The sequence below is a fragment of the Heptranchias perlo genome, chromosome 27 (genome assembly GCF_035084215.1).
Source record: "Heptranchias perlo isolate sHepPer1 chromosome 27, sHepPer1.hap1, whole genome shotgun sequence".
In the NCBI taxonomy this organism is placed as follows: Eukaryota; Metazoa; Chordata; class Chondrichthyes; order Hexanchiformes; family Hexanchidae; genus Heptranchias; species Heptranchias perlo.
The window spans coordinates 40,843,943-40,986,682 of NC_090351.1; the positions used below are offsets into that span (position 1 = coordinate 40,843,943).

The 142,740-nt window shown below is 47.3% G+C and overlaps 1 protein-coding gene across 1 annotated transcript; it reads right to left on the reverse strand.

Annotated features, from left to right (window-relative positions):
• Positions 1–36,650: 36,650 nt before the first annotated feature.
• On the reverse strand, positions 36,651–120,240 carry mdfi (MyoD family inhibitor). Its single transcript, XM_068007752.1, has 4 exons — positions 120,070–120,240; positions 97,089–97,217; positions 41,691–42,017; positions 36,651–36,901 (listed from the first exon to the last, which is right to left on the reverse strand). Exons 1-4 carry the CDS (start codon positions 120,155–120,157, stop codon positions 36,651–36,653), a joined length of 795 nt encoding a protein of 264 aa, XP_067863853.1. The 5' UTR covers positions 120,158–120,240.
• Between the last annotated feature and the right edge of the window lie 22,500 nt (positions 120,241–142,740).

Sequence of the window (142,740 nt, forward strand, 5' to 3'; positions counted from 1 at the left end):
TGCCTTTAATTTTGAATTTTAACCATTTTTCCCTGCTTTGACCTTATTTGCCGATGCATTATTACCGGTAAACTCTCTATTCCTTCCTGCCTCACTCTGCTTATTTTTACCCAAATCATACACTGCTCTGTTGCCTTGACTTTTCTCATTAGATTTCTAAATTTCCCCCTCACCTGACCCCTCCCCCACTTTTTGGTTTAAAGCCGTATCCACTGCCCTCGTTATTCGATTCGCCAGGACGCTGGTCCCAGCCCAGATGAAGTGGAGCCCGTCCCAACCGAACAGCTCCCGCTTTCCCCAGTACTGGTGCCTGTGCCTCATGAATCCAAACCCCGTCTCCCACACCACTCTTTAACTCTCTGATCTGTTTCATCCTGTGCCAATTTACGCGAGGCTCAGGTAGTAATCCAGAGATTATTAATTTTGAGGTTCTGCTTATTAACTTTGACCCAGCTCCTCAAACTGTCTCAACAGAACCTCATCCTTGGTTCTACCTATGTTATTGGTTCCTACGTGGACCATGACAACTGGATCTTCCCCCTCATGCTCCAAGTTCTTTTCCATCCGCGAGGAGATGTCCTTAACCCTGACACTGGCAGGCAACACAGCCTTCAGGACTCCCTCTCACAGTCGCAGAGAACAGTATCTCTCCCCCTGACTATACTATCCCCTATCACTACCACATTCCTTTTTACTCCCCCTACTTGAATGGCCCCCTGTACCACGGTGCTGTGGTCAGTTTGCCCATCCTCCCTGCAGTCCTTGTTCTCATCTATACAGGTAGCAAGTACCTAATACCTGTTGGACAAGGTCAAAGGCCGAGGCTCCTCCATCACTGCATCCTGGGTCCCTAAACCTACCTGACTCGCAGTCACACCTTCCTGTCCCTGACCACTGAACGAATCTAAACTACTACCTAATCTAAGGGGTGTGACTGCCTCCTGGATCAAGGTGTCCAGGTAATTCTCCCCCTCCCGGATGCATCGCAATGTCTGTAGCTCAGACTCCAGCTCAACAACTCTGAGCTGAAGTTCCTCGAGTTGCAGACACTCACTCAGGAACTCACTGGTCTCCACAAACTCCCACATGCTGCAGTTATACCCTGCCATCCCTTGTCGAACCAGAATTTATTAATTTACTTTATTAGAGTTTTCAATCGCTCACAATTCTTAGTTTTATTAACTAATTAATTTATCTACTTTAAGTTATTGATTTAAGCTGTTAATTTAACCCACTGCCCTAACTTAGAGAGAAAAAAAACAGTAATACTCACCAACCAATCACCTACCTGCCGGATCCTCCCCCTCATGCTCCAAGTTCTTTTCCAGCCGCGAGGAGGTGTCCTTAATCCTGGCACCGGGCAGGCAACACAGCCTTAGGGACTCCCACTCGGGCTGGAGAGAAAGGAGGAAGAGGAGGAGGGGAGAAAGAGGAGGCGGATGAAGAGGAGGAGAGGAGAAAGAGAAGGAGGAGGAGGAAGAGGAAAAGGGGAACCAGCAATGCCCATTGCAGTGTTATGGGGGTAAACAGTTAACAGGTATATAATCTATAGCCCAGAAATTACTGTCTGATCTATTAGCGCATAAGAGCTTAACACATCTGTGCGACATTCCCTCATCTGCTATTTGTAACCCATTTAAATAAACCAGTTAACACCTGCGCTGGAGAGTGGCATTTTGTACAAACGCACTAAGTGCTCATCCACTAATATCAGGAGCTGTAATTTCTTGGCTCTTGCTAGGATCCCTACTCCCAAGTGTCCCAGAAACATCCAACCGAATCCCACCGTTGGAATTTCTCTTCTGTGGTTCCTTAGATTGTTGTATCTTAACAACAACAACTTGCATTTATATAGCGCCTTTAATGTAGTAAAACATCCCAAAGTGCTTCACAGGACCGTGATCAAACCAAATTTGGCACCGAGCCACATAAGGAGATATTAGGACAGGTCATCAAAAGCTTGGGCAAAGAGGTAGGTTTTAAGGAGTGTCTTAAAGGAGGAGAGGTTTAGGAAGGGAATTCCGGAGTTTAGGGCCCAGGCAGCTGAAGGCACGGCCGCCAATGGTGAGGCAATGAAAACCGGGGATGCGCAAGAGGCCAGAATTGAAGGAGCGCAGGGATCTCGGAGGGTTGTAGGGCTGGAGGAGGTTACAGGGGTGAGGTTGTCACACACGGTAATTGTCACACATCGAGGTGTTGCTGGACCGGGAGCCAATGTAGGTCAGCGAGCACAGGGGGTGATGGGTGAACGGGACTTGGTGTGAGTTAGGATACGGTGGGAGACCGGCCAGGAGAGCATCGGAATAGTCGAGTCTAGAGGAAACAAAGGCATGGTTGAGGGTTTCAGCTGCAGATGAGCTGAGGCAGGGATGGAGATGGGCGCTGACATGGAGGTGGAAGTAGACTGTCTTGGTGATGGAAGGTATCATGGGTTACATTAATTACAGCAGATGTGCTTTGGTGCCTGGTTCTGTGTTGGAAAGTCTAATGATCGTGAGAGCAGCCTCGGGGCCAGGACCCTCCAGTACCAGTTGTGAGAATATCTTTGTCCACTGGCCGTTATATGTAGAGGAGGTGACTAATTCTCCCCCACCCCGATTTCCCCCCCATATCTCCTAAAGGCACTAACTCGTGGGGTACCACATACTTTGTCCAAGTGGTCATGACTCACCTGGAAGCTCAGTCAATGAGTATTCGGGTCTCATCGACATTGGGAGGCATCAGCAGCATTCGATCACACCCTTACCTAACTTTCCTGTACAGATCACTGGAGAGTGAGTAGCTGCGGTGACCCTGCCTGACTTACCCCTCCCTAGACTAGTGGAATGAAGGTCCTCCACTGCTGGGCTGCCTGAAATGGGTATAATAGTCGTGTGGTTAAGGTGCTGGGCTATCAATCTTGGGGTCATGAGTTCAAATCCCACCATGATACGTTGTGAGAATTGAATTCAATAAATCTGTGGCTAGGACCAGAAAAAAACAACCATGAAAGCAGTCGGATTGTCGTAAAAACCCACCTGGTTCACTAACGTCCATCAGAGAAGGGAACTTGCCACCTTTACCTGGTAGGGTCAGTGACTCTGGTTGGACTGTGTTCCAGGAGGCTTCATCCTATCGCACCGACCATTGGTTATTTGACATGTTAATCAACCAGTAATGGTATCAGCCGTGTCTCAGTGGGTAGCACTCTTGTGTCTGACTCAGAAGGTCATGGGTTCAAGACCCACTCCAGAGAATTGAGCACAAAATCCAGGCCAACACTCCCAGTGAGCACTGAGGGAGTGCTGCACTGTCAGAGGTGGCGTCTTTCAGATGAGACGTTAAACCAAGTCTGCCCTCGCAGGTGGATGTAAAAGATCCCACGGTCACTATTTGGAAGAAGTGCGGGAGTTCTCCTGGTCAATATTTATTCCTCAACCATCACTAAAAAACAGATTATCTGGTCATTATCACTTTGCTGTTTGTGGGATCTTGCTGTGCACAAATTGGTTGCTACGTTTCCTACATTACAACAGTGATTACACTTCAAAAATACTTCATTGGCTGTTAAGCACTTTGGGGTGTCCAGAGGCTGTGAAAGGCGCTATATAAATGCAAGTCTCTCTTCTTCAATACCCTGTGCTCCCGAAACCTCTCTATCCATCGTGGCCTTTTACTGGAGAGAGTGAAACGGGAGAAGATAATATGCCTGTGATTGTTCTCCCTGCTCGCTCGCAGGAGTGTCCGGGGAGACTAATCTTGAATTCCAGAAGACGCCAGGACAATCCGGGAGAGTTGACAACACCAGTGCCTCGTCTGACCTACATATGACTCCAGCCCCGTGCTATGTGGTGACTCCTTAAAGCCCTCGCCCTCGGGGCAATTCGGGCCTGGCAATGAATGATGGCCTAGCCAGTGTCCCCCACAACCCAAGAATAAAAAAAAATAAAGATGAGGGACAGTCAGACTTTGTGTGACTCAGTAGCAGACGGTGATGAATCTACCAACTGAATCATTAAGGAAGCTGCTATTTTTGTAAATGGATTGGGGGCTTTTAAATGTACGTGCTCTAAAGAGGAAATGAATGATTACCTTTTTATCTAGCCTCGACTGGAACTACCTGCTGAGTAGCTGCCGGCCACATTAACTGCTGATTTTGCTCAAATGGAATCACAAAGTATTGCTCCCATCTGCTCCTTTTTGTGTCTGTGCTTTACAGGCTGAAACTCGCTCTTCAGGGACGAGTGCAGACAAGGCCATGTACAGGGCTGTTCCTTCCCCTGCTGTATTTTTATAAATGTGGTCGAGCTGCAGAGAGGCCGAGGAAATTAAAAAAACATGCACACATATCTAAGCATCACATTCAGTGCAAGTGGAAAGAAAAAGAGAGACTTGCATTTCTATAGCGCCTTTCACGACCTCAGGACGTCCCAAAGTGCTTTACAGCCAATGAAGTACTTTTGAAGTGTAGTCACTGTTGTAATGTAGGAAACGCAGCAGCTAATTTGCACACAGCAAGATCCCACAAACAGCAATGCGATAATGACAAGATCATCTATTTTTAGGTGTTGGTTGAGGGATAAATATTGGCCAAGACACAGGGGAGAACTCCCCTGCTCTTCTTTGAATAAATGTAAGGAATCTTACAACACCAGGTTATAGTCCAACAAATTTATTTTAAAATCACAAGCTTTCGGAGATTATCTCCTTCGTCAGATGAATGAATAGTGCGATGGGATCTTTGAATAGTGCGATGGGATCTTTTACATCCCTCAGTACCGGCACTGGGAGTGTCAGCTTAGATTTTGTGCTCAAGTTTCTGGAGTGGGACTTGAACCCGCAATCTCTGACTCAGAAGTGAGAGTGCTGCCCAATAATGACACAGCACGTTTTAATTCCTTACATTATAAAGCACCCTCAAAGGCTCATCTGGCGAATGCACAGCCAGATGCATTCCTGATCCATACAGATGGTGAAGATTCCCAGTTCCTGCCCTGTCTGTGCTGAGTGAGTTGATCTCATCCAGGGCGGTGTCTGGGAGAGAAAGTCTGAGTGCCCTTAGGCTGAGGAGCGAGAATGTCAGCGAGGGTTCTTGTCCTCGTTTGCTGTTCAGCGACCTCTGTTTGACTGCGCAGGAGCTGATACTGGGCGAGGACATGTTCAGCCTCGGCTGTGACGCTCCTCACAGTCAAATAGTTGACTGATAGTCGCACATGAGAAATGGGCGGATAGTAGATATTCGGGTTCTCGTCTGATACGTGTCATGTCAGCTCTGGCTCAGTGGGCAGCATTCTCACTTCTGAGTCAGAAGGTCGTGGGGTTAAGTCCCACTCTAGGCTGATACTCATTGCGGAACTGAGGGAGCGCTGCACCGTCGGAGGGGCAGTACTGAGGGAGCGCTGCCCTGTCGGAGGGGCAGTACTGAGGGAGAGCTGCACTGTCGGAGGGTCAGTACTGAGGGAGCGCTGCACCGTCGGAGGGGCAGTACTGAGGGAGCGCTGCCCTGTCGGAGGGGCAGTACTGAGGGAGAGCTGCACTGTTGGAGGGTCAGTACTGAGGGAGCGCTGCACCGTCGGAGGGTCAGTACTGTGGGAGCGCTGCACTGTCGGAGGGTCAGTACTGAGGGAGCGCTGCCCTGTCGGAGGGGCAGTACTGAGGGAGCGCTGCACCATCGGAGGGTCAGTACTGAGGGAGCGCTGCACCGTCGGAGGGTCAGTACTGAGGGAGTGCTGCACTGTCAGAGGGTCAGTACTGAGGGAGTGCTGCACTGTCGGAGGGTCAGTACTGAGGGAGTGCTGCACTGTCGGAGGGTCAGTACTGAGGGAGTACTGCACCGTCGGAGGGTCAGTACTGAGGGAGTGCTGCACTGTTGGAGGGTCAATACTGAGGGAGTGCTGCACTGTCGGAGGTGCTGTCTTTCGGATGAGATGTTAAACCAAGGCCCCATCTGCCCTCTCAGGTGGACGTAAAAGATCCCACAGCTGCTATTTCGAAGAAGAGCAGGGGAGTTCTCCCTGGTGAATATTTATCCTTCAACAACACCTAAAAAAAACCTTACTGGATTAATTAGTGACTATCTTATACTGGGTCCAATTGGACAAACGCGATCTGCCGGACTCTTAATTACCAGTTCATCTGCTGCATTAAAATCCAGGACCGTCAGCTGTCACTAGCCAAGAATTTTTATTCATTTTTGGAATTAAGTTGGATATTCTATCACAAATTAGCATTAAGAAGGACCTTAATACTGTGGAACTCCTCAAGTCTCTCAGTCTTCCCTTCCACTACAACCTTCAGGCTTCTGAAACTCAAGGTTGGCGTCTCATTGACCCCATCTTCTGCATCATTCTTTCAGCCTTGTTGATGTCCTCCCTTTGGGACTCAGCTCTTCACCTTGACTTCTTCAGATTAAAAACACAGTGAGCTGCAGCAGTCCAAGGGAAAGGGCCACCATGGCTTTCGAATCCCATTCACAAAGAATCGCACCAAAGTGCAACAGGTATGGACGTTTTATGTGGAGTCAGGTAAACCACTGCACTGGTGTGGCCAGTTAGAAACTCCTGGGCAGCTCATGAGTGACCATTTTGTAACATTCTTGAGAGATCATAAGTGCCCATTTTGTAATGACCAAGAGAGGCATCAATGACCATTTTGAAATGTTCCAGAGAGACTGTGAATACCTATTTTGCAACATTCCAGGGAGCCCATGCTTCAGAATGCACCAGGCAATGAGACTGTTCCATTACTCTGGGGAACTCTGCAAAGTCCTAGATCACTAATATCACAGTGTGTCTAATTGATAGCTCCATTTAATTAGATTGAGTATGAAATTGCTGCTCTGGGGCTGAGTGCGTTAAGTCATTCATCAGAACCTCAGTTTTCTGCTTCCTTTCCGCTGTTGGTATCTGAGGGGTGGTGTGATCCAGACGGAATGATCCAGACGGAATGATCCAGACGGAATGATGTAGATGGAATGATCCAGACGGAATGATGTAGATGGAATGATCCAGACGGAATGATGTAGACGGAATGATCCAGACGGAATGATGTAGATGGAATGATGTAGACGGAATGATGTAGATGGAATGATCCAGACGGAATGATGTAGACGGAATGATCCAGACGGAATGATGTAGACGGAATGATCCAGACGGAATGATGTAGACGGAATGATCCAGACGGAATGATGTAGACGGAATGATGTAGACGGAATGATGTAGACGGAATGATGTAGATGGAATGATCCAGACGGAATGATGTAGACGGAATGATCCAGACGGAATGATGTAGACGGAATGATCCAGACGGAATGATGTAGACGGAATGATCCAGACGGAATGATGTAGACGGAATGATGTAGACGGAATGATGTAGATGGAATGATCCAGACGGAATGATGTAGACGGAATGATCCAGACGGAATGATGTAGACGGAATGATCCAGACGGAATGATGTAGACGGAATGATCCAGACGGAATGATGTAGACGGAATGATCTAGATGGAATGATCCAGACGGAATGATGTAGACGGAATGATCCAGACGGAATGATGTAGATGGAATGATGTAGACGGAATGATGTAGATGGAATGATCCAGACGGAATGATGTAGACGGAATGATCCAGATGGAATGATGTAGACGGAATGATCCAGACGGAATGATGTAGACGGAATGATCCAGACGGAATGATGTAGACGGAATGATGTAGACGGAATGATCTAGATGGAATGATCCAGACGGAATGATGTAGACGGAATGATCCAGACGGAATGATGTAGACGGAATGATCTAGATGGAATGATCCAGACGGAATGATGTAGACGGAATGATGTCGACGGAATGATCCAGACGAAATGATCCAGACGGAATGATCCAGACAGGATACTAGCGAGGGAAACCTTTGAAGAAAGGAGAATTCTTGAGCTGGGGAATTAAACTTTTGGCGAAGTGACAACAGTGGGATTAAAATCGAGACTGTGAGAAGAGCAGCTGCACAGTTTTAAGATGTTGTTTGCACCTTTTAAATGGTACTGTGGGTTGGTAAAGGCTTTTAGTCACCATTCTCACTGTGAAACTTTGAGCTTTACAGGCTGCTGTCTTTCATCATCGTAAATCCAGACCCACATCCAAAGATAACTTGAACCAGTCTTTAATCTCGGTTGCAGGACAGATTCATAGCAGATGAATTCTTCAATAAACATTCCTCAACTCTGCCTTTTATATCTCACCGGAGATTTCTCATATTACACACGGGAAATGTTTCCCACCCTTACCCTGATTGGGACCTTACCCACCAATTGGCTCGAATACCACAATAGCTCAATAAAGGCAGCTCTCAGGTTTGGACAGCTCACTGGCCGGGCTGGGTGTGGTTCCAGAGACACTGGCTGCTCTCCAGTACTTCAACCAAGTGATGATTCTTCATTTGTGAACCGAGACAATGAGTGTTGATGGGCTATCGGGGCCGTGGAGGGGTGCAGATGGACCACCACAGCCAATCCTGACCCCGATCCTGGCTTAATCTGACATTCAAAACATGTTCATAGAATCATAGAAAGTTATGGCACAGAAGGAGGCCATTCAGCCCATCGTGTCCGTGCTGGCTGAGAAAGAGCTATCCAGCTTAATCCCACCTTCCAGCACTTGGTCCGTAGCCTTGTACGTCACAACACTTCAGGTGCACATCCAGGTACTTTTAAGTTGAGGGTTTCTGCCTCTACCACCCTTTCAGGCAGTGAGTTCCAGACCCCCACCACCCTCTGGATGAAAAAAATTCTCCTCAGGTCCCCTCTAATCCTTCTAACAATTACTTTAAATCTAAGCCCTCTGGTCACTGACCCCTCTGCTAAGGGAAATAGGTCCTCCCTACCCACTCTATCTAGTCCTGTCATAATCTTATATACCTCAATTAAAACTCCCCTCGGCCTCCTTTGTTCCATAGAAAACAACCCCAGCCTATCCAATCTTTTCTCATAGCTAAAATTCTCCAGCCCTGGCAACATCCTCGTAAATCTCCTCTGCACTCTCTCTAGTGCAATCACATCCTTCCTGTAATGTGGTGACCAGAACTGTACGCAGTACTCAAGCTGTGGCTGAACCAATGTTTTATACAGTTCTAGCCTCTCTGCTCTTATATTCTACACCTCGGCTAATAAAGGAAAATATCCCTTATGCCTTTTTAACTCATCTTATCTACCTGTCCTGCTACCTTCAGGGATCTGTGGACATGCACTCCAAGGTCCCTCACTTCCTCTACCCCTCTCAGTATCCTCCCATTTATTGTGTACGCCCAGATGTTCCAGCAGATGTCCCTGGACAGTGATCAGGGGCAAGAACCCCGGATGGTTGTGTTTCCCATTTGCTGACCCTGGGGTAATGGGGCTGTTTGTAGCTCCTGCCCCCACCTCGTGCTGAGATCAGCTGACTCATTACAGACCAAGCATGAAACCCAATACCTGGTCTGGTGGTACCACACTGAGCCACTGGGGCAACTGGTAGACCAGTCTTAGGCCAACAGATCCATCCAGCGAGACTGAATGATAATGTCTATTAATAATATTGTAAAAGATTTATTTTTCTGCATAACTATTGTTTGTGAGTATCATGTGTTATCAGGAGTACTAAAACACAGAGAAGGGCGTAGCTTAGGAACTATCAAACTGTTCATTCCACGCAAAAAGTACAAGAGGGATAACCTGTTCGTGCAGTGGCAGAATGTAGCCATATTGTCTATAGAAAGAGAATTAGATTCAAATCAATTTTAAATTATTCTTTTAAATGCATGAAGTGCTGTGACATTAGGCTGCAAGAAACCTTGTCTGATAGATGGTTGTTCTCTCATTCAGAGCCTCCAACTTCTCTATTATAACCTTCCTTGCCTTTACTTCATTGAAAGTTCTGCAGATAAGTTTTATGATTTATCGCTCCTGGTGTTGAGGTTTGGATGCTGAGAATATGGCCACAGGTGTCAGCATTCTCAATACATGGCCTGCATGGGATTTCAATTATTCCTGATATAAACGTCCATCACTCGAAGCTGTGTATTGGAAGCGTGAGTTGTAAAACTCTCCATGCTGTTCCTCTGAACCTACCTTCCTCTTTGCTCCTCGGCTCCAAAACCCTCCACCTGATGCACTCTTTCACCTCACTGCATCCTCACTGTGTTCAAATTGAAGGCAACCACGATGTCTCCCACTCCACTTATTCATTCTCGCTAAGGACCATAAAACTCTGGAACACCTCACCTTCCTCAATCTTCCCTTTCCTCTTACAATCTACACAACCAAACCTTGACATCACCCAAGCATTTCTCCCTGGCTTATCTTATCTTCTCTCCTCATATTCTTTCCAACCTTGGCAGTGTCTTGCATTATGGGTTTCTCAATTCAAAAGCAAGCTGGCCTGAGTGATGTGATTACACATGCTTCTGAATAAGAAAAAAACATTGACAAATCCTGTAAAAGTGTACAATAAAGAAGGAGGCCATTCAGCCCATTTGTGTCTGTGCTGGCTTTTTTTTTTCATAGAGTTATACAGCATGGATAGAGGCCCTTCGGCCCATCGTGTCCGCGCCGGCCATCAAGCCCTGTCTACTCTAATCCCATATTCCAGCATTTGGTCCGTAGCCTTGTATGTTATGGCATTTCAAGTGCTCATCCAAATGCTTCTTGAATGTTGTGAGGGTTCCTGCCTCCACAACCCTTTCAGACAGTGAGTTCCAGACTCCAACCACCCTCTGGGTGAAAAAGTTCTTTCTCAAATCCCCTCTAAACCTCCTGCCTTTTACCTTGCTAGAGCAATCCAAATCTATCCCACTGCCCTACTCTCTCCCCATAGCCCTGTATCAATCCAAATCTATCCCACTGCCCCACTCTCTCCCCATAGCCCTGTATCAATCCAAATCTATCCCACTGCCCCACTCTCTCCCCATAGCCCTGTATCAATCCAAATCTATCCCACTGCCCTGCTCTCTCCCTATAGCCCTGTATCAATCCCAAACTAATCCCACTGCCCTACGCTCTCCCCATAGCCCTGTATCAATCCCACACTAATCCCACTGCCCTACTCTCTCCCTATAGCCCTGTATCTTCCTCTGCTTCAAGTACTAATTCAATTTTCCCTTGAACGATCTAATGGTCTCTGCAACAAGCTCTCCCTGTGACAAACCATTCCATGTTCCAGCAACCCTCTGTAAAGAACTTTCTCCTAACCTCTCTCCTCACTCTCTCGGTGACAGTTTTAAACTGATGACTCCTCACTGACTCCCCAACCAGAGGAAATCATCTTTCCTTATTCACCCAATCAAAACTTTTTTTTAATTTTAAAAACCTCCATTAAATCTCATATCCTTCTCTGCCCCAGTGGAAACTGTCCCAGTATCTCAAGTCTCTCCTCATAACAACAGTTCCCCATTCCTGGCATCATCCTGGTGAATCTACACCGTATGCTCTCTATGGCTTTAATGCCCTTTCTATAATGGGGCACCCAAAACTGCACACAGTCTCTAACCATGGCCTATCCAATGATCCCAGTCACAGTGAGCTTACTTTTAGCCGATATTATAAAATAGGTGTTGTTGTACTCAAAAGAAGCGCAAAAAGAGTTTATAAATCATCAGGAGAAATAACTCTGCGTTGGCTGATTTGATCCCGAATTAGCTGAGGTTGATTGCAGCTGAGGCCGTCTCGTCCTCTTTGACCATGACAGGGTCAATCACATCATCCACCTCTGTGTTTCACCTCTGTGGGGGCGCTCATGAATGATTCCACACCCACTGATCCTCCGCAATGACTCCTCCTCCTGTATCTGCACCCTCACCTCTGGATGTGCTCCAAGGTTCCATCCTCAACCCCCTTCCTATTCCTCACCTTTATGTTGCTCCATTTTGGACAATTCCCAGTCCGGTCTGAACGTGATTAGTTGCAGAACTCCAGGGCTCCAAACTCATTTCAGGCTGCAGAGAGCGAAAACTTTCATCGCATTAATTCTGGACTTTATTTTGACCCATTGCACCTTCCAGTCTCCAGTTAATAAAAAGAGTTATAGACACTTTCACACTAACTGGTTAGACCACACTTGGAGGACTGTGCACAGTTCTGGTCTCCATTTAAAAAAAGGATATAGAGGCATTGGAGAAAGTACAAAAAAGATTTACTAAGGATGATACCAGAACTGAAAGTTTATACTTATCAGGAAAGGCTGAGCAGGCTGGGATTCTTTTCTCTAGAAAAGAGAAGGCTGAGGGGTGACCTGATAGAGGTCTTTAAAATTATGAAGGGGTTTGATAGGGTAGATGTAGAGAAAATGTTTTCATTTGTGAGGGAGTCCAAAACTAGGGGTCATAAATATAAGATAGTCATTAATTAATCCAATAAGGAATTCAGGAAAATCTTCTTTACTCAGAGAGTGGTGAGAATGTGGAACTCGCTATCACAAGGAGTGGTTGAGGTGAATAGTATAGATGCATTTTAGGGAAAGCTAGATAAACACATGAAGAAAGTACATGGAGAAAGGAATAGAAAGATATGTTGAAGGTGTAAGGTGAAGAGGGGTGGGAGGAGGCTTGTGTGCAGCATAAACACCAGCATAGACCAGGTGGACTGAATGGCCTGTGCCTGTGCTGTACATTCTATGTAATTAGAACATAAGAAATAAGAGCAGGAGTAGGCCATTCGGCCCCTCGAGCCTGCTCCGCCATTCAATCAGATCATGGCTGATTTTCGACCTCAACTCCACCTGCCTGCCCGATCCCCATTTCCCTCGGTTCCCGTAGTGCCCAAATATCCATGGATCTCAGTCTTGAATATAATCAACGGCTGAGCATCCACAGCCCTCTGGGGTAGAAAATTCCAAAGATTCGCAAAACTCTGAGTGAAGAAATATTTCCTCCTCTCGGTCCTAAATGGCCGACCCCTTATCCTGAGACTATGACCCCTAGTTCTAGACTCTCCAACCAGGGGAAACAGACTCTCAGCATTTACCCTGTCAAACCCTCTAAGAATTTTATACGTTTCAATGAGATCACCTCTCATTCTTTTAAACTCCAGAGAGTACAGGCCCATTCTACTGAACCTCCCCACATAGGACAACCCTCTCATCCCAGGAATCAATCTAGTGAACCTTCGTTGCACCGCCTATAAGGCAAGTATATCCCTCCTTAGATAAGGAGACCAAAACTGTACACAGTACTCCAGGTGTGGTTTCACCAGAGCCCTGAACAATTGCAGCAAGACTTCCTTACTCTTATATTCCAACCCCCTTGCAATAAAGGCCAACATACCATTTGCCTTCCTAATTGCTTGCTGTACCTGCATGTTAACTTTCTTTAATTCATGTGCAGGGACACCCAAATCCTTCTGACTACCAACATTCCTTAGTCTCTCATCTTTTAAAAAATATTCTGTTTTTCTATTCTTCCTACCTCACATTTCCCCACATTATACTCCATCTGCCACCTTTTTGCCCACTCACTTAACCTGTCTATATCCCTTTGCAGACTCTTTGTGTCCTCCTCACAGCTTACTTTCCCACCTAGCTTTATATCATCAGCAAACTTGGATACATTGCACTCGGTCCCTTCATCTAAATCATTAATATAGATTGTAAATAGCTGAGGCCCAAGCACTGATCCTTGAGGCACCCCACTAGGTACAGCCTGACAACCTGACAACCTGAGAATGACCTGTTTATTCCTACTCTCTGTTTTCTGTCCGTTAACCAATCCTCTATCCATGCTAATATATTACCCACAACCCCACGTGTCCTTATCTTGTCTAACAACCTCTTGTGTGGCACCTTATCGAATGCCTTTTGAAAATTTAAAACACGACATCCCCTGGTTCCCCTTTATCTACCCTGCTAGTTACATCCTCAAAAAACTCTCATAGATTTGTCAAACACGATTTCCCTTTCATAAAACAATGTTGACTCTGCCTAATCATATTATGATTTTCTAAGTGCCCTGTTACTACGTCTTTATTAATAGATTCTAGCATTTTCCTTACTACTGATGTCAGGCTAACTGGCCTGTAGTTCCCTGTTTTCTCTTTCCCTCCTTTCTTGAAGAGCGGGTAATTCTATGTTACTTACCTGCTGGCTTTGTGGCTAACGGGTTTTTCCTTGAATTTGATCAGTTTTGTGGAGAGTTGGGTTTAATCATTGGGTTTAATCATTGGTAAGGAGCCAGCTGCAGCTGTGCCAATGGAAGCTTGTTTACTTTGCCAGAAAGTAGTTACTCATTGGATGGATTCAGTTTCATGAGCCATTGGCTGGTGAGTGGGTGGATTACTGAGCTGATACACTGTGCCCTCACTGCCGGGCCTCTGGGGTTTGATATCACACTAGGCACAGGGAGTGGAACACTCTACACCACGAAGGCTGTTCAAGGCCCTCAGTGAAATGGGTCAGAACGGTTTTGACACAAGGGCCAGTTTTATCAGTTCACACTCTGGGCCTGGCAGTGCATGTTGGGAATTCAGGCATGTCCCCTCCCCATGGATTTCTCTCTCTCTCATTTCAGGAATAGAGCGTGGGCTTGATTCCCTGATATGTGTTGCTAGTGGGTGTGACTTTGTTGCATGGGGCACAAACGATGTAAGATTATTCCTACAGTTTCCAGCAACTGCAAGTTGAGAAACAACCTGTATATTGACACTAAATTTTTAAATTCCAGAAAACAAAGAATGAGTTTGCATTTATATAGTGCCTTTCCTGTCCTCGGGTTGTTCCAAAGCCCTGGTGGTGGTGAGGCTTATTTTTGAACAGCTGGTAGCTGGTTTGATATAACTGAGGGGTTTGCTAGGCCATTTCAGAGGGCCGATAAGAGTCAAACATGCTGGTGTGGGACTGGAGTCACGTACAAGCCCAGACCGGGTAAGGACGGAGGGTGTCCTTCCCTAAAGAACATTAGTGACCAGTTGGGTTTTTACGACAATCCGACAGCTTCACGGCCACTTTTACAGATCCCAGCTTTTTATTTCCAGATTTTTTAAACTGAATTCAAATTCTCAAAACTGCCAGGGTGGGATTTAAACTCACGAATAGTCCAGGCCTCTGGATTATTAGCCCAACAACACAACCACTACACCACCGTACTCCATTGTTATTTATATTATCTAGTGGCTCAGCGGGTAAATTGACTGCTGACTTGGGGACGCTGTGATCCAGACCAGGAATGTTCCTGGTCTATGCTGAGCTTGCTGTTCTCAGCTGGGGTGGTGGTAGAGTTAGGCTAGACTTGGCCTCAGCATCTCTGGCTCAAGGGGAGGGGTGGGGGGGGGGAGGGATAGCCATGCTTCCTGCTTCTGATCGCTATCAAGCGACCCCTACCTGTGTGGACATCAGGCGAGGAAAGGTACCGGCTCGATTGTGATGTTACCCACGGTCGAATAGCCCGCTGACGCTCATTGTTTGGACTCATGCAACAAAAATGGCCAATTGGGCCATGTTCGTTGTCTGGAAAAATGTACCCCAGTGGGAGTCAGCATCTTCAGGAGAGGAGGGGTGAAATTTGGAGTGGGGAAAGGGTCAAAACACATTACCAAAGGCAGCTGTGTTGCGACATCAAGTACACTCTAGAGTGATGGGGTCGTCTGGTGCGTTTGGTCGCAGTGTGAAGCCTTGTTGTTTCACCCTCATAACCGAGGGGTTATGGTTAGGAGAGTGGGGCCCAAACTGTCAAGACTGTAGGTGTAGACGTTACTATTGATTAGTTAGTGAATGAATGCTTTTAATGAGCTTAAATGACATTTTAACATAGTTTATATTAAATGGGCTGACACCTGCCCTAAAATAGCTGAGAAATATCACACCAGGAAAGTGAGGATTCGTCCAATAAAATCACCAAGAATAATTTCTAAATTACCGTTCTTGATCCTCGCACTGGCTGAATGTCTCCTCTCTACGAAAACTGTCGAGAGTTACACAAGTAATAAATCTTCATCTCACTTGGACTGTTGCCCCAGTATGAATTTGGCAGTCCTATTACACCAGTCTTTATTGATAATCTAGTTGGATTTGTAGATTAACCATTGGCACTACAAGTCAGTCTAAAATTCTAACTTATTTTTTTTTAAATGTCTAATAGATAATAAAATTGGCTGGATTTAGTTTGTAATGCTTCTCTGCTTGTGCCCAGAAGCCGTATTTCTTTCTTACTGCTTTAAAAGTGACTCTCAACTCTTAACTCTTTCTAAAGCCCAACCTGTGAATCTTGCTCCCATATCTGGGGAGGTTCTTCTAACTCCTCCCTCACACATCTGAACAGATACAATCACAATCTCATTATACAATAATCAATCCCATTCTCACCTCTCTCACACCACAATCCCTGTCTCTCTCTCTCTCTGTTCATTTGTTCTCTGAACTTTCCTTTTCCCCCTTCGATACACCAGTCTGTGGTGCTTTCTCCATCCCACATCGACAAATCAAAACCCATCACGCTGTCTCCCACTCTGGCTCATTCTTTCTTAGGACCTTAATACTGTGAACCTCCTTCTCTCTCTTCAACTTCCCTCCGTCTGCAGCCAATTCTAAGCACAGTGCAAGGTCATTCTCGTGTCTTTCAAGTCATTCCAAAGGCACTTGTTGATGATGGTTTTCATTAAGTGATCATTATTTTTTTTACTCTATCCTAAGAGTCAATCTGACCTAGTCACATCTGGATCACAGAATGATCAACCAAACTGCAGCTCCAGGACTTGAACACATAATCTAGGCTGACATTCCAGTCCTGTACCAAGGGAGTGCTGCATTGTTGGAGGTTCTGCATTGATGGTGCTGCATTTTTGGAGGTTCTGCATTGTTGGAGGTGCTGCATTGATGGTGCTGCATTGTTGGTGGTGCTGCATTGATGGTGCTGCATTTTTGGAGGTTCTGCATTGTTGGAGGTGCTGCATTGTTGGAGGTGCTGCATTGATGGTGCTGCATTTTTGGAGGTTCTGCATTGTTGGAGGTGCTGCATTGTTGGTGGTGCTGCATTGATGGTGCTGTATTGTTGGAGGTTCTGCATTGATGGAGGTGCTGCATTGATGGTGCTGTATTGTTGGAGGTGCTGCATTGTTGGTGGTGCTGCATTGTTGGATGTGCTGCATTGATGGTGCTGTATTGTTGGAGGTGCTGCATTGATGGTGCTGTATTGTTGGAGGTGCTGCATTGATGGTGCTGCATTGTTGGAGGTGCTGCATTGTTGGTGCTGTATTGTTGGAGGTGCTGCATTGATAGTGCTGCATTGTTGGTGGTGCTGCATTGATGGTGCTGTATTGTTGGAGGTGCTGCATTGATGGAGGTGCTGCATTGATGGTGCTGTATTGTTGGAGGTGCTGCATTGATGGAGGTGCTGCATTGATGGTGCTGTATTGTTGGTGGTGCTGCATTGATGGTGCTGCATTGTTGGAGATGCTGCATTGATGGTGCTGTATTGTTGGAGGTGCTGCATTGATGGAGGTGCTGCATTGATGGTGCTGTATTGTTGGAGGTGCTGCATTGATGGTGCTGTATTGTTGGAGGTGCTGCATTGATGGTGCTGTATTGTTGGAGGTGCTGCATTGATGGTGCTGCATTGTTGGTGGTGCTGCATTGATGGTGCTGCCTTTTGCAGAAGATGCCAAATTGCGATGTCTGCCTGTTACGTTGGATGTAAAAGATCGAAGAAGAGCAGGGGAGTTCTCCCCGGTGCCCTGACCAACATTTATTCCTCAACCAACATCACCAAAACAGATTCTCTGGCCATTCATCACATTTGCTGTTTTTGGGCTCTTGCTCTGCACAAATTGGCTGCCGTATTTGCCTGTATAACTGCTACTGCAGTTCAAAAATAATCCATTGATGGCAAAACACTCTGGAAGGAGCCCCATGGAAGTGACAATGAGTTATACAACTGCAAGGTCTTTCATCAAAAAAATAACGATCTTGAATATCCTGTGCTCAGGACTGGATCTCACAGACAGTGTTATAAAAAGCCATATTGTTGTCATACTTATTTGATCAGTTTTTTTTTATTTTCAGGTTTACAAAACCCAAGGTTGATGTTACAGAATCACAACCTCTTGATTTAGCCTAGATTTAAAAAAAAACATTCTACTCTTTGGCCCTTCACTTAAGGTTTCTGACTAATAAATATTCTTCAATTTCAGGAAGTGATGAGGACACCCTTCATCACTGAAATAATCCTGATGGGGTCTGTGTTCTGGCCCGAGAGTGGTTTAGAGGAATATAGTTAGGCGTTTGTGTACAATGAGACATACTGTGCTGGAATACGTGTCCCACATGGCTTGGGCTAATCTGCCAAGACGCCTGTTTCAGATTAGATCTCAAAAATGAGTTACTACAAATTCTGGCAATTTTACACAAGAGTTCAATATCACTTTTTTTTCTCTCTCTCTCTCTTTATATAAGCATGCACAGTTTGATTTGTTTTCATGAACAAGATACAATCTTGCTAAACAGTCAACAGGAATTGATATAACAAAGCAATCCAGTGTGGACACTCTTAATTCTCTTTTGAAACTGGAAAAAGCTCTTGGAGAGAACGCATGATACGTCAGGAATTTGAGAGTTCCCAAGTTCGGTTCATAGAGTCATAGAGTTATAGAGTTATACAGCACGGATAGAGGCCCTTCGGCCCATCGTGTCCGCGCCGGCCATCAGCCCTGTCTACTCTAATCCCATATTCCAGCATTTGGTCCGTAGCCTTGTATGCTATGGCATTTCAAGTGCTCATCCAAATGCTTCTTGAATGTTGTGAGGGTTCCTGCCTCCACAACCCTTTCAGGCAGTGAGTTCCAGACTCCAACCACCCTCTGGGTGAAAAAGTTCTTTCTCAAATCCCCTCGAAACCTCCCGCCTTTTGATCTAAATTGCAATTTGACTTGAGATCTGAATTAAAGAGAGGCCAGTGGGGAAGAAATCAGCAAACTCCACCCTCCAAAGTGATTGTTTCATGGATCAAATAGTAATTGTATTCCTCTCTCACCTTTAGGAACATTAGAAACAGGAGTGGGCCAACTAGCCCCTCGAGCCTGCTCCGCCATTCAATTAGATCATGGCTGATCTAGCCTCCAAACCCCCCAACTCAAGCTTGCTTTATTTTATCAATGCTACTTGTCAGTTCTCCAAATATTCCTCTCTTGTTCTTCTTAAATTCCAACACCCTGTCCTGCACCCTCTTCCTCTTCCTTTCATCCCCACTGTGTTGAAATCAAAATTCACCGCATCATCCTCTATTCTAACTCAAGCTTTCCGGGGGCCTGGAAACTATGGAACTCCTCACCTCCTTCAGAGTTCCCTTCTCACCCCCCTACAACCTACAGGTTTTCAAAACGCAGCATAATACACCTGCTAATGATCCAGTGAGATTATCAAGTGAGCAGCTCGTTCAAAAAGATGAGGTGAGGCTTTAGTTTGGATTCCTCCCCACTCCGTTAGCTGATCTCAACTGGGTTGGTGCCATAATCGGCCCCCGCGGAATTGAATCCCAGCAGGGAGGCGAAATCTTCAGCTGGAAAGTGGAGGGCAGGAAATTGGTCAGTAAAAAGGGGGGAAAGTACATAAAACATCGGTTCGGCCTCAGCTGGACTATTGAGTTCAATTCTGGGCACCGCACTTCAGGAACGATGTCGAGGCCTTAGAGAGGCAGAGGAGATTTACTAGAATGGTACCAGGGATGAGGGACTTCAGTTATGTGGAGAGAGTGGAGAAACTAGGGTTGTTCTCCTTAGAACAGAGAAGGTTAAGGGGAGATATAATAGGGACATTCAAAATCGTGAGGGGTTTTGACAGAGTAAATAAGGAGAAACTTTTTCCAGTGGCAGGAGGGTCGGTAACCAGAGGACACAGATTTAAGATAATTGGCAAAAGAACCAGAGACGACATGAGGAAAAAAATTTTTACTCAGCGAGTTGTTACGATCTGGAATGCGCTGCCTGAAAGGGCGGTGGGAGCAGATTCAATAATAACTTTCAAAAGGGAATTGGATAAATATTTGAGGCGGAGAAAACTGCAGGGCTCTGGGGAAAGAGCAGCAGTGTGGGATTAATTGGATAGCTCTTTCAAAGAGCCGGTACAGGTACGGTGGGCCAAATGGCCTCCTTCTGTGCTGTAAGATTCTAAGCAAATAGTGTTAACCAACCAATTGGAAATTTGGTCTTTTGCCTATTTTCTCCCCTGACCTCCTGAAGGTGCCAATCTTGCTGCAGGTCCTGATCAATGGGTGCTGGGACTCCTCCAGTAGCTCCCCCATGTGGTCATTTCCCATTATTATGAGCGCTAACAGGCTAATTGAAGCATGGAAGCTGAATTGAATTCTATCCTTAGCCAACCCACACACCCACTTATTTTTCAGCAGGGTCATTGGACAGTGAGGAGTAATGACCCTGATTCCTACCCTTGTAAGACCAATAGTAGTGCCCTCTCTGCTGCCCTAGCAGAGATCAGCTAACGCAGGCTGAGGGAGTGATGCTTCAGTTGTACAGAGCCCTGGTCAGAGCCCATCTGGAGATACTGCGTTCAGTTCTGGGCACCGAACCTCGAAAGATATATTGGCCTTGGAGGGGGTGCAGCGCAGATTCACCAGAATGATACCGGGGTTTAAAGGGTTAAATTATGAGGCCAAGTTGCATTAACCTGGCTTGTATTCCCTTGAGTTTAGAAGGTTGAGGGATGATTTAGTCATGTTTAAAATGATAAAGGGATTCATTGGGTAGATACAGAGAAATTATTTTGTCTGATGGGGGAATCCAGAACAAGGAGGCACAATTTTAAAATTAGAGCCGGGCCATTTAATCGTAAAATCAGGAAGAATCTTTTCACACAAAGGGTAGTGGAAAACTGCAATTCGCTCCCACAAAGACTGTGGATGCTGGGGGTCAACTGAAGTTTTCAAGACTGAGATTGATAGAGTTTTGTTGGGTGAGGGTATCGAGGGATATGGAACAAAGGCGGAACAGGCTTGAGGGGCTGAATGGCCTCGTCCTGTTCCTACGTATCAATGTACTCCCTGGGAGCATGAATTCAGAAAACCATCTCTTTAGCCATTGCTCAGCTGCCCGGAGCTCAGACTTGACCATCTCAGTGTGAGGAGGGGCTTTCTGACATCTGTCCTAAACTTGCAGCATTTGTGCTATGACTCGGATGAGCACTTTCCCATGAAGGTTTTGCCTCTTTAGTTTGTAATTTCATTGCCACCTGTCTGGTTGGGGTCCATTGTGGCAGTTTGTAGCTCGAAAAAATGAGAGGATAATTGGCTTTGGAGACACAATCAAACCCAGACCTGGAACAACATTCTGGAGACCTCGGCCCCGACATTACCAGGGAGGCGGGATGGCAGAGGGGGGGCTGACTGGGCGCGTGGGTAACCCGCCCAGTAAAATCGGTCCGTTCCCCACGCGATCGCAGGTAAATTGAAGTCACTTACCGTGGCTTCCGGGTTTCCCGTCGGAAACCTGCGCAGCGGGCGGACTGCGCACCCGCATCACAGGCTGTCAGCTGGAGGAGCTCTACTAAAAGGGGCAGTCCTCCAATGCTGCTCCTGCAGCAGCCAACCAAAAGTACAGCATGGAGCAGCCCAGGGGAAAGGCTCATGGACACGGAGCAGGAGGCTCTTGAATTGAGCCGCACCCTCGGGGACGCCGAGACTGCCACCCGACTAATGGCTGGTGACAGAACTTTAACATTCAGCAATCACAATAGCAATTGATGTTAACATGCCTTGCCATCTTCAGCACCTCAACATCTGTCATCATGTTTAATATTGCCTTCTCTCTTACAGGGCCTTCAGCGACTGCTGTGAGGGCGGAGGGCGATTCCTCTGAGGACCTGCCGGCCTCTGAGCGAGCCATCCACCAGCGCATATACACACACCTCGGTGGGTCCCCGTCCTCAGTTAGTTGGAGTTGCACATGGTGAGTCACCACACACGTGAGCACGAGCAGACACTGGTGGCAGGGGCAGCTGTGGAGAGTCCGTGTCGGTGGGAGCACTCTTCTCCAGGCTCTGCTCAGCTGGACACAGATGCTGAACCCGGGGGGCCATCCTTTAAAAGGAGAATGATTGAGGGGCAGCAGCACATTTGCGAGGTGCTGGAACAGGTGCCATGCGCACTCTCCACAATCGCGCAGAGGATGGAGGAGTCCAACTCCTGCATGAGTGGAATGGTGGCACAGGTACAGGAGGAGATCTCCAAGATACTGTCACAGGGACGTGAGGGCATCTCTGAGATAGTGTCGCGGGTAAGTGCGGGAATGTCTGCGATGGAGGGAAGGCTAGCCTCAATCGAGCTTCAAGCACGGCTCACCAATGAGTCCATTGAGGCCCTGACAACAGCCCTTCGGACTCAGGGTGAGCAACTTTCTGCCGTCTTAAACAGGCAGGCAGATACACTAGCACTGGCCTTACAAGGCTTCACACATGTCCTCCAAACTGTCGTCCAGCAGGGTGGTAGGAGTGATGTGGGCCTGGCCCAGGGGAGGGATGATGGCGAAAGGGGACATAGAAGTGGGGACACTACTCAAAGCGCTCCCACGTCTCACCCGTTGCCCCCCTCTCAACCAGTACCCACAATGCTGCCCCCTCTCCAGGTGGCCGAGTCTGCCCCTGCAGGTGGAGCAGTCTTTGGAGGGGCCCTCACGGGCACCAAAACCCAGAGGGCTTCGGCCCAAAGCATCTAATGGGTCAGGGCATGGCCAAGAGCAACCTGCCACTACCTCTGCTGCAGCCACAGGGGATGCACCACGTAGGAGTAGTCGGAAGCGTAAGGCGAAGGTTTTGTGAGCACAAAGGGGATGCACAAGGGTGTTTGACGGTTTGTCATGTTTTTTATTTATATTTGATTTTTGTTAATGGCACATTAAATATTATTATTGTCACCACTACTGCCACGTCTTGGCCATTCTTGACTGGCTTGTGTAGTAAGTCCCTTTCATGAGGTTCACCATGAGCACCCACACTTGATGCCACCCATTGGGTCACCCTCCAGTGGGTGTATGTGTAGTTGCACGACTATTTTGTGCAGGTGCCTGTGGTGCAGCACTGTGTTGTGGAGCTCCACGTGGCGGAGGTGGACGGTGTGCCTGGCGAGGCTGGTGATGTTGCTCGTCCTCGGATGAAGTGATGAATGCAGCTATGGTGCCCCCCCATCCTGACGGTGTGAGTTTGAGGGGGTCCGCAAAGTAGGTAAATGTGTTTGCACAGCAGAGTTTTGGGTATAAATTAATCATTTTGAGTGGAAAGATAAAGGTGTTGCAGCCAAAACTTTGTCTGAAGAGACAGAGTGCCCTGCTGCAATAAATGAGGTTTTCTCCCCAACTATCAAATAATCCTTAGCATCTCCCACTGGCTGAAACACGTCTGCTCCAACAGGGAGTGTTTCCCACAGCACGGGAAAGACGCCGAGGATCCTTCAAAATCGCACCCCTGCCAAAATCTCCACTCAATGAGGTCTGTCAAGTACCTCATGTATCTAAATAACTATGTAAAGTATCATCCGGCCGGCTTTAATTGCCGGTGGGAGTCCCGCATGCGGGAGCTGCGTGCTCACCCGAACACGTCACTGGGGAACCCGGAAGTCAGCAGGTTGGAGCCGGGCTCCAAACCCGCTCCGGGATTCCTCCATTTTAGGAGCCCCCCCTCCCCCAACGCGCCCGCTCCGCCATCCGAAAATCGGCCCCCTCATCTCCAACTCCAATCTGTCCATTCCATGGAATTTCTGACACTCATTTTACAAAGTAATTCTCATCTCAGCACGCAGTGCCTCACTTACCGGATCAGTTTTCATTCTTCGTACCCTGTTAGTCAGGTACTCATCTCTGTGATGTCTTCAACACCAATAATTCATGTTGAAAAATGGTGTTTTGGGTGATAAGTTGCTGTAAATTAGACAGTTGTGATGTGAGTCGTTCAGTGGGACATGGCAGGAGTGCAGTCTCTCTAACGCCTCCCTTGAGAAACTAGTAACAAAACAAGTTCTATTTATAACAGAGGGTGTTTATGTAAGTGCCTGATTTATGAGGAGAATGTAGACAGTGCAGGAGGTTTGTGAGACTCTGTTACCCCAGGGTTGTAGACAGGCACTGCTTCTTAATATGGAAGCCACAGAAATCCTGTTGGAAGGATAATCCTCCTCTGAACGAAAAGGTTATTGGAAGAAATGAAATTACAATTTTGGTTTCAGCACTGAGTCTCTTTTATCGATCGTCTTATACCCTGCTTTTAATTTTCTCCAATGTCGATGCTTTGTTACATCGTTGTACGATGTTGCACTGGGCCATTTAGACCACATGTGGCTTCTGTGCCTCTGTACTAGTGAGGGGAAGGTCAGCCAGAGTCCTTGCTCCCGATCACTAGCCAGTGACCCCTTGCTGAAAAGAATGGAGGCCAGGTGAAGACAGACTCAGGCTTGGTTGGCTGTGAGGCCTTCATTGGTTGCTGAGAATCACTTTCTAGGCTAATTCATAAAGAACCACCATAATAAAGAGTTGCTAAAACTTTTTGAAGTACTGTTCTGAGCTGTGGCTCAGTGGGTTGCACTCCTGTGTCTCGAGTCAGAAGGTTGTGGGTTCAAATCCCACTCCAGACACTTGAGTACAAACAATCCCTGCTGACAATTCAGTGCTGCAGTGTCAGAGGTGCTGTCTTTCAATGAGATGTTAAACCAAGGCCCCACCTTCCCTCTCAGGTGAAAGGAAAAGATCCCATGGTGCTATCTTGAAGAAGAGCAGGAGAGTTCTCTCAGGTGTCTTGGCCAATATTTATCCCTCAATGTACATCACTAAAACAGATTATCTGGTCATTATCACATTGCTGTTTGTGGGATCTTGCTGTGTGCAAATTGGCTGCTGTGTTTCCTACAACAGTGATGACACTTCATTGGCTGCAAAGCACTTTGGAACATCCTGAGGTGGTGAAAGGTGCTATAGTAAATGTAACTTCTTTCTTTATCCCCAGTATGAGACAGCGATGGGGAAAGTGTATTTTTCACCTCGATATTTTCAGTCAACATATTTGTCCCGATAGATATCTGTAGGAGAGGAATAACTAGATTCAAGGGCAGCCTGCCTTTAAAGGCTCCATTTTGTTTTCTGAAAAGTCCAGGTGAAGCAGGAAGGAACAGAACTTCAATGTGAAACCACTGCCCCGTCATTTGCCCTGAGCTCTGGAGCATCCAAAACTCAGGGTGGGAGGGAAACAATGGCAGTGCCCATCAGATAGTCACAAATTAAAACATCAAATGGGACCACAGAGGGGTGAGCAGTTTGTGGTCTAAAACCAATACCCTGTATTATAACTGTAGATCCCCCACAAAGGAGAATTTTGCCTCTTCAGTCTGACCCCGATCCCAGGGATAAAAGAGGCAACACAATAACCCAAAAGATCACAAATCCCTTCAGTAATGGACACTCAGAAGAACAAAAGTTCAAACAGAAAACTTTCTAATTCTAAAAGCTTTAATGCACCTCAATGAGTTTAGAAACACGCTTAAAACTTCCATTAAACTGTATTACATCTCATCTACAATCTTCCAAATGAATTAACTACCAGGATGAAACTGTATGAATATGGGATATCATGGAAATATTAAATAAACAAACAGGGGTAGCACCCAGTACTGTGGAGTTACAGGGTCAGATTTGCTGTTCATATTAATGGGACAGTCTGACCACAGTCCCCAAGTCCCCAATATCAACTCCACCAGATACTATCAACAGGACAGAGCTTTAGAATAGGGCAGCATCACTCGAACAGTGAGAAACACACCACCAGGGATACAGAGCAAAAGCAGATACAAGACAATGAAACATCAACGCAGTAAATCCCTCATTTCAAACACATCGGAGGAGGGGGGGGGGTACAGAATTAATGCAAGTGGGCTTCTCAAATAACATGGGACTTGTCTCATTTTAGTGATGGTTATAAATAAATTAACATTTCATTTGCATTCATTACACATTTTTTTTAAAAATGCGACTGTCATTTGCAATCTTCCACAAATCCCAGGGTAAGTTTGGAGTGAAGAAAATTCTTCGTCCATTTAACTCCAATCTTTCTGCCATTAGCGCTTCTGTCTGTCTGGATTCGATGCCTTTGATTATGGTGACCGCAGGGTCAGTGTCTGCTGCTAGGAAGTGCCACTCAGGGTGAAAGGTCCTTTTCCAATTTCCATCCTCTCCTCCTTCTAAGGGAGGTTGCAGCCTCTGCTCTGCATCTCGCTCCTGCTGCAGGTCAGACTGAGAACTGAGGGGAGTGGGCTGCAAAACTACCTGGCTCAATCCTTTCTTGGGTGCAGTCGCGCCATTGGAAATTAGCCTTCTCCAGAGTACCTTTTGAACATGGCAGTCCCACTACTCCCCTCAAGCTCCACCATAGAATCATAGAAAGGTTACAGCACGGAAGGAGGCCATTCGGCCCATCGGGTCCGTGCCGGCTCTATGAAGAGCAATCCAGCTAGTCCCACTCCCCCGCCCTATCCCTGTAGCCCTGGAAATGTTTTCCTTTCAAGTACTTTTCCAGTTCCCTTTTGAAGGCCATGATTGAATCTGCCTCCACCACCCCCTCGGGCAGTGCATTCCAGATCCTAACCACTCGCTGTGTAAAAAGGTTTTTCCTCATGTCACCTTTGGTTCTTTTGCCACTCACCTTAAATCTATGTCCTCTGGTTCTTGACCCTTCCGCCAATGGGAACAGTTTCTCTCTATCTACTCTGTCCAGACCCTTCATGATTTTGAATACCTCTATCAAAAATCTTCGCAACCGTCTCTGATCCAAAGAGAGCAAACCCAGCTTCTCCAGTCTATCCATGTAACTAAAGTCCTTCATCCCTGGAATCATTCTAGTAAATCTTTTCTGCACCCTCTCTAAGGCCTTCACATCCTTCCTAAAGTGCGGTGCCCAGAACTGGACTCAATACTCCAATTGATGAAAGGTTCATCATGACTTCCATACTTTTGTACTCGATGCCTCTATTTATAAAGCCCAGGATCCCGTATGCTTTTTTAACCGCTTTCTCAACCTGCCCTGCCACCTTCAACAATTTGTGCACATATACCCCCAGATTTCTCTGTTCCTGTACCCCTTTTAGAGTTGTGCCCTCTAGTTTATATTGCCTCTCCTCGTTCTTCCTACCAAAATGTATCACTTCGCATTTTTCTGCCACATGTCCGCTAATGCCACCAGCCTGTCTATATCCTCTTGAAGTCTATCACTATCCTCCTCACTGTTCACTACACTTCCAAGCTTTGTGTCATCTGCAAATTTTGAAATTGTGCCCTGAACACCCAAGTCCAAGTCATTAATATATATCAAGAAAAGCAGTGGTCCCAGCACCGACCCCTGGGGAACACCACTGTACACCTCCCTCCAGTCTGAAAAACAACCGTTCACCACTACTCTCTGTTTCCTGTCCCTTAGCCAATTCTGTATCCATGTTGCTGCTGCCCCCTTTATTCCATGGGCCGCAATCTTGCTGATAAGCCTACCCTGCGGCACTTTATCAAATGGCTTTTGAAAGTTAGTAAATCCACTGGACTGGTGTAGAAGTGAACCAATTCAGTCCAGGATAGTCCCAGGCTCAACCCTCGGCCTGTGCTGAGTCAGCTGGTTTCAGGCAACATAGCGTTAGGGACACTACAATTGGGTAGGGAGGGGGAAATCAGTCTCAGGGATCGCTATCCTGTGACCCCGACTGGAAAGTGTAAATGTTTGAACATTGGGTGAGGACAAGTTTGGGTTGGTTCATAATTATGTTCAAAATCATGAAGCGTTTTTATAGAGTAAATAAGGAGAAACTGTTTCCAGTGGCAGGAGGGTCGGTAACCAGAGGACACAGATTGAAGATAATTGGCAAAAAAGCCAGGGTGGGGATGAGGAGAATTTTTTTACACAGCGAGTTGTGATGATCTGGAATGCGCTGCCTGAAAGGGCGGTGGAAGCAGATTCAATAATAACTTTCAAAAAAGAATTGGATAAATACTTGAAGGGGAGAAAATTGCAGGGCTATGGGGAAAGAGTAGGAGAGTGGGACCAATTGGACAGCTCGTTCAAAGAATCGGCACAGGCATAATGGGCCAAATGGCCTCCTTCAGTGCTGTACGATTCTATGAGTCATAATTCCACCCTTGTGGCCCCAACACTTTTACACAGGGGGTTGTGAGGCTGTGGAATATGCACCACTGGATTTGGTTATTGAAGCAGAGACCATTTCAACAGTTAAGAATGTGTTAGATAGGAAGTTGAAAGGGGATAAAGGGGCATTGGGAAAGAGGGGGGAGTTGGGATCAAGATACTGCTCGTGTGGAGGGACTGGTTGGGCCGAGTGGCCTTGTTTCCGTGTCGTAAATTCTATGTGGAAATAAACTGCCAACACTCACCACCCTGACTCACAATCGGGGATTGGCCACTGGAGTGTGGAGGACACTCACACACCATGAACCCGATCCCAGTAAACAGTCAGAGCCTTCAGGAGAAGAAGGGAGAAAATATGGGGCCTGCGTGGTGGGGGGAAGAAAGCCCTTGATTGGGAGCAATCAATATACGGGCTCGAGCACTCTGTCAGTTCGTTGTAGCTTTCGATGAATTTAAAACAAGTTAGATGTAAACCAGACCGAACCGAAAGTGAAATGCTCCTGGATAAACCCGGAGTTCTGAGCCATTCCCAGAACTCCTGAAAGTGCCGCCTGAAGTGCTGCCCTCCAGTACCTCGGCCAAACCACCATTCGTCCGGTCTCAACCTAGACACTGGGTATTGGCATGCTATTTTACCATGAGAGGCATCACAGCTGAGCCTGCCTGTCCCCCCACAGGCCCAGAAGGGTCACTGGATAAAGTGTAGGAGCAGGATCCCTGGGTACTCTCCCTTCACACAAAAAAATATACCATTGGCCAGCGAAAGAATTAAGAGGCAACAACAACCTGCATTTATATAGCGCCTTTAACGTAGTAAAATGTCCCAAGGTGCTTCACAGGAGCGATTATCAAACAAAATTTGACACCGAGCCACATAAGGAGATATTAGGACAGATGACCAAAAGCTTGGTCAAAGAGGTAGGTTTTAAGGAGCATCTTAAAGGAGGAGAGAGAGGGCGGAGAGGTTTAGGGAGATAATTCGAGAGCTTAGGGCCTAGGCAGCCGAGGGCTCGGCCGCCAATGGCAGAGCAAAGGCTGTGCCCACCCCTTCTTACTGTACCTTCACTCTACAGCATTCAACCTCGAGTGAGAAATAGGGGGGTAACTTTACGAGTCTTTACTCCCTGTGGGAAGCTTCATTGCTGGCAGTATGAACATGTAAAGTTACCCCATCCCCCAATATAAAACATTACACTGATTGCATTACAACACAATACAGCCTAGGAATCCGAATCTGATGGGCTGCACTTCCAAATGAGAACACCAGGATATGTTCAATTTGACTTTAATATTTCACGCTAGCAATAAATTATCAGTTTGGAGTTTGACATGTTTACACCAGAAAAGAACTGGAGAGGGAGAGAGGAGTGTGCAGTTATTGTTGGTTAAACAGACCCATGTCCTTTAGTGCTGTACAAACCTTTTGTTTGTGAATACTTTTCACAAAGTACACTTTTCATCTCACAAGTGTACAGCTGAACCTTTACAATTCACCCTCAGCATCCACAGCCTTCTGGGGAGAGAGTTCCAGATTCCCACCACCCTTTGTGTGAAAAAGTGCTTCCTGATTTCATTCCTGAAGAGCCTAACTCTAATTTTAAAGTCATCCCCCCTTATTTTGGATTTCCCCCTGCCAGAGGAAATAGTTTCTCTGTATCTACCCCAGCGAATCATTTTAAATATCTCAATTAGATCACCCCTCACCTTCTAAACACAAGGGAATACAAAGCTAAGTTGGTGCGACCTGCCCTGATAGTAAACCCTTTATGAGATGATCAGTTATCTGGTTTTTAGTGGTTTTGGTTGGTCAGGACTTTGGGAGAACTCCCTGCTCTTCAAACAGTGTCATGGAAGGAACAGGAAACCGATCAGGCAAAGGAAAGAATTTTAAGGGCAGGGGGAGAAAGAGAGCAAAGACTCAGATCAAAAAAAAAGAGGGGTACAGGAGGCTACTGAAGGCAGCAAAACGTACAGGGTTGGAAGAGAGCTGTGGAGGGCAGGGGTATAATAGCCTCAGCCTCAGAGCGAGGAGTGAGTAATGATCTACAGTGAATGGAGGGTACAGGAGGGCTGGATCAGTGTGTCTCAAATACCTCACCATACACGACACACTACACCTGAGCACAGGGGAAATCAGTCTTCCAGTTTTTCAATATCCAGTGTCAAGAATTGAATTGAGATGCAGAGTGATTCATCCATGAGATTCTTGGGACACACTCACGCCCCTCCAGTGAACAGCAATGAACAGTATGATCCATTTCAATCTTATTTCAGGTTCAGAGCATAGACTGGGCCTGTCGCCTTGGCTCAGTGGGCGGCAGTCTAGCCTCTGAGCCAGAAGGTCGTGGGTTCAAGGCCCCACTCCAGTGACTTGAGCAGATAATCCAAGCTGACACTCCCAGTCCACTCCCAGCACTGTCAGAGGTGCTATTTTTTGGATGAAACGTTAAACAGGTGGATGTAAAAGATCCCACAGCCACTATTTCGAAGAAGAGCAGAGGAGTTCTCCCTGGTGTCCTGGGCCCATATTTATCTCTCAACCAATATCACTAAAACAGATGATCTGGTCATTATCTCATTGCTGTTTGTGGGATCTTGCTGTGCGCAAATTAGCTGCCACGTTTCCCTACATTACAACAGTGACTACACTTCAAAAGTATTTAATTGGCTGTAAAGTGCTTTGAGACATCCTGAGGTTGTGAAAGGCCCTATAGGACACTGTCTTTCTAGGACACTGCGAAAGTTGGAAATAAAACAGAAGTAAAGACAAAGTTAATCAAGAGGTACGTAGTTACATGACACTTAGGGAAGACTTAAGGAGGTTGGGAGTTTCACAGTTTGAGGTGCTGAGGATGGATGTGTTCGAGTAAGGGGGCGGTGGGATGGGTCTTGATCTCAGTTTTGGGACAATGTAAGTAGGAGGTAGTGTGTGTGGGATGGTGTATTTTGGAGCTCAGGAGTGATGTGAGGGAAGATCAAAAAAAGCCCTTGATGCATGAAGTGAGGAATTGGAGAAAAATAAAAGGAGTCTCACCTTTAAATAAAACATCTTGGCAAAATATTAAACTTGTAGACATCTTGTTTCAGCCCCTTTCACAAATGAGTCATTCGATGAGTGTAAATATTTAGATTACAGAGACAGAAGAAAAAATTGTATCAAGTTGGCCCCTGGAATAAATGAAAAATAAAATCAGCCTCTCTTACTGCTTTAGCTTTGCATCTTGTGTTATTGCCACGGGGCAGACTAATACAAGAGATTTACAGTAATAGGGCAAAAATTAGTTCCAGTCACTTTGTTAACTCTGTGGTAGGATTGATCTGGTGTCACGCCGCACTGTGACACAATCTTATTGTACAATTGCATTATTTACTCATCCATTGCACGTTAAGATCCTGTAACTTTGTAGTGATTACATCTTCCACAGAGAATGCCATCACTGAACGACCAAACAGAGCATCTTGATCATATATGTCGACCATGACACCTGTCATCCAAACATGCGGTCATCCATTGAGCAGTTTATTCACCATGTCACTACTTGGCTACGAGGAGCAGGAAGATCCCAGGTTCGATTCATGCTGTGTCAATGATTTAGTCAATCTCAGCTGGGATTGGTGCTACAATTGACCACAATGTCCCTGGTCAGCCAGAGACACATTGGCCCTGGTTGTTGCTCCTGATCATTATCTAGTGAACCTCTGCTGGCAATGTGTCTGGGTGGAGGGGTTACATAGAATTACAGAGAATGTACAGCACAGAAACAGGCCAACAGGCTGACAGTAAAAGCTTCTACAAGTATATAAAAAGGAAGAGGGTAGCTAAAGTAAACATTGGTCCCTTAGAGGATGAGACTGGGGAAATAATAATGGAAAACAAGGAAATGGCAGAGGAATTGAACAGGTATTTTGTATCTGTCTTCACAGTAGAAGACACTAATAACATACCAATAATAGTAGAAAATCAATGGGCAAAGGGGAGGGAGGAACTAAAAACAATCACTATCACTAGAGAAAAAGTACTAGGTAAACTCATGGGTCTAAAGGCTGACAAGTCCCCTGGACCTGATGGCTTGCATCCGAGGGTCTGAAAGGAAGTGGCTGCAGAGATAGTGGATGCATTGGTTGTAATCTTCCAGAATTCACTAGATTCTGGAAAATTGCAAACGTAACACCCCTATTCAAGAAGGGAGTGAGACAGAAAGCAGGTAACCATAGACCAGTTAGCTTAACATCTGACATTGGGAAAATGGTAGAATCCATTCTTAAGGAAGTAGTAGCAGGACATTTGGAGACTCATAATACAATCAAGGAGAGTCAACATGGTTTTATGAAGGGGAAGTCATGTCTGACAAATTTATTAGAGTTCTTTGAGGAAGTAACGGGCAGGATGGATAAAGGGGAACCAATGGATACAGTATATTTGGATTTCCAAAAGGCATTCGATAAGGTGCCACATAAATGATTACTGAACAAGATAAGAGCTCATGGTGTTGGGGGTAATATACTGGCATGGATAGAGGATTGGCTAACTAACAGAAAACAAAGAGTCGGGATAAAAGGGTCATTTTCAGGATGGCAATCTGTAACTAGTGGGGTGCCGCAGGGCTCAGTGCTGGGGCCTCAACTATTTACAATATATATCAATGACTTGGATGAAGGAACAGAGGGTCTTGTGGCCAAATTTGCTGCTGATACAAAGATAGGTGGAAAAGCAAGTTGCGATGAGGACACAAAGTGTCTGCAAAGGGATATTGACAGGTTAAGAGAATGGGCAAAAATTTGGCAGATGGAATATAATGTGGGAAAATGTGAAGTCATCCACTTTGGGAGGAAAAATAAAAAAGCAAAATATTATTTGAATGGAGAAATACTACAAAATGCTGCGGTACAGAGGGATCTGGGTGTCCTCGTACATGAAACACAAAAAGTCAACATACAGGTGCAGCAGGTAATCCAGAAGGCAAACGGAACATTGGCCTTTATTTCTGGGGAGATGGAGTATAAAAGCAGGGAAGTCATGCTCCAACTGTACAGGGTGTTGGTGAGACCACACCTGGAATACTGCGTACAGTTCTGGTGCCCTTATTTAAGGAAGGACATACTTGCATTGGAGGCAGTTCAGAGAAGGTTCACTAGGTTGATTCCGGGTATGGAAGGGTTGTCTTATGAGGAAAGATTGAACAGGTTGGGTCTATACTCATTAGAGTTTAGAAGAATGAGAGGAGATCTTATTGAAACATACAAGATTCTGAGGGGACTCGATAGGGTAGATGCCGAGAGGATGTTACCCCTCATGGGGGAATCTAAAACTAGGGGGCATAGTCTCAGAATAAGGGGTCGTCCATTTAAGATGGAAATGAGGAGGAATTTCTTCTCTCAGGGTCATGAATCTTTGGAATTCTTTACCCCAAAAAGCTGTGGAGTTCTCAGTTTTGGTATCATCCTAGTAAACCTTTTTTGCACCTTCTCCAGTGCCTCTATATCGTTTTTATAATATGGAGATCAGAACTGTTCTCAGTACTCCAAGTGTGGTCTAACCGAGGTTCTATACAAGGTTAACATAACTTCTCTGCTTTTCAATTCTATCCCTCTAGAAATGAACCCCAGTGTTTGGTTTGCTTTTTTTATGGCCTTATTAACCTGTGACTCTACTTTTAGTGATTTGTGTATCTGAACCCCCAGTTCCCTCTCCTCCTCCACCCCATTAGACTCTTATTATCCAAGCTGTATATGGCCTCCTTATTCTTCCTACCAAAATGTACCTCACACTTATCCAAATTTAAATTCATTTGCCAATTACACGCCCATTCTGCAAGTTTATTAATGTCTTCCTGTATTTTGTATTAACTACACCCCCCAATTTATTGTCATCCGCAAATTTTGAAATTGTACTTCTGATTCCCGAGTCCAAATTGTTTCTGTAAATTGTGAACAGCAGTGGTCCCAACACCGATCCCTGTGGAACACCACTTCCCACCTTTTTCCCAGTCTGTGTAACTACCCTTAACCCCTACTCTCTGTTTTCTGTTTTGTAGCCAGTTTGCTATCCATTCAGCTACTCGTCCCCTGACTCCACATGCTCTGACCTTAGTCATGAGTCTACAATGCGGTACCTTATCGAAGGCCTTTTGAAAATCCAAATATATTACATCTACTACATTTCCCTTGTCTACTCTTTCTGTTACTTCTTCAAAGAATTCAAGAAGGTTGGTCAAGCATGACTTTCCCTTCTGGAATCTGTGCTGACTATTCTTTGTTATATTTTCAGTTTCTAGATGTTTTTCTATTACATCTTTGAGTAAAGATTCCATTATCTTTCCTACCACCGACGTTAAGCTAATTGGTCTATAGTTCCCTGGACTGGTTCCCTTTTTAAATATAGGAATCACATTAACTGTCCGTCAGTCCTCTGGCACTATTCCCTTTTCTAGTGATTTTTTATATATATGTAATAGTGCCTCTACTATCTCTTCCCGAACTTCGTTTATGACTGGAGGAGGTTAGAGAGAGAGGGCGGGAGGGACACAGTTGGGCTTAACTGCGTTCACAAAGCCGACAACATCCATTGACTATCATCTCTCGGGCAAGTTACTGAAGGGCATTAAAAGTAACTCACCGAAAGTCAGTCCCTTCAGGAATGGAAAAAAAAAGCTCAAGGAATTATCACAGAAGGTCAGAAAGATCCCAGATTCAATCCCGATCCGCGCTGCCTCAGCTGATCTCATCTGGAGCGATTAAGAGCGGCCTCACTGGACGAATCGCTTGATTGCTAGAAATTTGGACTCTCTCAAACCCCCTCCTCCCCCCACGGTGACTAATGAATTGTCCCATAGGATGATGTCAGAAGTTGATGCTAGGCGTTGGATTGGTTGGTGGCCAATCACAGGAAACTGTGATCATGCACGAGGTAGTAATTCCAAGGGATCTGATTGGTTGGATGATGTACGTTTCCTGTTGATAAGCGAACAAAACCATCACACTTCAAACAAATAATCAACTATAACACGCTCACCAATGGCGGCTTCTTTTGAACTGACACCTTAAAAATGGCCACCTTGGCCCGAAGCCCAGACCCGAGGCCCCAGGCCTGAGACCTGCCTGGAAAGGTCCTTAAACAGGCGCTCGGTCCCTGGTTAGCAAATGCAAGGGGCCTAACCCCCGTTTAAGGCTGCTGCCCCGGATACCTGAAAAACAGCCCACTCAATTTCGGGTTTTTCAGGCATGATGTTGCAACCGGAAATTGGTCCTTTTCCACCCATTTTATGCCTGTAAAACAGGCACAATGATGACCAATTCTACCCCAAGGAACTTTAATGGGTTTCTGGAAGGATCTGGAAGCATCTGGATCTAGATGGATTCTGGTCAACAAATGGGATGCAGGGTTATTAGAAATGCACAATGGGATTGCTGTGGATCGGTGGGTTAGATGGGCCGAAGGGTTCCTCCTGCCTGAAATTGTTACTATGTTGCTATCGCCAGGGGGGTGTAATTGGGCAGCTGCCAGGACTTTGCCAATGTCACTCTGAAAATCATCTACTGGAAAGGATGGGAGAGCAGCCTGTGGGCATCAGGACTTATCACTGCCAATCCAACATCTCTAACCCCCCCACCAGCCTTTTCCTTTGCCCCATTTCCCGCGGGATGATGTAGGACTGGGATCAAGTCTTTGGGGACTGAGGCTGAGATTCTACATGTGACACCATCAGGGGAACATAAGAAACAGGAGCAGGAGGAGGCCATTCAGCCCCTCGAGCCTGCTCTGCCATTCAATAAGATCATGGCTGATCTTCGACCTCAACTCCACTTTCCTGCCCGATCCCCATATCCCGTAATTCCCCTAGAGTCCAAAAATCGATCGATCTCAGCCTTGAATATCCTCAACGACGGAGCATCCACAGCCCTCTGGGATAGAGAATTCCTAAGATTCACAACCCTCTGAGTGAAGAAGTTTCTCCTCATCTCAGTCTTAAATGTCTGGCCCCTTATCCTGAGACTATGCCCCCTAGTTCTAGACTCTCCAACCAGGGGAAACAACCTCTCAGCATCTTCCCTGTCAAGCCCCCTCAGAATCTTATATGTTTCAATGAGATCACCTCCCATTCTTCTAAACTCCAGAGAGTATCGGCCCATTCTACTCAATCTCTTCTCATAGAACAACCCTCTCATCCCAGGAATCAATCCAGGGAATATTCTAACAGGCAAAGGGGAACGATATAAACTGGTCCACCAAAAGCTTTGGAGTTTGAAATGTTTGGACAGCATACAGTTTGAAAAGTCATTAACGAACAATGTTCAGCAAACCTTGTTTTGTTTGCTAAAACTAATCGAAGGAGATGCCACGAACGTCACTCGCACAATAATGCTGACGTGTGTCTTGTCTTCCAGTTTTGACAACCATGACAGTCATTAGTTTCCAGAGTCGAAGAGACTTACAGATTGTTCCTTGTCTTGAGATCGCTTCTTCTGCTGGTCGTAGAGCTCCCCCCCCAAGACTGGCCACAACCCACGGGTGCGGTACCGTGATGATCAAGGCCAGTCCCGCATTCCCAGGGCTCACAGTTAAGAGGAGAAGCACAGGCCACAGCAATCCATGCAGATCTCCAGACAGTCCGCTGACTCGCAGCACGCGTCCACGATCCCACAGTCCAGGTCGCAGGGCAAGTCACAGGCCGCGCACTCCTCTGAGCCGCAGCAGAAGCAGCAGGAGGTGTCGGAGGAGCAGGTGCCGCAGGTGGCGCAGTCTAGAACCAGGTTACATAGGGTGAGGAACTGGCAGAAGAGGCAGGCCAGGATGCAGTGCACGCAGCAGTCTAGGGAAAGAGAGAAGGGGAGAAAGAAAGAGAGACATCACAGCAAGACTGTCTCAATTTGACTCCGAGCAGTGAACTTGACAAAAAATCCAAGCCCTCGATGTTCCTGCCTAAGTGTCACGCAGACCTGTAGGGGACATCGGAACCAGACCCAATCCTGCCCTCGGCTGGCATCCAGCAGTGATCACTGGACAGTGACCAGGAGCAGGAGCCCTGGCTGATTTCCCCTCTCCCTAACCCAGGGGTCACTGGACAGTGACCAGGAGCAGGAGCCCTGGCTGATTTCCCCTCTCTCTAACCCAGGGGTCACTGGACAGTGACCAGGAGCAGGAACCCTGGCTGATTTCCCCTCTCTCTAACCCAGGGGTCACTGGACAGTGACCAGGAGCAGGAACCCTGGCTGATTTCCCCTCTCTCTAACCCAGGGGTCACTGGACAGTGACCAGGAGCAGGAACCCTGACTGATTCCCCCTCTCTCTAACCCAGGGGTCACTGGACGGTGATCAGGAGCAGGAACCCTGGCTGATTTCCCCTCTCTCTAACCCAGGGGTCACCGGGCAGTGATCAGGAGCAGGAACCCTGGCTGATTATTCACTTCCCTGGACTGGAGCCATTACAAAGTATCATAGAACCATAGAACCATAGAAAAGATACAGCACAGAAGGGGGCCATTCGGCCCATCGTGTCCGCACCGGCTCGAAGAACAACCAGGTGCCCATTCTAATCCCACCTTCCAGCACCCGGTCCGTAGCCCTGCAGCTTACAGCACTTTAGGTGCAGGTCCAGGTACTTTTTAAAAGAGTTGAGGGTCCTTGCCTCTACCACCAATTCGGGCAGCGAATTCCATACACCCACCGCCCTCTGGGTAAAAAAGTTTTTCCTCATGTCCCCTCTAATCCTTCCGCCAATCAGCTTAAATCTATGTCCTCCAGTTCTTGAACTCTCCGCTAGGGGAAACAGGTACTTCCTGTCTACTCTATCTGGGCCCCTCATAATTTTGTACACCTCAATCAAGTCTCCCCTCAGCCTCCTCTGCTCCAAGGAAAACAACCCCAGCCTATCCAATCTCTCCTCGTAGCTGCAATTTTCAAGCCCTGGCAACATTCTTGTAACTCTTCTCTGCACTCTCTCCAGAGCAATTACGTCCTTCCTGTCATGTGGTGACCAGAACTGCGCACAATACTCCAGCTGTGGCCTTACCAGCGTTTTATACAGTTCCATCATTACATCCCTGCTTTTGTATTCTATACCTCGGCTAATAACGGAGAGCATTCCGTATGCCTTCTTCACAATCTTATCTACCTGTACTGCCACCTTCAGGGACCTGTGCACATGCACTCCAAGGTCTCTCACTTCCTCTACCCCTCTCAATATATTCCCGTTTACTGTGTATTCCCTTTTACTGTTTGCCCTCCCTAAGTGCATTACCTCACACTTCTCCGGGTTGAACTCCATTTGCCACTTTTCCGCCCACTCCACCAACCCATTGATATCTTCTTGGAGTCTACAGCTATCCTCTTCACTATCAACTACACGGCCAATTTTTGTGTCGTCTGCAAATTTGCCAATCATGCCCCCTACATTCAAGTCCAAATCATTAATATATACCACAAACAGCAAGGGACCCAACACTGAGCCCTGTGGCACACCACTGGAAATGGATTTCCATTCGCAAAGACATCCATCGACTTTTACCCTTTGTTTCCTGTTACTGAGCCAATTTTGGATCCAATTCGCCACATTTCCCTGTATCCCATGGGCTTTTACCTTTCTGACCAGTCTGCCATGTGGGACCTTGACAAATGCCTTACTAAAATCCATGTAGACAACATCCACTGCACTACCCTCATCAATCCTCCTTGTCACTTCCTCAAAGAATTTAATCAGATTCGTAAGGCATGACCTTCCCTGAACAAATCCATGCTGACTATCCCTGATTAAACCATGCCTTTCCAAGTGACAGTTTATCCTATCTCTCAGTATTGATTCTAATAGTTTGCCCACCACCGAGGTAAGACTGACTGGCCTATAATTGTTTGGTCTTTCCCTCATACCCTTTTTAAACAATGATACTACGTTTGCAGTCTTCCACTCCTCTGGTACCTCCCCTGTATCTAGTGAGGATTGGAAAATGATTCTCAGAGGATCCGTTATTTCCTCCCTGGCTTCCTTAGGATGTTCGGGAAGTTGAAGTCCCCCACTATTATTGCCCTCTTATTTTTGCACTCAGAAATTTGCCTACATATTTGTTCTTCTATCTCCCTTTTGCTATTCGGGGGTCTATAGTTCACTCCTAGTAGTGTGACTGCCCCTTTTTTATTTCTTAGCTCAACCCATATGGCCTCGATTGATGATCCATTTAGCATGTCATCCCTTCTCACCACTGGAATTGATTCTTTAACCAATAATGCTACCCCCCCTCCTTTTTTATCACCCACTCTATCCTGCCTGAAAACTCTATATCCAGGGATACTGAGCTGCCAATTATCCCCCTCTTTAAGCCAGGTTTCCGTTATAGCAATGATATCATGCTGCCATCTGTGCCCTTAGCTCATCTGCTTTGTTTGTAATACTCCTTGCATTGAAGTATATCCCCTTTAACCTCGTCAAATTCTTGTGCTGAACACTATTTAACCTTTGCTTCTTTTGCCTTTCTGAGTCATTAGCTATGTCACTAACTACTTTTCTGCTTCCTGTTTCCTGGTCTGAATTTGTCCTATCTGTACCTGCCCTTTGGTTCCCATCCCCCTGCCATACTAGTTTAAACCCTCCCCAACAGAACTAGCAAATGCCCCCACGAGGATATTGGTCCCGGTTCTGCTTGGGTGTAACCCGTCCAGCTTGTACAGGTCCCGCCTTTCCCAGAATCGGTCCCAATGCCTCAGGAATTTAAACCCCTCCCTCCTACACCATCTCTCAAGCCATGCATTCATCTGGTCTATTCTCCTATTTCTGCTCTCGTTAGCACGTGGCACTGGGAGTAATCCTGAGATTACTACCTTAGAGGTCCTGCTTTTTAATTTATTTCCTAACTCCCTATATTCTGCTTGCAGGACCTCATCCCTTTTTTTTTACCGATGTTGTTGGTACCGATATGGACCACGACCTCTGGCTGTTCACCCTCCCCCTTCAGAATGTCCTGCAGCCGCTCCGTGACATCCTTGACCCTAGCACCAGGGAGGCAACATACCATCCTTACGATGGAATCCCCTATCACTATTGCTCTCCCATTCTTTTTCCTCCCCTCCTGTGCAGCTGAGTCACTTGTGGTGCCACGGTCTTGGCTCTTGCTGCATTCCCCTGATAAGCCATTTCTACTCAGTTAACTGAGCAGAGAGTTGGGGTTGTGCCTATGTCCTCTCTGGGCAGCCTGTCTGTGGGGAGCCTCAGAGTTTCATTTTGTGGCGATACTTCCTGTTTTCTGAGGTGAACTTTTCCCAAACCTGCACCCACGGGCTGGGATTGGCCAGTCGCAATTCACCCAGGAGAGACCTCCCATTGGTCTGGCCTGATTCCTCACCCACCCACCCACCCCCCGCTTGTTAACCCAGGGTGCTGAGGCCCAGTGTAGCCCCCACTAATCCGTCCAGCAGAGATCAGTTAACCCGGGATTCGGCCCTGGGACCACCTGGTGTGTTGCTCCGTCCTATAGCACTGGCGACCTCAGCCACCTGATTGAGGAGATGTTCGGTACCAGTTTGAAGATATTGGCCTGGAGTTTCTGCTTTGAGCACAATCGGCATTTGGCCGCAAATTACGGCCAGTTTCCGCCAAAAGGCATTAACATAACCACAAAGGTAAGATCTGCCATAAATCAGCCCAATCTGGCAACTTAACTGAGAGTAATCGTTTCTTTATTTTTTTTGGAATAAAAGACATTGATTGATGTATTTAAGAGACGTGACCTGGTGCAGTTTTATTAAATCAGCTGAAAATGGGGTTATGACTAAAAATAAACATTTTTAATAAAGGTCTCCAGTCCTCTGCCTGTGAGTATTCTGATTTAACAACACTGAAAGTGTCTCATATAAACTATACTGAAACATTTCCTACTTTCATTGGTATCTACTCTTCAGTTCTTAGTAAATTAATATTTTTTAATATTTAAAAACGTTTAAACAGTGCCTTTGCACATTAGAAAGCGAGCCTGATTTTAACCCCTCGTTGTTTGGAGCAGTTTTGTGGGCGGGACTAGTTTCAGCGATACTTTGTTTTTAGCCAATGCAAAACATCGCGGAAACTCCACCGACGCCGAACGCAAATTACAGCCAAAAGCCAGCGCGATCGAGCGGAAACGCCAGGCCATTTTCTCACATCCAATTTTTGCCCCTTTCAGTTGCTCTGGACGACTGATCCTCATTGTGCCCCTCTCTTTGTGTGAGTATTTCCAGGCTGATCTACCGTGAGTGGCCCACAGCTGCTCCTGATTCTGCCCTCACTGGAGTTCCACACCCGTGCACTTTCCAGTGGGGTCTGGTGGTTGCTGGATTGTGATCAGGAGCAGGAATTCTGGTCGACTATTCCTTTTTTCCTTCCCTCTCTGACCCAGGCCAATTTAGCGCCCCCAGTGGTAACTGGGCTGGGAGTAGCCCCAGACCAGGAACTGGACCTGGGAGATTACAAACATTTATTCAAAGAAATACACAGTGAGAAAAGGCCATTCAGCCCATCAAGTTGGCTCCATTAGAGTCCCTGTGTTCTATGCATTGATCATCGTTCTATCACAAACTATCTTATGTCAGAGATACAAGCCCCCAGACCAGTACAAGGAGCCAGGGCCTGTGCTCACCTTCCTGTGCGTCAGAAGGGATCTGAGATGCCGTGGACCTGGAGCTGGATTTACTCTTCTTGCTGCTATGGCTATTGATGGATGGGTAGGATTGCAGCTTGCCATGCTTGTTGTGGGAGGTTGATGGCGTCGAATGCTCCACACCTCTACCGTGACCTCTGGGTCCAGTCGGAGACTTTACAATCAGCCTCCGTGGTCCTTTTGCAGCTTCAGTGTCTGTGCTGTTAGTGTGGGCTGCTCGTCTGATGCCATTTTGCGATAAAACCAGGTTCTCTCCGGTGTCTTCCAGTGCCAAGTAACTCGCCGAAAGGGAGGCCTGGGGTTGACCTTAGACAAAGACGACAAAAAAGAAGCTTTAATCACCAAGGTTACTTCAACAAAACCTCCTTCCTCCAGCAACCTCCACCACCCAGAAGGACAAGGGCAGCAGGTGCGTGGGAACACCGTCACCTCCGAGATCCCCTCCAAATCACACACACCGTCCTCACTTGAACATAAATCGGCCGTTCCTTCATCGTCGCTGGGTCAGAATCTGGAACTCCCGACCTAACAGCACTGTGGGAGAACCTTCACCACACGGACTGCAGCCGTTCAAGAAGAAGGCGGCTCACCACCACCTTCTCAAGGGGCAACTCGGGATGGGCAATAAATGCCGGCCTCGCCCACATCCCAAGAACAAACTTTTAAAAATAAGTTACAGAAAACTAGCGGATCATAAGGACTTGGACTTTTACATAATTCATATTTAATTTCAGTAAAAAGGCCCATAATGGCTCTGCAGATGGTTTAGTTGGATAAATGCCTGGTTTACTATTGAAATACAGGCCCTGATTTGGGTCTCTTTACCACCCCATGTTTCTCAGTGGGAATGGGGTGTTACTGAAACCAAAAAATACCAAAAAATACAATTACTGTCGACTCCCTGTCCGAGCGGGCAGCGATTTAGGTGCCAGAAGCAGGCAGGAGCCTCATTATTTAACGTGAAGCAGGGTCCTATAACATGGTTCGGACCCCAATGCCGTGTTGGTGCAGTTTTGGAACAAGGAAGGCACGAGGTCTGATTCCCCCACCCGACTGTGAGATCGCCTAATTCACCACAGGCTGGGGATTCCATCTAGGCCCATCCTGATCTGTGAGCCTGAGACACAGAGGGACTTTACCCCAGAGCAAGGTATCACAGAAACATGAATTACTTTGACTGATGGACACTGCTTTTATGTAAATGCAGCAGCCATATTCAGCACAGGAAGATCCCATAAAACAATGAGATGAACGGCCACTAATCTGTTTCATACAGAGGAATGTTGCTCAGGATAGTGAGAAAACTCCCTGGCTCTTCCTTAAATAGTTTCATGGGATCTTTTACATACACCTGAGAGGGTTGAGGGGGCCTCGGTTTAACACCTCCACCGAAAGACTTCCGACAGTGCAGCTCTCCCTCAGTACTGACCCTCCGACAGTGCGGCACTCCCTCAGTACTGGCCCTCCGACAGTGCGGCACTCCCTCAGTACTGACCCTCCGACAGTGCAGCTCTCCCTCAGTACTGACCCTCCGACAGTGCGGCACTTCCTCAGTACTGACCCTCCGACAGTGCGGCGCCCCCTCAGTACTGACCCTCCGACAGTGCGGCACTCCCTCAGTACTGACCCTCCGACAGTGCGGCACTTCCTCAGTACTGACCCTCCGACAGTGCGGCGCCCCCTCAGTACTGACCCTCCGACAGTGCGGCACTCCCTCAGTACTGACCCTCCGACAGTGCGGCGCTCCCTCAGTACTGACCCTCCGACAGTGCGGCACTTCCTCAGTACTGACCCTCCGACAGTGCGGCGCCCCCTCAGTACTGACCCTCCGACAGTGCGGCGCTCCCTCAGTACTGACCCTCCGACAGTGCGGCGCTCCCTCAGTACTGACCCTCCGACAGTGCGGCGCTCCCTCAGTACTGACCCTCCGACAGTGCGGCGCTCCCTCAGTACTGACCCTCCGACAGTGCGGCACTCCCTCAGTACCGGCCCTCCGACAGTGCGGCACTCCCTCAGTACTGGCCCTCCGACAGTGCGGCGCTCCCTCAGTACTGACCCTCCGACAGTGCGGCACTCCCTCAGTACTGGCCCTCCGACAGTGCAGCCCTCCCTCAGTACTGACCCTCTGACAGTGCGGCACTCCCTCAGTACTGACCTTCCGACAGTGCGGCTCTCCCTCAGTACTGCCCCTCCGACAGTGCGGCGCTCCCTCAGTACTGACCCTCCGACAGTGCGGCACTCCCTCAGTACTGACCCTCCGACAGTGCAGCACTCCCTCAGTGCTGACCCTCCGACAGTGCGGCACTCCCTCAGTACTGGCCCTCCGACAGTGCAGCACTCCCTCAGTACTGACCCTCTGACAGTGCGGCACTCCCTCAGTACTGACCTTCCGACAGTGCGGCTCTCCCTCAGTACTGCCCCTCCGACAGTGCGGCGCTCCCTCAGTACTGACCCTCCGACAGTGCGGCACTCCCTCAGTACTGACCCTCCGACAGTGTGGCACTCCCTCAGTACTGACCCTCCGACAGAGCAGCACTCCCTCAGTACTGACCCTCTGACAGTGCGGCACTCCCTCAGTACTGACCCTCCGACAGAGCAGCACTCCCTCAGTACTGACCCTCCGGCAGTGCGGCACTCCCTCAGTACTGACCCACCGACAGTGCGGCTCTCCCTCAGTACTGACCCTCCGACAGTGCAGCACTCCCTCAGTACTGACCCTCCGACAGTGCGGCGCTCCCTCAGTACTGACCCTCCGACAGTGCGGCACTCCCTCAGTACTGACCTTCCGACAGTGCGGCGCTCCCTCAGTACTGACCCTCCGACAGTGCAGCACTCCCTCAGTACTGACCCTCTGACAGTGCGGCACTCCCTCAGTACTGACCTTCCGACAGTGCGGCTCTCCCTCAGTACTGCCCCTCCGACAGTGCGGCGCTCCCTCAGTACTGACCCTCCGACAGTGCGGCACTCCCTCAGTACTGACCCTCCGACAGTGCAGCACTCCCTCAGTACTGACCCTCCGACAGTGCGGCTCTCCCTCAGTACTGACCCTCCGACAATGCGGCGCTCCCTCAGTACTGACCCTCCGACAGTGCGGCACTCCCTCAGTACTGACCCTCCGACAGTGCGGCTCTCCCTCAGTACTGACCCTCCGACAGTGCGGCGCTCCCTCAGTACTGACCCTCCGACAGTGCGGCACTCCCTCAGTACTGACCCTTCGACAGTGCGGCACTCCCTCAGTACTGACCCTCCGACAGTGCAGCACTCCCTCAGTACTGACCCTCCGACAGTGCGGCACTCCCTCAGTACTGACCCTCCGACAGAGCGGCACTCCCTCAGTACTGACCCTCCGACAGTGCGGCACTCCCTCAGTACTGGCCCTCCGACAGTGCAGCACTCCCTCAGTACTGACCCTCCGACAGTGCGGCACTCCCTCAGTACTGACCCTCCGACAGAGCAGCACTCCCTCAGTACTGACCCTCCGACAGTGCGGCACTCCCTCAGTACTGACCCTCCGACAGTGCGGCTCTCCCTCAGTACTGACCCTCCGACAGTGCGGCTCTCCCTCAGTACTGTACTGTAGTGTCAGCCACTCAAGACCTGGGGCCCGATTTTAGCACCCACTATCGGGTGCGTTCTCGGCGGGGGGGCCCCGTAAATCGCGAAATCCCGGAGCGGGACCGGATCGCGCCTCGATCCCGCCCACGTCCGGGTTCCGCGCTGATGTGCGTGCGCAGCCCCCGCTGGTGGGAATCCCGCAGGCAATTAAAGCCAGCGGGATGCCACTTGAGTGTATTTACTTTGCTTGTTCAGGTCATTAACTGACCTGATTAAGGGACTGTGTGTGATTTTGGATAAACATGGGACTGTTTCACACACTGGGGGAAACACTCCCAGTTGAAATGGACGTGTTGCAGCCGTCAGCCTGTGGCAGCTGCAAAGGTCCATTTGACAGGTTGCGGGTGGGGCGGGGGGGGGAGAGACCCTCAGCCATTGCAGGAGGCCACTCTGTCACTTGGGACAAAGTTTGGCCTCCACCACCCTCCTCCTGATGGTCGAAGTCACCAACCTGCACACTTACCCCGGGGTCCGGAGACATTGCGGACCCCCTCAGATCTACATCTTGCGGATGGGGGCCGCCGTAGCTGCAGTCATGACCTCCTCGGAGGGCGAACAGCATCACCAGCCTGACCAGCCTCGCCATCCACGCCGTCCACCTCTGACACGTGGAGCTCCACAACAGAGTGCTGTGACACATCCACCTGTACAGCAGGAGGGAGGGCTACCGCAGAGAGAGATGCGTCGCAGAGGGCATTACCTCGCCACACGTTCCACAGACCGAGGCTCAACCTCCTGGACCTCTCTGAGCAGCAGTGCACATGGAGGCTCAGAGTCACTCGACATGTAGCCGTGGACATCTGCAGCCTCTTTCATGCCGAGCTGCTCCTGGCTGGCCCGTGCACCATCTTCCTACCTGTCGCTGTCAAAGTCACCACTGCCCTCCCGAACTTCTGCTCCACAGCCTTCCAGGCTGCAACCGGTGACATCCCCGATGTCTCTCAGTCGTCTGCGCAGAAGAGCCCTGCAAATACACCTACACCCACTCTGCAGTGACACACTGGGTGGCATCAGTGGTGGGTCCTCATAGGGATACCCAGGAGCGGGCATTATTGCACAAACCGGACAGGATTCGCGAAGACATGGCAGTAGTGGTGCCAATATAATGTGTGATGTGAGTTGTTCTTTAATTCAATAGAAGTAAGAACCATGACAAACCCTCAAACACCCTTGTGCATCCCCTTCATGCTCACGACACGTTTGCCTTACGCTGCCTACTGCACATATGTGATGCATGCCCTGTGGCTGCAGCACAGGTGGTGGCAGGTTGAGTGAGGCTGGCCGTGAGAGAGATGCACGAGAGGGTGAGTATGGGATGGAGCCATGAGATTGTATGAGGATTGGGCTGCGTGGTAGTGGTGGGGTGAGTACTGGCGAGGTGAGTAGGTGCAGGTAAGATGAGGATGGGGTTTGAGTGGGTATGAGGGGTGATGTGACAGAGTAGTGTTGGCGGTGCTGAAGGAGATGTGGGGTGGGGGCAGTGATGTGGCAGACGGAGTGTAGGGGAATGAGTAAGTGTACTCACTTTTGGCTGACCTACTGAGGTCATTGGACCGCCTCCTGCACTGTGTGCAGGTGGGCGATATGTTGGTGGTGCAGGTGACCTCCTCTGCCACCTCGAGCCAGGCCTTCTTGGTGGCAGAGGCAGGCCGCTTCCTCCCGCCCGCCGGGGGGAAGATCTCTGCCCTCCCCCTCCTCCTCATCCCATCTAATGATACCTGGGGTGAGGCATCATTAAACTGGGAGCAGCCTTCCCCCTGGGCTGCTCCATGCTGTAATTTTTTCTGTTTGTGGCAGCATCTGTCAGTGGAGGACTGCCCCTTTAAATAGAGCGCCTCCAGCTGACAGATCTTACTGCGCATGCGCAGCCCGCCCGACGCGCAGATCAGCAGCGGGGAACCCGGAGGAGCAGGTAAGTGCATCCAATTAGTGTGTTGCCTGCTACGATCGCGCGGGCAACCCACTAATTTCACCGGGCCCGCTGGCCCACCTGCCGAGAACCCGCACCCCTGGTAAAATCGGGCCCCTGGAGTCTGGATTGAACCCACAGCCTTTCGACCAACTACACCAGGCCGACACTTGCAAATCAGGTCTGGCTGATGAGATTTCAATTAAAAAAACCTGCACGTTCAGGGTGAGATAATGGTGCCTGAATTCTGATTGAATTAATATGGCCCCGTTTTTATACAAATACATTGCATTATCAGCCCGTGCTAATTAAAACCGGTGCATTGGAGAGAATATAAAGAGCCTGGGAAACAGAAATCAATCATCTCACTTCACATCAAGTCACTCGAGCAATTTAATTTTAACTTTTTAATCTAAGAAACATTCTGTGGATAATTCCTGTCTGAATCAATTTGCTTGGGATTACTGAGCACTGTAATACAACTCCCTATTTTAGTCAGGCTTTGAAACTTTATTCTAAAGTTTGAATTCTTCGCCCCTCCTCCACCCTCAGCTTCCTTTCCCCGCTTTGCTTCTCTCCACTCCGAAAGCCCTCAATCAAGTTCGAAGGTCGCCTGTGAATGGTCAATATATTAGGTCAGTACAAGATTGTAAAACGTAAATATCAGGACCATTAACGTGCGAAAGGAGGGTTAACGATCTCGGTCTGGACCCCCTTGGAACGGAAAAGGAAACGGACCCTTCGTAGAAGTGACCAATACAAACAGGGCAGTGGGTTTCCCCGAACATTAGCCTCTTTTCTGTCCTTCCAGATACTAACAGGCCAGTGGGCTGGTTCTAGTATTTTCTGCCTTTGTTCCTGATTTCCAGCATTCACGATTTATTCTTTGTATCAGAACCGAAGAATTATCAAGTAGGACCATTCTATACTGCACACAGCACAGGATAACGTACAGCACTCTCACTGGGATCTCAGGAAGCTGTAATCGTGATGTATCAAATTTACGTTCTGTCCCCGTAAGAACTGTGAAAATACCTGCAGCAAATTTTATATTGTGTCCTTCCAAACTTGGATTACATCTCAAGAGTCAGCTACACAAAACTGGGGTACAGAACTGGTGGGGACAGGTCAGTCACTGTAAAACACTGGGGTACAGTACTGGTGGGGGCAGGTCTGTCACTGTATAACACTGGGGTACAGTACTGGTGGGGGCAGGTCTGTCACTGTATAACACTGGGGTACAGTACTGGGGGTACAGGTCTGTCATTGTATAACACTGGGGTACAGTACTGGTGTGTACAGGTCTGTCACTGTAAAATACAGGGGTACAGAACTGGTGGGGACAGGTCCCAGGTACATAGTAGGATTGGTAGGTGCAATTTGGTGGGATGAACTGAGAGTACTGATGTATTGGACTGGGTGTGACATGTGTTGGACTGGACTGGGTGTGACATGTGTTGGACTGGACTGGGTGTGACATGTGTTGGAATGGGTGTGACATATGTTGGAATGGACTGGGTGTGACATGTGTTGGACTGGACTGGGTGTGACATATGTTGGAATGGACTGGGTGTGACATGTGTTGGAATGGACTGGGTGTGACATGTGTTGGAATGGGTGTGACATGTGTTGGACTGGACTGGGTGTGACATGTGTTGGACTGGACTGGGTGTGACATATGTTGGAATGGACTGGGTGTGACATGTGTTGGAATGGGTGTGACATGTGTTGGACTGGACTGGGTGTGACATGTGTTGGACTGGGTGTGACATGTGTTGGAATGGACTGGGTGTGACATGTGTTGGACTGGACTGGGTGTGACATGTGTTGGAATGGGTGTGACATGTGTTGGAATGGGTGTGACATATGTTGGAATGGACTGGGTGTGACGTGTTCGACTGGACTGGGTGTGACATGTGTTGGAATGGGTGTGACATGTGTTGGACTGGACTGGGTGTGACATATGTTGGAATGGACTGGGTGTGACATGTGTTGGAATGGGTGTGACATGTGTTGGACTGGACTGGGTGTGACATGTGTTGGACTGGGTGTGACATGTGTTGGACTGGACTGGGTGTGACATGTGTTGGACTGGACTGGGTGTGACATGTGTTGGACTGGGTGTGACATGTGTTGGACTGGGTGTGACATGTGTTGGACTGGGTGTGACATGTGTTGGACTGGACTGGGTGTGACATATGCTGGAATGGACTGGGTGTGACATGTGTTGAAATGGACTGGGTGTGACATGTGTTGGAATGGACTGGGTGTGACATGTGTTGGAATGGACTGGGTGTGACATGTGTTGGAATGGGTGTGACATATGTTGGAATGGACTGGGTGTGACGTGTTCGACTGGACTGGGTGTGACATGTGTTGGAATGGGTGTGACATGTGTTGGACTGGACTGGGTGTGACATATGTTGGAATGGACTGGGTGTGACATGTGTTGGAATGGGTGTGACATGTGTTGGACTGGACTGGGTGTGACATGTGTTGGACTGGGTGTGACATGTGTTGGACTGGGTGTGACATGTGTTGGACTGGACTGGGTGTGACGTGTTGGACTGGACTGGGTGTGACATATGTTGGAATGGACTGGGTGTGACATGTGTTGGAATGGGTGTGACATGTGTTGGACTGGACTGGGTGTGACATATGTTGGAATGGACTGGGTGTGACATGTGTTGGAATGGGTGTGACATGTGTTGGACTGGACTGGGTGTGACATGTGTTGGACTGGGTGTGACATGTGTTGGACTGGGTGTGACATATGCTGGAATGGACTGGGTGTGACATGTGTTGGACTGGACTGGGTGTGACATGTGTTGGAATGGGTGTGACATGTGTTGGACTGGGTGTGACATGTGTTGGACTGGGTGTGACATGTGTTGGAATGGACTGGGTGTGACATGTTGGACTGGGTGTGACATGTGTTGGACTGGGTGTGACGTTTGTTGGACTGGGTGTGACATGTGTTGGACTGGGTGTGACATGTGTTAGAATGGACTGGGTGTGACGTTTGTTGGACTGGGTGTGACATGTGTTGGACTGGGTGTGACATGTGTTAGAATGGACTGGGTGTGACGTTTGTTGGACTGGGTGTGACATGTGTTGGAATGGACTGGGTGTGACATGTGTTGGAATGGGTGTGACATGTGTTGGACTGGGTGTGACATGTGTTGGAATGGACTGGGTGTGACATGTGTTGGAATGGACTGGGTGTGACATGTGTTGGAATGGGTGTGACATATGTTGGAATGGACTGGATGTGACGTGTTGGAATGGACTGGGTGTGACATGTGTTGGAATGGGTGTGACATGTGTTGGACTGGACTGGGTGTGACATGTGTTGGAATGGGTGTGACATGTGTTGGAATGGACTGGGTGTGACGTGTTGGACTGGACTGGGTGTGACATATGTTGGAATGGACTGGGTGTGACATGTGTTGGAATGGGTGTGACATGTGTTGGACTGGACTGGGTGTGACATGTGTTGGACTGGGTGTGACATGTGTTGGACTGGGTGTGACATGTGTTGGACTGGGTGTGACATGTGTTGGACTGGGTGTGACATGTGTTGGACTGGGTGTGACATATGCTGGAATGGACTGGGTGTGACATGTGTTGGACTGGACTGGGTGTGACATATGTTGGAATGGACTGGGTGTGACATGTGTTGGAATGGGTGTGACATGTGTTGGAATGGGTGTGACATGTGTTGGACTGGACTGGGTGTGACATGTGTTGGACTGGGTGTGACATGTGTTGGACTGGGTGTGACATATGCTGGAATGGACTGGGTGTGACATGTGTTGGACTGGACTGGGTGTGACATGTGTTGGAATGGGCGTGACATGTGTTGGACTGGGTGTGACATGTCTTGGACTGGGTGTGACATGTGTTGGAATGGACTGGGTGTGACATGTTGGACTGGGTGTGACGTTTGTTGGACTGGGTGTGACATGTGTTGGACTGGGTGTGACATGTGTTGGACTGGGTGTGACGTTTGTTGGACTGGGTGTGACGTTTGTTGGACTGGGTGTGACATGTGTTGGACTGGGTGTGACATGTGTTAGAATGGACTGGGTGTGACGTTTGTTGGACTGGGTGTGACATGTGTTGGAATGGACTGGGCGTGACATGTGTTGGACTGGGTGTGACATGTGTTGGACTTGGCGTGACATGTGTTGGACTGGGTGTGACATGTGTTGGACTGGGTGTGACGTTTGTTGGACTGGGTGTGACATGTGTTGGAATGGACTGGGTGTGACGTTTGTTGGACTGGGTGTGACATGTGTTGGAATGGACTGGGCTTGACATGTGTTGGACTGGGTGTGACATGTGTTGGACTGGGCGTGACATGTGTTGGACTGGGTGTGACATGTGTTGGACTGGGTGTGACATGTCTTGGACTGGGTGTGACATGTGTTGGAATGGACTGGGTGTGACATGTTGGACTGGGTGTGATGTTTGTTGGACTGGGTGTGACATGTGTTGGACTGGGTGTGACATGTGTTGGACTGGGTGTGACGTTTGTTGGACTGGGTGTGACATGTGTTGGACTGGGTGTGACATGTGTTGGACTGGGTGTGACATGTGTTGGACTGGGTGTGACATGTGTTGGAATGGACTGGGTGTGACGTTTGTTGGACTGGGTGTGACATGTGTTGGAATGGACTGGGCGTGACATGTGTTGGACTGGGTGTGACATGTGTTGGACTGGGCATGACATGTGTTGGACTGGGCATGACATGTGTTGGACTGGGTGTGACATCTGTTGGACTGGGTGTGACGTTTGTTGGACTGGGTGTGACATGTGTTGGAATGGACTGGGCGTGACATGTGTTGGACTGGGTGTGACATGTGTTGGACTGGGCGTGACATGTGTTGGACTGGGTGTGACGTTTGTTGGACTGGGTGTGACGTGTTGGACTGGGTGTGACATGTGTTGGACTGGGTGTGACATGTGTTGGAATGGACTGGGTGTGACATGTGTTGGACTGGGTGTGACGTTTGTTGGACTGGGTGTGACGCGTTGGACTGGGTGTGACATGTGTTGGACTGGGTGTGACATGTGTTGGACTGGGTGTGACATGTGTTGGACTGGGCGTGACATGTGTTGGACTGGGTGTGACATGTGTTGGACTGGGCGTGACATGTGTTGGACTGGGTGTGACATGTGTTGGACTGGGTGTGACATGTGTTGGACTGGGTGTGACATGTGTTGGACTGGGCGTGACATGTGTATGTAACGCTCCTGTATAAATCACACCCAAATCCCTCCATAGTAAAATAATTGAAAATTACGGAAGGTGGCAGGCCTCTTTAGGTGAGATTGCCAACTCCGTCCCAAAATAAAGGCAGTCGTGTTCTGAGGCCATTACAGCCTCCAGGAACTAGGCTGTGATTGGCCAAACACTCGTCAAGTATGAACAAGGTTATCAACTCCAATTGGATTTATTCCTGGAGGTTTCATCACATGATCTTCCCGCCTCCAACTCCCCCGCCCAGTCAAACAGCCTTTTCTCCCACCTCCAATATTTTTATAACTAATAAATGAAAATGTTTAAAGAAAATTTTAAAAAATGCACAATTTTTTTTATTGCCTCTCTGATTTTTCTCCTGTATTACTCGCAGTGGTAGCCAGGAGATTAATCTTTAATTCCTGGACACTCCAGGACAGTCCTGGAGGGTTAGTGACCATAATGTAGGAATCTTACGGCCAGCAGAGAGAAGAGACTTTGATCCAATCAGGCTTGATCGATGTCCCAGAGATGAAAGGTCAGAGAGCTAATCAGCTCAATCCACTAATTTTTCTTCTTGCAAATCGCGAATGAAGGTTTTATTAAAATATTTTTTTGAAGGGGTTTTCTGAGATCGAAATGTAACAGCAGAATTTTCATTTGGTGTAAATGAATCCTGCCTTCTTTTCACAAGGCCCTGGGCACATTTGCTAGTTTTGACAGGGTTTCAGGTTAATATGTTTGCCGTCTATAAAAAATCTGCTCAATGATCATTCGACTGAAACAGGAACAAAACTCAGATTTCAGGCAGAGATTTTATTGGAATCCTGCAAGAATTAAAATAATTCCATTTTTTAAACTTCTGTCACTGTATGAGGGATGGCACGTGAAGAGAAGATGGGAGTCTGAAATCTGTCTGGCTCACTCCTCCGTCTCTCTCTCACTCACACACATACGTACACACACACAGACACATACATAGACACACACACACAGACACATACATAGACACACTCAGACACATACATAGACACACTCAGACGCATACATAGACACACACACACAGACACATACATAGACACACTCAGACACATACATAGACACACACACACAGACATACATAGACACACACACACAGACACATACATAGACACACTCAGACACATACATAGACACACACACAGACACATACATAGACACATATATAGACACACACACTCAGACACATACATAGACACACTCAGACACATACATAGACACACACACACAGACACATACATAGACACACACAGACACATACATAGACACACACACACAGACACATACATCACAGAGTCACATCCACACACACAAACATACAGACAAACACACACTCACATACACACACTGACAAACATACAGAAACACGCAATAACATACACGAGCATACAGCCATGACTCAGTGGGTTGCACTCTTGCCTCTGAGTCTGAAGGTCGTGGGTTCAAGTCCCACTCCAGAGACTTGAGCACAAAATCCAGGCTGTGGAACTCACTACCACAAGGAGTAGTTGAGGTGAATAACATAAATGCATTTAATAAGAGGCTATATAAACACATGAAGGAAAAAGGAATAGAAGGATATGCTGATAGGGTGAGATGAAGTAGGGAGGGAGGAGGCTCGTGTGGAGAATAAACACCAGCATAGACCAGTTGGGCCGAATGGCCTGTTTCTGTGCTGTAGTTTTGATGTGACACTTCAGTGCCATATTGAGGGAGTGCTGCGCTGTCTGAGGTGCCATCTTTCAGATGATCAAGGCCCCCTCTGCCCTCTCAGGTGGATATAAAAGATCCCACAGCCACTATTCGAAGGACAGCAGGGGAGTTCACCCCAGTGTCTTGGGTATTATTTATCCCTCAATCAATTGTCTGCCGCATTTTCCTACATTACAACAGTGATTACACTTGATTGGCTGTAAAGCGCTTTGGGACGTCCTGAGGTCGTAGAAATGCTGTAGAAATGCAAGTTCTTTTCTTTCTTGTACAGAAACTCTCACATTCTGGTCTGGATCCTCGCTGCCACCAACTTTCGCTGGAGGGCCAGAGACCGTGGGGCCACAGTTAAAATGGCGATCGCTTCACGATGACATCAACGGGTCACGACACCGCCATTGAAATTAAGCCCTCGCTCTGGGCGGCCTTCCTGTGCTTGAATTCAGATAAGTTAAAATGGCGGTGAGTGGGAACGCTTCACGGGCGGGAGAGAGGGGTTAAAAATGGCCCTAAATAAATTCTCTGGGGTAGATTCCTTGACTTTGATCGACTGGCAGTAATCCGGAGGCAGACTGCACCCTGTTGCAGAACTCACCCGATTTCCATCCCATTGAAATCAAAGACATGTTGAAGGACTTTAGGGAGGAAAGGGAGGTTAGATATTGGCCGGTAGTTTGAAAGGGCAGAGGGGTCGAGGGTGGGCTTTTTTTGAGGAGGGGGCTGATGACGGCAGTTTTCAAGGGAGGGGAACAGTACCCGAGAAGAGGGAACCATTTACAATGTCGGCTGGCATGAGAGCCAGGAAGGGTGATCAACGGTTTGGTGAAATGGGGCCACTTGAGGAGGGGGAGGGTCTCATGGGCAAGATGAACTCGGAGAGGGTCTGACGGGAGATAGGGGAGAAACTAGAGAAAAGCATAGAGTCAGGGCTAGGCAGAGGTGAACAGCAGAGGCATCTGAACGGACATTCACTCTATCTCTCTCTCTCTCACGCACACCCACACTCTCTCTCTCTATCTCTCTCTCTCTCACACACACACCCACACACACTCACTCTATCTCTCTCTCTCACACACACACCCACACACACTCTCTCTATCTCTCTCTCTCTCACACACACACCCACACACACTCACTCTATCTCTCTCTCTCACACACACACCCACACACACTCTCTCTATCTCTCTCTCTCTCACACACACCCACACACACTCACTCTATCTCTCTCTCTCTCACACACACACCCACACACACTCACTCTATCTCTCTCTCTCACACACACACCCACACACACTCTCTCTATCTCTCTCTCTCTCACACACACCCACACACACTCTCTCTCTATCTCTCTCTCTCACACACACACCCACACACACTCACTCTATCTCTCTCTCTCACACACACACCCACACACACTCTCTCTATCTCTCTCTCTCTCACACACACCCACACACACTCACTCTATCTCTCTCTCTCTCACACACACACCCACACACACTCACTCTATCTCTCTCTCTCACACACACACCCACACACACTCTCTCTATCTCTCTCTCTCACACACACACACCCACACACACTCTCTCTATCTCTCTCTCTCTCACACACACCCACACACACTCACTCTATCTCTCTCTCTCACACACACACACCCACACACACTCACTCTATCTCTCTCTCTCACACACACACCCACACACACTCTCTCTATCTCTCTCTCTCTCACACACACACCCACACACACTCTCTCTATCTCTCTCTCTCACACACACCCACACACACTCACTCTATCTCTCTCTCTCACACACACACCCACACACACTCTCTCTATCTCTCTCACACACACACACACACACACACACACACTCACTCTATCTCTCTCTCTCACACACACACCCACACACTCTCTCTCTATCTCTCTCTCTCTCACACACACACCCACACACACTCACTCTATCTCTCTCTCTCACACACACACCCACACACACTCTCTCTATCTCTCTCTCTCTCACACACACACACACACTCACTCTATCTCTCTCTCTCACACACACACCCACACTCTCTCTCTCTATCTCTCTCTCTCTCTCACACACACCCACACACACTCACTCTATCTCTCTCTCTCACACACACCCACACACTCTCTCTCTATCTCTCTCTCTCTCACACACACACCCACACACACTCACTCTCTCTCTCTCTCTCACACACACCCACACACACTCACTCTATCTCTCTCGCTCACACACACACCCACACACTCTCTCTCTATCTCTCTCTCTCTCACACACACACCCACACACACTCACTCTCTCTCTCTCTCTCACACACACACACACACACACACACACACACTCACTCTATCTCTCTCGCTCACACACACACCCACACACTCTCTCTCTATCTCTCTCTCTCTCACACACACACCCACACACACTCTCTCTATCTCTCTCTCACACACACACACACCCACACACTCTCTCTCTATCTCTCTCTCTCTCACACACACACCCACACACTCTCTCTCTATCTCTCTCTCTCACACACACACCCACACACACTCTCTCTATCTCTCTCTCTCTCACACACACACCCACACACACTCACTCTATCTCTCTCTCTCACACACACACCCACACACACTCTCTCTATCTCTCTCTCTCTCACACACACCCACACACACTCACTCTATCTCTCTCTCTCTCACACACACACCCACACACACTCACTCTATCTCTCTCTCTCACACACACACCCACACACACTCTCTCTATCTCTCTCTCTCTCACACACACCCACACACACTCACTCTATCTCTCTCTCTCACACACACACCCACACACACTCTCTCTATCTCTCTCTCACACACACACACACACACACACACACACACTCACTCTATCTCTCTCTCTCACACACACACCCACACACTCTCTCTCTATCTCTCTCTCTCTCACACACACACCCACACACACTCTCTCTATCTCTCTCTCTCTCACACACACACCCACACACACTCACTCTATCTCTCTCTCTCACACACACACCCACACACACTCTCTCTATCTCTCTCTCTCTCACACACACACACACACTCACTCTATCTCTCTCTCTCACACACACACCCACACTCTCTCTCTCTATCTCTCTCTCTCTCTCACACACACCCACACACACTCACTCTATCTCTCTCTCTCACACACACCCACACACTCTCTCTCTATCTCTCTCTCTCACACACACACCCACACACACTCACTCTCTCTCTCTCTCTCACACACACACACACTCACTCTATCTCTCTCGCTCACACACACACCCACACACTCTCTCTCTATCTCTCTCTCTCTCACACACACACCCACACACACTCTCTCTATCTCTCTCTCACACACACACACACACACACCCACACACTCTCTCTCTATCTCTCTCTCTCTCACACACACACCCACACACACTCACTCTATCTCTCTCTCTCTCACACACACACCCTCTCTCTATCTCTCTCTCTCTCTCACACACACCCACACACACTCACTCTATCTCTCTCTCTCACAGACACACCCACACACTCTCTCTCTATCTCTCTCTCTCTCACACACACACCCACACACACTCACTCTATCTCTCTCTCTCACACACACACCCTCTCTCTATCTCTCTCTCTCTCACACACACACCCACACACACTCACTCTATCTCTCTCTCTCACACACACACCCTCTCTCTATCTCTCTCTCTCTCTCACACACACCCACACACACTCACTCTATCTCTCTCTCTCTCACACACACACCCACATACTCTCTCTCTCACACACACACCCACACACTCTTTCTCTCTATCTTTCTCTCTCGCTCTCTCATACACGCTGTATCTCTTTCTCTCTCTCTCTCTTTCTTTTTCTTTCTCTCACACACTCTCTCTTTCTCTCTCTCACACACAATCTCTCTCTCTCTCTTTCTTTCTTTCTCTCTCTCTCACACACAAACACAAAGCAAAAACACTCCAGCCAAAGCAGCCAAAGAATAAAGCTGTTAATAAATACAAGCTTTCAAACTTACATTTTTGTATCACAAGCCAGAATAAGTAATTTAAAAACACACAAGCAGAGTGCCACTATAAACTGGCTCATGTCTTGGCTGTTTTAACTCCCAACTGCCCGGGACACTGGATATCTTCAAAACTTTGAATCTGGGGCTATTAGAATTTGTTTCCTGCACTTTCAGTTTGAATAGACGAGGACCAAGAGATCTCACTCCCCGTTCACAGAGTACGAGCCTCGAGCTGGCTCCCAGGCGCTCCAGAAATCCAGCCCTACATTTGGCCACGAGGAAGGTGTGTGAGATAGCCTGCTGTGGGAAGATGCTGTCTCCCCCTCTCTCTATCTCTGTCCCATCACCCCTGTGCTCGCTGACCTACATTGGCTCCAGGTCCAGGAACGGCACAGTTTTAAAATTCTCATCCTTATTTTCAAATCCCTCCGTGGCCTCGCCCCTCCCTATCTCTGTAACCTCCTCCAGCCCTACAACCCTCCGAGATCTCTGCGCTCCACCAATTCTCGCCTCTTGCGCATCCCCGATTTTAATCGCTCCACCATTGGTGGCCGTGCCTTCAGCTGCCTGGGCCCTAAGCTCTGGAATTCCCTCCCTAAACCTCTCCACCTCTCTCTCCTCCTTTAAGACGCTCCTTAAAACCCACCTCTTTGACCAAGCTTTTGGTCACCTGTCCTAATATCTCATGTGGCTCGGTGTCAAATTTTGTTTGATAATCACTCCTGTGAAGCGCCTTGGGACGTTTTACTACATTAAAGGCGCTATATAAATGCAAGTTGTCGTTGTCGTCGTCTCCCTCTCTTATTTTGTCTTTCGTGCTCTGATTAGAGATTAGAGAAAATGATTTTCCTGCAGAGTACTGGAAATGTGGACCGGGCTGTGAGCAGCAGTCACTGCTGAGGTTGTTTCGAAGCAAATGTTGGGTTAGGATTGAGATCGGAGGGATGGGCATCCACCAATATGGGTGAAGGCGATTTTCCCGTCTGCAATTGGGACCATGATCGACCTTCTCTGGAATGTAACCAGTCAGGGTTTGAATAATGAAGGTGCAAGTGTGGACAAGTATTGTAGAGTTTTGTTTAGTGGTCATTGGAAAGGAGGCATGATAAATATCATTGTATTCAAATCGGGGAGGGCTCAAGTTCGATCCTTAGTTTGTGCTACATAGCATTGTATAATATTTACAGCACAGAAACAGGCCATTCGGCCCAGCGGGTCAATGCTGGCGTTTATGTGCCACACGGCTCTTCTCCCACCTTACTTCATCTAACCCTATCAACATGTCCTTCTATTCCTTTCTCCCTCTGTACTTATCTAACTTCCTCTTAAGTGCTAGGTCCACTGATCTCAGCCAGTAGGATGACTAGAGTTGGCCTCAGTACTCCTGGATTTGGGAGGGGGAAAATCAGCTTGGTTCTTGCTGCTGATCACTAAGCACCAGCCCTCGCTAAACAGGCATGTGTTCGAAAGTTGGGCGAGGACCAGAGTTGAACTTGACTGCGATGCCCCATGTGGGAGAATAGCCCACTGACATTTGCTGTCAAGGTTCACACAAAATAATTGGCCATTTGGGCAATGTACCAGAGGGTGACCTGACCCCGTGAAATTGATTGAACCCCAGCAATAATCGAACCTTCAGGTGACAACTGCCGCACGTGAAGTTGTGTTGGGCCTTCAAGTAGAGGAGCATCCCACTGTGGGCGGGTGGAGTGGCCGGAGACTGGTCGGAGTGTACAAGCCTTTATTATTCGAGTGGGTGTACGTGCTCCTGCACGGTTCAGACCCACTTCCAAGTGATGTAATTTATGTTGTTTTAATTGGGTGGTGTTAATTAATGAATGTTAATTAATTCATTAATTGGATTTAATGGTAATTCAATTATAAAGTACAAGGAAGTGACTCTAAAAGTTGATGACATCATTGCCTTTGTGCTGAGACTAACATTACAGTAAAATGGCCACTGGGCTCTTGCCCAGTGATGTTTATTTACCTGTTACACGGCTCTGTTCCAGGGAGTGGAGGCCTTTCGTTCTCTCATCACAGTAAGGAAACAATCAACGTGATTCTGCTCCACCCTCCAAAAACCACACCCTACTGTTCCCCACACCCAGCTCTCTGCGATCGCACCAATGAGATGGACAGTTTCATGCCTAAATTTCAGGTGGTTTGGGAGAATCTCGATACAGTTCCTGATGGAGAGCGGATAATTGTGTAAACACACGTTAACTTGGCAAGGGGAGGAATAGTGAAATAAAATTCAATAAAATAGCAGGCGGACAACGCAAATTAAAATCTCCTTCACATTAAATGTTGTTTGAAAATTTCCAGGCAGCTTCTGTTAATTTCAAGCACTGTAAATTCAGACCATATGTCCTGACCTCAAAACTCCCCTAGTTTGTAAATATTTTTTATAATTTAAAACACACTTCATAAACTCACATCTACAGAGGAAGAAAATTCATCTATTTAAAATAAACTTCAATACTCTTGGAAGTGGCTTCAGATTTCTCCCTAGACCTGGGTGATGTGATCAGTAGGGTATTCTATATCTCTGTCTGTCTTTCTGTCTCGCATTTCTTTTCCTGTCTTTCTGTCTCACTCGTTTTTTTTGTCTCAACCTCTCTCTCTCTCCCTGGCTCTCTATGTGTCTCCCTGCCCGTCTATCTCTCTCTCTCTCACACACTCTCTCGCACTCTCTCAGCTAGTTCTTTCTCACACACTCTCTCTCTTTGTTTATGTTTCTCTCTGTCTGTCTCACCCTCTCTCCATCTCTCTCTCTCTCCGTCTCACCCTCTCTCCGTCTCACCCTCTCTCCGTCTCACCCTCTCTCCGTCTCACTCTCTCTCCGTCTCACTCTCTCTCCGTCTCACTCTCTCTCCGTCTCACTCTCTCTCCGTCTCACTCTCTCTCCGTCTCACTCTCTCTCCGTCTCTTTTCTCCCTTTATTTAATGACATTATACTGTTATCATTTGTATTTTTATCCCCTATCCCCAATACCCTGTCCTGATTATTTTCTCTCTGCAACCAGACAACACTGAGGCCAAGTTCAGCTAATGTGGCACAGCCTGGGGTCTGGACCTGCCCTTCCCCAGGGTCCAAGGCTCGGTAGCACCCAGGATACTGCATTCACCCAGTGAGTTCCTGGGAGAGCTCCTTTCCCCCACACTCCAGACATTTCTGTCCGTGCAGCCTAAGCAGTTGCCCTCGTTGATTAAAACAGAGATGGTAAGATTGAAATGGGAAGGTGGTTTATTGGAATAAGACAACAGCCTGGAGATCCCAGGAGCCTCACTTCACCATTGGAAGTGCGACAAGACTGGATTTCTGCCTCACCTCCTGCCCCGGCCCTGACCCTGTCCCCAGTCCCAAGTTTGAGGGGAGGCGTGATCTGTTCAGACCAGAGGTCCCCAGGATAAAGATGTCCACACTGACCTACTCCTTTCCCATCGGCAGTTGATTTCTCTGGGGTTGATTGCCATTTGGATACGGCTTTGTGGACCCCATTTACAACACTTACACATAACGATTGCTTCACTTGTTGTGCACATAGGATTATAGAATCTTACAGCACAGAAGGAGACCATTCAGCCCATCGAGTCTGTGTTGGCTCTTTGAAAGAGCTATACGATTAGTTCTGCGACATTGTAGTATGTTGAGTATATTCAAGGCTGAGATCGATAGATTTTTGAACTCTAAGGGACTTAAGGGATATGGGGATCGGGCGGGAAAGTGGAGTTGAGGTCAAAGATCAGCCATGATCTGACTGAATGGCGGAGCAGGTTCGAGGGGCCGTATGGCCTACTCCTGCTCCTATTTCTTATGTTCTTATGCCCCTGCTCTTTCCCTATAACCCTGCCAAATTTTTCCCTTTAAGTATTTATCCAATTCCCTTTTGAAAGTTATTATTGAATCTGCTTCCACCGCCCTTTCAGGCAGTGAATTCCAGATCAGAACAACTCGCTGCGTAAAAACATTTCTCCTTATCTCCCCTCTGGTTCTTTGGCCATTCACCTTCAATCTGTGTCCTCTGGTTACCGACCCTCCTGCCACTGGAAACAGCTCCTCCTTATTTACTCTATCGAATCCCCTCTATTAAATCTCACCTTAACCTTCTCTGCTGTAAGGAGTACAACCCCAGTCGAAAGTGTCACTCACACAAAATCTATGTCACTCTCACATCTGATTGACTCAAGTATTCAGAAAACAAGTTGCTACCCGACATATAGTCAACTGTCCAATGAACAAACAACATCTAAAAACAAGTATAATAAAAGAGAAAGAAGGCAATTAGTCTCTACTTGATCCAGGGATGTGCTTTTTTTCCCAGCAATTAGATTCTTACGACCTTATCGGGAGAGACTACATTAGACACAGCTGCATCTTAGCAGCAGAATAATACATTGTACTGTACAGGGTATAACACTCCTCTCCTGACAAAACAGTATATCATCCAACCCACTGGGAGCTGTGCCACGGAAGACCCACCAACATATTACAAACACGGCAGAGAGAAAATATCAGAATGGAAGTTAAAGTTACTGAGCATTTAAATTTTTCAAAGGGGCCCTGATGATGAAACTTTAACTATTCATGTGATTTAAGCTCCGTTGCCATGGTTACTCAAGGTTCGTTCCCATGGTTACTGAAGGCTTAGCTGCTCATAGCATGTGGTCCACTTACAGTCGACAATGTTTGAAGTTTACTGGGGCCTTAGATTGGGTTCCGCGTCAGACCTGTGCAAAATCTGCAGGGAGTGGCCTGAGGGGGGAAAAGCCAAGTTAATGAATAAAACGGAGAAGCTGTTTAGAGCTTTCAGGCTGTGATTCCTGGTAAAATGTGGCAGAGGGTTAGTTTCTGCTGTGACCTTCATATTTGATTGATAAAAATAATCATCCTTGAACATTGCAAGTCAGAATTAAAATAACTCAAACCTGACTGTCATCTTTGGGAAATCGGGCCTACAAATGCCACACTCATGGGGTCAGTATGGGTGAAGGAAGGTAGCCCTTCAGTCCGTTTGATCACATCTTTCCAGATCCCAACCCTACTGTCTTCCCATTACACCATCCAGCTACTCGGTGCAAAGAAACATTCCCTGGCATCTGTCCTGCATTTTCCCCTCATAACTTTGCCTGTGTGGCCTCTTGACTTGCTCCCTGAGCTATCTAAAAACATTGTCCTGGTTGACTTTATCCCATTAAGTATCTTACATTTGAGGTCTCCTCTGAGACATGTTTTTGAGAGGCTAAAGAGCTCAAGTTAATCAAGTCATTCTTCATGGTTCTTCCTCTGACACCAAGGATCAGCCTCTTTGCTCTCCTCTGTTCTACCTCTAGGCCCAGGATAGTTCCCATGTGTCATGCTAACCAGAGCTGTATACAGTAGTCAGGGTGTACCCTGACCAGGCCTGGGCAAGTTCTGTCCTACCAATGGAGCGATTTCAACTTCCAATATGCAGCATCTTGTGTTTGCCTGCTTCGGTGTCCCAGTATCGATGCCATTTTGATAAACCCCCTTTAAGTTGTGTCTCCATATAGAATGGGGTATAGCCACACTGTGGAGGTGTGATTTCACGGTAATCCAGATTGGACTGGGGCTAAGAGATACCCGTAAAGCACAGCAGCAGCTGGTGAGGTCCAGTCTCTGGTGCAACGTAAGGGCAGGTAAAAAGTGAAGTTCCTGACTAAACAAGCTATTGTCCGCTTGGATATGGGGAGGAGATATCTGGGTGGGCTGCAGGCAAAAATGATGCTGTTTTATCCAATCAGCAGGTCTTTGTACTTATAATGAGCTCATACCCACCAGGCCAAGGTCATATGGTTTATTTCTCACAAATATTGCTCTTTTTAAAAATTCATTCTCAGACTGCGGGCGTTGCTGGCAACGTCGGCATTTATTGCCCTGGGAAAGTAGTGGGCCTTCTTTTTGAACTGCTGACAGCAGTTTGATACAACTGAGTGTCTCGCTGGGCCACTTCAGAGGGCAGTTAAGAGTCAACCACCTTGATGTGAGGACTGGAGTCACATATTGGCCCAGACCGGGTAAGGACGGCAGGTTTCCTTCCCTAAAGGACATGACTGAACCAGTTGGGTTTTTACGACAATCCAACAGCTTCATGGTCACTTTTACTGAGACCAGGTTTTTATTTCTAGATTTTTTTTAAAAACAGAATTTAAATTCTTGAAATACCACAATGGGATGTGAATTTACACTCCACATGGATTATTAGTCCAGTAACATAACCACTGCATACCGCACCCAATGCTGAAAGCACTGGCCTCAAGGCAAAATTACTTACTTTGCAGCTGAGGTCGGGGAGTAGGGATGATAATCAGTTCATTTTCTCCTTCACTGTGAGCTACCATTTTTAATCAAGAAGCATTGTAGAACGTTATCTCTTACTGACACCACACTGTGCCTTCCTCAAATAACTGTACCACCCACTAGACCTTTTAAAGATTACATTTATCGTATTATTTCTAATTTTCGTCTTTATGCCTATTAAAAATGATGGATGGTAACGAGGGAGAATGCAGCGTTATTTCCACTCTGGGCATCCAGTGTCAGCATCAAACACTCCCAGGGCAGGTACAGCACGGGTTAGATACAGAGTAAAGCTCCCTCTACACTGTCCCATCAAACACTCCCAGGGCAGGTACAGCACAGGTTAGATACAGAGTAAAGCTCCCTCTACACTGTCCCATCAAACACTCCCAGAGCAGGTACAGCATGGGTTAGATACAGAGTAAAGACCAGAAACTTAACTGGACCAGCCATATAAATACTGTGGCTACAAGAGCAGGTCAGAGGCTGGGTATTCTGTGGCGAGTGACTCACCTCCTGACTCCCCAAAGCCTTTCCACCATCTACAAGGCATAAGTCAGGAGTGTGATGGAATACTCTCCACTTGCCTGGATGAGTGCAGCTCCAACAACACTCAAGAAGCTCGACACCATCCAGGACAAAGCAGCCCGCTTGATTGGCACCCCATCCACCACCCTAAACATTCACTCCCTTCACCATCGGCGCACAGTGGCTGCAGTGTGTACCATCCACAGGATGCACTGCAGCAACTCGCCAAGGCTTCTTCGACAGCACCTCCCAAACCCGCGACCTGTACCACCTGGAAGGACAAGAGCAGCAGGCACATGGGAACAACACCACCTGCACGTTCCCCTCTAAGTCACACACCATCCCGACTTGGAAATATATCGCCGTTCCTTCATCGTCGCTGGGTCAAAATCCTGGAACTCCCTTCCTAACAGCACTGTGGGAGAACCTTCACCACACGGACTGCAGCGGTTCAAGAAGGCGGCTCACCACCACCTTCTCAAGGGCAATTAGGGATGGGCAATAAATGCTGGCCTCGCCAGCGACGCCCACATCCCATGAACGAATAAAAAAAAAGCTTCCTCTACACTGTCCCATCAAACACTCCCACGGCAGGTACAGCAAGGGTTAGTTACAGAGTAAAGCTCCCTCTACACTGTCCCATCAAACACTCCCAGGGCAGGTACAGCGCGGGTTAGATACAGAGTAAAGCTCCCTCTACACTGTCCCATCAAACACTCCCAGGCTCACAGGTCAGGTGTAGCATGCAGTAGATGTTGATCTGTGCTGTGGTACACAGTGCTTTAAGAATGTTCTGGGATTGTTACATGCTATCTCTCACATGCTTCACCTCAATAAATAAACAGAGAGAACAGGTTAAAACGAGTTGTGCATTAATTGCAGAAAAACAGGGAGTGAAAGGTTTTACCAGCCTGGTGTAGAGTACTTATTAATATGTCTGTATAAACCACACCCATACATTACTTTTGCTTAGAATGTGTTTGGGAAAATATACAATTAGTGGCTGAGGTATAAAAGGCAAATGACTAATCAGTGTGATTCGCTCTCCCTCTCTGCAATCACCACAATCAGAATCAGAATCAGCACCAGCCCTGTTGTTGCTGGTTTTCAGCAGACATCAGCTGGCCAGTCTATATTCACCTTTCCAAATGCAGAACTGCTGTAATGTCGGAGGTGCCGTCTTTCAGTCGTCCACCTGAGAGGGCCCCATCTGCCCTCAGGTGGACATAAAAGATCCCATGTCACTATTTGAAGAAGAGCAGGGGAGTTCTCCCCGGTGTCCTGGCCAATATTTATTCCTCAACCAACATCACTAAAACAGATTACCTGGTCATTATCTCATTGCTGTTTGTGGGATCTTGCTGTACGCAAATTTGCTGCCGCGTTTCCTACATTACCACAGTGAGTACACTTCAAAAGTACTTGGCTGTAAAGTGCTTTGGGACATCCTGAGGTCAACTAGATGCAAGAATAAAGGGGAACCGAGCAAGAAGAGATCATTAGCCGGGGTGACCAAAAACCTGGTCAAAGAGATGGGCTTTGTGGAGGCTTTTAAAAGAGCAGAGAGAGGTAGAGAGGTTTAGTTAGGGAGTTCCAAAGGGTAGGATCAATCTCTCAGCAGCTGTTATAGAGTGAATGGGACTCAGAAGAACAGTGTTCAGGAGGGGATATGGACCTGCAGGAGATAGGGTTGGGCAAGGTGGGATTTATAGATGAGGGCAAAGAATTTAAATTCTATGCATAAGGGGATTGGGAGCCGATGTAGATCAGCGAGGATGGAGTGACAGGTGAGCAGACTTACTGCGGGACAGGATACGTGCAGCAGAGCTTTGGACGATTTGAAGAATGGAGGATGGGAGGACAGCAAGGAGAGCATTCAAGTCTGTAGATGAGGAAGATGTGGATAAGAGTTTCAGTGGTGGAGGGACTCAGTTAGGGACAGAGGCAGGTAATAGAGGAGGAAGTAAGTGGGTGTGAGGTTAAAGTTTAGCTCAGGGTCAGACAGGACGTCAAGGTTCCAAATGGTCTGGCTCAGCCTGGCCAGTGGTCGGAGAGAAGAGTTTGTGGTGAAGGTAAAGACCATGGTTTTGGTATTCCTGATGTTGAGCTGAAGGAAGTTATGACTCATCTAAGACTTGATGTCTGATAGGTGGAGAGGTTGAACTGAGCAGCATTAGTGTATAAGAGCAAGCTGATCCCAGGCCTAGGGAGGATTTCGTCAAGGGTCAGCATGTAGTCAAGGAAGAGGAGGGGGACTAAAGATTGATCTTTGAGGGACTCCAGAGGTGACAGTGTTGGGGAGGAAAGAGAAACCATAGCTGGCAATGCACTGGCTGCGTTTAGATAGGTGGGAATTCATACAGTGCCATGGAGCGAGACGATGGAGGAGAGCACTCGAGGAGGATGCTATGGCTAGAGATATTGAGGAGAATAAGGAGGTGTACCATACCCTCAGTGCCATGAACTGTACTCTCCATGTCTCTTGGCCCCTTTACTGTACCCACAGTGTCTCTCAGTTCCCTGTATCATATTCTGTGTCTCTCAGATCCTGTTATCGTGCCCTCAGTGTCTCACGGTTCCCTGTATCGTTGCTCTCCACCCTTCTTCCCTCCAATAACTTCACAGGAAATAAATATACTCCAGGTGCAGAGCAACAACAACAATAACTTGTGCTTATATTGTGTCTTTAACATAGGAAAATATCTTAAGGCGCTTCACAGAAGCATAATGAGGCAAAAATTGAAACAGAACCAAAGAAGGAGATATTAGGAGGAGTGACTAAAATCATGATCAAATAGGTGGGTTTTAAGGAGGGTATTAAAGGAAGAGAGCGAGACGGAGGGGTTTAGGGAGGGAATTCCAGAGGTGAAGGCCTAGATGGCTGAAGGTACGGCCCGCCAATGATGGAGCGAAGGAAGTGGTGGCTGCATAAAAGGCTGTTGGAGGAGTGCAGAGATCTCGGAGGGTTCTAGGGCTAGAGGAGGTTGCAGAGGTTGGGAGGGGCGAGGCCATGGAGGAATTTGAACACAAAGATGAGAATTTTAAGTTTGAGGCGTTAGTGGATTGGGAGCCAATGTAGGTCAGCGAGCACATTACGTGTTTTCTCCATGAGTTTTAACAGGGTGTTGGCTGAAGACATTTCACTTTTTACATTATTTATGTTGCATGTCTCCTGACCTCTGTCACTTGCTCTGATGGCAACCCAATTGTTGAGTCCCTTCTTCCTGCTTCCTCCTGATGTTCCCACATTGCCGCAGCAAGAAGCATTTACCCAACAGCAGGTTCATTTTTGTGTGTCTACATTACCACTGGTTCCCTGAACTGCAGGTCGTTTACACGAAATCGTGCAGCCAACAGAGATGAACTACGTGCTTCCACATTCTGCCAATTCTCTTGTCTTTAAGGGGCTTGCAGGGGGGCTTCAGTGTTTAGATTTGTTGGCAATACAATGGCTGATTTCCTGGACTGTACAGTGATTGAGTGGGCAGGAAAGATCTGTCCAGCTATCACTCATTTTAAATCAGGACTTTGAAGAAACGTTTGATTTTGCCTGACGGCTGGGTTAAATCGATGCACTGCCTTGCGGGGTTTCCATTAAAATTGTTCTCCCTATAAACATGGCAAAAAAATAAATGAAATGCTGCCTTTGGTGCAGTTGCCAGGGCTAAATCCGTGTTTGGAGACTAGCTACAGTTCATGGAATGGTAAAGGTGACCGGGCCCGGAAGAATGATCTGAGGCAGCGGCCGATGGTACCTGCTGGGAGAGACTCGTGACGCTGATTTGTAAAATTATAATTTGATGTTTGAAAGGGAGCCATTTCTAAAAACAACAGGCTGCAGAAATCCACTTGAAAGAATTTTTAGACAGATTGTGATTGTTTTTATGCAATAAAGGGTGAGTCGGCAGAATTCTTAATTGTATCCAGGGGGCATCTGGAGACTAAGCCAACGTCAAGCCAACAACGCAACTCGTTTAACCCATTCCAAGCAAATCTCTAAAATGGATTCCTTGCTTCATTTCCAGATGAGGTAGTGATTTCTGTGCCACCTTGAATTAAGGAAAAATATTCCTAAATGTTGACAATAAAGTGGCTGTGGGAGGCAGCATGTCCTGTGTCAGAGAACTGAGGACAGAGACTTCGTCCGATGGAGGCAATCATAGATTGAGACCGTCACTGGTCTCCAGTGCTCAAGTCCCCAGTACTGCAGCGATGACTGTTACTTTTGAATCTCTCCCCTGTTCCACTATTTAATCTCTACCTCATCTCCATTTACCCACCTTAGTTCCATATCCCTTGATACCCTTACCCACCAAAAATCTATCGATCTCAGTCCTGAAAGCTCCAACTGTTATTGACTCAGATGTCATGTACATGTGACACTGTATCCTAGCATGTGACAGCATCTTCAGGAAGAAGGGCATGCAGAACAAGTCTAGATAGAATGTGTGGAGGGGGTAAACGCCGACAGTGACCGGATGGACAGAATGGCCTGTTTCTGTGTTGTAACTTCGATCTGTTTCTCCTGCCTTGTCTCTCTGCCTACGATTACTAGCTGCAGTTTGTAGGACCGTCACTCTGGTACATTAGGACCGCTGCTCTTTTTGATATATATTAACGACCTGGACTTGGGTATCGAGGGTATAATTTCAAAGTTTGCAGATGACACGAAACTCGGAAATGTACTAAACAATGTGGAGGATAGTAACAGACTTCAGGAGGACAGAGACAGACTGGTGAAATGGGCGGACACATGGCAGATGAAATTTAACACTGAGAAATGTGAAGTGATGCATTTTGGTAGGAAGAATGAGGAGAGGCAATATAAACTAAATGGTACAACTTAAAGGGGGTACAGGAACGGAGAGACCTGGGGGTGTATGCACACAAATCTTTGAAGGCGGCAGGACAAGTTGAGAAGGCTGTTAAAAAAGCATCTGGGATCCTGGGCTTTATAAATAGAGGCATAGAGTACAAAAGCAAGGACGTTATGCTAAACCTTTATAAAAACACTGGTTAGGCCTCAGCTGGAGTATTGTGTACAATTCTGAGCACCAAGGATGTCAAGGCCTTGGAGAGGGTGCAGAGGAGATTTACTAGAATGGTACCAGGGATGAGGGATTTCAGTTATATGGAGAGACTGGAGAAGCTGGGATTGTCCAGAGGAATTCGCACCTCGTTTAATGACAATTTTTTTTTTAAAAACACAGGTTGTGCCTCACACCCCTTCAACCCAAAGACTGTGAGGCTTTCCTTATAACACCCGCTGTAAGTAGGACTCATTGCAGTGTCAGGCAGCCTTAGGATGACCAAAAGGTTGGAAAAAATGTATTTTAGAAGAGTGGTCTCCTAACGAGACATTTTGAAATTGGCAAATATGTTTGAGCTTTCAGCCAATGTAATTTGGGTCTGTTCCCAATGAGAATATCTGGAAGTTCTATTGGGCAATGGGTTTATGAATTAAATCTACAAAAAGCCCATTGATGCAAAGGCTTATGACTAGTTTCTTTAGTACCCTACACCCTGAGTCATCTCTTCCTTCTCTACTCCAAAGTCAACCATGCTGTTGCAAGATATTAATGGCCAAACATGTCTTTTAATTAATCAATCATTGTCCTGACATCAAGGTAAAACAGGAGGGGTTGGGGGAGTGGGGGGAGGGGGAATTTCTTGGCCAATTTAAATTCTTTTTTTAATGTAACAATGAAAATTAATTCTATCTATTAAAACAGCAATGCAGTTGGATGCAGCAGATTTACTCCTGATACTGAGAAACCTTTTGTTAAATCCAAAGCTGAAGAGAGGTCAGAATAGAGCACAATGAAGTCTACAGGGTTAAATTACTAACCTGCACAACCCGTTAGGGACCTCACCCACCAGCAACACGCTGGAACTTTGAGACTAATGATCAGAAAATTGTGAGCAGTGTGCACTCAGATTTCTGACATGAACTACCAATTGGCAAGACTTTCCATTGGCAGCAAGGAACAGTGAAAGTGGTCCATCGCAGCTGAGGCTTTGCTGCAGATGAAGATGATTAGAACATCTTAATAACTGACAACTCCACATTGTGAGATGCAGAAGTAAATAAAAAGGTGAATTTTTACAAATTTTCCCATTCTCGCTCTGTGCAGAGAATGCAGACCAGGAATCCAGAGCAGGAACACCTAAAGATTTTCTGCCATTAGTTTTAATGGACAGCAAGCCCTCTGCTTATCTCTGCACTTGAATTCCCGACATGGGCTGATTTACACCATTGCCCAAAGTCAAAATGACCCACACTCTGTTTGAGAGCCACCCTGCTAGCAGAAGCTCACTGTAAGAAGTTTATGAGTGTAAAGGATTCCTCACTCTTTTCAATGAAATTGATTCCGAGAGCAGTGGGCCATCCCCTCAAAGACCCTGTTACTTTCTTCAGTTCCTCCAACAACGATGTTTTTTTTGACGAATGTCACCCTGTAATTCTTTGCTCTCCCCCAATGACAAGTGGCCTGTGGCCTGTGGAACGAGTGGGAAGTCTGCACCCTGACCTCTGCCCCTGTCAGGAAGTGAGTAAAAGTGAACCCTGGGATAACTCACCATCTGACGTTCCCTCACCTCCCTGAGGGGCGTCCCTGGCCTCTCCTCACCAACAACTCCACAATGGACCGAAGGTCACTGGTCCAGCGGAGAGGGAATGTGTATCGATCCAGTCCATGTTTTGCTCCATAAACCATTAGAGCCTCAATAGGCACTACATGCACCTGTGCACACCTGGGGTGACCTCTCCGATTGACACAAGGTCAGTCCACTTGCACAATTTACCGTCATTCCAGGACAGGTCTCGTACAACATTCTTTGATTAGAGAAGAGTTGAAATCGGAGCATTCCCATGGGTCAATGCTGGGTCCATTTTTGTTCTCAATACGTACAGATGACCTGGACTTGGCCTTGGATGATGTGCAAGGGGTATGGGAAACTGGGCTAGGGGCCAGGGAGGCGATGAGAATACCTGAATTCTTTTCAAAAATTGGAATGGTGGTCTCCCCAGCAGTGCTGAACGCAAGCTCAGCCTATCAGTAGCTACTCCTGCCTCCCCGTCACATTAATTGGAAAGGACCCTCATTTGAACTAAATTGGTTAGGCCTCAGCTCGAGTATTGTGTCCAATTCTTTCGGAAGGATGTCAAGGCCTCAGAGGGTGCAGAGGAGATTTACTAGAATGGTACCAGGGATGAGGGATTTCAGTTATGTGGAGAGAATGGAGAAGCTGGGGTTGTTCTCCTTAGAGCAGAGAAGATTAAGGGGAGATTTAATAGAGGGGTTCAAAATTATGAAGAGTTTTGATAGAGTAAATAAGGAGAAACTGTTTCCAGTGGTAGGAGGGTCGGTAACCAGAGGACACAGATTTAAGGTAATTGGCAAAAGAACCAGAGGGGAGATGAGGAGAAATTGTTTTACATATTAAGTTATGATGATCTGGAACGTGCTGCCTGAAAGGACGGTGGAATCAGATTCAATAATAACTTTCAAAAGGGAATTGGATAAATACTTGAAGGGAAAAAATTTGCAAGGTTATGGGGAAAGACCAGGGCAGTGGGACTAAATTGGATGGTTCTTTCAAAGAGCCGGCACAGACACGATGGGCCGAATGTCCTCCTTCTGTTTTGTATCATTCTGTGATTCTATGATGAACCTTCTGCACATTTAGACCGCAAGTCACCCGAATCATCAAGTGCTACTCACAATAGGGATGGAGGCTCACTCCAGGTATATGGCACTGGGTTGGATACAATTCTGGCCTCTTCACCTGGTGTGTTGATCCACTCTGTGCCCTGTATCAGACGTTGGGCACAGACTGATCACAGATTGCAATCATGGCTGAGAAACAGTGGGAAAAGGAATGTCTAAAGGGCAGTGTGCCCAGTTAGTACAGGAGGAACTCTGCAGGTTGTTGGGAGTGGTTTTCAACAATATATTTGAACAGGGCTGATGGCCATAAGGGATTTCGAGCTTCCATAGAACCATAGAAAAGATACAGCACAGAAGGGGGCCATTCGGCCCATTGTGTCCACGCCGGCTCGAAGAACAACCAGGTGCCCATTCTAATCCCAACTACCAGCACCCGGTCCGACAGGGAGCCTTGTCGATGGGAACTGCACGCCGGAAATTCAGGTGTGCGCAGTGCACGATTATCCAACCATTCATTTAAATGAAAGAAAAGAAACACTTGCATTTATATAGCGCCTTCCACAACCTCACGATGCCCCAAAGCTTTTGCTGTTGCAACGTACAAAACGCGGCAGCCAATTCGTACACTGCAAAGTCCCACAAACAGCAATGAGATAATGACCGGATAATCTGGTTTAGTGATGTTGGTTGAGGGATAAATATTGGCCCAGGACACCGGGGAGAACTCCCCTGCTCTTCTTCAAATAGTGGCCATGGGATCTTTTACATCCACCTGAGAGATGGGGCCTCGGTTTAATGCCTCATCTGAAAGACGGCACCTCCAACAGTGCAGCACTCCCTCAGTACCGGCACTGGGAGTGTCGGCCTGGATTTTGTGCTCAAGTCTCTGGAGTGGGACTTGAACCCACGACCTTCTGACTCAGAGGCGAGAGTGCTGCCCACTGAGTCCCAGCCGACACCAAAATGGTGGGAATACACAGTGCAGTAGACCCCTGAATATCTAATCTGTCCTCCTGGGGGGTGAGACTCCCCTCCCCTAGAGCGCAAAGTCGGAAAATGTGTGTCCTACACCTTCAACCTGCTATTGCACGTTGCTCTTCCACACTGATAGTGGTTTGCAATATGAACTCGGCCTGTTTATACTGAGGGGGAGGGGGTGGATTCTACATTGAGCAAGATTGCCTTGAACGCAATCACTACAAACTCACACTCACAACTTTCTCATCTTGGCTGCAGACTTCCTTAATGGGAGCAAAGTTCACTGGTGGCTTCTAAAATGGGCCAACAGCTTGGTCCAGTTGTGACCAGGGCCAGGAGGGCAGGATTGACTCACTGTCAGTGACCACCTGTCCCACTTTGACACCAATCACGCTTCAGTGCCGGAGGTACAACAACAACTTGCATTTATATAGCGCCTTTAACACAGTAAAATGTCCCAAGGAGCTTCACAGGAGCGATTATCAAACAAAAATTGACACCGAGCCTGTAAATGGCAGGAATTGTGAAATTAACACATAAACACTTAACGTGTTCACTTGTAATCACTTTGCATGCTGTGACCCCATCTGCAAGACCTGATCGCGGTAAAATGATCGCACACGAAAGCATTAAGCATTTGTACACCAATATCACACAATGGAATTTCCAGGCCGCGAGGGATGATTTTTGGAGTTCAATCTGCTGATGAGGCACCTTGATCGCCTCCGACTGCAAATATATATAAAAAAATCGCAGGCATTCTGTCCAATATTAACCATCGACAATCAGGAGGTCCCTCAATAGCGGAATGTTTAATCCCCCCACAAGAGGCATTTTGAAAGTTAAACAAGTTTTTTTGGTCAAAATAAGCTTAGATTAAAGAGTTTCTGAGTTTGTGTACTTGGATCAATGTGTGGGATTTCAATCTGGGGCCATCAATGACAGCACCAATCCCAATCCCAATCCCAATCCCAATCCAGGCAGTGTCAAAACCATCGGTAGTGTTGACAGGGTGACGCTGTGGGTCACGTACTGGGATCTCACCATTGGAACGTCTGTTCGAACACAATCCTGGTTGCCAGGATGAAAATCCCCTGTGTCTGTCAGCTATACAGTTCTTTTGTGAAAGGAGTTTGGCAACAGGATCAGTCTGAGGCCCAAGTGCAAAAGTACCTTTAATTCTGCAAGAATTGGAAATTGCAAATTACAAAGAATGTACAGCACAGAAACAGGCCATTCGGCCCAACTGGTCTATGCCGGTGTTTATTCTCCACATGAGCCTCCTTCCTCCCTACTTCATCTCACCCTATCAGCATATCCTTCTATTCCTTTCTCCCTCATGTGTTTATCTAGCTTCCCCTTAAATGTATCTACACTATTCACCTCAACTACTCCTTGTGGAGTGAGTTCCACATTCTCATCACTCTCTGGGTAAAGAAGTTTCTCCTGAATTCCCTATTGGATTTATTAGTGACTATCTTATATTTATGGCCCCTAGTTCTGGTCTCCCTGCAAGTGGAAACATTGGGGGTTAAATTGGTTGACCCCCAAAACCGGGCGTGGGTGTCGTGATCCTTGATTAACCCATGCCCGATGGCCCCTGTGCAGGACGAGACATTCGTCCGGCCGGAGGACTTACCTGCAAATCAGGCCTGACACACGATTCAAGGAAATGTGCACTTTCCACCAGCAGGGGAGCCCCAATCTCTTAAAGGGAGGATGCCTCTTAAAATCTCTTAAAGGTAGCTGGTGCCCGTTATTTGCTAAAAATAACAGTCTGCTGTCTGCATGTAGTCTGAATGGAGATCGGACATCGCACACATAAAACACAGATTCAGGTCCCATCCCTATGTTTACAAACTGATGAGTTATGTTAAAATATTGAAGGTTGTGCACTACGAAATCCCACATCCTCCAATCTGCACATCAGACCTCACTAATCTGCCGATCTGAGTTTGTACCAGGCCTGTGAGAGAGTGTGCACCAAGGTTCTCTGCCGATGCACGAGAGGCCTTGGTGCAAGAGCTGGACAGGAGGGACATCCTGTATCTGCCGGGGTGGGGGGGGGGGGGGCAGGGGGGGAGGGCAAGAGGCCCTCCAGACATATGGCCAAAAGGCAGTGGGAGACAAAGTCAATGCCAGGCGCACAGCACCATGAACATGGATGCAGTGCAGGAAGAAGTTCAATGCTTTGACACGAGTAGTCAAGGTGAGTGAGGTCAACTGTCTGGTGGCGTCTCCTACCAACTGCTCCATGCACTACACCCCCATCACCCACATACCAACAGACTCTTTCCATCAGTACTCAACTCTTCCCATCAGATTCTTCCTCTCAACTTACCACTGTTGCAAACCGCCCACCCACAACTCACAGGCCACATACATTGGCAGGTATTCAACCATCTTAGGCACATCACCCAGACACACATCCCACTGGCTTGCAGGAGAAGGTAGCGCATAACAGGAGGCAGCAAGTAGCAGTGGCATTAAGCCCCTCAAGCCTGTTCTGCTATTCAATGAGATCATGGTGGACCTGTGACCTAACTCCATAAACCCGCCTTAGCCACAGTGGCTGGAGTCATACCTAGCACAAAGGAAGATGGTAGTGGTTGTTGGAGGCCAATCATCTCAGCCCCAGGGCATTGCTGCAGGAGTTCCTCAGGGCAGTGTCCTAGGCCCAACCATCTTCAGCTGCTTCATCAATGACCTTCCCTCTATCATAAGGTCAGAAATGGGGATGTTCGCTGATGACTGCACAGTGTTCAGTTCCATTCGCATCCCCTCAAATAATGAAGCAGTCCGAGCCACTTGCTTGGATGAGTGCAGCTCCAACAACACTCAAGAAGCTCGACACCATCCAGGACAAAGCAGCCCGCTTGATTGGCATCCCATCCACCACCCTAAACATTCACTCCCTTCATCACCGGCGCACAGTGGCTGCAGTGTGTACCATCCACAGGATGCACTGCAGCAACTCGCCAAGGCTTCTTCGACAGCACCTCCCAAACCCACGACCTCTACCACCTAGAAGGACAAGTGCAGCAGGCACATGGGAACAACACCACCTGCACGTTCCCCTCCAAGTCACACACCATCCCGACTTGGAAATATATTGTCGTTCCTTCATCGTTGCTGGGTCAAAATCCTGGAACTCCCTTCCTAACAGCACTGTGGGAGAACCTTCACCACACGGACTGCAGCGGTTCAAGAAGGCGGCTCACCATCACCTTCTCAAGGGCAATTAGGGATGGGCAATAAATGCTGGCCCTGCCAGTGACGCCCACATCCCATGAACGAATATAAAAAAAAATCCCTTAATACCCTTGGTTCACAGAAATTTATCAATCTCAGACTTAGAATTCACAAGTGAGCTAGCATCAACTGCTGTCCGCAGAAGAGCGTTCCAAACTTCTCCCACCCTTTGCGTGTAGAAGCGTTTCCTAACTTCACCCCTGCACATCCTGGCTCTAAATGTTAGGCTATGTCCCCGTGACCCAGTATTCAAGTACAGGAGACCTCCAAAAACAGTTACAAATACATCAGCAGCCAAAAGCAATAATCCAGCAACTAACCCGTAAATCCTGCACGGTCCCTTTAAATAGAGCTGGTGGGGGTCCTCCAGGCACTCTATGACACGTTCAGATGGTCACGGTTAAGACCATGTGTTGAGTTGAGCGTTAAGTTCCAAAATGGTGTCTATCACTTTAAATCAGTGTTGCACACTAATTGTATCCATTTTCTCCTTACTTTACATGCTGCCGGCTTTCGGTATTTGCGCTAATACCTACACCAAGATGGCGTCTGGCACATGTCACGCTGGAAACATGCATGTGCAGCCAAGACGTCATCTTGGCACTTCAAGAGGCCGCATAGCGCCAAAGCAACGGGCTCTACACGGCCCAATTTCTAGCCCATCTTCTCTACGTCTACCCTATCAAACCCTTTCATATCTTAAAGACCTCTATCAGTCTTCCCTTTTCTAGGGAAAAGAACCCCAGGCTGTTCAATCTTTCCTGTAACCTTGGGACGTTTTACTACATTTGAGGTGCTATATAAATGCAAATTGCTGATACAAGTTAAAAATGAGGAAGTTCAGAGGGAGAGAGGAAGTCAGCGAGAACCTTTACACCCAAAGGGTGATAGAGATGTGGAATAAGTTACCAGGGAAGGATATTAAATCAGGCAATATAAATGGAGTCAAGAGACGATCAGACACATTTCTGAGCAGGTGGGATTAATTTCTTAAAAGGGACAGGCTTGTTGGGGTTAGTGGCCTTTTTTATCATAGAATCATAGAATGATACAGCACAGGAGGCCATTCGGCCCATCGTGCTTGTGCTGGCTCTTTGAAAGAGCTATCCAATTAGTCCCATTCCCTGCAGCCCTGCAAAATATTCCCTTTTGAAAGTTATATTGAACCTGCTTCCACCGCCCTTTCAGGCAGCGCGTTCCAGATCATCACAACTCGCTGCGTAAAAAAATTCTCCTCATCTCCCCTCTGGTTCTTTTGCCAATTACCTTAAATCTGTGTCCTCTGGTTACTGACCCTCCTGCCACTGGAAACAGTTTCTCCTTATTTACTCTGTCAAAACCATTCATGATTTTGAACACCTCTATCAAATCTCCCTTTAACCTTCTCTGTTCTAAGGAGATTGACCCCAGCTTTTCCAGTCTCTTAAAAATTCCAATACTCAAATGTTTGGAAAATATTTGCTGTCACACCGAGGGTTATCTGCTTATTGCTGGCAAACTCCTTTATCTGTAGCACAATCTGCTACTTATAAATAAGCAAAGGGAACATTTTTGGTATTTTAGGTCTGTGGAAAATGTGTTAGCAATTTCTTGGCATTATATTCACAAGCAACTAAATACAAATCAAACAAACAACACATTCGCACTTCTTTTACCAACTCTCCCTTTCCAATCCATGTGCGCGGGGACTGAAAGCAGCCCCTTTCTCAGTCCAGAAGCACAGCCTATCGTATGTCTCGAGCAAACTCCCTTGAACTTTGCCAGCCTGAGTCAGCATCCTCTCCACTACTCCTTACCTAAACCAAACTCCACTGAGTTTAGCAATAAAAATGGAAATGCCAATCGATTGGAATTTGAAAGAGAACGATGGGTTAAGGTTTCATACCTAACCTGGAGCGTTAACATGTATTTTCTCCTTCAGATGCCGGTTTACCTGCTGTCTGTTCCTACATTCTGTTGGTAGCACTCTGACCTCTCAACCTGAATGTTCGAACCTCACTTTCCTGGAGCATGGTACATTGGCGAGACCATGCAGACACTGCGACAACGGATGAACGGACACCGCGCAACAATTGCCAGACAGGAGGGCTCCCTCCCAGTTGGGGAACACTTCAGCAGTCAAGGACATTCAGCCACCGATCATCGGGTAAGCGTTCTCCAAGGCGGCCTTCGAGACACACGACAACGCAAAATCGTCGAGCAGAAATTGATAGCCAAGTTCCGCACCCATGAGGACGGCCTCAACCGGGATCTTGGGTTCATGTCACGCTACACGTTACCCCACCAGCGAATAAAAGTTATCTGTTTTTAATACAACGGATCATTCTCTGTCTTTCTCTTCCTTTCGGATGTTTCTCCCTCTGTCTTTTGTTCTGGCCGTTTGTATATTCGGTGGTCCTGTAGGTAACATCTCTCTGTCTGAACATTTTGATTGCCTTGACAACGGGCAGTTGGAAAGATTATCTGTAATCACCAGGTATTGTTCTCTGACTATAAATGCGAAACGTTCAAGGAATCCCACACTCACTCACCTGACGAAGGAGATAATCTCCGAAAGCTTGTGATTTTCAAATAAAATTGTTGGACTATAACCTGGTGTTGTAAGATTCTTTACAGTGTTTAACTGGTCATCCATTGGCCCTGAATGAGACTTTCCCGATTTGTGTTAAATTAGGGGAAGTTTTGTAGTGTAGATCTATTAGGAGCTGGATTGAGGCTGCCTGAACTCATTTCAAACAGGGCCCTTAAAGCGAGCAGCAAGAGGAGCCTCTCACAACATCTGTCTGAGCTGATTTTCAGACCCAAGTAGCGGAGGTGAAAGGTCAGTGCTCCACATCACTCAGTGATACTGCCAAGTTTCTATCCCCACTGAGGTGCTAAAGTTTGGGAAGGGTGTCCACAATTATTCGTGTCCTTTCCCTCCGATAAATATCAAGGATGCCTCAGTAAGCAAAGATAGGGAGGAACAGCAGATTCATCAGAACATGAGGGAGCAAGGAGCAAGGAAAGGACCTTCAGCCCATCAAGCCTACTACTCCCACAGGCTATATACAATTGGCTTCATCATGGACACCATCCAAAGAAATTCATCTCCTAGAAAAAGACTGTGAAATGTTTATTGTACAAAAGCAAAACTACCCAATCTAACAGCCTACATTACCCATCCGAGGGCAATTTTAAAGGGGGTGCAGGAACAAAGAGACCTGTACATTGTTCCATTTCCACAACAGGTTTCTGGTACATGGCTAATGCAATATTTTATTCTACGGAGACATTATCCCGTCCAAGTAAAAGTGATGAGAGTTTGTAAGACTGAATCTCACAAGTCTCCTTGATCTCATACAACTTACTCCTTGCCATAAAACAATTGCTGCAGGATACGTCTGCTTTACTTTATTAAGATGCCTTGTTGAGATAGCAGAGATTCAATCGCTGACATGTTGCTGGCCCATTTTACTAGAATCTCGTCCAACTCTGATTTGAGCCCAATTAACCTGTCTAAACATTTATAAAGTTTGAAGTTCTTCCAGGATGGAATCAATTATCTGTCTTTAGGTAGTTGCCAGAGGCAGTTCGATGGTGCTGGAATTCGATGGTGCCGGGATTGGATGATGATCGGGCTGGGTGATGATGATGGGGCTGGGTGATGATGATGGGGCTGGGTGATGATGATCGGGTTGGGTGATGATGATGGGGCTGGGTGATGATGATGGGGCTGGGTGATGATGATGATGGGGTTGGGTGATGATGATGGGGTTGGGTGATGATGATGATGGGGTTGGGTGATGATGATAGGGCTGGGTGATGATGATGGGGTTGGGTGATGATGATGGGGCTGGGTGATGATGATGGGGCTGGGTGATGATGATGATGGGGTTGGGTGATGATGATGGGGCTGGGTGATGATGATCGGGCTGGGTGATGATGATGATGGGGCTGGGTGATGATGATGGGGCTGGGTGATGATGATGGAGCTGGGTGATGATGATGGGGCTGGGTGATGATGATGGGGCTGGGTGATGATGATGGAGCTGGGTGATGATGATCGGGCTGGGTGATGATGATGATGGGGCTGGGTGATGATGATGGGGCTGGGTGATGATGATGGAGCTGGGTGATGATGATCGGCTGGGTGATGATGATCGGGTTGGGTGATGATGATGGGGTTGGGTGATGATGATGATGGGGTTGGGTGATGATGATGGAGCTGGGTGATGATGATCGGCTGGGTGATGATGATCGGCTGGGTGATGATGATGGGGTTGGGTGATGATGATGGGGCTGGGTGATGATGATCGGGTTGGGTGATGATGATGGGGTTGGGTGATGATGATCGGGCTGGGTGATGATGATGGGGTTGGGTGATGATGATGGGGCTGGGTAATGATGATGGGGCTGGGTGATGATGATGGGGCTGGGTGATGATGATCGGCTGGGTGATGATGATGGAGCTGGGTGATGATGATGGAGCTGGGTGATGATGATCAGGCTGGGTGATGATGATCGGGTTGGGTGATGATGATGGGGTTGGGTGATGATGATGGGGTTGGGTGATGATGATCGGGCTGGGTGATGATGATGGGGCTGGGTGATGATGATGGGGTTGGGTGATGATGATCGGCTGGGTGATGATGATGGGGTTGGGTGATGATGATGGGGCTGGGTGATGATGATCGGGTTGGGTGATGATGCCAGGGTGCCGTGGTGATGCGGTTCGGTGATTCCGGGGTGTGGTGATGACGGGATTTGGCAATGCCGGGGTTCGGTGAGGATGGGGGTCGGTGAGGATGGGGTTCGGTGAGGATGGGGGTCGGTGAGGATGGGGGTCGGTGAGGATGGGGGTCGGTGACAATATGTGTGGTGTAGCCGGGGTGCAGTGACGATGGGGGTCGGTGATGCCTGGGTGTGATGTGTGGCGCTGGGTCGAGGTCGCAACTACAGCTGGATTGCCTGATCGAATGGTGGAGGAGGGAAGGACGGAGGAAGGGGGAGGGGAGAGATGGAGAGAGAGGTAAGGAGGGAGGGAGGGAGGGAGGGGGAGGGAAGGGAGGGAGGGGCCTCCAAGAGACAATCAACTTTAACTATTACCAACCCACTTCCCAGAGATGAATTCATGGTTCCTCGATTCATCTCACTTGTCCAAATGATCATTTGACGAGTATAATAGGAAATTTTATTTGCATTTATTTCGCACCTTCGTGCCAAAACATCTCAAAGTGCATCAAACGATAAACTACTGTGGCGTTCACTTACTGTTGTCGTATCGGCAAATGCAACAGCAACATCCCACAATCATCAATCAAAATGATTGGCTCGTTCCTCTGCTTTTAGATGGGTGAGGAGGATTGGCCAGGACACCTGGAAAACTCCCTGCTCGTCATTAGTAACACCTTGGGATCGTTACAATCCACCCAAACAGGACTTCATCTCAACATCACCTTCAAAGACTGGAACCTCTGACAATGCAGCACTCTCTCAGTACCACAATGTCAGCCTAGATTATGCTCTAGGCCTGGTGTTGGGCTTTAACGCATGGCCTTCTGATCTGGAGCTAAGAGTGGTACCACTGAGCCAAGCTGACATGTGTGGACTCAATGGTATGAAGTGTTCTGAAAGGGAAGGAAAATTACTTACAAGAGATGGATTTCAGGAATAAGAAAATAAATATACAAATATAGGAACAGGAGTAGGTCATTCTGCCCCTTGAGCCTGCTCTGCCATTTAATTAGATCATGGCTGATCTGTACCTCAATTCCATTTACCGACCTTTGCTCCCTATCCCTCGATACCCAACAAAAATCTATCGATCTCAGTCTTGAAAGCTCCATTGGATCCCCAGCATCCACAGCCTTTCGGGGGAGAGAGTTCCAGATTTCCACTCCCCTTTGTGTGAGAAAGTGCTTCCTGATTTCACTCCTGAACGGCCTGGCTCTAATTTTAAGATCATGTCCCCATTGTTCTGGATTCTCCCACCAGAGAAAATAACTTCTCTCTATCTACTCAATCGAATCTTTTTAGCATTTTAAGTACCTCGATTAGATCACTCCTCAATCTTCTAAACTCAACGGAATACAAGCCTGGTTTATGCAACCTGACCTCATAATTTAACCTTTAAAGTTCCAGATTACACAGCAGAGACACACATTCATTTGTTTTTTTTAATCAAACCTTTAACATTCCATTATTGGTTACAGATTCCTGCCTTTACCCCATGTACAACTGAAATGATAATGAAACAAAGGGATGGACTTGTTGGGACAAATAGCGTTCGTTTCAATAAATTCAAATGTTTGTGTGTCGGTGATTTGACCTCCACCTGTACTCTCCTCCACTCTGTTTTTTGGGCATTGCCTGACTTCTCTTTGATGAGACTCTGGAGGCTCTGATGATGGGGTAATATCTGAAACAATTTTCACTTTCGCCCTCCCCTCTTCCTCCACTTTCCTCTCCTCCCCCTCGACTGAAGGCATCGACTCCTGTCTGGGGTACAGTTCTGCATGCACCAGGCATCCTCTGCTATCCAATGGCCGTTCTTCATGTGTGAATCTAGAAAAGTCGTGCTAACAAGCTATTTGACCATGGGAGGAGGTCTTCACTGCTAAGCACCATTCTAATCTCACCTGATGTTTACACAAGCAAAATTTCCACCAGACATTTGCTTGATGGCAATCAGAAGCAGGAACCCTGGTCAATTTTCTGCTCCATAAGGCAGGGGGTATTGATGCCAATTCTAACACTCTTATCAGGATCAAACAACTCAACTAAGACCGGAGATAAAACATGGGATCCTCCCATTCCTTGTGGCTGTTGTTAATTGTATCCATGTGATTTATATCAATTAGTGTTAATTGTATTCAGATGGTGGGTATCAATTGGGGACTCTCTTGTATCTTTATATGAGAGCTGATCTAGGGTGTGGTGTGGGTGTCATGTGGATCTCTGTGAATAAAGGCTTGGAAGCAACTGAAGACCAGGCTCTAGTATTCTGTCCTTCACCACCTGGCTATCCAATTTGTAACAGCCATGCTATTCACAATCTTAACCAATTGAGCCATTGATAAGCTTCTCAGCATTTTCAGTATTTTCTTTTACAAATGTCTCCTCTCCTTTCTTTCAGCCCCATGCCGAGGTTCAGTCCCATGGGCTTTGCAACCCTTCCAGGTAACCCAACCAAGTGACCTTTCTTAATTTGCACTGTCCCCTCGATAGAACATTAAAGTCAACACCCTAATTCTGTCCTGGCCGAGATTTGTTACTGAGTACAGTCTGGGCATCAGACCCAATTCTTGTCTTTTCTCTGTGGCTCAATTCCATTGGGCAGTGGTTAGAATCATAGAATCTTACAGCACAGGAGGAGGCCATTTGGCCCATCATGCCTGTGCCGGCTCTTTGATAGAGCTTTCCAATTAGTCCCACTCCCCCTGCACTTTCCCTATAGCCCAGCAAATTTTTCCCTTTCAAGTATTTATCCAATTACCTTTTGAAAGTTATTATTGAATCTGCTTCCACCGTCCTTTCAGGCAGCGCATTCCAGATCAGAACAACTCGCTGCGTAAAAAAATTTCTCCTCCTCTCCCCTCTGCTTCTTTTGTGAATTACCTTAAATCTGTGTCCTCTGGTTACCGACCCTTCTGCCACTGGAAACAGTTTCTCCTTATTTACTCTATCAAAACCCTTCATGATTTTGAACACCTCTATTAAATCTCCCCTTAACCTTCTAAGGAGAACAACCCCGGCTTCTCCAGTCTCTCCACATAACTCAAGTTCCTCATCCCTGGTACCATTCTAGTAAATATTTTCTGCACCCTCTCTCAGGCATTGACATCCTTCCTAAAGTGTGGTGCCCAGAATTGGACACAATACTCCAGCTGAGGCCTAACCAATGATTTATAAAAGGTTTACCATAACTTCCTTACTCTTGTACTCTATGCCTTTGTTTATAAAGCCCAGGATCCCATCTGCCTTTTTAACAGCCTTCTCAACTTGTCCTGCCACCTTCAAAGATTTGTGTATGTGCACTCCCAGGACTCTCTGTTCCTGCACCCCCTTTAAAATTGCACCATTTAGTTTATATTGCCTCTCCTCATTTTCATTTGCCAACTGAAGTGTTGAGAGGATCTTTTCATTGGAAAGGAACTGGTATCCTCTCTCAGATACACATCAAAAATAAACAAATTACCAAAAACTCATTATGGCAACAGCTTCCCAACAACTCCCTGAGCAAATGGATTGGAGACAACTGCTTTTCACAAAACCAGACTTGTCTAAGCAAATTCCTTCGGGGACACAGCTGGAATTGCCGAGTGTAGATACTGCAATCGAGAGATTTCCTGTTGTTTGAGAAGCACGAAACATGAATCTCTTCATTGTTACTGTGCTGCGACCTTCAATCAACTTCGTCTCAGTACAGCTCAAACTGTCGGCTGTGGCCATATTTTTGCATTGCGTCCAAAAGACTAAGATAGGTTTGTATTTCTCATGTTCCTTTTCCTTTCTCCAGTTTTATCCCCTTCCAGTCATGAAGGCGCTGTCTCAAGCTGGGATATGGTTTGATGGAGCATGGCTGTCCTGGTCCATGGGCCGAGCAGCCATCGTTTACTTGTGAGCTGATACATTGAGACAGGATTCCTCTCCCTTTACAGTGAAATAACATTTCAAAACTGCCAGGGGCAACAGGCTTTGCAGTGTAACTTAGATTTTTATTTGGAGGGGATTGTGTTGATCAAAAGTGAGGAAAATTTTTGGCATTTGCGTTTAAATGTACTGTGCAGCTGGAGTCGAAGGGAGCATGGGTCACACAATGAGTGCGGTGCTGTTATAGCATCATCACTGATCTGCGATCCCTGCTATTAGCAACAGGTTTGCTAAATTTACCCTCTTGCTTTGTTATTAACCATTCCCAAGTCAAATATAGCTTGGGTTGAGAAGATAACCCATCTCCACCATACAAGTATAACGTACGTTCGATGCAGACTAATGCTCCCTCCAATCTGACTCAGTAGGTCGTAACCCCAATTCCAGCACTGTGACATTTCCATTTCATACCAGCAATCCTGTGGTCTCGATGAGTGAAATAGTCAAACCCAGTGGGCAATGTGTCTCATTATCGGCAATTTTGTGCTGCCGACTCGTTCTCATCCTGAGCTGGGTCAATTACTGCCCAAATTCATTTCATAAAACTATAGAGGTTTCAAGCACAGTCGGAGGCCATTCGGAGGTGTCTGTGCTAGCCCAAACTAATCCCACTGCCCCGCTCTCTCCCCATAGCCCTGTATCAATCCCAATCTAATCCCACTGCCCCACTCTCTCCCCATAGCCCTGTATCAATCCCAATCTAATCCCACTGCCCCGCTCTCTCCCCATAGCCCTGTATCAATCCCAAACTAATCCCACTGCCCCGCTCTCTCCCCATAACCCTGTATCAATCCCAATCTAATCCCACTGCCCCGCTCTCTCCCCATAGCCCTGTATCAATCCCAAACTAATCCCACTGCCCCGCTCTCTCCCCATAACCCTGTATCAATCCCAATCTAATCCCACTGCCCCGCTCTCTCCCCATAGCCCTGTATCAATCCCAAACTAATCCCACTGCCCCACTCTCTCCCCATAGCCCTGTATCAATCCCAATCTAATCCCACTGCCCCACTCTCTCCCCATAGCCCTGTATCAATCCCACACTAATCCCACTGCCCCGCTCTCTCCCCATAGCCCTGTATCAATCCCAATCTAATCCCACTGCCCCACTCTCTCCCCATAGCCCTGTATCAATCCCAATCTAATCCCACTGCCCCACTCTCTCCCCATAGCCCTGTATCAATCCCACACTAATCCCACTGCCCCGCTCTCTCATAATAGCCCTAAATCTTCCTCTGCTTCAAAACAATTACCCATTTTTTCTTTAAAAGATGCAATGGTTTCTACCTGAACCACTCCCTATGGCGATGCATTTCTGTGCTCCAACCCTCTGTATAAAGAAATTTCTCCTAACCACTTTCCTCATCCCTTTAAATTGATGACCCCATATAAACTGACTCTCCAGCCAGAAGAAACACAGTCTTTTCCTATTCATCTTGTCCAAACATTTCATAATTTGGAAATCCTTTATTAAATCTCCTGTTAGCAATCTCTGCCCCAATGGAAACAGTCCCAGTATCTCAAATCTCTCCTCCTAACTATAGTTTCCCATTCTTGGCACCGTCCTGGTGAATCTACACCGTATGCTCTCCGTGGCTTTAATGTCCATTCTATAATGGGGAACCCAAAACTGCACACAGTTTCTAAAGGTGGTCTAACCAATACCTTGTACAAATTTGTTATTACCTCTTTACTCCTGTACTCTATGCCTCTATTTATAAAACCCCAATCCTATTGGCCTTTTTTATGGCTTTATTTACCTGTATTTGCATTTCCAGGGAATTGCAAATTTGAACCTGTAGTTCTCTTTAAGTATCCACACTTCTCAGCACCTTTCCATTGAATGGATGCTCCCTCTCCTTGTTTTTCCATCCAAGATGTATTACCTCTCTACATTAAATTTCATCTGACACCCGTCTGTCCATTCCACTGGCTAGCCCTTGTGAACTCTTTATAGTCTTCAGTATTTGCAAACCCCCTACTTTTGTGGGGTCAGCAAATTTTCGAGGTCGTGCTGCCTGTGCCCAAGTTCAAATAACTTGTATGAACTTGAGAGCAAAAGTGGAGGCAATACTAACCCCTAGGGGACACCGTTTCCAACTCCTCTCCATTCCAAGCATCAACCATCTATCCCAACCCTTGGTTTATTGTCTGTCATCCAACTTTCTATCCATTCTGCTACATTTCCTCGTACATTCATTTGAATGTTTTTAACAAGCCTCAGAGACACCCTATCGAATGTTTTCTGAAAATCCATACACACTACACCTACTGGATTGTCTTTACCCACACAATTGATGGGAGGAGGCTCATGTGGAGCATAAACACCGGCATGGACCAGTTGGGCCGAATGGCCTGTTTCTGTGCTATACATTCTATATAATTCTATTTAATCGGTCGCTTCTTCAATAAACTTGATTAAATTTGTCAAACATGACTTGCCTTTAACAACTCCATGCTGTCTGTCTTTGATTAACCCGTGAATTTTTAAATGCTGGCTAATTTTATCTCAAATTATGGATTCTAAGTGTTTTCCCACAATTGACATTATACTAACTGGTCTAGACTTATCCGGATTATCCTCCTCTCTCTCTTCCTGAAAAGAAGCATTACATTGTCTACTGTCCAGTCCAATGGCACAAGTTGAATACCTAAAGAGCACTGACAAATTATGATAGGACCCGCTATTATTTCTTCTTTGACTTTTTTTATTTATTCATGGGATGTGGGCGTCGCTGGCAAGGCCAGCATTTATTGCCCATCCCTAATTGCCCTTGAGAAGGTGGTGGTGAGCCGCCTTCTTGAACCGCTGCAGTCCGTGTGGTGAAGGTTCTCCCACAGTGCTGTTAGGAAGGGAGTTCCAGGATTTTGACCCAGCGACGATGAAGGAACGGCGATATATTTCCAAGTCAGGATGGTGTGTGACTTGGAGGGGAACGTGCAGGTGGTGTTGTTCCCAAATGCCTGCTGCCCTTGTCCTTCTAAGTGGTAGAGGTCGCAGGTTTGGGAGGTGCTGTCGAAGAAGCCTTGGTGAGTTGCTGCAGTGCATCCTGTGGATGGTACACACTGCAGCCAGGGTGCGATGGTGGTGAAGGGAGTGAATGTTTAAGGTGGTGGATGGGGTTCCAACCAAGCGGGTTGCTTTGTCCTGGATGGTGTCTAGCTTCTTGAGTGTTGTTGGAGCTGCACTCATCTAGGCAAGTGGAGAGTATTCCATCACACTCCTGCCTTGTGCCTTGTAGATGATGGGAAGGCTTTGGGGAGTCAGGAGGTGAGTCACTCGTCACAGAATACCCAGCCTCTGACCTGCTCTTGTAGCCACAGTATTTATGTGGCTGGTCCAGTTAAGTTTCTGGTCAATGGTGACCCCCGGGGTGTTGATGGTGGGGATTCAGCGATGGTAATGCTGTTGAATGTCAAGGGGAGGTGGTTAGGCTCTCTCTTGTTGGAGATGGTCATTGCCTGGTACTTGTCTGGCGCAAATGTTACTTGCCACTTATCGGACCAAGCCTGGATGTTGTCCAGGTCTTGCTGCATGCAGGCACGGGCAGCTTCATTATCTGAGGGGTTGCGAATGGAACTGAACACTGTGCAATCATCAGCGAACAGCCCCACTTCTGACCTTATGATGGAGGAAGGTCATTGATGAAGCAGCTGAAGATGGTTGGGCTGAGGACACTGCCCTGAGGAACTCCTGCAGTGATGTCCTGGGGCTGAGATGATTGGCCGCCAACAACCACTACCATCTTCCTTTGTGCTGGTATGGAGAGTTTTCCCCACTGGAGAGTTTTCCCCCTGATTACTTCAATATCTCAGGGTTTATACAGTTACTTGAGTTCTGTTAATCTTTTCGAAACAATTCTTTTTCTACAGTTATCTCTAACAATTGTTCCCCATCCTTCTCATGTGAGACCTTTACAGTAAGTTGAGAGATGAGTCGTTCATCCCATCACTCTGTGTTGGATTCAAACACAGTTTCTGGAGGTGAAAGTAGATTGTGGTAACCCACAGCACCATCCAGCTCCCCCGGAGAGTAGGTTAATGTACAGGAATATGGTGGAGTAGTGGTTATGTTACTGGACTAGTAATCCAGAGGCCTGTAAAAAAAAAACTGGTTCCCTAATATCCTTCCGAGAAGGGAACCTGTTGTCCTTACCCAGCCTGGGCCTATATGTCACTCCAGTCTCACACCAACATCTTAACTACCCACTAATGTGGCCTAGCAAGCCACTCAGTTTGGGCGACTAGGATAGGCACTTCCTGAGAATGAATAAAAAGATGGTCCTTTCGCAGGTGAGAGCAGTTTCTCAGCCTGAACCTCATGCAGCAACCCGCAAGAACAGATTTATATCAGACGTGACATTTTTATGCCACAAGCACAACCTACAGGGGTTTACCAGAATGTATCTCAGTTGGTTCATTCCTTTGGTCCCACAAGCATTTATTCTGGGCTTTTAGCTACAACAGTCTACTCCCACATCAATCCTTAAACTTTCTCAATGTCAGTTTTACCTTGCGAGCAATCATTTGCATATAGCCCTTCAGGTTGTCAATGGTGACAACCAATCAGGGATGGTTATCTTACTTGCTGTGCTTCAAAACCCAATCTGTTTTTAAACTCACTTTGTTGCATTGCAACGCGCAGTTTTCCCAGAGCTGTGTCGTGACACTGGCTCTGTGGCACACACTGTGTGAGAATGCGGAATGGTTGGGTACTGCTTGCCACCTGCTGGGATGTATAATAATAGTCAAGGAATCCAGAACATTGCAGGTTCCTTGCCAAATGCAGCCACATTAAAGGAAGCACATTTGGCAACCGGCTGTTTTCGCACAGATTGGTATGAAAGAATGAATGTAATTCAAAGCAATGTTAACGAGACCCAAACTATACACGAGGATTTTCTAAATATCACCATCTGTACCACTGTTTAACAAACAATGCTATGGAGGTGAGGTTGTCAGCACTCCATGGCTCAACTGGACAGTGTGACCTTTTAGACTGGGCTGTACAAAATGTTTTTTAAAGCATATAGCCAGGAGGACATAGATTTAATGCGATTGGCAAAAGAACCAAAGGTGACATGAGGAAAAACTTTTTCATGCGGCGAGTGTTTAGGATCTGGAATGCACTGCCTGAGGGGGTGGTGGAGGCAGATTCAATCATGGCCTTCAAAAGAGAACTGGATAAGTACTTGAAAGGAAAAAAAGGGACCGGCCAGGGAGTGGGACTAGCTGGATTTTTCTTGCATAGAGCCGGCACAGACTCGATGGGCCGAATGGCCTCCTTCCGTGCTGTAACCTTTCTATGATTCTATGATACAGGAACCCAATTTTCTGCTGGGTTTCTGCCAAACCTGAGATGGGAAGTCAGCTGGGAAGTCATTCCGGCCAGCTCCCCACTGATTGCCATCACTTCCTGGATTGTCTGCTGGAAGTGACGATTAATTGGAGCAAATCACAGGGGGCACAGGGAGGTGACGTTCTGCAGGGGTGTGAAGGTGAGCACGAGAATTTGAAAGTTAATTCACTCACTGCGCTGGACTGGAAACTATTCCAAAAATGAACAACTCTACCTCATACGTTGCAGGAAAGGATGCCCCAGAGCATGGTACATTGGCGAGACCATGCAGACGCTGCGACAACGGATGAACGGACACCGCGCAACAATCGCCAAACAGGAGGGTTCCCTCCCAGTCGGGGAACACTTCAGCAGTCAAGGACATTCAGTCACCGACCTTCGGGTAAGCATACTCCAAGGCGGCCTTTGAGACACACGACAACGCAAAATCGTCGAGCAGAAATTGATAGCCAAGTTCCGCACCCATGAGGACGGCCTCAACCGGGATCTTGGGTTCATGTCACGCTACACGTTACCCCACCAGCAAACAAATGTTATCTGTTTTTAATATAACAGGTCATTTGCTGTCTTTTCTATGTTTCTGCCTCTCTGTTTTTTTTTTGGTGGTTTGTATATTCGGTGGCCTTTTAGGTAACACCTCTCTGTCTGCTCACTGTGATTGCCGTGGCAACGGGCAGTTGGAAAGACTATCTGTAATCACCAGGTATTGTTCTGTGATTTATAAATGCGAAGGGTTCGAGGATTTCATTTCCACAACATTCACCTGAGGAAGGAGGAAGCCTCCGAAAGCTTGTGAATTTCAAATAAATCGTTGGACTATAACTTGGTGTTGTAAAATTGTTTACAATTAACTCTAGAGTATGAAGAAATTATACTCTGGGCGTTAAATTGGGCCGTGCAGCGCCCGTTGTTTCAGTGCTACACGGCCTCTCTGACATCCAAGGTAACGTCTTGGCTGCGCACGCACGTTTCCAGCCTGACGTGTGCCGGATGCCATCTTGGTATAAGGAGTTAACACAGGCACAGATAACGAACGCTGGAATCATATAAAGTAGGGAGAAAATGGCCTCAGTGTGCAACGATGATTTAAAGTGATAAACACCATTTTGGGACTTAACGCTCAACTCAACGCACGGTCTTAACCCCGACCATCTGAACGTGTCGTAGAGTGTCTGGAGGACCCCCCCACCAGCGCTATTTAAAGGGGCCATGCAAGATGTACAGGTTAGTGGCTGGATTATTGCTTCTGGCTGTCGAGACATTTGTACCTGTGTTTGGAGGTCTCCTATACTTGAATACTAGGATGCGGGGACATAGCCTAACATTTAGAGCCAGGACGGGCAGGAGTGAAGTTAGGAAACGCTTCTACACGCAAAGGGTGGGAGAAGTTTGGAACGTACTTCTGCAGATGCAGTTGATGCTAGCTCACTTGTGAATCTGAGATTGATAGATTTCTGTGAACCAAGGGTATTAAGGGATATGGGGCTAAGGCAGGTATATGGAGTTAGGTCACAGGTCCACCATGATCTCATTGAATGGCGGAACAGGCTCGAGGGGCTAAATGCCACTGCCACTAGCTGCCTCCTGATATGCGCCACCTTCTCCTGCAAGAAAGCGGGATGTGTCTCTGGGTGATGTGCCTGTCATGGTTGAATAGCTGCCAGTGTGTGTGGCCTGTGAGTTGTGGGTGGGCGGCTTGAAACAGTGGTAATGTGTAAGGGTGAGAGGAAGCATCTGATGGGAAGAGTTGAGTACTGATGGAAAGAGTTTGTTGGTCTGTGGGTGATGGGGGTGTAGTGTGTGGAGCAGTTGGTAGGAGACACCACTTGACAGTTGACCTCACTCACCTTGACCACTCATGTCAAAGCATTGAACTTCTTCCTGCACTGCATCCATGTTCATGATGCTGTGCGCCTGGCATTGACTTCGTCCCCCGCTGCCTCCCACTGCCTTTTGGATATATGTCTGGAGGGCCTCTTGCCCCCCCACCCCGCCCCCACCACTCCCTGCGGATATAGGATGTCCCTCCTTCTGTCCACTTTTTGCACCAAGGTCTCTAGTGCATCAGCAGAGAACCTTGGTGCACGCACTCTCGTAGACCTGGTACCAACTCAGATCGGCAGATTGGAGAGGCCTGGTGTGCAGATTGTAGGATGTGGGATTTAGTGGTGTGCAACCTTTATTCAATGGTTCAACATAACTCATCAGTGTGTAAACATAGGGATGGGACCTGCATTTGTGTTTTACGTGTGTGATGTCTGATCTCCGTTCAGACTCCGTGCAGACAGTAGACTGTTATTTTCAGCAAATAGCAGGTACCAGCTACCTTTAAGAGATTTCTAAGAAACATCCTCCCTTTAAGAGATTGAGCTCCCCCTGCTGGTAGAACGTGGGAATTGCACTGATTCCATGTGCGAGGCCCGGACTGGAACGCTGATTGCAGATTAGTACTCGGGCCGGCCGAAACTCGCGTCCTGCCTGCGCAGGGGTCATTGGGCACGGGGTAATAGCACATCGCGCTACCCGCGCCCAAAAACGGCCCTTATTCAATTTCTCCCCCTTTGTGTTTAATTTTTAGTCTTGTCACTTAATAATCGTGCCACTGATTCATAGAATGATGCAGCACAGAAGGAGGCCATTCAGCCCATCGTGTCTGTACCAGATTCCCCTTCACTGGTTCTGAGCAAAGCTCCTCCCTACATCCATCTCATCAATTTCAAAACCTGCAGTCTTGCTCTTCCATCTCAAACACTTTCCTTTGCCTATGAGAAGAGTTTAGTCTTCACGATTCAGTGATCTCGAACCTGGAGCCATTGTTGCTGCCATTTCCTGATTCCTTCCCATTCCCAGCGCACTCCATCAGAACAGCTGAACAGAAAATGATCTGACTGACATTCGGAGGACCATCATTCTACAAGGGAAGCTCTCGGACTTTTCCACTGTTTGCCCTCCTGTCTGGCGGATACGGATTCTCCACAGGGGCTCATCACCCTCTACTATCTGGCCCAAGTGACCATTTTTCATGTGTGAACCAAGGCAACGTCAGAATGGTATTCAACTTTGGGAGGAGATCACTGCCTGCTCCAATCCTATCTTCACTCAAAATTCACACGTACCTACTTCCCAGCTGGGTAGAGATCAGTGATGGGGACTTGGACTGATTTATCCTTTCTGCTGCCCAGTTGTAGCACCCAAACTGGCTGAGATCAACTAACTCAGCACAGACAGAGGACTCCACCTGCCGCCTTCCGGCTCTGTATGGTTCAGTACCACATCAGATGGTGCATTCCCCTATTTAGTCACTGAGGGAACTGTTGCTGTGCAGTCTAACACAAAGTACCCAGCAATCTGGCAGTAATAGCACTTGCTATAATTTTTCACAATTGTGTTTTTTTGTATCTGATGGAGAGAAGGTGGGATTGAGGGATATGGGGAGAAGGTGGGTAGGTGGGGTTGAGGGATATGGGGAGAAGGTGGGTAGGTGGGGTTGAGGCATATGGGGAGAAGGTGGGTAGGTGGGGTTGAGGGATATGGGGAGAAGGTGGGTAGGTGGGGTTGAGAGATATGGTGAGAAGGTGGGTAGGTGGGATTGAGGGATATGGTGAGAAGGTGGGTAGGTGGGGTTGAGGGATACGGTGAGAAGGTGGGTGGGTGGGATTGAGGGATATGGGGAGGTGGGTGGGGTTGAGGGATATGGTGAGAAGGTGGGTAGGTGGGGTTGAGGGATATGGTAAGAAGGTGGGTAGGTGGGATTGAGGGATATGGTGAGAAGGTGGGTAGGTGGGGTTGAGGGATATGGTGAGAAGGTGGGTAGGTGGGGTTGAGGGATATGGTGAGAAGGTGGGTAGGTGGGATTGAGGGATATGGTGAGAAGGTGGGTGGGTGGGATTGAGGGATATGGTGAGAAGGTGGGTAGGTGCGGTTGAGGGATATGGTGAGAAGGTGAGTAGGTGGGGTTGAGGGATATGGTGAGAAGGTGAGTAGGTGGGATTGAGGGATATGGTGAGAAGGTGGGTAGGTGGGGTTAAGGGACATGGTGAGAAGGTGAGTAGGGGGATTGAGGGATATGGTGAGAAGGTGGGTGGGTGGGATTGAGGGATATGGTGAGAAGGTGGGTAGGTGGGATTGAGGGATATGGTGAGAAGGTGGGTAGGTGGGATTGAGGGATATGGTGAGAAGGTGGGTAGGTGGGATTGAGGGATATGCTGAGAAGGTGGGTAGGTGGGATTGAGGGATATGGTGAGAAGGTGGGTAGGTGGGATTGAGGGATATGCTGAGAAGGTGGGTAGGTGGGATTGAGGGATATGGTGAGAAGGTGGGTAGGTGGGATTGAGGGATATGGTGAGAAGGTGGGTAGGTGGGATTGAGGGATATGCTGAGAAGGTGGGGTTGAGGGATATGGGGAGAAGGTGGGTAGGTGGGATTGAGGGATATGGTGAGAAGGTGGGTAGGTGGGATTGAGGGATATGGTTAGAAGGTGGGTAGGTGGGATTGAGGGATATGCTGAGAAGGTGGGTTGGTGGGGTTGAGGGATATGGTGAGAAGATGAGTAGGTGGGATTGAGGGATATGGTGAGAAGGTGGGTAGGTGGGGTTGAGGGATATGGTGAGAAGGTGGGTGGGTGGGGTTAAGGGACATGGTGAGAAGGTGGGTGGGTGGGATTGAGGGATACGGTGAGAAGGTGAGTAGGTGAGGTTGAGGGATTTGGTGAGAAGGTGGACAGGTGGGGTTGAGGGATATGGTGAGAAGGTGGGTAGGTGGGATTGAACTGGACATAAGTGTTGGGTCTGATGGCCTTTTCCTGTTCTTAAAAATGATTAATGCTGTTTTCGATGCCTGTCATCCTGCTGGAATCAGTTCTGTTGTTTTTCTGTCATGATTTGATATGTATGCTGCCCCTTTAACACCACAGCGGTGAATAATCACAATCCAGGGTAAGGATCCATTTTGCTGATGTGAAGCTTAATATTCGACATTGCCAACTCTGCTTGTAAGTTGCAACAAGTCTCTCAGAAGTTTCATTCTTCCCATCTGTCCCACCAGTTATTGTGTTTTTATAAGATATGTTTAACTGGCAAGACTTCACTCTGTCCCTGCAGGTTTCAGTTAAAATAGTTGTGAAAGTTGTGGCATTTGTCTTCAGCAATAGGAGCCAGACTGTAGCAGTGACTCTGAGCAGCCGCCTGGGGCCCAAGGATTCTTTTGGGAGTAAAACACCTTCTTTTAGTTTCTTCTCTGCCAATTCACCCTTGGAGTTCCACGTACAACTCTCGGCCAAGAGGCAAGAACAGAACTTGCTCCTAAGCCCCATGCCAATGCCACTCTGAAACCAGTTATGAGGAGTGTGTGACCTGCTCATTCATTCCCTCCCTCCCTCCCTCAGCCTACGTTTGGCACAGTGATGCGCCTGAGTTGGGGATCTTATTCCGTGTATCGGGCTCTGCTGCTCCAACGCGCTGTCACTGCCACACCATTATTTTTTTTAAAATGCCCAGCATCATTAAGAAGCGTAGAGAGAAACTCAGGGGTAATGTTACTTGTCCACAGTCCCAGATTGTCCAGTGTGATACTGACCAAAGGGGGTCCACGACTGACCCGCGCTGTGGCAATAGTTGGTGTCTTAAATTGGCCTCAGCGATCCTGAGCTAAGAGGGGCAAGAATTAGCCAGGACATGTGCGGAGATTGGGTGGGGACAAGGATCTGGCAGCTGTGATGCCCGCCCCATGGTCCAATACTGTGCCGATGCGAACTGTCTAATCTTGTCCATGAAGAGTGATTACTTGAACAAGGTACCAGAGGGCTTGTGGAATTGTAACCCAGTGGCAGTCAGCGCCTTCAGGGGGAGAGAGGACACAAATAGGTGGGGGGAGGGTTGTTGGCGGAGGAATCATCATCATTGGGTCCTGGTCCACATAAACTTTTAATATCTGTATTGGAGTATTTGCGTTAGACAAGGGAGCAGAATTTTTAATTTCTATCTCATCTATTAATGCTATAACCCTTCAGCAAACACTCTATCTTGTCTCAGTATGACAAGCAGTTGGACTCACATGTGATGGCATCTACTGCTGTACTGTGACCTCCTGCCTTGTTCTCTACCTCCTGTTGAGATGCCTGCTCCTCGATTGCTGCAGTGTCCTCCCTCGACAACAAGTGATCCGTGCCTTCATTTTCATCACCTGAAACAAGGATAAATCTATTGTTACAGCCAACATCATTAAAAACAGATTATCTGGTCATTATCACGTTGCAGTTTAATGGGATCTTGCTGTGCGCAAATTGGATGCTGCGTTTCCTACATTACAACAGTGACTACGCTTCATTAATACTTTATTGGCTGTAAAGTGCTTTGGGACGTCCTGAGGTCGTGAAAGGCGCTATATAAAAGCAAGTTCTTTCTTTCAATTTTGTGTAAGTCACCTTGTGGACGAGGTGAGAGGTGAAAGGTTGTTTGAAATGGCCTATGGTTGAGTGAATCCATTTGGTACCGGAGCCCACATTAAAGTCCAGCTGGGCCTCTAAGGAACAAGAAAGATGTTTAACAACAAAGTCTATTCAGTCCTTCTGATCCAAAATATCAAAATATTGGACTTTCTGTGTAATCTTTAAGATTAAGTAAAATTTATCACCAATCCCTATTTATTTCCACTTTCACAGAAGACAACTGCTGAGCAAGAACCAAAATGTTAATTTGTAGAAAATAACAATATTCTAAAAAAATTCCATTTGTTCCATGCAACTCTTTGGGGATAAGCATTAAGTGAACACACGTATAACCATGACTCTCAGAAACCATCAGCTCATTTAAAATCTTTCTGCTCAAGTTTGCGTGCAATTAACAGTAGGAGGAAGTTAGCAGTTTTGAAGTACAACTGATTGCTGTGCAATCGATTGCATTGCCGAAACTGGCCTTTCATCGAGTTACATCGAGTCGACAGCACAGGGACAGGCCATTCGGCCCAACGGGTCCATGCTCCACCCGAGTCTCCTCCCTCTCTATCTCCCTAACTATCAGCATATCCTTCTATTCCTTTCTCCCTTGTGTGTTTATCTAGCTTCCCCTTAAATATATCTGCGCTATTCGCCTCAACTGCTCCTTGTAGTAGTGAATTCCACATTCTCACCACTCTCTGCGTGAAGAAGTTTCTCCTGAATTCCCTATTGGATTTATTAGTGACTATCTTATATTGATGACCTCGAGTTTTAGACTCCCCCACAAGTGGAAACATTTTCTCTACATCTACCCTATCAAACCTTTTTATTTTCTTAAAGACCTCTATCAGGTCACCCCTCAGCCGTCTCTTTTCTAGAGAAAAAAGCCCCAGCCTGTTCAGCCTTTCCTGATAAGTATATCCTCCCAGTTCTTGTATTATCCTTATGAATCTCTTTTGCATCTGCTCCTGTGCCTCTATATCCTTTTTATAATATGGAGACCAGAACTGTTCACAGTACTCTAAGTGTGGTCTAATCAGGGTTCTATACAAATTTAACATAACTTCTCTGCTTTTCAATTCTATCCCTCTTGAAATGAACCCCAGTGCTTGGTTTGCCTTTTTTATGGCCTTATTAATCTGCGTCGCTACTTTTAGTGATTTGTGTATCTGTACCCCCAGATCCCTCTGCTCCTCCACCCCATTCAGACTCTTATTATCCAAGCAGTATGTGGCCTCCTTATTCGTCCTACCTAAATGCACCACCTCACACTTATCTATATTGAAATTCATTTGCCAATTACATGCCCATTCTGTAAGTTTATTAATGTCTTCTTGTATTTTGTCGCATTCCTCCTTTGTATTAACTCCACTCCCCAATTTGGTTCGTCCGCAAATTTTGAAATTGTATTTCCGATTCCCGAATCCAAATCGTTGATGTAAATTGTGAACAACAGTGGTCCCAGCACTGATCCCTGTGGAATATCACTTCCCACCTTTTCCCAGTCTGGAGTAGCTACCCTTAACCCCTGCACTCTGTTTTCTGTTTTGCTCGCCTTTCTGTTACCTGTACCCTGACTCCACGGCCTCTGACTTTAGTCTACAATGCGATGCCTTATCGAAGGCCTTTTGAAAATCTTCCCCAGTGGCCCTTAGCAATGCTGGTTGCCAGGGAACACATGAGCATCTCTTGCGTCCAGCGTTGTTGGAGGATATGTGGTAAGACATACTTTCCTCATTTGCGTGGGGTTATGATATACCCGTCCAACCGCCTGTGGGCAGTATGTTCTGTGCTCAGCTCCACCATGGCTGAAATTTCTGACAGGTGAGAAAAATGGGGCCAGAAGTCAGCCCAACCAGATCCTGCCCCAAATCCCACCTTCCCCTGCCCACAAATCCACCCACTTATGGTCACAGGACCAGAGAATTTTAGGGCCTCACTGTTGAGGCTCAAAAGTAAAGAGAAGATTGAACAATGTATTGGTAGATGGCAACGGCCACAGACTGTACTGGAAGACAACCTGAGACTTTCACTGCAGGTCAGGAGACAACTTGGACTTGGGAGAGAATTGAGTGAATCAGATCTGCAGGGAGACGTTTGAGTCCAGAACAAGGGGGAATAATTATAAGATTGCCACTAACCAATCCAATAAAGGATTTTGGAAGAATTTCTTTACACAGAGAATGGAGAGAATGTTGAACTCACTGCCACATTAGTGTATTAATGTCCTCTGTTTAAACCACTCAAAGGGGAGGCTTGATGCACACATGAGGGAGAAGGGAATAGAGGGGTACAGGGGACAGGGTGGGAATGGAGGGATATGGGGGAGGGGGGACGCAGGGTGGGAATAGAGGGATACGGGGGGCAGGGTGGGAATAGGTCATCAGAGTGTAGCGTATAAACACTGACATAGAGCAGTTGGGCCAAGTGGCCTGTTTCTGTGCTGTACATTCTGTGTAATTTTATGTGACTAAACATCTCACCTCAGCTTTCTGCAGACTGTGTGTATTTCTGTTGCAGGAAGGTTTGAGAAGCTGCAATATCACAAACAGCTTGATGTTTGTGCTCTTGTTATTTATCTATTTTCTGTTCCAACACTCAGAGGGCTGATATTTATGGATTTACGACAAAAGCACAAATAAACCATGGTAAATGGGAAGGTTGTGTGTGAGCAATGAGTCACTTAACCTCAAGCGTGAGTCTGAACATGAAGCTGACTCAGTCCAGTCTCCAGGTATAAATGCACATGCTGCTGTTAGTTATTAACCCATAGGTTGGAGAATTACACAGCACAGTAAACAGATTCAGAGACTAACCTGAGCTATTTTACCAAAAGGACATAAACACAACTAAAACTCTAAATGTCTGAGGAGATAAGAAAGGATAAAATTGGAAAAGGCAGTTTGACCCATTGAGCTGTCTCCTCCGATGAGCCATGTACAAGCTTTGATTCACTGGCTCTCTGATTTACGTAATTCCCCAAGGGAAGTGACTAACTGCTGGGAACAGTTCCAAGAGCAGAAAAGTCTTCAGAATGGTAAAAGGTGAAAATAAAGTTGGGAGCAAGAATGGAAGGTTGAGGAACTCTATCAACCAAAGGATATTGACTCACGGAATACGTTATCAGGGAAATGCATTGAGGTGGACAGTATGAATACAGTGTTTCTGGAGAGAGAGGGGGATATGGTGAGAAGGTGGGTAGGTGGGATTGAAGAACATAGTGAGAAGATGGGTAGGTGGGGTTGAGGGATGTGTTGAGAAGATGGGCAGATGGGATTGAGGGATATGGTGAGATGATGGGTAGGTGGGGTTGAGGGATATGGTGAAAAGGTGGGTAGGTGGGGTTGAGGGATGTATTGAGAATGTGGGTAGGTGGCCAGTTCTCTTCACTCATGAACCAGTTGGGTTTTTATTGCAATCTGCAGCTTTCAGTCACTATTCCTCGTACTAGCCCACAAACTACCAGATTCACTAAATTCAATTTCACAACAGCGGGACTTGAACTCATGACCTCTAGGTTGCTAATCCAGCAATGTAGTCACTAGGCCCTTGGTAGACTTGTTGCTCCACGTTGATACAGATCGGCCATGATCTCACTGAATGGGGGACAGGCGCGAGGGGCTGAATGGCCAACTCCTGTTCCTATGTTTCTAAGTGGGCCTTGATTCGTGGCCCACTTGGATTTGGGATCTTCAACTGAGCTGGGATTCAGTGGTGTTCCTGCTCCTTCTCTTGCTCTCCTACAAATGAAAGCTAAGCAGTGCTGTTGGGAGGCAGTTATACCAGTTTCCAAACGGCAAATGTAAGGGGCCTGGTAAAGCAATTAAAAACTATTCAAACCAAAAGTTTATTTGTTCTTTCTCTCTCTGCCTGGCTTTGAACTGATGACAATCCAAACTGGCAGGATTGAAATTATTGCTGAAACTCTGCACTTGCAGCTGGTGGAATCACCATTCAGAGGGGTTTGGTGTGTGTCCACGGTACGGTGTAGGAGGATGGTGACAATGCATTCGCACATATTATGGTGAGTTGTCCTGCTCCTGAGGTGCTCCTGGTCACCCGCTATCCATCAAAAGACAGATCAAAGCCACACTGGTCAGTAGTCTAACAATCAGCTACTGACCATCCATCTTGGGAGTGGAGGAAAGAGGGATCTTTTTGGCATCAAGATGGTTCCGAAATGATACACCTGGTGATAGAAGATGGGAATTGATGTTGCTCTTTGTGGAAAACTTGCTAATCCAACATTTGAACCGGGCTTAATCCTCCACTGTTGATTGACCTGGGAAATGGACAGAAAGACCCCCTCACTGGGGTTAGGTTCCATCCCCTCTGGCTTCAGATGCCCTTGCAAAACAATGCTCTAACCAGTGGGCCAGTCCTCACTGGACAACCAGCAAGAAGCTTACCAGCGCTCTCTGCTGGTAATCTACAACAACAACAACTTGCATTTATATAGTGCCTTTAACGTAATAAAACACCCCAAGGCGCTTCATAGGAGTGTTATCAGACAAAATTTGACACCGAGTCATGTAAGAAGATATCATGACAGGTGATCAAAAGCTTGGTCAAAGAGTTAGGTTTTAAGGAGGGTCTTAAAGGAGGAGAGAGAGAGGTAGAGAGGCGGAGAGGTTTAGGGAGGGAATTCCCGAGCTTAGGGCCTAGGCAGCTGAAGGCACGGCCGCCAATGGTGCAGCGATTAAAATCGGGAATGCGCAAGAGGCCAGAATTGGAGAAGCGCAGAGATCTCTGAGGGTTGTAGGGCTGGAGGAGGATACAGAGATAGGGAGGGGCGAGGGCCATGGGGGGATTTGAAAACATGGATGAGAATTTTAAAATCGAGGTGTTGCTGGACTGGGAGCCAACGTAGGTCAGCGAGCATGGCAATCTAGTGGTTTTAGTTGGTTAAACTCTTGCTTTATTCTTGTTCACATGGCAGTTTTTGGACTTTGGCTCTTGTCAGTCTGTTCCAGAGCTCCTTCGTCTTAGGTAAATAGGATCTGACCCTGTCAGAGTGCGTGCACTCCATGTTGGACCAGCAGAAGCTCTCCCTGTGCTGGTTTCTCCGTAGTTTGGTTTGGAGACTCTTTAACATGGCAATGGGTTTCTAACAGTGTCAGACCCCGTTAGGCCAAAAGAAAGCATCAAACTGAGTGAGTGTCTGAGAGCTTTAGATGTATGAAGTGCCTCTGAACTGGAGTTCCTGGGAGAATAGAAATGAAGGCCTGGGTCCTCCACTTTACTGAAAAAAGAAAACAAATTAACAAAGGAGGTATTTAAAGATTTAGAGCGGCCATATGGAGCCAATATAAATTTAAAGAACGTCATTCCAATCAACATGTTTTTTGAATTATGTTAATTGAGAGGATGAAATTAAATCATGAAATGTACACAAACATGAAGGGTAAACTATTCGAACCTCTGGAACAAGCTGTTACTCACAATCCTGGACAGGACACAAGGAAAGGCTTGTAGTATGTGTTTGCTCCCTCACCTCCAACCTCTCTGCTCCCATATTAATCCTTCTTGTCTCTGATTTTTTTCAATACATAGGAACAGGAGTAGGACCATTCAGCCCCTCGTGCCTGCTCCGCCATTTGATAAGATCATGGCTGATCTGTGATCTAACTCCATATACCCACCTTTGGTCCATATCCCTTAATACCTTTGGTTGCCAAAAAGCTATCTATCTCAGATTTAAATTTAGCAATTGAGCTAGTATCAATTGCCGTTTGCGGAAGAGAGTTCCAAACTTCTACCACCCTTTGTGTGTAGAAATGTTTTCTAATCTCGCTCCTGAAAGGTCTGGCTCTAATTTTTAGACTGTGCCCCCTACTCCGAGAATCCCCAACCAGCGGAAATAGTTTCTCTCTATCCACCCTATCTGTTCCCCTTAATATCTTATAAACTTCGATCAGATCACCCCTTAACCTTCGAAACTCTAGAGAATACAACCCCAATAGAAAACTCCATCAAAATGGTTTAAAGAGCCTTTTTTTCACGATAAAATTTATTTTTTTAATGCTCATCAAGGTGAAGGATGTTTCTGTTTCAGGCACCATCAAATGGGTCAGGTACAGAGTAAAGCTCCCTCTACACTGTCCCATCAAACACTCCCAGGGCAGGTACAGCACGGGTTAGATACAGAGTAAAGCTCCCTCTACAAATTTTTTCATGCAGCGAGTTGTTATAATCTGGAATGCACTGCCTGGAAGGGTGGAAGCAGCAGATTCACAATCCCACCTTCTCCAGTCTCGCCACATAACTGAAGTCCCTCATCCCTGGTACCATTCTAGAAAATCTTTCCTGCACCCTCTCTAAATTGTGGGCAAAGTGTAGATGACTAAAAATTTTTAGAGCAATCTCCCATGCTGCTTTATCCATGAAAACCCTGCACAGGAAGTGTTTCTTACACAGTGGGCTGGCTAACAAGAAGCAAGCCACACTGAATCCTCTAAAGCAGCAATCCTCAGCACCCGAAAGAACATTGGAAAGGTGAGGCCATCTGATCATTCATCAAGTTGTTGCAGGTACAGGCGTAACTTGCTGAGCAATGTCACTTCAATTGGTGAAAAGTCACAAACGCTACTGTAAGGACTCGGGCAGAGAAAGCACGCACTTGAAGCGACTGATCCCAGAATTGCCTGCTGCACCTTGCATAGCTGGCCACCACAGTCCACAATGCTGCTGACTCATGTAAAGGACCATGGCCATGCGTAACCCAACAGACTATCAATGAAATCCTGCAGCATGCCACTTACTTCTTTCTACTTATTTCTACTTGTGGGGGGAGTCCAAAACTAACGGTCATCGATATAAGATAGTCAAATCCAATAATGAATTCAGGAGAAATGTATTTACCCAGAGAATGGTTAGAATGTGGAACTCGCTACCACAAGGAGTAGATGAGGTGAATAGCATGGATGTATTTAAAGGGAAGCTAAATAAACACACGAAGGAGAAAGGAATAGAAGGATATGCTGATAGGGTGAGATGAAGTAGGGAGGGAGGAGGCTCGTGAGGAGAATAAACACCGGCATAGACCCGTTGGGCCGAATGACCTGTTCCTGTTCTGTAACTTCGATGTAATTCTTCCACAAGGAAATCACTTAGCAGGAATGGTTAGTTAGTTGTCACACAGCTGAAACAATGCACAAAAATTCGCACCAGACAATGACCATCTCCAACAAAAGAGAGTCTAACCACCTCCTCTTGACATTCAACGGCATTACCATTGCTGAATCCCCCACCATCAACATCCCGGGGGTCACCATTGACCAGAAACTTAACTGGACCAGCCACATAAATGCTGTGGCTACAAGAGCAGGTCAGAGGCTGGGTATTCTGCGGTGAGTGACTCACCTCCTGACTCCCCAAAGCCTTTCCACCATCTACAAGGCACAAGTCAGGAGTGTGATGGAATACTCTCCACTTGCCTGGATGAGTGCAGCTCCAACAACACTCAGGAAGCTCGACACCATCCAGAACAAAGCAGCCCGCTTGATTGGCACTCCATCCACCACCCTAAACATTCACTCCCTTCACCACCGTCGCACCGTGGCTGCAGTGTGTACCATCCATAGGATGCACTGCAGCAACTCGCCAAGACTTCTTCGACAGCACCTCCCAAACCCGCGACCTCTACCACCCAGAAGGACAAGGGCAGCAGGTACATGGGAACAACACCACCTGCACGTTCCCCTCCAAGTCACACACCATCCCGACTTGGAAATATATCGCTGTTCCTTCATCGTCGCTGGGTCAAAATCCTGGAACTCCCTTCCTAACAGCACTGTGGGAGAACCTTCACCACACGGATTGCAGCGGTTCAAGAAGGCGGCTCACCACCACCTTCTCAAGGGCAATTAGGGATGGGCAATAAATGCCGGCCTCGCCAGCGACATCCACATCCCATGAACAAATAAAAAAAATGCCGAGGAGCAGCACCTAGCCAGCTCAGACCACCAACATTCGCACTACAGAGTCAAGGAAATAAATGCCCTGCACTCAACTTGAGCATTGCATTGAGTATTTATTTGCCACAGGTTACAATATAACAGGAGCCCAGCTGAAGGTGGAAATGGATGGGTTTCAAGAGCCACCTATGACAGTTCAGGTTAAGGTGATTTGGGCACTTACCCGTATGGTAGCAGTGGCACTCCTTAGAAAGCATCTGGAGCAAGTGTAAGGAAGACCGATGCCCTTGGTACTATTACTGGTGCCAATTCCTTATTTCATTCCCTCCCTTTTGACCTTTACAGCTCGGGAGTCGGGAAACTTTCATCGCACCTTTTCAGGCTTGATTCATGATTAGATCCCAGAGGTAAGAAACCAACATCGAATGGCCCAATCCCATTACTCTCTCCTTCTTAGGGTAGTAAGACTGACCCCAAAATAACTATACACACATTTTAACTCAGAGACTGAGGCAGTCTCCGCTAAGGTGTGAAATTCTTATTAATTATTGTCAGCCACTGTGTAACGTTGATTTGATGTTTAATGTGACTGAGGTTTGAAAAGATAAATCGCGACAAAGATTTTAGATCTCATTTTTAAATGAATGGTGTGCTGCTTTAAATTTTTTTTTGTTTTATAAAGTGAGTTTTAAGAAAAGAGTTTGCTCAGCCTTAGATTTTCAAACCTTGGCCGTTCATCCAACCCTCATCAATGTTCCGCATGGACGCAGACAATTAATAAAAACGGCACACTTTAACAGAGAGATTCAACGTCAAGAAATTCTTTATAATTAAGAGATCCAGTCAAAGCTTTGTGACCGGAGGCACCTTTCCCCTTGATTTATGAGTCCCATTCCATTGCTCCTCATGGTGATTAGCACTTCTGAGTTACGGAAACATCTAGTCTGCAGGCGTTCCCATTCACACCTGCAACTTGTCTCTCCCTCTCTCTTTCTCTTTCTCTCCTTTTGTTGTCTTTCTATATTTTCTATACTGTGGTCAATGCTCTTCTAAACCTTCTTGTTCTGCCTAAGTTCCACATTCCCCCCCAACCCCTGCACCTTTCGCTGTGCTGAAATCGGGGGGTGGGGGGGGTCGATTGCACATTCCCGCACTGAGAGTGGGGAGTGGCACATGTGGGGAGCATTTGGTGCAGAGATCTCAGGTACACGGCACTCGATTAGTGGAAAGGAAGCCACAGGATGCTAACTCGTGATTTCTTGCCCTGTGCTCCCTGTGAACGGCCTCCCCACTGGGAGCAACAACCAGCCCTGAAGACTCATCTCAACCATCTCCTACTCAAACTCTTGTTTTCCCAGGACTTCAAAATTGTCGAGTTCCTCACCTCCCCCCGTCTTGCCCTCCTCCTACAATCTACAGGCGTGTTGTCACAACGGTCAAATTGACTCTATTTTGTTTCCCTGCTGTACCCGTTACAGCCTTGACGGTGTCCTGCACTAAGGCCAAACCCTTCACCCTTTTCAATTAAAAAAGGGATATGAATTGCAGGAGAAGCCTTTCAGCCAAATGGTAACTGGTTACGTGGAACGAGTTACTGGGGTCGTTCAGGTAAAGAGCGTAACTGGGTTCTAGACACAACGACGTGTGTTTCTGGGGGAAAAAAAAATAGGAAGAAATCCCCGATTTTCATCGCTCCACCATTGGCGGCCGTGCCTTCAGCTGCCTAGGCCCTAAGCTCTGGAATTTTTTTCCTTGAACATCTCTGCCTCTCTCTCCTCCTTTGAGATGCTCCTTAAAACCTACCTCGTAGAACAAGCTTTTGGTCACCTGTCCTAATATCTCAAGTGGCTCGGTGTCAAATTTTGTCTGATTACACCCCTGTGAAGCACCCTGGGACGTTTTACTGTGTTAAAGGCGCTATATAAATGCAAGTTGTTGTTGTTGATTGAGCAGTTTAGCAAGAGGGCAGATGGTGGGGTTAAGTTTAACCAAAATCCATTGAGTTTGTTTGGCCTTTTCCTGCTCTTCAATTTTGTTGGGGGTAATTTTAACTTTGGCCGATGAAACCAATGGAAAGAAAATTGGGGCCAGTGTATAACGGGCGGTCGATCCGTTCTCACCCGTTTCACAACATTGACCAAAGTTAAAATTACCCTCCGTTGTGTTCCTATTTCTCTCGGATCAATGACAGGAGTTTCATTTCATGCATTTTTCTGCAACATTTTTCTGCTCACCGAGGGTGAGATGTCAGTGGTGTCAGTAATTAAACTATTTTTCTGCTTCTGCTGTCTAGACCAGCCTCAGGCCCTGTCAGGTCAGGTACGGTACAAGCATGGCCCAGTAACGTGACTCCAGGACCAGCCTCTGAAGAGCTCCCCTCACTGTAGCAGTGGGACTCTTCCATCTCCTACAGTCGCTCTGAGCAAAATTGCTGAGTTGATGCCAATTCCTGCAAATTACAGGTAATTTTGCACTGTGGACCTGCATGTAAAAAGACCCAGGCTCAGGGCTGCCCCAAACTCAATTGAGACAGTGAATTTCTGGATGTCGGCCAAAGCAAGGCTTTTAATCCACCATTCAGCCATGGCTTAGTGGGTTGCATTCTTGCCTCTGAGTCAGAAAGTTGTGGGTTTAAGTCCCACTCCAGAGACTTGAGCACAAAATCTGGGCAGACACTCCAGTGTAGTACTGGGGGAGTGCTGCACTGTCGGAGGGTCAGTACTGAGGGAGTGCTGCACTGTCGGAGATGCCGTCCTTTGGATGAGACGTTAAACTGAGGTCCCATCTGCCCTCTCAGGTGGACGTAAAAGATCCCAAGGCAGTATTTCAAAAACGAGCAGGGGAGTTCTCCCTGGTGTCCTGGCCAATATTTATCGCTCAACCAATGTCACTAAAAAACAAATTATCTGGTTGTTATCTCTGCTGTTTGTGGGATCTTGCTGTGCGCAAATTGGCTGCTGCTTTTCCTACATTACAACAGTGATTACACTTCAAAAGTACTTCTTTGGCTGTAAAGCTCTTTGGGCCATCCAGAGGTTGTGAAAGGCGCTATAAAAATGCAAGTCCTTTCATTATTGATCCTAATCCATACCCCAGAGATAATTCTAACTAATCTGTCCTCCAAACTACATAGCCAAGGTTAAAAAAAATACTACTTGTTTTTAAGTATCACTAATCATAATTTGCTTAAATGATAAATATTTTTAATACATTTTTAATTACTCCATTCAACACATGAATAGGTTTTGATAGAGTAAATAAGGAGAAACCATTTCTACTGGCAGGAGGGTCGGTAACCAGAGGACACAGATTTAAGATAATTGGAAAAAGGACCAGAGGGGAGATGAGGAGAAATGTTTTTACGCAGCGAGTTGTGATGATCTGGAATGCGCTGCCTGAAAGGGCGGTGGAAGCAGATTCAATAATAACTTTCAACAGGGAATTGGTTATGTACCTGAAAAGGAAAAAATTGCAGGGCTATGGAGAAAGAGCAGGGGTGTGGGACTAATTGGATCGCTCTTTCAAAGAGCCAGCATGGGCATGGTGGGCTGATTGGCCTCCATCTGTGCCATATGATTCTATAACAGAGATTAGGATAAAGGAGGCCCTTCAGCCCATTTGATTTTATCCTTCCTGAATACAACCTTGCCATTTAGTCCAGCTGTTTTTTATCCATATCCCTGGGCTCCACCTCTTTCCTGGCAACACATTGCAGCTGTTGATTACTCTGTAAAGAAATACTTCTCTTGCTAGTTGCTGAATGACATTTTCCATAAGTGGACTGAGTCTCTTATAAATGTAAATCTGTGCCTCTATTCAGTACCAGGTATGGGTTTCAAAGGGCTGGCATAGGAACGATGGGCCGAATGGCACCCACCTGCAATGTACCTACTATGATACTATGAATGGGTTAGTGTGCTGAGGGGCAACAATTCATGGTAAACTACTGGAGAATACCTCCTTCTCTGGTCACATCTGCAGGCAGAACTAACACATTGTTAGCCCAAAACATGCAGGCTAAATTACCTGGTCAGGTTTATTTACAGGTAATTTAATATACAGAAGCAAAAAATACAGTGATATACTAAAAGAGTGCAATATGGATTAGTCTGTATGTTCAAAAAGATGAAATCCTTGCAGTTCTTTTAGTATCTTCTTAGGAACCATCTCTGAGGGTGATCACGCGAGGAGAACACTCCTGGCATTCCTATTCACATTTGGCATGAAGGCCAGGCAATACAGAAGACTAAAGATCTTGAGAACATCTGGAGATCAAATAATTTTTATCTCATTGATATAGTTCATGATAGGGGAGAGTGTACACGGGCTGTGGGAGGAGATTAAATGGGTGGGATAGAGTCCATGATAGGGGAGAGTGTACATGGGCTGTGGGAGGAGATTAAATGGGTGGGGAGAGTCCATGATAGGGGAGAGTGTACGGGGGCTGTGGGAGGAGTGGGGTTATTGGGTTAAGCCACCTTTTCTTGCTCCATGACTTTTTGATTCTAATCTAAATATATAAAAAGCACATTGGGTAATAAGTCTGTCATTGTCCTATTATTCACTCGAGGCTGGATGGTGTATTTTCTTTTCAATACTTTGGAAATTCAACCTTTTATCCTTAATGAAGCTCAAATCAGAGCAATTTCAATTTTATAAAACTCGTCTGTTCCAAACCTACTTTTAGTTCTGTAAAAGTAGTCACTGAAAAGAATGGAAATGAAAATGCCTTCTGCTCAAATGTATTTTTCCTAAACTTCTTTGTAATTGCAGCTTCAGCTGTGTGTTATGGTGATATTATAGACGGCATTCTCATGAGAAGGGTCCAGAAATTCCACAATATGTCTTTTCTTGTGTCTGACTCAGGGATAATTATGGGTAATTTTACAATCTGAATTTCTAAAAGGAGTAATGCACAATTTTTTTTTGACATTGTTAATTTCAGTGGTTTGCTTGTAGGTTACACCCGTTGCCAATCTTGCTCTTGGGTTGGGAAGAAATCAAGCTTTGTTTTTTTTATTGAGAAAAATCAGTGGACATCTTAAGGCCCACAAGGGCAGGACAAGGGAACAAAACAAATCACGAAGTAGTGGTTAACGGACACTGAGTTTGGGTTTTGAAAGGCTGTAGATCACAGGGAAGATTAAGGCTGTCAAAGAGCTCTACAGATTTGAGGTCCAGAGAAATAACTCGTTAGAGAGATTAAGATACATTATGATGAGTTTTGATGTCAACACAGTGAAAATGGAGGGAGGAGGAAGAGTGTGTAGAATTGGAGCTAAGGAAGGACGAGAGAGGAAAGCGTAGAGAAGACTGACCCTAGTATTAATTCATTAAATGGAGAGAAAGACTAGAAGGGTTGCAATGGAAAAACAGAGGCTGGAGACTAAAGGTGAAAGAAACATTCCAGGTTTGTTTGGTGCCCTATCAAAGAATGGTAGAAGAGTATGAGGAGACACTGGCCCCGAAATAGCTCAAGGCCTGAGGCATAATGGGGGGCAAACTAGGCTGAAAGGGGCCCGATGTGGGTGGAAAATCAGGCAGGACCCACAAACGCCAGGTCTCTGCTCAGAACAGGTTCTCATTGAGGCCAGGGGCAGCTTCCCCCTGCCAGAATTCCAAGGCTCCCACCCAACAATCTGGATTCCAGGAATGACCCATAGTCCAGGTCATTCAACGGGCGGAAGTGGGTTCCGGGAGGTTCTCTGGGTTGAGGTCCTGGCCTGGAAGACACCAGAATCGCTGGCCACCAATTTTTGAAGATTGGCCCTCTGATAAAGAGGGCTGACCCGCTAGGGACGTTTCAGTTTTGAAGGCAGCCCACACCAGCCACATCCCCAATGGGCCATCTGACACCCCATCTTCCTCTTCCCCCCCATACCCCATACTGACCCAGTAACCCATCCAAAATATGGTAAACAGATGACCCTGCCCTGAACCCAGAAGTTTTGGCGGGATCAGGAGTGGAGGTCAGTGGCCGCCCAGCATTCCCATTTTGTCGGGGTTACTGGGGGTTATTTTGACTTTGTGCAATGGTGTAGAACAGGTGACAGTGAATCAATGGAAATTGACTTCAATGGAAATAAAAACGGAGAGAGATGTAAAACGGGCTGCTGATTCGCTCTCGCCCGTTTTACACTCGTAGTGTGTTTATCACTGAGAAAAGGAATTAATCTCTGTGATCAACTGCAGTTCAATACCTGCTCTATCAAACCTTTTACCCAACTCTTGGATCCTTATTAGAAATTTAGCGACTGTTTAGCCCGTTGGAATCTAATCCAGACTACTGGGATTAAAACCAGCTGGCTGTTAGGTTCTAGCAGTTTTATGGGCCATCTCAGTCCAGTTTCTAGTGAATCTGCAGCACAACACTGGCAGTCCACCTCAGAGGGGTCTTTCTGCATATACATTGGTTTACTCTGTATCTAACCCGTGCTGTACCTGTCCTTGGAGTGTTTGATGGGACAGTGTAGAGGGAGCTTTACTCTGTATCTAACCCGTGCTGTACCTGCCCTGGGAGTGTTTGATGGGACAGTGTAGAGGGAGCTTTACTCTTTATCTAACCCGTGCTGTACCTAATCTAAGACTGATGTTAAAGGAAGAAAAAGTTCTATTTCTGTATTGCCATCTCTCATCTAGATGAGCACAAAACTCACCAAAAAAACCCACAAAATACTGTTTGCAATCTAGTCTCATTCCCCCAAAACAGGAAATATCTGAGCCAGATTGGTTCTTGGCAGCAAGAGTGTCAACAAGTGCCTTGTGGAACCACAGTGTCACCTGATTCTGTCAAACCCCTCGAGCCAAACACCAGTGCAATGCAGGTATTGCTATCTGAGTGCTACAGCACTTAGAGAAAATAAAATATTTATTTGCTTTCCTTTCACATTCCTCCAGTGCACAGAGTTGAATACCGAAAGCACGAAGTCGCACAGACCTGGATTTGTTTAGAAACATGCTGCTTGATCCCTGAGAGAAGCTGCTGCAGTTCAGCATCAAAAGCCAAAAAGTTAAACAGGAATCAAATTGCTTTGGCCAATTCTACAATATTAGGAGAAATGTATTTCTCTGCCCTCCTCTCAAAGGCGCTCACTGACTCATACTGGCAACGCTGTTCCATGGGTGCTGTCTTCCTTCATGCGAGAGTCTGAATGGTTCCTGGTGCTAGGCTACTCCATTGCCGAAGGCATCATGGCTGATTCTGCCTTCATTTGGCATCCTGACTTTCTGGCAGGGATCACTGGGTAACAAACGGGAGCAGGAACCCCAGCTGATCGCACCCAGGGTGTGAGGCCAATTGGACCGTCTGAGCTAAGATCCATCAACTCAGCACAGACCAGAAGATTGAACCTGGAACCTTCCTGGGCCTAGTTTCAGTTCCACAAGAGCTGGTGAATTTACACATCTCAGTTTCTGAGGGGATGGGGTCTGGGGGGGGAACTAATCAATTTTGAATGATTAAAACAGGTGGGAGTCCTCCCAGCTTTGCGTAGCTAGCGAAGTTCTGCCAGGTAGACTGAGACCAGCAATAAGGGCAGTGTGAGGGGGTCACTGAACACAGAGGCAAAGAAATACAATGACTCCTGGTTCATTTCACTGTTGAAGGGGAAGGAATGCCTCAGGCATTTCCTCCCCCAATGTCTAACCAGGAATAAAGAAGGAATGTGACCTTTACCGTGTTTGAAACATACCTGATGTTTTTGGACTGACCGGTGAGCTTTTCCAGACTGGCCCAACCCACACTCTCCTCTTCTGGCTGGGTACTGAGAGAGACTTGTATTTACACAGCACCTTAACACGCCTGTCAGAAGCAAGTCCAAAAGCTCGACACAAACAATGGAGTATGTCAGGGCGCAGTCACTCTTCTTACACTGTTGCAGCCGCCAAGTTGGGCAGAGCAATGTCCCACAAACAGCAATCAGATAAATGACCAGTTAATCTGTTTTTCAGTGGTTCTGGTTGAGGGATGAATATTGATTAGGACACCAGAGAGAACTCCCCTGCTCTGCTTCAAATAGTGCTGTGGGATCTTTAACATCCACCAGCACCAGTAGTCTCATCCAAATAGTGGCACCTCCAACAACGCAGCATTCCCTCAGTTGCACTCGGGGAGATCTACCTCGATTATGTGCTTATTTCCTGCAGTCTTCAGTCTTCTGACCCAGAGGAGAGAGTGCAACCAACTGAGCCAAGCTGCAGTCATATCATTTCGGTATCCCATCATTTGACACTTGCTTTGCTGTTAAAGTACACCCACCACCCCAATATCTAACAGGAAATAATGAACAAAGGAATCCTTTATTGTTATTTAAAAGCAGTTGTATTTTTGGCCTGTTGTTTTGGACCAGCTTGAAATCCTTTCTGGACTGCCTGAGACTATTCTCCCCACTGCGTGTGAATGTGTAGTTTTCCAGGAGAGTGTCAGCCATGGCTCAGCGAGCAGCACTCTCACTTCTAAGTCATGGAGGTCATGGGTTCTAGTCTCCCCTTCAGAGACTTGAGCTCATAATCCAGGACTGACATTCCCAGTGCAGTACTGAGGGAACGTTGCACTGTCGGAGGTGCAGTCTTTCGGATGAAACGTTAAACCGAGGCCCCGTCTGCCCTCTCAGGGACGTAAAAAATTCCCACGGCACCATTTGAAGAAGAGCAGGGGAGTTCTCCCCAGTTTCCTGGGCCAATATTGATTCCTCAACCAACATTACTAAAAGCAGATGATCTGGTCATTATCACATTGCTGGTTGTGGGATCTTGCTGTTCACAAATTGGCTGCTGTGTTTCCTACATTACAAGTGACTACACTTTAAAAACTACTTCATTGGCTGTAAAGCGCTTTGGCACATCCTGAGGTTGTGAAACGTACTGTGTAAATGGAAATTATTTCTTTCTTCTCAGAGTCAGGGGGCTTCTCACTATCACTAATGTGACAGACCAGCCCCGAAGTAGCAGTGACCCGAAACGCCAGGTATTTTCAACAAGTGCCTGTGGGTGAGAGTGTCAGGGTGTGGTGGTCTATCTAGTGATACTGGTGGCGCAAAATCTGCACCCAGGTTAGAAAGGGAATTAACGCTCTCCTGAATCACTGTGCTAGGAACTCTCCTCCAATATCAACGTGACTCAAGGAAATTCTGCTGATGTGATCAATGTATTAACCATGAACAGTCTCAGTTCTGTCCCATTTCTCCCACAGTGCTGTCTTTCTAATCTGCGAGCACCATCTGCCGAGAATACTTTCTTCGCTACCTCCTGAAGTGGATAGCCAGCAGTGAGGTGGGTGCAGGGTGAGCATTGGTGCTACTTGCAACGTCTGTTCTGTCTGGGAGTGAGCAGTCAGCCTACCCGTGTAGGTGAACGATGTGTTTCTCACAGCACAGACAATCCCTTAACACTGGGAAAGGTTTCAAACCAGAACGGTAAAGGCAGGAGCAAATGCTCATGCAATGGTCCCCAGTGTTACCACTGGACTCTGAATCTGCCCAGGTGCAAGAATGGGATAAATTCAGTTTACAAAGGCCCGCATCATATTTCCACAATGTAAATATAATGTGAAAGAGCTTCTAGATCAGATTGCATCACATTAAGAGTACGTGAAAAGCATGTCATTCACTGGGAATCTGCATTTAATTAGCCCATCAGGCCCTGATTTCTGTGACAGGAACTCTCTACGTTTAATGAAAAAGAACTCTGAACACTTTTTCTATTGTACTCAGGCTCTCTCCCTTCCCCCTTACCTGCCATTACCCCATCTTCCACTAGTTGCCCCCTTCCTCCCAGCTACCCCCCTCACCCATTAGCCTCACCAGTCGGGAAGGTTGGACAGCCTCACAATTATCCACAATGCCCTCTCAGTCAGCCCATCCCAGGCATCCTAGAGTGACCCAGGAAAGGAAATCCTTTCCCTCCTTCCTTTAGGTGTCAGTGTGGCTCAGTGGGTAGCACTCTCGCCACTGAGTCAGAAGACTTGTGGTTTCGAGTCGTCCTCTAGGAACGCAAAATCTAGGCTGACGTTCCATGTTGGAGGCGCTATCCTTTGGATGAGATGTTAAACCGAGGCCCTATCAGGTGGATGGAAAAGATCCCATGCCACTATTTTGAAGAAGAGCAGGGGAGTTCTCCCCGGTGTCCTGGGCCAATATTTATCCCTCAACCAACGTCACTAAAACAGATTATCTGGTCATTATCACATTGCTGTTTGTGGGATCTTGCTGTTCACAAATTGGCTGCCGCATTTCCTACATTACAACAGTGACTGTACTTCAAAAGTACTTCATTGGCTGTAAAGCGCTTTGGGACATTCTGAGGTTGTGAAAGGTGCTATAGAAATGCAAGTCTCTCTTTTATTATTGATCTTAACCCATGTCCCAGAGATAATTCTAACTAACCTTTCCTCCAAACTACACAGCAAAGTTAAAAAAATACTGCTTATTTTTAATGCCGATGTACAGCGACAGGTGGGGGGCCGATCGGGAGTGATGTGGAGTCAGGGGAGGTTCCTGCTCCTCCAGGCTCCACATCATCGATTACTGATTGATTTTTTTATATACACTTATGTTTCACTAACGGCTACAGAGGCTGCTGACCATCGGGAGGGAACCAGGTCCAGCCCCTGGACACGCTGACCGCCGGGAGGGGACCAGGTCCAGCCCCTGGACACGCTGACCGCCGGGAGGGGACCAGGTCCAGCCCCTGGACACGCTGACCGCCGGGAGGGGACCAGGTCCAGCCCCTGGACACGCTGACCGCTGGGAGGGGACCAGGTCCAGCCCCTGGACACGCTGACCGCCGGGAGGGGACCAGGTCCAGTCCCTGGACACGCTGACCGCCAGGAGGGGACCAGGTCCAGCCCCTGGACCCAATGATCGTCAAACAATTTCGGCCAGGGGGCCTAAGACAGGCCATAGGGGCCTAACGCCTATTTTAGGCGACTGGCAGGAATACCTACCAATATGCCGACCACATAACGTGGGCACAGATCGGGCGCAGGACCTTGTGCCCCAAAATTGGTCCCTTCTCCCCCAATTTTCCATCAGGGATGTGTTAGAGAGCTTCGGACTGGTGCAAGCAATAGAGTTTGGAGCTATGTGGGCTGGAAAGTCCTAACTTATCAAATTGTTCCTCGCAGCTCTTCCCCCTAACTCCAAGGATCAGTCTCGTTAGCCCGCCCTACAACAACAACAACTTTCATTTATATAGCAGCTTTAACATATTAAAACGTCCCAAGGCGCTTCACAGGAGCGATTATAAGACAAAATTTGACACCGGGCCACATAAAAAGATGTGAGATGACCAAAAGCTTGGTTAAAGAGGTAGGTTTTAAGGAGCTTCTTAAAGGAGGAGAGAGGTAGAGAGGCGGAGGGGTTTAGGGAAGGAATCCCAGAACTTAGGGAACACTTAGGACGACTGAAGGCACGGCCGCCAATGGTGGAGTGATGGAATTTGTGGATGCGCAAGAGGCCAGAATTGAAGGAGTGCAGAGGTCTCGGAGTTGGTTAGATGATGTGATGGAGTGGATGTAAGACTTCGGTCTGGATGGATGAGCAAAGGTGGACCTCATGGCCCCAATCATAGGTTCGATAGTTAAGCAGCACGTGGAGCCTCGCTGGGTTCAGAAGCCCCTTGGATACAGCTGGTTTGCCCCTCCCTCACCTCGGTAATCAGGCACAAGAAAAGAGCATCTTTGCCATGTCAGCAAACAGAGTAAGTAAACACTGCAAAGCAAGAACGAATCTGCCCAGCAAGAGACAGGTTTGACATTCCGTGAATAGAAATGGGAAGAGTAACAAGTCTGCTAGTGACAAAACATGCTCGGTGAACAAATATCTCAACGCTGAATGTATTTCCCCTCAGCCCTCCCTCCCTATGTTCCTGTGTTTACGTTTAGCATTAAGATTGGATTGTATATCAATCAATTTTTAGACTTTAATGATCAGATTCAGCCCTTAAGTAGTTAAATGTCTCACCTCTGTTGATCCTCAGATCCATTCAAACCACACTCACCCTGGTTAGATCACAAGGCTCACAGGCAGAATATCCAACATTTCATCCAAAATATGAACTTTTAAATATTTCTTGTTTTCATTACAATTTCAGTAACTTTAAAAAATCAAGTAGGATGCACTCATGTTAATGTTTTGTAACTGAATGTGCCTGTGTGTGTGTACACGGGTGCGTGTGCCTGTGTGTGTGTACACGGGTGCGTGTGCCTGTGTGTGTACACGGGTGCGTATCTCTCTCTCTATAGGTTTGTGTATGTTTGTGTATTTGACTGTATATTCTATGCTCTGACTCCCTGTTTCTGTGTGTATCTTTCTGTAGGTTGAGGTGTTTTTTAGTCTACCTCCCATAGTTCTGATTCGGTAAATGTGTATGTCTTTGTTTTGTAATAAAAATGGAAAATGCTGGAAATACTCAGCAGGTCAGGCAGCTGAATTTTTGTCTTTTGTCTATGTTTTGTGTCTGTCTGTGTGTGTGTGTCTGTCTGTGTGTCTGTCTCTCGGGGTGTCTGCCTCTGTGTCTCTTGGGGTGTGTCTGTATGGTGCTATGTTTCTCAGTGTCTGATTGTCTGTTTTGAGTGTCTCTCTGTGCATCTATGTTTCTTGGGTGTGTCTCAGTGACTGTGTCTGTGTGTATGTACTTGTTCTTTGTGTCTCAGTGTATATTTATGTTCTACATGTGGTTATGTGTATGTCTCAGTGTGTTTCTGTACAGTGTCCTGTTTCTCGGTGTGTGTCTGTGTTCTGTGTATGTCTCTACATGCCCATGTTTCTTACTGTATCTCTGTGTGTGTGTTTCTGTGTGTGTGTTTATGTCTGCTGTCTGTCTATGTTCTGTGCCTGTGTGTGTGTTTCTGTGTCTGTATGTGTCAATGTTTGAGTGTTTCTATGTTTGTATTTGTGTTTTTCTCACTCTCTGGGATTGCATGTTCAGTTTGTGTCTCCTGTGCACAATGTGTATTTGTCTCTGTCTGTCTCTAACTATCTGTTTCTGTCTCTCAGTCTCTAACTATTTGTTTCTGTCTCTAACTCTCTGCCCGTGTGTGTGCCTTTCTGTCTCTAACTCTCTGCCCGTGTGTGTGCCTTTCTCTCTATCTCTCTCTGCCCCTGTCTGTGTCTCTCTATCTCTCTCTGCCCCTGTCTGTGTCTCTCTATCTCTCTCTGCCCCTGTCTGTGTCTCTCTATCTCTCTCTGCCCCTGTCTGTGTCTCTCTATCTCTCTCTGCCCCTGTCTGTGTCTCTCTATCTCTCTCTGCCCCTGTCTGTGTCTCTCTATCTCTCTCTGCCCCTGTCTGTGTCTCTCTATCTCTCTCTGCCCCTGTCTGTGTCTCTCTATCTCTCTCTGCCCCTGTCTGTGTCTCTCTATCTCTCTCTGCCCCTGTCTGTGTCTTTCTATCTCTCTCTGCCCCTGTCTGTATCTTTCTATCTCTCTCTGCCCCTGTCTGTGTCTCTCTATCTCTCTCTGCCCCTGTCTGTGTCTCTCTATCTCTCTCTGCCCCTGTCTGTGTCTCTCTATCTCTCTCTGCCCCTGTCTGTGTCTCTCTATCTCTCTCTGCCCCTGTCTGTGTCTCTCTATCTCTCTCTGCCCCTGTCTGTGTCTTTCTATCTCTCTCTGCCCCTGTCTGTGTCTCTCTATCTCTCTCTGCCCCTGTCTGTGTCTCTCTATCTCTCTCTGCCCCTGTCTGTGTCTTTCTATCTCTCTCTGCCCCTGTCTGTGTCTTTCTATCTCTCTCTGCCCCTGTCTGTGTCTCTCTATCTCTCTCTGCCCCTGTCTGTGTCTCTCTATCTCTCTCTGCCCCTGTCTGTGTCTCTCTATCTCTCTCTGCCCCTGTCTGTGTCTCTCTATCTCTCTCTGCCCCTGTCTGTGTCTCTCTATCTCTCTCTGCCCCTGTCTGTGTCTTTCTATCTCTCTCTGCCCCTGTCTGTGTCTCTCTATCTCTCTCTGCCCCTGTCTGTGTCTCTCTATCTCTCTCTGCCCCTGTCTGTGTCTCTCTATCTCTCTCTGCCCCTGTCTGTGTCTTTCTATCTCTCTCTGCCCCTGTCTGTGTCTCTCTATCTCTCTCTGCCCCTGTCTGTGTCTCTCTATCTCTCTCTGCCCCTGTCTGTGTCTCTCTATCTCTCTCTGCCCCTGTCTGTGTCTTTCTATCTCTCTCTGCCCCTGTCTGTGTCTTTCTATCTCTCTCTGCCCCTGTCTGTGTCTCTCTATCTCTCTCTGCCCCTGTCTGTGTCTCTCTATCTCTCTCTGCCCCTGTCTGTGTCTCTCTATCTCTCTCTGCCCCTGTCTGTGTCTCTCTATCTCTCTCTGCCCCTGTCTGTGTCTCTCTATCTCTCTCTGCCCCTGTCTGTGTCTTTCTATCTCTCTCTGCCCCTGTCTGTGTCTCTCTATCTCTCTCTGCCCCTGTCTGTGTCTCTCTATCTCTCTCTGCCCCTGTCTGTGTCTCTCTATCTCTCTCTGCCCCTGTCTGTGTCTCTCTATCTCTCTCTGCCCCTGTCTGTGTCTTTCTATCTCTCTCTGCCCCTGTCTGTGTCTCTCTATCTCTCTCTGCCCCTGTCTGTGTCTCTCTATCTCTCTCTGCCCCTGTCTGTGTCTTTCTATCTCTCTCTGCCCCTGTCTGTGTCTTTCTATCTCTCTCTGCCCCAGTGTGTGTGCGCGTTTCTGACCCGCTGCGGCCGCTCGGCCCTGCTCCTTACCTCTGTCCCGGGACGGTCGGGTCCCGTGTGCTGTGAGTTCAGACTCCTGCTCTGTGTAACTGCAGCAGTTGCTGTTACCTTGAGACATTGAGACATCTGGCGCGGCTGGAAGCGAGACACGGTGAATGAATAAGTCAGCAGCCACTCGTTAAACCGTCCCTTTAAATCTGTTCTACATAATGTCAGCCGCACCACTCAATAATTAACAACTTGTCCAAACTCGAAGTACAGCCTGGTCTGGGGTTATGGGATGTCTGCCTTCGCCCCGTCTGAAACTTTCTCGCTTCAAATCTCTCCTCTTCTGAATGAATCATGCAGGTTTTTTAAAAAAAAACTTTTGTAAATCTCATCGATTTGACTGAGCCAAAGAAAGTTTTAATTGAGAAGTTCAGAAAGTTCTTCAACTTTAGCTGACAAAAACTTTTAAAAAACTTTTCTTTCCAAACTTACTGCAGGTTTTCTGTCTCAGACTCGTTCTTTAGTTCCTTTTCTGTGTATTTGCTTCTCTCGGAGCTCCTCCAGGTCCCTCAGTCTGGAGTTGGCTGGAGATCAGATTTCTCATGCTGGGCTCTTTCTTCCCCCAGTGATTTGACTGGCCCCTTTCCATTCCGGCTCTCCCCCCTCTCTCTCTTTCTCCTCCTGAACCGGGAGGCGGAAATCGCCTGGATTTCGGATTTCTTAGTTTCCTCCAACAGGACCTGTGTGATTCCAAAAGAAGTCTGTAGCTCACTGGAAGTTTACCCAACTTCAGGGAGAGAAAAAACACAAATAAACCTGGCAGCCAATGTAATGTGTGGCTGAAAACCCGAGTGTGTGTCAGGAAGATGAATAATCAGAGAAAGGGAGAAAGTTAGAATCATTTAATTGTATTTAATATTAATTAGCAGTGATCACCCTGACACTTTCAGTAATCTCTCTATTTGCATCATTTAGGGAGAAAGGGGAAGATGGTATTTTAATAAATCACTCAGGCAAAATCACATTCTCAAGATTTGAGATTCTCAGGATTTCCAAACACACACAGAGAGAATATACAGACAGTCTCGAGTGAGAAAAGGTCCTTTCAGCCCCTCCCTATCCAGAGACCATCTCTATGGTGGAGCTCCCCTCACACTGTCCATCCCCTACATTAGAAAGACAATGTGATAGCTGGTTCATCTGTTTTGGTGATGTTGGTTGAGGGATAAATGATGGCCAGAACACTGGGGAGAACTCTTTGTTCCTCATTAAACTGTGCCATAAATCTCTTGTATCTACCTGACCAGGCAAACGGGGCCTCAGTTTAATATTTCAGCCAATAGGCAGCACCCCTGACAGTGCAGCACTCCCTCAATACTGCACAGGAGTGTCGGCCTGGATTATATCCTACAGAATCATAGAATCATAGAATGTTAACAGCACAGAAGGACACCATTCGGCCCATCGAGCCCCTGCAGACTCTTTGTAAGAGCAATTCAGTTAGCCCCATTCCCCCGCTCTTTCCCCGTAGTCCTGCAATTTTTTTCCCTTCAAGTATTTATCCAATTCCTTTTTGAAAGCCACGATTGAATCTGCCTCCACCACCCTTTCAGGCAGCGCATTCCCGATCATAACAACTCGCTGCGTAAAAAAGTTTTTCCTCATGTTGCCTTTGGTTCTTTTGCCAATCACATTAAATCTGTGTCCTCTGGTTCACGACCCTTCCCGCCAATGGGAACAGTTTATTTATTTTATCTAAACCCTTCATGATTTTGAACACTTCTATCAAATCTCCTCACAACCTTCTCTGCTCTAAGGAGAACAACCCCAGCTTCTCCAATCTATCCATGTAACTGAAGTCCTTCATTCCTGGAATCATTCTAGTAAATCTTTTCTGCACCCTCTCTAAGGCCTTCACATCCTTCCTAAAGTGCGGTGCTCAGAACTGGACGTAATACTTCAGTTGTGGCCAAAAAAGTGTTTTATAAAGGTTCAACATAACTTCCTTGCCTTTGTACTCTATGCCTCTATTTATAAAGCCCAGGATCCCGTATGCTTTTTCAACCATTTTCTCAACCTGCCTTGTCACCTTCAACGATCTCTCTGTTCCCGAACCCCCTTCAGAATTGTACTATTTAATTAATATTGCCTCTCCTCATTTTTCCTGCCAAAATGTATCACTTCGCACTTCTCTACGTTAAATTTCATCTGCCATGTGTCCACCCATTCCACCAGCCTGTCTATATCCTCTTGAAGTCTATCACTATCCTCCTCACTGTTCACTACACTTCCAAGTTTTGTGTCATCTGCAAATTTTGAAATTGTGCCCTGTACACCCAAGTCCAAGTCATTAATATATATCAAAAAAAGCAGTGGTCCCAGCACCGACCCCTGGGGAACACCACTGTACACCTCCCTCCAGTCCGAAAAACAACCGTTCACCACTACTCTCTGTTTCCTATCCCTTAGCCAATTTTGTATCCGTACTGCCACTGCCTCTTTTATTCCATGGGCTCCAATTTTGCTGACAAGCCTATTATGCGGCACTTTATCAAACGCCTTTTGAAAATCCATATACATCAATCGCATTGCCCTCATCTACCCTCTCTGTTACCTCATCACAAAACTCAATCAAGTTAGTTAAACACAATTTGCCTTTAACAAATCCGTGCTGGCTTTCCTTTATCAATCCACACTGGTCCAAGTGACTGTTAATTTTGTCCCAGATTATTGTTTCTAAAAGCTTCCCCACCACCGAGGTTAAACTGATTGGCTTGTAATGGCTGGGTTTATCCTTACACCCTTTTTTGAACAAGAGTGTATCATTTGCAATTCTCTAGTCCTCTGGCACCACCCCCATATCTAAGGATGTTTATGGCCAGTACCTCCACAATTTCCACCCTTACTTCCCTCAGCAACCTAGGATGCATCCCATCCAGACCAGGTGACTTATCCACTTTAAGTACAGCTAGCCTTTCTAGTACCTCCTCTTTATCAATTTTTAGCCCATCCAGTATCTCAACTACCTCCTCTTTTACTGTGACTTTGGCAGCATCTTCTTCCTTGGTAAAGACAGATGCAAAGTACTCATTTAGTACCTCGGCCATGCCCTCTGGCTCCATGTGTAGATCTCCTTTTTGGCCCCTAATTGGCCCCACCCCTCCTACTACCCGTTTACTGTTTACATGCCTATAGAAGACTTTTGGACTCCCTTTTATATTAGCTGCCAGTTTATTTTCAGACTCTCTTTGCTCCTCTTATTTCCTTTCTCACTTCTCCTCGGTACTTGTTCTATTCAGCCTGGTTCTCACTTGTATCAACCTGATATCTGTCCTACGCCTCCGTTTTCTGCTTCATCTTACTCTCGATCTCTTTCTTCATTCAGGGAGCTCTGGTTTTAGTTGCCCTACCTTTCCCCCTCATGGGAATGTACCTAGACGGTATCCGAACCAACTCTTTAAAGGCCGCCCATTGTTCGATTACAGTTTTGCCTGACAATCTTTGATTCCAATTTACCCGGGCCAGACCCGTTCCCAACCCACTGAAATTGGCCCTCCTCCAATTAAGAATTTTTACTCTAGATTGCTCCTTGTCCTTTTCCATAACTAATCTAAACCTTATGATACTATGATCACTGTTCCCTATAGTGACACTTGAATCCACAACCACCTGAGGTAATAATGCGACCCACTGAACCACAGCGGCTCTTTAAGGACTACTTTACCTGAATAAAGCTTTCAGAATTTGTCCTCTGGCTTTTCTTCAAATAATTTTGAAAAACAATGGTGCAGAAACTGAACATATTTCAGCAGTTAGGTTGACTAAACTGTATTGATGAGTTCTGGGAGATTAGGTACAGTTACATGATCAGATTGCACACCGCATAACACTTCTGAACATATATAAAAACACACCGTGTGTTACTGGGTATAACATTCCAGTATATATTATACAATAAATCACTGTGTGTAACTGGGTATAACACCCCTGTATGTATATTATATAATATCACACTGTATGTTACTGGGTATAACACTCCTGTATATATTATATAATAACACACCGTGTGTTACTGGGTATAACACTCCTGTATATATTATATAATGACACACTGTGTGTTACTGGGTACAACACTCCTGTATATATATTATATAATAACACACCGTGTGTTGCTGGGTATAACACTCCTGTATATACAATGTAATAACACACTGTACATTACTGGAAATAAGCCCAGTCGACCCTGCAAAGTCCTCCTCACCAACATCTGAGGACTTGTGCCAAAATTGGGAGAGCTGTCCCACAGTCTAGTCAAGCAACAGCCTGACATAGACATACTCACAGAATCATACCTTTCAGCCAACATCCCAGACTCTTCCATCACCATCCCTGGGTACGTTCTGTCCCACCGGCAGGACAGACCCACCAGAGGTGGCGGTACAGTGATATACAGTCAGGAGAGAGTGGCCCTGGGAGTCCTCAACATTGACTCTGGACCCCATGAAATCTCATGGCATCAGGTCAAACATGGGCAAGGAAACCTCCTGCTGATTACCCCTACCGCCCTCCCTCAGCTGATGAATCAGTCCTCCTCCATGTCGAGCACCACTTGGAAGAAGCACTGAGGGTAGCAAGGGCACGGAATGTACTCTGGGTGGGGGACTTCAATGTCCATCACCAAGGGTGGCTCGGTAGCACCACTACTGACCGAGCTGGCCGAGTCCTGAAGGACACAAATACCAGACTGGGCCTGCGGCAGGTGGTGAGCGAACCAACACGAGGGAAAAACCTATTTGACCTCGTCCTCACCAATCTACTTGTCACAGATGCATCTGTCCATGGCAGTATTGGTAGGAGTGACCACAGCACATTCCTTGTGGAGATGAAGTCCCGTCTTCACACTGAGGACACCATCCAACGTGTTGTGTGGCACTACCACCGTGCTAAATGGGATAGATTCAGAACAGATCTAGCAGCTCAAAACTGGGCATCCATGAGGCACTGTGGGCCATTAGCAGCAGCAGAACTGTATTCCAGCACAATCTGTAACCTCATGGCCCGGCATATTCCTCACTCTACCATTACCAACAAGCCAGGGGATCAACCCTGGTTCAATGAGGAGTGTAGAAGAGCATGCCAGGAGCAGCACCAGGCGTACCTAAAAATGAGGTGCCAACCTGGTGAAGCTACAACACAGGATTACATGCATGCTAAACAGCGGAAGCAACATGCTATAGACAGAGCGAAGTGATTCCACAACCAACGGATCAGATCAAAGCTCTGCAGTCCTGCCACATCCAGTCGTGAATGGTGGTGGACAATTAAACAACTAACGGGAGGAGGAGGCTCTGTAAACATCCCCATCCTCAATGATGCCAGAGTCCAGCACGTGAATGCAAAAGACAAGGCTGAAGCGTTTGCAACCATCTTCAGCCAGAAGTGCCGAGTGGATGATCCATCTCGGCCTCCTCCCGATATCCCCACCATCACAGAAGCCAGTCTTCAGCCAATTCGATTCACTCCACGTGATATCAAGAAACGGCTGAGTGCACTGGATACAGCAAAGGCTATGGGCCCCGACAACATCCGGGCTGTAAGGCTGAAGACTTGTGCTCCAGAACTAGCCGCACCTCTAGCCAAACTGTTCCAGTGCAGCCAAAACAATGTGGAAAATTGCCCAGGTATGTCCTGTCCACAAAAAGCAGGACAAATCCAATCCGGCCAATTACCGCCCCATCAGTCTACTCTCAATCATCAGCAAAGTGATGGAAGGTGTCGTCGACAGTGCTATCAAACGGCACTTATTCACCAATAACCTGCTCACCGATGCTCAGTTTGGGTTCCGCCAGGACCACTCGGCTCCTGACCTCATTACAGCCTTGGTCTAAACATGGACAAAAGAACTGAATTCCAGAGGTGAGGTGAGAGTGACTGCCCTTGACATCAAGGCAGCATTTGACCGAGTGTGGCACCAAGGAGCCCTAGTAAAATTGAAGTCAATGGCAGTCAGGGGGAAAACTCACCAGTGGCTGGAGTCGTACCGAGCACAAAGGAAGATGGTAGTGGTTGTTGGAGGCCAATCATCTCAGCCCCAGGACATTGCTGCAGGAGTTCCTCAGGGCAGTGTCCTAGGCCCAACCATCTTCAGCTGCTTCATCAATAACCTTCCCTCCATCATAAGGTCAGAAATGGGGATGTTCGCTGATGATTGCACAGTGTTCAGTTCCATTCGCAACCCCTCAGATAAAGAAGCAGTCCGTGCCTGCATGCAGCAAGACCTGGACAACATCCAGGCTTGGGCTGATAAGTGGCAAGTAACATTCACGCCAGATAAGTGCCAGGCAATGACCATCTCCAACAAGAGAGAATCTAACCACCTCCCCTTGACATTCAATGGCATTACCATCGCCGAATCCCCCACCATCAACATCCTGGGTGTCACCATTGACCAGAAACTTAACTGGACCAGCCATATAAATACTGTGGCTACAAGAGCAGGTCAGAGGCTGGGTATTCTGCGGCGAGTGACTCACCTCCTGACTCCCCAAAGCCTTTCCACCATCTACAAGGCATAAGTCAGGAGTGTGATGGAATACTCTCCACTTGCTTGGATGAGTGCAGCTCCAACAACACTCAAGAAGCTCGACACCATCCAGGACAAAGCAGCCCGCTTGATTGGCACCCCATCCACCACCCTAAACATTCACTCCCTTTAGCACCTGCGCACCGTGGCTGCAGTGTGTACCATCCACAGGATGCACTGCAGCAACTCGCCAAGGCTTCTTCGACAGCACCCCCCAAACCCGCGACCTCTCCCACCTAGAAGGACAAGGGCAGCAGGTACATGGGAACAACACCACCTGCACGTTCCCCTCCAAGTCACTCACCATCCCGACTTGGAAATATATCGCCGTTCCTTCATCGTCACTGTGTCAAAATCCTGGAACTCCCTTCCTAACAGCACTGTGGGAGAACCTTCACCACACGGACTGCAGCGGTTCAAGAAGGCGGCTCACCACCACCTTCTCAAGGGCAATTAGTGGTGGGCAATAAATGCTGCCTCACCAGCGACGCCCACATCCCATGAACGAATAATATAAAATCTCCTACATATATATTATATAATAACACACCGTTCGTTACTGGGAATAACGCTCCTATACATTATATAATAATAAACCATGCATAGCTGGGTATAACTCTCCTGTATATATATATTATATAATAATACAGTCTGTTACTGGGTATAACACTCCTGTACGCTCCTTCATGTTCACTGATGACACCCAGCTCTACCTCACCACCACCTCTCCTGACCCCTCCATTTTCTCTCATTTGTCACACTGCTTGTCCGATGAGCAAAAATTTCCTCCAACTAAATATTAGGAAGACCAAAGCCATTGTCCACGGTCCCCGACACAAACTCCGTTCCCTAGCCATCAACTCCCTGGCCACTGTCTGAGGCTGAACCAGACTGTTCACAACCTCGGTGTCCTATTTGACCCTGAGATGAGCTTCTGGCCCCACATCCGCTCCATCACCAAGACCGCCTACTTCCACCTCCGTAACATCTCCCGACTCCGCCCCTGCCTCAGCTCATCTGCTGCTGAAACCCTCATTCATGCCTGTTACCTCTAGGCCCGACTAATCCAAGGCTCTCCTGGCCGGCCTCCCATCCTCCACCCTCCATAAACTTGAGCTCATCCAAAACTCTGCTGCCCGTATCCTAACTCGCACCAAGTCCCGTTCACCCATCACCCCCTGTGCTCGCTGACCTACATTGGCTCCCGGTCCAGTAATGCCTCGATTTTAAAATTCTCATCCTTCTTTTCAAATCCCTCCATGGCCTCAACCCTCCCTATCTCTGTAACCTCCTCCAGCCCTAAAACCCTCCAAGATCTCTGCGCTCCTCCAATTCTGGCCTCTTGCGCATCCCCGATTTTCATCGCTCCATCATTGGCGGCCGTGCTTTCAGCTGCCTAGGCTCTAAGCTCTGGAATTCCCTCCCTGAAACTCTCCGTCTCTCCACCTCACTCTTGTCCTTTAAGATGCCCCTTAAAGTCTACCTATTTGGCCTGTCCTACTCTCTCCTTATGTGGCTCGGTGTCAAATTTTGTTTGATAATCGCTCCTGTGAAGCGTCTTGGGATGTTTTACTACATTAAAGGCGCTGTATAAACGCAAATTGTTGCTGTTGCGCATATGTCAATGGTATCTAGTCAGGGTCCAGGTTGACACAGGATTGGAGGGAAATTAACAGCCTGGCATGTGTTACAGGTACATTCATTTCGAGTTGGCAAGCAGAGTAATGGAGTTACTGAGGTTCCAGTTTATATTGAAGAGTGAGTCTCTGCAATAAATGAACACCTTCATCGAGCAGTGCAGTTAACATGAACACCTACTTGTTAGTTTTAGTCTCATGGTCCTGTTGTGTTTACACCACAAGAAAAGAAAGTCCTGAAATCTAAGATGAGGACACATCATCACTGGATCATCGGATCAACCACGGAGAAAGTTTCAAGTTAAATACATCTGATTATCTTCTGTTAGGTTTCGGTTGTGTATTGAAGTGTTGGTGAATTGGGGGGTCTGTTGTGTATTGAAGTGTTGGTGAATTGGGGGGTCTGTTGTGTATTGAAGTGTTGGTGAATTGGGGGGTCTGTTGTGTATTGAAGTGTTGGTGAATTGGGGGGTCTGTTGTGTATTGAAGTAAAACCAATAATGCTGAGCTTGGTCACTAACCCCACGTTTCTCCCCTGGTGCCCTAAAGGTGTGGTCTCTCTCTCTCTCTCTCTCTCTCTCTCCCAAGAACAGTTCCACAGGTATTGGCTGACCCTTCAGTCTCTCTGCCAAGCGGCCGTTCTTCATGAGCCACGTAAGGAGCTCTGACTCTTTGCTCTAAGTTTAACTATTGTAAACAATTTTACAACACCAAGTTATAGTCCAGCAATTTTATTTTAAATTCACAAGCTTTCGGAGGCTACCTCCTTCCTCAGGTGAACGATGTGGAAAATTCTCATCCTTCCACATCGTTCACCTGAGGAAGGAGGTAGCCTCCGAAAGCTTGTGAATTTAAAATAAAATTGCTGGACTATAACTTGGTGTTGTAAAATTGTTTACAATTGTCAACCCCAGTCCATCACCGGCATCTCCACATCTAAGTTTAACTAATATCGGGAAAGCTGATCAGGCAAGGGATTGAGCTCATCTCTGGGATGTAACGGAGCTACATCAAGGAATTAACAACGCACCCTATAGATTGAGCTGTGTGTTCCTGATGTACGAGCCCTTCACATACAGGTACAAAAAGTTTTAAAAAGGCCAATGGAAAGTTGGCCTTTATCTCAAGGGGGCTGAAACACAAAAGTGAGGAAGTGAGGCTTCAGTTGTACAGAGCCTCTGTCAGACCCCATCTGGAGATACTGCGTTCAGTTCTGGGCACCGAACCTCAGGAAGGATATATTGGCCTTGGAGGGGGTGCAGTGCAGATTCACCAGAATGATACCGGGCATTAAAGGGTTAAATTATGATACATGTTGCATCAACTTGGTGTAAATTCCCTTGAGTTTAGAAGATCAAGGGGTGATCAAGTAAAAGTGTTTAAAATGATAAAGGGATTCGATAGGGTAGACACAGAGAAACTGTTTCCTCTGGTGGGGGAATCAAGAATGAGGGGACACAATCTTAAAATTAGAGCTGGGCCGTTCAGGAGTGAAATCAGGAAGGATTTCTTCACACAAAGGGGAGTGGAAATCTGGAACTCTCTCCCCCAAAGGCTGTGGATGCTGGGGGTCAATTTGAGCTTTCAAGACAGATTGATAGATTTTTGTTGGGTGAGGGTATCGAGGGACACGGAGCAAAGGGGGAAAATGGAGTTGAGGTGCAGATCAGCCATGATCTAACTGAATGATGGAGCCGGCTCGAGGGGCTGAATGGCCTTCTCCTGTTGCTATGTTCCTATGTCTGAAATTCCTCTTTCCTCTACTTTAGTGTTAATTTATTTAAAATAAATTTCTCACACCTCTGCTAAAAAAAGCAGAGAGCAGAATTTCAGGTGAGCACATTACCTGCTCGTTCGCTGACATCCTTTCAGTGTAATCTCAGGGTCAACAATTTCCTCAGCACTCTTTATATATCGAGAGATCTCAGAATGTTAACCACTGAGACAAGCTAAAAGAGTAACTGGTGATGATGGAGTGGTGGGAAGGGGGGATATGAGGAGTCGGCCAGTGCCAGAGGAACAGAGGGTACGTGTAGGAACGCACAGCTGGAGAAGATTACTAGAGTAGAATTATAGAATCCTACAGCACAGGAAGAGGCCATTCAGCCCATCATGCCTGCTCTGGTTCTTTGAAAGAGCTATCCTATTAATCCCAATGCCCCCCCCCATTCTTTCCCCAATAGCCCTGCAAATTTTTCCCTTCAAGTATTTATCCCATTCTCTTTTGAAAGTTATTATTGAATCTGCTTCCACCGCCCTTTCAGGCAGTGAATTCCAGATCGTAACAACTCGCTGTGTAACAAGTGACAAACCTAACTCCCTCCCTCCCTCCCTCCCACTCGAACGCTCCCCCCCTCCCTCCCGATCACTGCCCTCCAACTGAATTGTTCTGTCCCACCCTCCCAAACACTCCCCCCCAACATCCCGATCGCTCCCCCCACCCTCCCGATCGCTCCCCCTCTTCCTCCTGATCGCTCCGCTCCCTCCCGATCGCTGTCCTCCCTCCTGATCACTCCCCCTTCCTCCTGATCGCTCTCCCACACCCTCCCGATCGCTCCCCCTCTTCCTCCTGATCACTCCCCTCTCTCCCGATCGCTGCCCTCCCTCCCAATCGCTGCCCACTCTCCCGATTGCTCCCCTTCTTCCTCCTGATCACTCCTCTCTCTCCCAATCGCTGCCCACTCTCCCGATTGCTCCCCTTCTTCCTCCTGATCACTCCCCTCTCTCCCGATCGCTGCCCTCCCTCCCGATCGCTGCCCACTCTCCCGATTGCTCACCCTCTTCCTCCTGATCGCTCCTCCCCTCCCTCCCGATCATCCCCCTCCCTCCCGATCGCTCCCCCCTCCTATCCCAGGGCCTACCCAGGAGGTGTGGCAGTGATCTGGACTTGAAATCCTCTTTGCCGGTGAGCTGCCTGGGGAGGCCCAGCCAGTGTCTGTAGTTCACTGGTCTGATGTAAATGTGGCCCGAGCCCAATATCCCACCCGCACCGGGACAGGAAGCATTCCCGATGCCCAGTTCCCACCGGAACAAACCGATTTCTAGGCCATTGATTTCTAAGAAAAAACATTGGAAGGATTATCTCCATCTCACCCAAGCAGAAGGTTGCAAAGAAACGTTTTTTTTTCACCAATTTTATAATGAGTGGCACAGACCAAACTAAACAAGAGGCACTGATCCAAATCAATTACTGGCTGTGGTTTATACTGTTTGGAATCTGTGTACTGTATACTGTAGTTTGGAATCTCACACTGGTACGAGGCAGTCTCGGGAGGGGGTCTCACACACCAAAGCTTTAGTACATGTGGGAATCCTCTCAATTATACTGTCATTCTTGCCTTGATCTAAATCCAAAGCACTTTGCACCAAGGCAAGATTGACAGTCCAAACACAACCGCTGTTCAAGCTCATCAAACCTTGAGGAACAGCCTCTGTCCAGCAGAGTCCAAAAATGAGGCCTTGAAGGTCTTTACAACAAGAAGCAAGGACGGAAGAGTCAATTAAGTCCTGCACTCAACAGCCACCAAGGACGGAGAAAGAACAGCCACTGAAAATAAACAGAGGATGAAATGTACACCCATCTAAGAAGAGATGCAAGTGTAGAGTGCCTCTGGAGGGAGATGAGTGTGTTTGTGAAGAGGAGAAAAGAAAGGAAGAGAGAAATGAAAAAGAAATAGACAGACTTGCATTTCTATCGCGCCTTTCATGATCTCAGGACGTCCCAAACGCTTTGCAACCAATGAAGTACCTTTGAAGTGTACTCACTGTTGTAATGTAGGGAAACGCGGCACCAATTTGCGCACAGCAAGATCCCACATGATGTGGAGATGCCGGTGATGGACTGGGGTTGACAATTGTAAACAATTTTACAACACCAAGTTATAGTCCAGCAATTTTATTTTAAATTCACAAGCTTTCGGAGGCTTCCCCCTTCGTCAGGTTCACATCGTTCACCTGACGAAGGGGGAAGCCTCCGAAAGCTTGTGAATTTAAAATAAAATTGCTGGACTATAACTTGGTGTTGTAAAATTGTTTACAAGATCCCACAAACAGCAATGTGATAATGACCAGGTCATCTGTTTTTTAGTGATGTTGGTTGAGGGATAAATACTGGCCCCAGGACATCGGGGAGAACTCAACCGCTCTTCTTTGAAATAGTGGCCGTGGGATCTTTTATGTCCACTGAGAGGGCAGGCGGGGCCTCGGTTTAATGTCTCATCCAAAAGACGGCACCGCCGACAGTGCAGCACTCCCCCAGTGCTGTACTGGGAGCGTCAGCCTGGATTATGGGCTCAAGTCACTGGAGTTGGAAAATAAATGAATAAAGGGGAAAGATAGAAGGCAGGAACACTGGAGTCTGGTCTTGGGCATGAGTGCTATCTCCCACACCACTCCCTGCCCAGTGACAACAGAGTGTGTTGAATACCTGCTCCACTCACTGGCAGTGGAATATTGTACCAATTAAGATTTTAATGGCCAAGAAGAGCCTGGGAACTGGGAACATCCCACTTCCTGAAAAACTAGTCTAGACGGCATTGAACCTCAGTAAGGTCTGACTGCTGGGTTTGGATCAAAACAACTTCACATCAACACATCAGTAGGAGTATAGCCAACCAGCCACATACCAGAGGCTAGCTCACACTCTGAGAAATTGCCTCTTATAAATAACTTATTTTGATTATCATCTGGAATGTATTTATTGATTGCTGCTCTCACTGCTTCTGTAAGCTGTTGTAATGTACTTTCCTTTGATCTATCCATCTCTATAAAGTTTACTTCGACAGCATCTCCCTCCTCTGTGATCTCTACCATTGAGAAAGACATGAGCAATATCATGGGAACATCATCAACTCCAAGTTCCCCTCCAAGTCACACACCATCCCGACTTGGACATATATCACCGTTCCTTCATCGTCGCTGGGTCAAAAACCTGGAACACCCTCCCTAACAGCACTGTGGAAGCACCTTCACCGCACGGTTCAAGAAGAAGGCCCACCACCACCTTCTCAAGGGGCAACTAGGAATGGGCAATAAATAAATATACATACGTACAGATAAAATATATAAGGAGTCGGCCATTCAAGACTGAGATGAGAAAGAATTTCTTCACGCAGAGGGTTGTGAATCTTTGGAATTCTCTACCGCGGAGGGCTGTGGATACTGAGTCATTGAATATATTCAAGGCTGAGATGGATAGCTTTTTGGACTCTAGGGGAATCAAGGGATATGGGGATCAGGCGGGCAAATAGAGTTGAGGTTGAAGATGAGCCATGATCTTATTGAATGATGGAGCAGGCTCGAGGGGCCATGTGGCCGACTCCTGCTCCTATTTCTTATGTTCTTATATAGTGGCTGAGAATTGGTTTCACGTGGGACGTATGAGAATGTGCACCTGAAGAGTTGGCCTGAGGCTCACTCCAAATTGGGCCTCGGGCATCATTTCCATGAAACCTGTGAGCTGCAGATACTAATCAGCCCGAGCCCGTCCGCAGGTAAATCCTGGGGGAGGGGAGGGCAGGCAAACGGGACGGGAGCGAGCGTACTGCATTCCTACTCCTCCTGGCTCCATGTTGACTCACCTATTTGTTGGTGGCCTCTGGCGGTCCATTTAAAGACCACTGGTTAGGCCGCAGTAGACCCAGAGAAACTGAGCGGACATACTCAGGTCGTTTCTGCCGAATTTGGCAGGTGGGTCCTAAAACAGGCGTTACACCCCTGATTAGCCTATTTAAGGGGCCGGCTTCCAATTTGGCATCTGGTTCACTTCTGAGGGAATCCCACATGAAATTTCGCCGCCCAAAATTCATCCCCCACACTCTCGTTTAGCGCCCAGAAATCGGGCGCGAAGGGCGGGCCAATCTCACTCCCAAAGTGGTCTTCAATTATAGTAATGTGGTAATAGAAGGAGATCCCACCAATAACAACTCACCAGGGGTCGCCAACCCTCCAGGATTGGCCTGGAGTCTCCAGGAATTGAAGATTAATCTGCTCCAAGCAAAAACTCGGGGGAAAAAAATCACAGGGGCATTAAAAAAATTGTGTTTTTTCTTCATTTTCTTTGAACATTTCTGTTTATTAGTTATAAAAAAATTGGAGATGTGAACAAAGGCTGTTTGACTGACAGTCAAGATTCATCCAATCGCATAATGAAGAGTCTGTTCTCTTTCCGATTGGCCATGGGAAGGCGGGGCACAGCGAGGACGGACGTGTCGGGTGACCAATGTCAGGAGTGCAGGGGCGGGGCACCGTGAGGATCGACCAGTCGGGCGACCAATGCGGGAGCGGGGGGGCGGGGCGGTTGGAGGCAGGAGATCATGTGATGAAACCTCCAGGATTACGTCCAACCAGAGCTGGCGACCTGACAACTCGCCCTGCTTCGTTTCAAGAACCAGAGACAGCAGGACAGATGCCCGCTGGGAACGGTTGTGTTAGTTGCAATGTGTGGCTGGGATTGCCTGCTGTGACTGTGTCTACATCGTGTGGCATTAGATACGGGGCCCTGTGTGAAACATGGTTCTAATCAGTCACAAGAAGTCCTTTGTTCTTCCAGTGCATGACTTCACACATCAATAAGACTGGTCTGCGATTGAATTTTTCTTTGAACGGTTCTGAATTGATATTGAAGAGCATTTAATAACGTGTGATTTGAGTTGAGGCACAGTCACAGGACAAGCTGTGTTTTCTCTCTCCCTCACTGCTTTGTCAGGATGCCCTACAGTTCTCAGTGAAAGGTTATCGTTCACTTACAATCCCCTGACCCAGATAAAAGACGGTTTATCATCTACTCTGCTTTTTGTACACCAGAGAAAATATGTCCAGTTTGACAAAAGGTGCTATTTATTAAGAAGAAAATGAGATCAGGCACATCCGACTGAGGCTGATAGAACTCTCAGCCCCCAACCCCAATCCTTAAAGTGAAAGAGAAATCATAGAATCATACAGCACAGAAGGAGGCCATTCGGCCCATCATGCCTGTGCCGGCTCTTTGAAAGAGCTATCCAAATAGTCCCATTCCCCTGCTCTTTCCCCATAGCCCTGCAAATTTTTCCCCTTCAAGTATTTATCCAATTCCCTTTTGAAAGTTATTATTGAATCTGCTTCCACCGCCCTTTCAGGCAGCGCATTCCAGATCATCACAACTCACTGCGTAAAAAAATTCTCCTCATCTCCCCCCTGGCTTTTTTGCCAATTATCTTAAATCTGTGTCCTCTGGTTACTGACCCTTCTGCCAGCGGAAACAGTTTCACCCTATCTACTCTATCAAAACCCCTCATGATTTTGAACACCGCTATGAAATCTCCCCTTAACCTTCTCTGCTCCAAGGAGAACAACCCCAGCTTCTCCAGTCTCTCCACATAACTGAAGTCCCTCATCCCTGGTACCATTCTGGTAAATCTCCTCTGCACCCTCTCCGAGGCCTTGACATCCTTCCTAAAGTGCGGTGCCCAGAATTGGACACAATACTCCAGCTGGGGCCTAACCAGTGATTTATAAAGATAGTCTTTTGACTATTTAATCTTGTTGCTCAAGGTGAAGTCTGGTGGTACACGATCTGTAGCCAGACCTGAGGTGCAATCGGCAAGGCCAGTGATGTACGGTTTTCATTGGGAAAATCGATGGAATGCTACAAATGCAATCCCAAAATGAGAGGGGGAAGAGGGGTAAAAATTGCTAAAAATTTGAGGGCAGTCATGTTGCTCATCTTCCCCTCTGCTCTGTTAGTTGGCCCTATGAGCCCAGATTATCCAGCAGTTTGTTTGGGGCTGCTCACTTTTGACTCCCACAGGCGTGATAAGAGTAATTAATCTTCCAGCAAGGTAGAGGTGAGCTCGGTGGAGTGAAGTGTTGGATTTCAGTACAGAGAAAGGAGATGAAACAGAGAACTGACATAAGAGCACAGACCAAGAAAAGGCCACTCAACCCAACATCTCTGCTCCTACCACAGACACAGATACAATCGGGTATGGTAGCATAGTGGTTATGTTACTGGACTAGTAATCCAGAGGCCTGGACTAAAATCCAGAGTCATGAGTTCAAATCCCGCCACGGCAGCTGGCGAATTTAAATTCAATTAATTAATTAAAAATTCAATTAATTAAATAAAAATCTGGAATTAAAATACTAGTATCAGTAATGATGGCCATGAAACTACCGGATTGTCGTAAAAACCCATCTGGTTCACTAATGTCCTTCAGGGAAGGAAGCCTGCCGCCCTTACCCGGTCTGGCCAAAATGTGACTCTAGACCCACAGCAATGTGGTTGATTCTTAATTGCCCTCTGAAATGGCCCAAGCCCAGCAAGCCACTCAGTTGTAAAATCTCGCTACGAAAAGTCATAATAAGAATAAAACCGGACGGACCACCCGGCATCGGACCACTAGACACCGGACACGACAACGGCAAAACGCCAAGCCCAGTCGACCCTGCAAGGTCCTCCTAACTAACATCTGGGGACTTGTGCCAAAATTGGGAGAGCTGTCCCACAGACGAGTCAAGCAACAAGCCTGACATAGCCACACTCACAGAATCATATCTTTCAGCCAACGTCCTAGACTCTTCCATCACCATCCCTGGGTATGTCCTGTCCCACCGGCAGTCAGGAGGGAGTGGCCCTGGGAGTCCTCAATATTGACTTCGGATCCCATGAAATCTCATGGCATCAGGTCAAACATGGGCAAGGAAACCTCCTGCTGATTACCACCTACCGTCCTCCCTCAGCTGACGAATCAGTCCTCCTCCATGTTGAACACCACTTGGAGGAAGCACTGAGGGTAGCAAGGGCACAAAATGGACTCTGGGTGGGGGACTTCAATGTGCATCACCAAGAGTGGCTCGGTAGCACCACTACTGACCGAGCTGGCCGAGTCCTGAAGGACCTAGCTGCCAGACTGGGCCTGCGGCAGGTGGTGAGCGAACCAACAAGAGGGAAAAACTTACTTGACCTCGTCCTCACCAATCTACCTGTCGCAAATGCATCTGTCCATGACAGTATTGGTAAGAGTGACCACCGCACAGTCCTCGTGGAGATGAAATCCCGTCTTCGCACTGAGGGCACCATCCAACGTGTTGTGTGGCACTACCACCGTGCTAAATGGGATAGATTCAGAACAGATCTGGCAGCTCAAAACTGGGCATCCATGAGGCGCTGTGGGCCATCAGCAGCAGCAGAATTGTATTCCAGCACAATCTGTAACCTCATGGCCTGACATATTCCTCACTCTACCATTACCAACAAGCCAGGGGATTAACCCTGGTTCAATGAGGAGTGTAGAAGAGCATGCCAGGAGCAGCACCAGGCGTACCTAAAAATGAGGTGCCAACCTGGTGAAGCTACAACACAGGACTACATGCATGCTAAACAGCGGAAGCAACATGCTATAGACAGAGCTAAGCGATTCCACAACCAACGGATCAGATCAAAGCTCTGCAGTCCTGCCACATCCAGTCGTGAATGGTGGTGGACAATTAAACAACTAATGGGAGGAGGAGGCTCTGCAAACATCCCCATTCTCAATGATGGCGGAGTCCAGCACGTGAGTGCAAAAGACAAGGCTGAAGCGTTTGCAACCATCTTCAGCCAGAAGTGCCGAGTGGATAATCCATCTCAGCCTCCTCCCGATATCCCCACCATCACGGAAGCCAGTCTTCAGCCAATTCGATTCACTCCACGTGATATCAAGAAACGGCTGAGTGCACTGGATACAGCAAAGGCTATGGGCCCTGACAACATCCCAGCTGTAGTGCTGAAGACTTGTGCTCCAGAACTAGCTGCGCCTCGAGCCAAGCTGTTCCAGTACAGCTACAACACTGGCATCCACCCGACAATGTGGAAAATTGCCCAGGTATGTCCTGTCCACAAAAAGCAGGACAAATCCAATCCGGCCAATTACCGCCCCATCAGTCGACTCTCAATCATCAGCAAAGTGATGGAAGGTGTCGTCGACAGTGCTATCAAGCGGCACTTACTCACCAATAACCTGCTCACCGATGCTCAGTTTGGGTTCCACCAGGACCACTCGGCTCCAGACCTCATTACAGCCTTGGTCCAAACATGGACAAAAGAGCTGAATTCCAGAGGTGAGGTGAGAGTGACTGCCCTTGACATCAAGGCAGCATTTGACCGAGTGTGGCACCAAGGAGCCCTAGTAAAATTGAAGTCAATGGGAATCAGGGGGAAAACTCTCCAGTGGCTGGAGTCATACCTAGCACAAAGGAAGATGGTAGTGGTTGTTGGAGGCCAATCATCTCAGCCCCAGGGCATTGCTGCAGGAGTTCCTCAGGGCAGTGTCCTAGGCCCAACCATCTTCAGCTGCTTCATCAATGACCTTCCCTCCATCATAAGGTCAGAAATGGGGATGTTCGCTGATGACTGCACAGTGTTCAGTTCCATTCGCAACCCCTCAGATAATGAAGCAGTCCGTGCCTGCATGCAGCAAGACCTCGACAACATCCAGGCTTGGGCTGATAAGTGGCAAGTAACATTCGCGCCAGATAAGTGCCAGGCAATGACCATCTCCAACAAGAGAGAGTCTAACCACCTCCCCTTGACATTCAATGGCATTACCATCGCCGAATCCCCCACCATCAACATCCTGGGGGTCACCATTGACCAGAAACTTAACTGGACCAGCCATATAAATACTGTGGCTACGAGAGCAGGTCAGAGGCTGGGTATTCTGCGGCGAGTGACTCACCTCCTGACTCCCCAAAGCCTTTCCACCATCTACAAGGCACAAGTCAGGAGTGTGATGGAATACTCTCCACTTGCCTGGATGAGTGCAGCTCCAACAACACTCAAGAAGCTCGACACCATCCAAGATAAAGCAGCCCGCTTGATTGGCACCCCATCCACCACCCTAAACATTCACTCCCTTCACCACCGGCGCACAGTGGCTGCAGTGTGCACCATCCACAGGAAGCACTGCAGCAACTCGCCAAGGCTTCTTCGACAGCACCTCCCAAACCCGCGACCTCTACCACCTAGAAGGACAAGGGCAGCAGGCGCATGGGAACAACACCACCTGCACGTTCCCCTTCAAGTCACACACCATCCCGACTTGGAAATATATCGCCGTTCCTTCATTGTCGCTGGGTCAAAATCCTGGAACTCCCTTCCTAACAGCACTGTGGGAGAACCTTCACCACACGGACTGCAGCGGTTCAAGAAGGCGGCTCACCACCACCTTCTCGAGGGCAATTAGGGATGGGCAATAAATGCCGGCCTTGCCAGCGATGCCCACATCCCGTGAACGAATAAAAAAAAAATCAACACCGTCATGAGCTCTACCTAGAGAGAACTTGCATTCATATAGCACCTTGCACACCCTCAGGATGCTCCCAAAGTGCTTCACAGCCAATGAATTACTTTGAAATGCAGCAGCCAATTTGCACAAAGCAAGATCCCACATACAGCAAATACGACGAATGACCAGTTAATTTGGTTGGTGTGTGCTGAGGGAGAAACATTAGCCAACACACCAGAAGAATTCCCTGTTCCTCTTCAACTAGTGATATGGATCTCTTGTATCTCTTGGCTCAGTCCAACTGACTGAGGATCATTCCCATTGATTGTGACTTTGTCCTGTTACGCCTGCACGCCTTTGAATCCAGAGCTCAGTTCCTCTCAAGTTGACCCTAATCTCTAGGAGGAAGGTTTTCTTTGGCCTGATGATGTTTTCTCATCCTGGAAATACATGCCAGATGTTTGGCAATTTTGAATTTGGCTTTTCTACAATACTCCCAGTCCTGGGTTTTTAATCACGGTCCAGGCTGAGGCTCTGGTTCGTTGCACCTTCACCACTGGGCACAGTTATGGTCACTGTGATATAACGGGGAATTTCAGGCCTTAGAGGCAGTGCAGAAATTAACTACAAGTGTTAGAGGAGCAAAGAGCTATGATGAACGACCCAAGTAAATTAGTGAATATTTCGATGTGTCAATTAATTCCTTTTCAGCCCAACTCAGACTGGGAGCAGGAGATCACCGCCCGGTGTGGGACTGAGCCTCACGGAGCAGGAGATCACCGCCCGGTGTGGGACTGAGCCTCACGGAGCAGGAGATCACCGCCTGGTGTGGGACTGAGCCTCACGGAGCAGGAGATCACCGCCTGGTGTGGGACTGAGCCTCACGGAGCAGGAGATCACCGCCCGGTGTGGGACTGAGCCCCACAGAGCAGGAGATCACCGCCCAGTGTAGGACTGAGCCCCATGGAGCAGGAGAGCACCGCCCGGTGTGGGACTGAGCCCCACAGAGCAGGAGATCACCGCCCAGTGTGGGACTGAGCCCCATGGAGCAGGAGATCATCGCCCGGTGTGGGACTGAGCCTCACGGAGCAGGAGAGCACCGCCCAGTGTGGGACTGAGCCCCATGGAGCAGGAGATCAGCGCCCAGTGTGGGACTGAGCCTCACGGAGCAGGAGATCAGCGCCCGGTGTGGGACTGAGCCCCACAGAGCAGGAGATCACTGCCCGGTGTGGGACTGAGCCCCACAGAGCAGGAGATCACCGCCCGGTGTGGGACTGAGCCCCACGGAGCAGGAGATCACCGCCCGGTGTGGGACTGAGCCCCATGGAGCAGGAGAGCACCGCCCGGTGTGGGACTGAGCCGCACAGAGCAGGAGATCAGCGCCCGGTGTGGGACTGAGCCCCATGGAGCAGGAGAGCACCGCCCGGTGTGGGACTGAGCTGCACAGAGCAGGAGATCATCGCCCGGTGTGGGACTGAGCCCCATGGAGCAGGAGATCAGCGCCCGGTGTGGGACTGAGCCATATCGATCTGAAGGTCATGAGTCCAGTCTGTGAGCCTCTGATCTCAGAGCTGCTACAGTTAGTTTCAATGCTCCTGGGCTAAGCAGCGGTTCTCTTTCCTCATCAGTATCCACAGACTCCCTGCAGGAAAGTCAGTGTCAGACGGCGGGATGTGCTGTTGCTGAAACTCACCGTCTAGCATCTCATTTGGATGAGGCTGCAGAACGGGACTGGTGCCCGTGGAATCGAACAGTAGCACGAGTCAGCACCTCGAGAAAAGGGGCAAGAATGGGGTAGAGGAGGGGACGTTTAACTTCTTCAGTAGTCCGCTAACCAAGATTCGGAAGCGACATTGTTGTCAGGCAATGGGCCAAGCTCCAAATAAGTAGATTAATTTAAGATGTTGCTGGAATAATGTTTTGAGACAAGGACTTTATACTCCAGGAGATTAAAGTGCACCAGCATCTGGTATTCGGTTCAGTCAGTAGGGATTGTTAATGGCAAAACGCTCTGTTTATTACTCCCCATCTCACTGTATAATCAACATAAAAGAAAAGTTCTGTAAAAACACGATTCTTGTTTGATGTTTATTGTGTGCAATAAATTCCTCACATAAAGTATTGCCAAAATAATCGGAAAAAGCTGACTTTGAATTATCGAAAGGACTGTTAGGCCTTGAGCTGTTTTCATTTTAAAACAATTGTGATGTATTTTTACACTGAGCACTTACATTAGCAAAAGATTTAAATCTCCTTCACTTCCAGACCCGAGACAGTCAGGTCTTTGAAACGCAGCGAGCAAAGCGAACTCCTGTGAAATTGGACCCAGCAATGAGTTAGAGGATGTTTAAGAGAAGACAGAAAACTGGTAAAATAATGCAGAAGGTATGAGGATGCTAGCTTCAGCCAGAGGACAACTCTCACAAGTAGGTGGGATTTGATGGCTGCCTCACAGCTTAAGTGCCCTTTCACCCTATTAGGTTCCATCAGCACTGTTACCCTAGGGTGGACGAAGGCTGCAAAATGCCCAGTGGTGGAGACTCATAGAATCATAGAATCATAGAAAGTTGCGGCACAGAAGGAGGCCATTCGACCCATCGTGTCCGTGCCGGCCAACAAAAAGCGATCCAGCTTAATCCCACTTTCCAGCACTTGGTCCGTAGCCCTGTGGGTTTCAGCACTTCTGGTGCTCATCCAAGTACTTTTTAAATGAGTTGAGGGTTTCTGCCTCTACCACCCTTTCAGGCAGTGAGTTCCAGACCCCCACCACCCTCTGGGTGAAAAAAATTCTGCTCAGCTCCTCTCTAATCCTTCCACTAATTACTTTAAATGTATGTCCCCTGGTCACTGACCCTTCTGCTAAGGGAAATAGGTCCACCCTGTCCACTCTATCTTGTCTCGTCATAATTTTGTTATCCTCAATTAAATATCCCCTCAGCTTCCTTTGTTCCAAAAAGAACAACCCCAGCCTATCCAATCTTTCCTCATAGCTAAAATTCTCCAGCCCTGGCAACATCATCGTAAATCTCCTCTGCACCCTCTCTAGTGCAATTACATCCTTCCTGTAATGTGGTGACCAGAACTGTACACAGTACTCAAGCTGTGGCTTAACTAGTGTTTTATACAGTTCTAGCATAACCTCCCTGCTCTTATATTCTGTGCCTCAGCTAATAAAGGAAAGTATCCCTAATGACTTTTTAACTACCTTATCTACCTGTCCTGCTACCTTCAGGGATCTGTGGACATGCAC

Coding starts and splice junctions, on each gene's coding strand:
- mdfi (XM_068007752.1), bottom strand. CDS start 120,157: ATGTCTCAAGGTAACAGCAACTGCTGCAGTTACACAGAGCAGGAGTCT. Junction 97,218..120,069: donor CCGACCGTCCCGGGACAGAG/GTAAGGAGCAGG, acceptor TCCTTGTTTCAG/GTGATGAAAATGAAGGCACG. Junction 36,902..41,690: donor CCCTTCTGACGCACAGGAAG/GTGAGCACAGGC, acceptor CTCTTTCCCTAG/ACTGCTGCGTGCACTGCATC.